This window comes from Coffea arabica, chromosome 1e, assembly GCF_036785885.1.
Source record: "Coffea arabica cultivar ET-39 chromosome 1e, Coffea Arabica ET-39 HiFi, whole genome shotgun sequence".
Classification (NCBI taxonomy): Eukaryota; Viridiplantae; Streptophyta; class Magnoliopsida; order Gentianales; family Rubiaceae; genus Coffea; species Coffea arabica.
The window spans coordinates 36,709,013-36,853,191 of NC_092311.1; the positions used below are offsets into that span (position 1 = coordinate 36,709,013).

At 35.9% G+C, this 144,179-nt stretch overlaps 7 protein-coding genes, 1 non-coding gene and 4 pseudogenes across 11 annotated transcripts; 10 read left to right on the top strand and 2 right to left on the bottom strand.

The window, feature by feature from the left end:
• The first annotated feature begins 24,531 nt into the window (after positions 1-24,531).
• LOC113689200 (serine carboxypeptidase 1-like) lies at positions 24,532-37,535 on the top strand. Of its 3 annotated transcripts, none has more exons than XM_072054970.1 (8): positions 24,532-24,934; positions 25,263-25,370; positions 25,464-25,735; positions 25,822-26,067; positions 26,180-26,298; positions 26,445-26,540; positions 26,649-26,749; positions 37,399-37,535. In XM_072054970.1, exons 1-8 carry the CDS (start codon positions 24,568-24,570, stop codon positions 37,404-37,406), a joined length of 1,317 nt encoding a protein of 438 aa, XP_071911071.1. In that variant the 5' UTR covers positions 24,532-24,567; the 3' UTR covers positions 37,407-37,535. The 3 variants fall into 3 exon arrangements, with proteins under 3 accessions (XP_071911071.1, XP_071911058.1, XP_071911064.1); XM_072054957.1 differs by lacking the exon at positions 37,399-37,535 and adding an exon at positions 26,891-27,119 and having other exon boundaries at positions 26,649-26,754; XM_072054963.1 differs by lacking the exon at positions 37,399-37,535 and adding an exon at positions 26,891-27,119.
• A 179-nt stretch (positions 37,536-37,714) lies between these two features.
• Positions 37,715-40,216, top strand: LOC113693666 (serine carboxypeptidase 1-like). The gene is made up of 8 exons (XM_072054955.1): positions 37,715-38,221; positions 38,311-38,418; positions 38,510-38,781; positions 38,868-39,107; positions 39,220-39,338; positions 39,482-39,577; positions 39,686-39,791; positions 39,927-40,216. Exons 1-8 carry the CDS (start codon positions 37,849-37,851, stop codon positions 40,074-40,076), a joined length of 1,464 nt encoding a protein of 487 aa, XP_071911056.1. The 5' UTR covers positions 37,715-37,848; the 3' UTR covers positions 40,077-40,216.
• A 5,901-nt stretch (positions 40,217-46,117) lies between these two features.
• Positions 46,118-48,262, top strand: LOC140016836 (serine carboxypeptidase 1-like; annotated as a pseudogene).
• Positions 48,263-51,618: 3,356 nt separating this feature from the next.
• On the top strand, positions 51,619-57,148 carry LOC113693674 (MLO-like protein 13; annotated as a pseudogene).
• Positions 57,149-71,894: 14,746 nt separating this feature from the next.
• On the bottom strand, positions 71,895-73,162 carry LOC140016837 (uncharacterized). The gene is made up of 2 exons (XM_072070857.1): positions 73,133-73,162; positions 71,895-72,962 (listed from the first exon to the last, which is right to left on the bottom strand). The coding sequence occupies exons 1-2, from the start codon at positions 73,160-73,162 to the stop codon at positions 71,895-71,897; spliced, it is 1,098 nt and encodes a 365-aa protein (XP_071926958.1).
• A 158-nt stretch (positions 73,163-73,320) lies between these two features.
• LOC140022422 (small nucleolar RNA R71) lies at positions 73,321-73,427 on the top strand. The gene has a single exon (XR_011826408.1). It is a non-coding gene; the product is annotated as a small nucleolar RNA R71 (small nucleolar RNA).
• Positions 73,428-80,779: 7,352 nt separating this feature from the next.
• Positions 80,780-81,301, top strand: LOC140016838 (mitogen-activated protein kinase kinase kinase 20-like). The gene has a single exon (XM_072070860.1). It carries the CDS (start codon positions 80,780-80,782, stop codon positions 81,299-81,301), a length of 522 nt encoding a protein of 173 aa, XP_071926961.1.
• A 7,149-nt stretch (positions 81,302-88,450) lies between these two features.
• LOC113693689 (serine carboxypeptidase 1-like) lies at positions 88,451-90,772 on the top strand (annotated as a pseudogene).
• A 5,358-nt stretch (positions 90,773-96,130) lies between these two features.
• LOC140016842 (uncharacterized) lies at positions 96,131-99,084 on the top strand. Its single transcript, XM_072070869.1, has 5 exons — positions 96,131-96,235; positions 96,382-97,233; positions 97,321-97,770; positions 97,820-97,930; positions 98,020-99,084. Exons 1-5 carry the CDS (start codon positions 96,131-96,133, stop codon positions 99,082-99,084), a joined length of 2,583 nt encoding a protein of 860 aa, XP_071926970.1.
• Positions 99,085-105,370: 6,286 nt separating this feature from the next.
• On the top strand, positions 105,371-108,043 carry LOC140021455 (serine carboxypeptidase 1-like; annotated as a pseudogene).
• A 25,955-nt stretch (positions 108,044-133,998) lies between these two features.
• LOC113693698 (serine carboxypeptidase 1-like) lies at positions 133,999-136,707 on the top strand. The gene is made up of 8 exons (XM_027212309.2): positions 133,999-134,406; positions 134,733-134,840; positions 134,934-135,205; positions 135,293-135,535; positions 135,639-135,757; positions 135,861-135,956; positions 136,072-136,177; positions 136,300-136,707. Exons 1-8 carry the CDS (start codon positions 134,040-134,042, stop codon positions 136,441-136,443), a joined length of 1,455 nt encoding a protein of 484 aa, XP_027068110.2. The 5' UTR covers positions 133,999-134,039; the 3' UTR covers positions 136,444-136,707.
• Positions 136,708-139,039: 2,332 nt separating this feature from the next.
• Positions 139,040-143,944, bottom strand: LOC113702802 (uncharacterized). Of its 2 annotated transcripts, none has more exons than XM_027223951.2 (7): positions 143,596-143,944; positions 143,027-143,155; positions 142,515-142,651; positions 142,302-142,404; positions 140,961-141,183; positions 139,457-139,516; positions 139,040-139,277 (listed from the first exon to the last, which is right to left on the bottom strand). In XM_027223951.2, exons 3-7 carry the CDS (start codon positions 142,614-142,616, stop codon positions 139,271-139,273), a joined length of 495 nt encoding a protein of 164 aa, XP_027079752.1. In that variant the 5' UTR covers positions 142,617-142,651; positions 143,027-143,155; positions 143,596-143,944; the 3' UTR covers positions 139,040-139,270. The 2 variants fall into 2 exon arrangements, with proteins under 2 accessions (XP_027079752.1, XP_027079759.1); XM_027223958.2 differs by having other exon boundaries at positions 143,027-143,160; positions 143,596-143,734.
• Positions 143,945-144,179: the final 235 nt, after the last annotated feature.

The window sequence follows — 144,179 nt, forward strand, 5'->3', positions numbered from 1 at the left end:
CGCCGCCGCTGTCCGCCATGCCACCAGACAACGCCGTGCGCCGCCAGTCTCTCTGTTTTCCCCTTGCCGCGCGTCACCACCTGTCAATTTTGACAGGTGGAGGTATTAACTTTCTACCCTTGTTTTGGCATTTTTCCTGAATCTTCAGGTGCTGGGTTTTGTGCCTCTTTGTGGGTTTCTTGATGGATAACGCAGGAGGTGATTTGAACATTTTCTGGGGTTAATTTTAGGGTGGAATTACGTTTCTTTACTGCTCCATTTGGGCGTATTTTCTGATAATGATTACATTGTTGAATATTGATTTGGTTTTACCTGCTTGAGGCCTCTATTTTTCATCTGTGTGGATTGAATTTGGGTTGGCCATTTGATTTACTTTCTCCTTGAGTATTTACCAGTGGTACTGGTAGCAGTAGTTTGCCTCAAATTTCTTAATCTTAAGTGCTTGACTGCCTAATTGACTACTGGGCTCTCGTGCTTAAAGTGTTGCCCGAATTCTGCACTATGATTGCTGGAATTCCCACTCTCTTGGGTCATTTGCTATTTTTAGTAGGTTGAACTGTGTAATTGACTGTCCAATTGGAGACAGTTGTTGAGATTTTGGGTGGAGTTGTGTCCAATTGCTGAATATGTTATTTTGATTAGCCACTAGCACCGCTCTTAGTTGTTCGAGTTATTGTTTTGTTGCATTGTTGGGAGCTGTGCTCTGGTGTGGTGGGTCCTTTTTCTGCGTCCGTTTGCTGAATTGGGATATGAATGTGACTTTGCATTTGCTTATTGAAGTGGGTTGCCTCTAATTGCCTTGTGTGGGAATATTTTGTCTTGTTCATCTCAATTACTTAGTTCATTGGGGTACCTTTACGGCCTTTGGGTGCCTTAGGTGTGCATTTTATTGTTTGGTTTGGCCGTGTGATTTACTTCTTTTCTACATGTGCACCAGTGGTACTGGTTGTGGTGTTTGGCTTATAATTTATCCGTCTTATGTGCACCAATGGTACTGGTTGTGTTGGTAATCTCGGACTGCTTTGTTTCTACATCTGACTGAATTGGGGCCACCAGTGAGTATTGATTGAAATTGCTGTATTGTTGGGATATTTGTATAGTCTCTAGGTGCCTAGGTTGTGCATTTTGTTGATTGGGTTGTCTACGAGGGAGGCACCAGTGGCTATTAAATTGTTATTGTTTTGAATTTGCTAAGTGGCCTCTCCCACCGATGGCCTCTGATGCTAAGTGGCGCCACTTTCGAGATCAGGTTCACCACGCGGATGAGCAAGTAATGCATATCGCCAACCAGATGGCTCCAATCTCTAAGAACCTGGCCGCGTACTTCCACCATGTCTGCTTCACTCCCCCGTTCCCGCCTATCCCGTAGCCGCTTGAGAGGGAAGTTTCATTTTTCGCTTCGCTTTAATTGCTATATTACCTCCATCGAGGGCAATGTCGGACATAGGTGTGGGGGGGACAGCTGTGGTACAACTAGTATTTCTAATTTTTAGTTTTTACATGTTTTCCTTTATTTTTGTTATTTGTTCTATTTTTCGTTTATTTCCTTTTCTTTCTTTTTAGTGGTCAGTCTTGATATGAATACCAAGTTTGATGCTGGATTGTTGTCTCTAATTCTGCTATTGCCAAGTTTATTAATAAAAAGGTATCAAGTTGATGTGGTTGAGTTCAGGAACATCTCTTTGGTGAATATCAATAATTGCTTAACTTTTTCAATTTTTGGTTAACTTTTCTAGGCATAGGGAATGATTGTTGGCATTTTTCATGTGAATTGGTCCAGTTATTAATTTTAGTTCTCCATGTCTGGAAATTTGAGGCTGGCTGCTGTTATTCTTGTGTTGCTTTTAGATATCATGCTATATGGTTGTAAATAAGAGTTGACTGTACTCCACTAGTGGTTACTACTGAATAACCGGGGATCTTCACCTAAAGTGTTGATTTTCGCGTCAAAAGGTAGTAGTTGCTATGAGTGCGTGGTCCCGTAGCAATTGGAGCTGAGTAACCGGGCTCCTCCATCTGGCAAATGTTGGAGTTCGCGTCAAAAGGCTCTAAGGGCTATAGACTAAGTCTTTTGTTGTTCAAAAAAAAAAAAAAAAAAAAAGGAAAAAGAAGTGAAGTAAAGATTGTGTTAGTATGTGAATAAGTCAGCTTGCCGGTTTATGATTTTAATGTCGAGATTTTGGTTAATAGCTGGACCATTTACTGATAAATGTGAGCAACCATTCCTTTTTCTTAGATTAGTTTGCTTTAAATTGGAGGAGTTGGTGGTTGGGAAGCTAACCGGAGTGGTCTTTCTTGGATCTTAACTGTGATGCGTGATATATGTTTTTCTGGGTAACTTGGCAATACGGTAGTTGGAGCGATAGCCATTGTCAAAATTTTGGTGTTCAATTGCTGTTCTCATGCTTGAGGGCAAGCATGATTTAGGTGTGGGGGGAATTGATAGGGTGTTAATTGTTAGTAATTTTATTATTAATTTTCCCCTTTTTCCTTGCCAAATAATGTTTTAAATTGTTGATATATACTTATTTTTGGTATTTGGACCTATCTACAGGAAGTGGAGTTGACCAGTGCTAAAAGGGAAATTTTACTGAGAAAAATCCTCCACACGTTAAGCCTTCAGCGGATTTACAAGTTGGGCCCACATAGTGTTACAAGGGAACTCCATTTTCGGTTACTGATGGGTAGTTCTTACTATGGGGAGTTGACTTGTAGTAGGAGTCCTCCTACCAAACGGAAAGTAGAGAAGAATTCGGTTTGGGACTCTTGTTTTCGGCGGGGACCACGGACTAGATTGGGTTGTGCCATTTCCTTTTGGCTTTTTAAGAGGACAAACGTACAGGAGGTTAGGGAATCAATAGTTTTAGCTTAGGCTTTTAGCATAGTTTTAGTTTTCTTTTCTTGGCTCTTTTGATGGCCTGGACCTCAGTGAAATTATTTGGAGATTTTCTCATGAGGCGTGGCTAAGTTTGTCTAGTCAAGAACAACGGAGGATTTGGTTCTACTAAATTTGTGAGATCGAATTAGTTTTTATTTATTTCCATTATTCACTGGTATTCGTCTATCTTCTACTTTATGTTCATATGGTTGTTTTATTATTCGATTATCCAGGGCCCGGATTCTAGATTAATTCAATAACCTGAAGCCAATTAGGGTAGTTAAATCCGTAATTGTTTAATTATTCTAAACTAGTGGCAACTGGCATGATTGGGTTTGTGTCAGGGAGATAGACAGGCTAACTTAAAGAAACCCTCGTAGCGTGTTGATTGGTTAGAATTAGGCTCTTCTAATTATTCATGCAATTAGGGAATTGAACTACTATGGTCGTACCTAGGGTTGTTTCCTGATTAGAGAAATAGTCAACGGTCGTACCTTGGCTATCGACAAATTGAGGAAGAGTTGGTTGTTTATCGCGTGTATGACAACTATAACTAATTTATCAGATAGTAACTGGAATAATCCTTGCATCTGTGATCGAATTAAGTGAACCATCTCCGAAGTTGTCTCTTGGCTTGAGTTCGTCCATTATTATTTTTATTGTGATAATTAGTTATTTGAGTTGTAGTTATTTTATTTTATTTTAATTTATTTCAAGTAATTTAGTTACTCTCATTTTCAAAAAACCCCCCATACTTCGGACTCTTAAAGAAATAAATTATCCCCAGTCCTTGTGGATTCGACCTTGCTTATCACTATCTACAGAAATTATATTTTATTTAAGCAGGTATTTATTATTGCACAAGTTCGGCACCTGTCAGGAGCGGTGGCGGGGTGATTAGGGACTCATGCGGTAGGTTTATCCTGGCGTTTGCTGATTTTTTGGTCCTGTGAATGCCTTGCAAGCAGAGGCGCGTGCTCCTTTACTAGGTCTTTAGCTAGGGCGGCAAATGGGGATCTCCCAGTTAGTTGTTGAGTCTGACTGCCTGGTCTTGGTCAGTTGTTTAAGGGGGTCCTGGGGTGTCCCTACTGTCATTCGACCTATCGTTCGGGCTATTCGGGGGATTGCCCTTGAGGGTCATCGGTTGTCTCACTATTATAGGGAGGGGAATTCTGTGGCGGATTCACTGGCATCTTATGCCAAGGCGCGGGGCTTCTTTGAAGTTTTCTCTACGGTAGCTCAACTATCGGGCCGTACTAGAGGGTTATTGGCTCTAGCTATGCAAAATTTTTGTAACTTTCGTTTTTCGTTCTAGAGGTAAGGGGGCGGCCTTCCTCCGATTTTTGTACTTAGTTTCTATCTCAGTCTTAATAAAGTATCCTTTTAATTTAAAAAAAATTAGATGTGTATAAATGGGTAAGTTAAAAAAAGAGTTGGGTAACCCAATTATCCATTTATTCTAACCTTTTACAAACTCATCTAAATTTATTTTGTAAGCCAAATTTTCAATTTATACCACCCTTTGCAGTTTGCACCCGGCATTAATTTTAAATATTTACTTATAATGCTGAATAGGTCTAATTACAATTTTTTTTGTCCGTCGGCTATGTCGCAAAATTACATACTATTTAATAATTGAACAATAAGAACATAAAAATTTGGACTAAATAATATGAAAGTTAACATAAAAATTTAATCAAAAAACTGTGAACCCCTAGCATTTTTTTCTGTGCATAAATTTAAATTTTCATTTTGGAAAGATAGGAAAGAATGCTAAAACTTGTCATAAATTGGTAATATTGAAAAATGAGTAAATTAACAAACTACGAGAAAATAAAATTATAACATAAAATCAACAAATAATAATAATAAATAAAACAAAAGTAGTTAACATCGTGACAAAATGAAGAATCTGAGAAAAAAATTAAGCAGGATATCATGACAAAATGACTATAGTCCATGCTCTTTTCACGGGAAGCTTCACGCTTCAAAATCAGAACTAAGCTGTCATCTGTCTAATGCATGCGCAGATTAAAATGAAAAACTATAGGCCAAAAGACTCTCCTTTTGTCAGATGGTTAATCCAACTGTTTCTTAAGGAGTAAACTTTGATCACCAATTGCTAATATCAATTTTGTCAAGAACTGTTTACGTAATGAACTCATGTCTGCTGGTTTAATTACACATCATTGTATCTGTTTGTTTACCCTTGAAAACGAGAAAAACATCCTATGCCTCTGACCACATGTTTCCTGAGATTTGCCTAAGCCTTTCTCTCTCTCTTTTTTTTTTTTAAAAAAAAGTCTTTTTTGGGTATGTATTTTCTAGATAAAAATAACTTGAGATACTTTCATCCAATCCAGCCAGAAAATAAATAAATAAAAAAAGTGCTTAACTATCACTCTGCACAACAACGGTTTTCACATATTTCTGCTTAGAGAATCTGCATGTGAATCACGACTATTTATGTAAATTTGAGGCTTTAATGATTAATTATTACACTTGATGAAAAATTTATATTCATGTTAAATTGTGTATTGGAAGTTGACAAGGTAGAAAAAATGGTTCAACTTTTAATATAGCCAAAGGTTTGGCTAAATTCAAATTAAACATATCTGAGCCATTAATTGCACTATGTAATTTTATCTTGCCCATGTTCATTGATGCAGAAATCAGATGAAACTTGCTCCGATATCAATTATAATACCCATGACAATGGGCTGTTCCACAATTTTATTATTTTTTTTTATGTATGGGATTTGCTCTGAAACCAACTTTGTACCCAAGATAATTGGCTGATCCACCTTTTTTTTTTTGGTTTTGTAGCATAAATCATAGACCCAAAACATTTCAACTTTGAACCAAGTTTCTTTTTTTTTTCAAGTGTAAATGGGAGATTTCGAGCTTAGGACCTTTCATTTCTTATTTCATATCATCCAATCCATCCATTCCCCTAACCAAATCAATAAACCTTAGTGGCTACACAAATTAGAGGGATCAAACAATTACAGATTTGATTTCTAACTTAGCAGTAGATTATAAAGAATAATAAACTAGTAGACCTGCTAGTGATTAAATATAGGTTGAACAATCATAATGAAACAATCATAAAGATATGTACAAAAGAACATTCGATACTCAAAATATAGGTTGTAGAATGAAAACAAAATTGATCTCACAATTAATTTTATTGAACCAAAACCTTAATTATCCTTCAACTAGATAAGAAAAGCCTAGCCGCCCTCCCTAAAGAAAAATGAAGTCAAAATAGAAAATAGACATCGAGAAGAGAGAGAGAAAATTGAGCTATAGAGAGATCAATTATTCCTGTTGATCTTCTTACTCTGCCCGAATGATAAGATCCTAACAGCTTCTTGATCTGTTGGTAATGGGTTCAACCCTTACCTCCCACCAAACTTGCCCCTTAAATATGGCTGCTACCTTCGGGTGGTTTCTTTCGACAAAAAGATACTTCTTGTGAGAATCCGGATTTTTTCTTATTTTTATTTTACTGGCTTATTTAATTATTTATTCACCCGTTTACCCCAACTAATTTATTTCATCCGTTTCAAGTCCATTTGTATGCAAAAATGTCCATTTTATAATTTTAAAACGTTTCGTTAGCAAATTTAATTTTTCTACTGCTCGTTTAGCGAGAAATAGCAAATACACATTTTTTGAGGTAAATTCGATCCAAGAGTACATTAGTCTTGGAGCAATAAGGATGATTAATAGTAGACTAAGAAAAGTTAATTGAGAAATTAGATATGAGTGAGTTTAAATCAAACTATTACCGCGTGCGCGTCGATAGTTTCCCGAAAGTCGCGTCGGTACAACTAATTGGAGATTTGAAAAATTAATATTAGACTAGTAAGAGTGGGTAATTATCATATTAAAGGAAGTACCTTGGAGAATTAGTGCACAAGTGTATCAAACCCGAGAGAAAGTGGTAGTACAAAACCCCATTTGGGCACTATTAAGAGTTAACTTTTTGCCCAACACTTATGGCTACTATTTCACTCTTTCTCTCCAAGTTTCCATCACACAAAAACCCTCATCTCTCTCTCCTCACTCCCTCATTTTCGGCCAGACCAAAGAGACAAGAAAAGGAAGAAGAAAAACTCCATTGTTTAGCTTCAAATCACTCACCAAATCTCCACCAAATCACTCACAACTTGGAGTACCACTCTAGCTTGAAGGGAAGAGAGGGCCGGCTTGTTAGGGGCTGTTCTAAGGAGTTTCTCACACCAAAAATCTGGGGTTTCATCCTGAGTTTTGAAGGTATAAACATCTCCACCAAAGCTTTTACTTTCTTGTTTCATTTCTTGGTTTTGAAGCTTGTAGCTTCCTTCTTGTTGTTGTTGCTTGGGTTTGGTTGGTTGAAGTGGGCTCTATGAACTCCCACCTTGGTTAAATGAGGGCTGCCATGATGTTTATGTGTGTGTTAGGGTGTTTGTGATGAGTTTTACTAGAAGAAACTAGAAGAGGAAAAAGAAAGAGAGAAAACCGTGAGAGGAAGCAAGCTGGCCGAATCTGTCTTGCTATTATCTTGTTCATATTTCAAATTTTTGATGCTTAAATGAATGTGAAACTGATGTATATATGTGATATATTGTATGTGCAAAATGCCTTCCGAAAATCATGTCATTTGGTTGATCAAAACTAGAATTTTCGAAACTGCAAGAAATCTGGAAATGGTCATTCGAAGGCCTGAACAGTGTATCTTTGATTGAAATAACTCTTTGTACAAAAGTCAAAATCGAGTGCCGTTTGTGGCATTTGAAACTAGACATTCTTAGCTTTAAAATAGTATAAAAATCACTGTCTAGTTTGTCTTGTGTGAACTGCAGTGAACTGATAAATTTGGCTATTCTGTTTAGCCTGTTCATTCGAATGGAAATGAGAAGCTGTAACTTGAGGCCTGATTTGGAACTACTTGTGAACTGATTTTGGAAATTATTTCTTTTGATGAAATTTAGATTTTGGAATCTAGTTTCCAACGCCACCAACCATTCTCAATTTTTGTATTGAGTGAGATATGGCAAGATTTCTAAAATGCGACAAAACTGGAAAACTGGAAACTTTTCCTTTCTTCTTGGCCGAATGGTCAAATCTGACTTGGGAAGTTATATTTCGAAAATCTTGATGTTAATTACCTCTGAACTACTTATTAAGTGTTTTTGGACCCTTGGTTTCAAAATGGAATGACTTGGGACTGATTTCATTGTACTAAGCTTTTTGAAAGAAAGAAAAGGGTGAGATGGCATATTTGCTTTAAGAATTTCCTAAATTTTGGTAGTTCTTTTAACTACCTTGACGTATGAGTTTTTGCGTGAAATTTGATAGAGGAGTATTTCTCATATGGAAGTATAATTTTACCAAATTTGGTGTTATTCTAAGACCATTTCGATACTCAAATGAAGTCCCAAAGTTTGCTCTTCAAATCTGGAAAATTTCTGAATAATGTACAAAAGTCCGCCGATTTTAAGCTACTATATCTTTACGCTCAAAACTCCAAATTTAGTTCTGTTTGTCTTGTTTGAAATTTTGTTAGGAACTTATATTGTGTTACTAATTTCAAAGGCTAGTTCACTTTCTGTGAATTTTACCGAATTTCCAAAGATTACCGAAAAACATGACTGAAATTGTCTTGCTTACTCAGATCAGCCACTTTGAGCTGAAAATTGAATGCCTTCTATTTAGAATTTTGCAAAGGTGTCTTCTAGGAACTTTTAGTATTTTGAAACTAGTTTCCAATGGTGTAAAGTTTTCCAATTTTGGACTTACTGAGTGCAAGATCTGATTTTTCTAAGTTTGACATGCAAAGCTGAAATTTGCCGATTTCTTAGAAAATGCAATTTTGGGAACTTGACTTCTTTTCTTGATATTGATTGAACGTTTTGAACTCGATTTCATGGAAGATGCTAATCTCTCTCTTGGGACTGTAAAACTTCACTTTTAAACCTCGATTTGAGTGAATTAAAGCTCTCTTTTAAGATTTTGATTTAATCTAAACAAGTGTACATTCTTTCTTTGTGGTTATTGCATGGTTATGAGTGGAGTTACTCGTTATTTCTTCAGGCGATCAAGGAGGTCTCGAAGAGAATCCCGAAGCGGATCATTAAAGACTTTCTTACTTGCTCACTTGTTCACTTTTGTCTTGGTGAGTGTTCCTTATAAGTGTACGTGACTTGAACAGTTTTGCTACATGTTTACTTAATAGTTATTGTGTGATTAAGTGTTAAGTGCACCCTATAATTGCTCCTATGTAACTGTCCACCGTTTTAAGGCGAGTGTGTATTTTATCTCACTGGACCTACTAAAATGATAAATTTCTATCATTTAACCGTAAATTTCTACCGTTAACCGTGAACTACTACCGTTTACCGATTTACTTGATTACTTGCGCATGTTGTAAGTTCTAAGCTGAATTGGGCCCTGCCCTTGGTTATTAACCTGCTCGATCCAGGACTGGGTTAGGTCGGGTAGGTTGGAACCCTGGGCCACCGTTTCGGTATATTCAAGTATTACCACTGGAGGGATAAGGTGATGGCCAGACAACCGGGGAAATTACTGGAGTTATAAGGTGAAGCTGACCGAAACTGTTCCACGTGAACACCGTATCTTTTTAATGTGTGTTTATTTCTGTAAAATGATAAATGTCTCATTTTAATGTGCTAATGTGAAATCTTGAACTGTACATGTGTTATGCTCAATTTACTTGATTTATTAGAACTGTTTAGGTTTTGGAACCTCATTAGGCTGTTTAGCTCATTCCACGCTTTTGTTTTCCTTAACAGGGTTCAAGACCGAGAGTGCTCACGAATAGTACTAGATTTTTTTCTTTTGGAGACTTTAAGTTGTATTGTAGCATATGACTGTAGTAATTATTCTTTTGGGTTGTATCTAAGCTTGAAGGTTATCTAATTTTAAGTATGAAATGTTTTGGAGTACTTTACTTGTATATTGAAAATATTTGAAGTATTTCTAGCTTTCGATTTACGGATTGTAGCGAGTCCCGACGAGAGATGGGCAGACGTTCCACCAATACCCTTGGGTTCGCCCTTGGGAGAAGTGGGAGCGTCACACTTCTTCCCAAAAGTTGGATTGCAACGGCCTCTCTTTTGATTGGCCAATGTTTAACCATTTGATAAGATTTTCCAAATTCAACCATATTTCCTTGATAATTGCTTCAAAGATATCTCCAAAGATATCTCTAATAACTTCCACCACAATATTCTTGATTTTCATCCACATCTTTTCAATTCAAACCTCCAACTTGTTTTCCTGAAAACCATAGAAAATACACTCATAATTTGACGAATCCATAATAAAAGTTAAGAAAATCATAACATAAATATATGCAAATAATGGATTTATCAATAATCAAACTTTATCATAATTATTAAACCCGGCCCGGGAGGAATCCGGTGAAAGTGGTGGGTCAACGGGTTACCGGTCCAACCAGTGGGTCACTAAATATATTTAAATATTATGTCTCATAATTTTTTATGGCATAATAAATATTCAATTAGTCTAATTTATTATAAAATCATTAATTCTTATAAGAATTAACAACCTAAATTTAATTAGTAATCTACCAAATTTCAAGTATAAAATTTTATCTAAGTGTAATTAAGAACCCGGCCCGGTTTCATGGCCGGTTCACCGGGTTGATCGGTTGAATTGCTGGGCCGGGCCAGGTTTAATAACTATGAACTTTATAGTAATTATTTTTTATCTTTAGATAATTTTGACAGTTATAAATGCTCTTTTGAATTATTTTTAGTTTCAGTTGCAATCTTATTTTCTATATTTTATCAAATAGGTCTTATCACTTTAATTATAAGCCAAGAACGCTTTGGTTAAGAGGTTAAGGTTGAGGAATGAAAATTCAAAAATTAAAGATCCTAGGTTCAAATCTGCCTACCCTATCCCCAAATATTAAATCCCACCCCTAACACGTTAAAATAAATAAAAAATAATTTATTATAAACAACAATTTTGATTTTAAGTTTAAAAATATCTTAAGATACATTTTTATAGGTATTTAATTAATATATACGTATGACATCGTCTGATTCTTCAATTTCAACTCAACCCGCCAAGCCTATTGAGTCTCAATTCTTGAGTTCCATCGTGTCATTGACTAATCTAAGTTTCAAAACACTGATTATTAGTAATTCATTGCCCAAGATATAATCTATTAATCAATATTTGCATGCTTTTCAATCATGAGAAAGGGAGATTTACAACAAGAAGGAAAGCGTGTAATTCGGAAGAGAACAAAATATTGAAAAAAAAAATGTAGAAACTATTGCTCTGAACAATGGTATTTAGTATTGATTGCAAAATACTTCTTAAAACTTTGGGATAATTTCACAAACCTCCCCTGAGGTTTTTGACACTTGCACTGAGACCCCTCTAGGTTTTAAAAATTTCACCTAGCTCCCCTGACAGAGTATGGGGATACATTGTTGACATGAAGAGTGCTGAAATTACCAATTTGTCCTTAGAGGTTGGTTTAGATGACTAACATTAACTTGGATGACAAATGCATCTTCACATTGGTAATTACATCTTCAAATGTCCAGCCATCTTTAGTCTGGCGTTCAGATCAAAGTTGTTGTGCCGTCCTTTATTTTATGATTTTTATCCAATCCAAATCTCTCACCCAGCAGCACAAAGCAAAATTTGATAAGTTGAGCTCGTGCAAAGCTTTGATGATTGACTTTGATTTTTCTTTTTCGGCTAATTTATTCACATCATTGAAGCAGGGGATTTTTATTAACTCTACCAAGCTAGCACTACATTCTTGACCCAATATATAAGGTCAGAAGCAAAGCCAAATTTGATAGATAAATACTGCTTTGGGAGAATTACAATTTTGGCTCCAAATATTTGGAAGGTGAACGCTTTTAGTTACTAAAATTTGGATGAAAATAAATATAGTTCCAAATATTTTAGTTTTATGCATATTTAGTTCTAATAACTGATTTTTATCGAATGCTACTGTCAAAATCGAGTCATGTGCCAGCAACTAGTTATTTTTAAAAATTAAAAAAAAATACTTCTAGCCAGTAACTATAATAAATTATGACTAATTACTCATATGATGGTCACGTGAATAATTTTTAAGTTTTTACTACAAATTCTGGCTAGCAATTTTTTTCCAAGTTTTTTAATTCCTTTTAAAATAAAAATTATTTATCGATACTTTATAGCACGTCACCGTCACCGAATCCTTGTAGCAATCCGTAAGAGTCATTTCACAAATTCACAATAAATAAATAAAATCATGCTAAGTCACAGGCAAAATACCGGTTCATCTCGAAACAGCTTCAAAATGGTGCCTCCAATGATGTTTTGGGTGCTTGTGTCCTACTCTTTTATGGTACGCTGGACACCAAAATAGGGATGGCAAGCCCCGTTGCATCCCCGGAGAAGAAGGTATTGGTTGCTTAAGGATGCCATGTTACTTCAATGCCTAACCAGTGCCACAACAACTTTTGATTACTAACCAGAAATTTCTGAAAATTCTGTCAGTTAAGACTGCTGCAATGGACTTCCTCAGCTAAAAGTGCTTAAATTCCACGGTTTGCATTGGTTCAAGCAGTCGATGGTGGATCAAGGGGCCATGCATAAGATCTGCTAAATGTTTTCACCATAGCCTTCTGTTAATGCTCCTGCAAAACAATGAGGATTAATCTACCCAAACTCTTCCTCCTCACAATCTTTTGGCTTGAGGATATACTTTGCACTTCTGATGTTTATATACAGTTGGAGGTTGACAAGGGTTTATTTTACGTATTTTTAGTGTGTTTTATTAGTTAATTTTGGTTTGATTATTTAGTTTTATAACTAAAATAACTAAGGTTTTGGTAAAAAACTACATTTTATGTTAAAATGGCTAAATATTGCATTTTATGGATTTTTATGGGAAAAACTTCATATTTTGTAGGTTTAATGATTCAATCATCAAATGAAGTGCATTGAGAAGATATTTGGATGATTGAAGATGGATTAAAGTGGGGAAAATAAAATATGAAGTGTAAAAGGAAGAAATGCAATTTGAGGACAAAAATCAAGAAAAGTCAGCTTTGACAACTCAGACACATTTTCGTATTTTGACTATATCAGGAGCTACAATGATCGGATCAAGGTGATCTTGGTACCATTTTAAAGCTAAGAGATATATCTACATTTGGTATGAAGACATCAAAGTCCAATTCAGCCGTTTTCATAGTCCAAAAGTTGAAATACCGAAATTCAACTCAGCTGTCCAAAGTGGAAAACAGAGCTCTGACCAGTGTTTAGTATTTTGATCATATCTCAGTCTACAAAGCTCCAATTTGGATGATTCTTGAAGCATTGGAAAGCTAACTCAAAGATCTACAACTTTGGTGTTTTGCACAAAAGCCAGTTCGGCCTGCATCATGGAGGAAATCGCAGTTGAAGTAAGGACAAAGTGAAAACGCGAGTGCACAAAACGCGAGTTGTAGACGCGTTTTGTAAAGGCGCGTTTTCTGGCCGCAATTCTGCAATTTGCTCAGTCAATTCTCTTATGTTCAAACTACTTTCCAGCTACAATCTGCAAGAGAATTCGGTGCACATGCTTCAGAAGACAAAAGGGTAGACAAGGTGGCTTATTTTCAAGTCAAAAAACATTTGTTATTGACTATCCTAACAAAGTTGAGATTTGGGAATCAAAAGGTGGAATTTGACTTGGAAAAATGGAGCTCTTGAGCAGCTTATATGCAGAGACATTTGGGAGATCTGAGGACATTCATTATCATACGGGAGAAGCTTGAAGAGTGCAGAAATGTAGTTCTTCCATTTCCTTAGTGTAGGATAGTGTAGTAAGTGTAGTTCATCCATTCTTGTATAATGGCTAGATTAGGATGAAAATGGAGATGAAGAAAGAGAAGTTGAAGCTCAAGTGACATGGGTTATCTCTTCTCCAACTCTTTATCTTTTGTATTGGATTCTTAAATATAGTTAATATGCAAGTTCTGGAATTTATGTCTATTATGTGTTTCTAAAGTTTATGCCTTGGGTTTGGTTGAACTTTCTATGATTGTTAGTGTTTATCATTTGGCTATTTAACTGCTATGATTTGAGCAAGTTATTTAGCACTTTGGCTCTTTAAATCATGATTAATCTGGTACCATTAATTCTGATTATCTAAGGTGTTATTTCTGCAATGAAAATTGAGATTTAACATTAGTTCAAGAAGTGCTAAACATAGGGAGTACACTCACGAAAGTAGAGGTGCACCTATGTGGTTTTTAGTGATTCATTTCATGTAATTTCACTGAAGAAATGAACTTGTAGCTAATTTCATAACCATGAGAATAGGTATGGATTAGTTATAAGTATAATTGATTCACTACGAAAGTAGGATTCAAATGCATAAGGAAATTACACCATAACTAGCCTAGATGTAGTAATTAATGATCCAAATATAGCACTTGCATGAGTAGTTAGGGATACCACAACCTAAGGAGCTTTCATTTGTTATTTTGTATAATTTCAGTAGGTTAAATTTGTTATAATTCATTGATAGTCTAAATAATAGAGAAACTTTAGTAATACCGGTAATTGTTCACTCTTCCCTGTGGGATCGACCCGATATATACCCTAAACTACTAGTTGATCTGTATACTTGCAGTGAACGGGTGTAATTCGGTATTTTTTAGCTTGCACGTATGTAAAATACCCGTCAAGTTTTTGGCGCCGTTGCCGGGGAAGATTTGGCAATATCGGTGTGAAGAGCAACTTTATTAGTTTAGACATATTATTAGTTATATTGTGAATGTTATTTTCTGTTATTTTAGTATTTTATATGTGTATGTGTTTTATCACCTAGTCTTCTTACTAATTTTGCTCTTAAGTTGTTTAAAAGCAATTTTACGTAATGAGGAGGGTAGGTCAATTTGGAGGACAATGCTTGAGAAGTGGAAGATTGGCAATGGATGGTTATCAAGTGCAAAGCTCCTTCAACAGAGGTAACCAAGAATTTACTGATTGTATGTCTTTTGAAGATGGTTTAAGGTGCTTAAAGGCAAAATTTGATGTTATGATGTTACAAGTTCAAATGGACACAATTATGCATGAAATTGAGCAAGGGAGGAATGTTAATGATTTTAATTCTTATCATGTGATTTGTGACTTGTGTGGAGGTTATCATGCAACTAATACATGTATGCAAGCACAAAATGTGGATTACTATGATGAATTAGAGCATTACAATCCTTATTTTGATCAATACAGTGCTAATTGGAGCAATTCTCTTTCTTATGGTTGGGAAAATCAATGTGCATATAGTGATTATCCATATTTTTATGATTACCAATCTGAAAATGTCCAATATAAAGCAAAACCATCTTGGGAGTTAGCATTAGAAAAATTAGCTAATGCAACTTCCAACTGTTTTGATAGGGTTGAAGAAAGAATAGATGAACTGACTTCTCACTTTAGTAGAATACAAGAGAAATTGAATGCATTGTGTGAAGTTATTTCCTCTAAAAATTTGCAAAATGATCCTAGCATGAATGGTAGGAATGTTGTATGTGAAAATAGATTGCATTTGGATGAAAATGATGAATTTCAATTGTGTTTTAATGAGCAAATATCCATTTCACATGATAATATCTTTGGAACTAACTTTGAGCCTCAAAAGGTGAGTTTTAATGACTCATTTTTCACCCCTCTTGAGGAGTGCATTGAAAGTATAGGTTCTAAGGGTATTGCTGCCCAAGATCCTCTCATGGCATTCCCGTTGGTAAGTTCTCAAGTGGTGCATATTCAAGGTAATATTTATGAAACACTTGGGATAGGTAAGTCAATTCCATTTCTCCTATCATTAGATCATGTGACTTTTGCTATAAAGTCACCATTTAATGATCCACCACGACCAAAAATGGTGGATTATTCGTTAACTAAGCCTCCTTGAAAAATGAGGTGAAATAGTCAAGCTATTGACTTTAAAGAAGCGCTTATTGGGAGGCAACCCAATGTTTGTTTAAGTTTATGTTATTTTGGGGTGATTTTATGTTTAAAGTATATGTTTGAGTTATTTTGTTATTTTTCATTTGTAGGTATTGGAAATGGAAGCAAAAGTGACCAAATGAGGTGAAAAAAGTGAAATTTGATCAAGGAACTCAACCCCTCAATTTGAGTAATTGTTGTTTTTGATTTGTTAGAAGGGGTTAAAATGCATATTTTGATCATTTTACATGTGCATGCATTGAGAATTTTAGCAAACAAATGATCTATGATGCATTTTGAGTGATTGGGGTACAAATGGTAATTTTTCAAAATTGGCTTTCTGCAAAAATTTCGCAGAAGAAAACGCACTTGGGCTGAAAACGCGCTTAGAATCGCGTTTTCCATAATCGCGTTTTCAATTCTGCATCTATACTGAAGAAAACGCGCCTTCAAAACGCGACAGGAAGTCGCGTTTTCTACAAAGTCGCGTTTTACAGCCTGTTCAGAAACCAAAAACGCGACTTTAAATACGCGACTCCAAGTCGCGTTTTTAAGCATAGTCGCGTTTTCGATCCTGCAAGATATGTGAAGAAACGCGACTTCACAAAACGCGGCTTAATGGCGCGTTTTTATGAGTCGCGTTTTCGGAGCAAAAAAAAAAAAAAAAAAATGCAGATTCCTTGATTCTCTTTTTTCTTCTTTTTCTCATATATTTTCTTGTACCTTGAGTTGCTTATTGTATATTGTATATAGGTACATCACCAAAACAAAGGTTTGAAATTACGGATCGCCGTTTTGTTTTATTAAGCCTTTGTTATCACTTTTGTTTCTTATTTTCTATGTTTCGATTATTATTATTAATGGTTATTCAATGGAACTTATGAAGCGTTGGAGATAAACGGACAATGGATTTTGAAGCTTCATATTCAATCGCAACAATAGGGGAGTATTACTTTTCTTTATCTTGATTTTCCTTTTTACACATTGAGGACAATGTGTATGTTAAGTGTGGGGGGAGAATTGAGATTATATATATTGTATGTGATTGAATTATTAGTTGCAAATATTGGACTTGTGTTAAAATTCAAAATTTTTCTAAAATCTTGTCCAAAATTGTAAACTTGCCCCAAAAAGTTTCATATTTTTTCAATTTTATCCAAGGGGTAACAAGTTTCATACCATTAGTAGTTCAAATTCCTTCTACATTTGAGATAAATATATGTGATTTGGAAACTTTTTTTCTCATTTAACTTGGAAATGACTATTATGTGATTATAATTTTTGCATTTGTAGGAAAGTATATCTTTTAAAGTGGAGAAAATTATGCCTATATTTTTTTGCATATTTGATGAAATTTCTTCTCTTTATTGGATTTTATAAGTTAAGTGATAAATATGGTCAATAAGTGCAATACTCTTCTCATGATTATTTTTTTAGAAACTTATTATTCTCTTTGCTATAAAAAAAAAAAGAAAAAAAAATGATGAAAAATGAAAAAAATGAAGAAAAAGAGAAAAACAAAAAACAAAAGAAAAAAGAAAATAAATAAAAATTCTTCTACTCCAATGATTCTTGTACTTAGTAACCGGGAGTCTTCATCTACAAATGTCGACTTTCGCGTAAAACGGTACTTGAATTAAGAGTATGCAAAGCAACTTGAGTATGTGAAGTGTTGAGTAACCGGTGATCTTCATCTAAAAATGTCGATTCTCGCGTCAAAAGGCATTCTCACGTCTTAAGTAATATTTAGATATGTAATATTAATAAATATCTTTTTAAACAGAATTAAAAGATGATCATGAGTTTAGGAAGCATTATTATTGACCATATGAGTTACTTACTTGTAAGATTGGGTAAGGATGAAAAATTGATTTGAATTTGTTATAATGACGGTATAATTGGCTCTCCTTTACTTGATATTATGAGTACTTGAACTTAATTGAATAATTGCATAATGGTTATTTACTTTGTTTTGAGGAAATGAAGTTGAAATGCTACATATGTTTATTTTCAAATTTTGGATCATTGTTGGTTTGTATTTTTATTGCTTGAGGACAAGCAATGGTTCAAGTGTGGGGGTATTTGACAAGGGTTTATTTTACGTATTTTTAGTGTGTTTTATTAGTTAATTTTGGTTTGATTATTTAGTTTTATAACTAAAATAACTAAGGTTTTGGTAAAAAACTACATTTTATGTTAAAATGGCTAAATATTGCATTTTATGGATTTTTATGGGAAAAACTTCATATTTTGTAGGTTTAATGATTCAATCATCAAATGAAGTGCATTGAGAAGATATTTGGATGATTGAAGATGGATTAAAGTGGGGAAAATAAAATATGAAGTGTAAAAGGAAGAAATGCAATTTGAGGACAAAAATCAAGAAAAGTCAGCTTTGACAACTCAGACACATTTTCGTATTTTGACTATATCAGGAGCTACAATGATCGGATCAAGGTGATCTTGGTACCATTTTAAAGCTAAGAGATATATCTACATTTGGTATGAAGACATCAAAGTCCAATTCAGCCGTTTTCATAGTCCAAAAGTTGAAATACCGAAATTCAACTCAGCTGTCCAAAGTGGAAAACAGAGCTCTGACCAGTGTTTAGTATTTTGATCATATCTCAGTCTACAAAGCTCCAATTTGGATGATTCTTGAAGCATTGGAAAGCTAACTCAAAGATCTACAACTTTGGTGTTTTGCACAAAAGCCAGTTCGGCCTGCATCATGGAGGAAATCGCAGTTGAAGTAAGGACAAAGTGAAAACGCGAGTGCACAAAACGCGAGTTGTAGACGCGTTTTGTAAAGGCGCGTTTTCTGGCCGCAATTCTGCAATTTGCTCAGTCAATTCTCTTATGTTCAAACTACTTTCCAGCTACAATCTGCAAGAGAATTCGGTGCACATGCTTCAGAAGACAAAAGGGTAGACAAGGTGGCTTATTTTCAAGTCAAAAAACATTTGTTATTGACTATCCTAACAAAGTTGAGATTTGGGAATCAAAAGGTGGAATTTGACTTGGAAAAATGGAGCTCTTGAGCAGCTTATATGCAGAGACATTTGGGAGATCTGAGGACATTCATTATCATACGGGAGAAGCTTGAAGAGTGCAGAAATGTAGTTCTTCCATTTCCTTAGTGTAGGATAGTGTAGTAAGTGTAGTTCATCCATTCTTGTATAATGGCTAGATTAGGATGAAAATGGAGATGAAGAAAGAGAAGTTGAAGCTCAAGTGACATGGGTTATCTCTTCTCCAACTCTTTATCTTTTGTATTGGATTCTTAAATATAGTTAATATGCAAGTTCTGGAATTTATGTCTATTATGTGTTTCTAAAGTTTATGCCTTGGGTTTGGTTGAACTTTCTATGATTGTTAGTGTTTATCATTTGGCTATTTAACTGCTATGATTTGAGCAAGTTATTTAGCACTTTGGCTCTTTAAATCATGATTAATCTGGTACCATTAATTCTGATTATCTAAGGTGTTATTTCTGCAATGAAAATTGAGATTTAACATTAGTTCAAGAAGTGCTAAACATAGGGAGTACACTCACGAAAGTAGAGGTGCACCTATGTGGTTTTTAGTGATTCATTTCATGTAATTTCACTGAAGAAATGAACTTGTAGCTAATTTCATAACCATGAGAATAGGTATGGATTAGTTATAAGTATAATTGATTCACTACGAAAGTAGGATTCAAATGCATAAGGAAATTACACCATAACTAGCCTAGATGTAGTAATTAATGATCCAAATATAGCACTTGCATGAGTAGTTAGGGATACCACAACCTAAGGAGCTTTCATTTGTTATTTTGTATAATTTCAGTAGGTTAAATTTGTTATAATTCATTGATAGTCTAAATAATAGAGAAACTTTAGTAATACCGGTAATTGTTCACTCTTCCCTGTGGGATCGACCCGATATATACCCTAAACTACTAGTTGATCTGTATACTTGCAGTGAACGGGTGTAATTCGGTATTTTTTAGCTTGCACGTATGTAAAATACCCGTCAGAGGTAAACAAAATCTGGCCGTTGGAAGATTGCAAGTTGCCGTTGGCTATTCCTGTTAACATACTGAAGATGTCTCCATGTACTGCATCAAAATTCCTGAATTGCATTTATATCCCCTCAACTTTGATAATCATCTCAACCTTTTTAATAACTTGCAATCTTGTACTAATATAGAGAGGAAGAGGGTATTCATGGAATAAAAATGTCATCTCTATCATGATAATAATATTTTAATCCTAATTGGACTGAATTGTTACCAAAATTTGAAAAGCAAGGGAGCTAGGTGAAATTTTTAAAACCTAGAGGGGCCTCAGTGCAAGTGTCAGAAATCTCAGGGGAGGTTTGTGAAATTATCCCTAAAACTTTTTTGGGGTTGGTAAAGTGCCCTTGATTGATCAATGTCAGCACTATACGCCATAGATTCTACTATTAGCGCTGAAAAACTATAAGTTTTTCATGATGTATGTGTGAACTCGCTAATAGGGGATTTTGACACCCTTGATAGAGTGTGTACGAGAAAAAAGAAAAAAAAATACTCAATATGTATACACATATCAATTGAAAAGAAGGGATTGTTTGGTGAGCAAGGTTTTTGCCAAATTTTTCTTCTACAAATTTTTTAACAATTTTAACTATAGTAAAATCAAAAAATTTCTCAAATTTTTTTAAAATACACACCTTAAAATTCCAAAAAACACACAAAAAATTTTCCTTCTTTTTTCTTCTTCTTCCTCATCCTGCCACAATGCAGCACCTCCGCCACCAGCCAGTGCTGGTCAGCGAGTCCTTTTTTTTCTTTTTTTCTCTCTCTTCCTTCTCCTCTCTCCCTTCTCACCTCCTCTCTATCTCCCTCTCCTCTCCCCTTCTCCTCCTACTCTTCCCCTTTCCCTTCCCCTTCCCCTTCTCCCCTTGCGACTGGATGCGTGATCAGATTAGGGGAGAGGGAAAGGGAGCCAGAGGAAGGGTGAGAGGGAGGAGGAGGAGGAGAGGATGGAGGGAAAGGGAGGGAAGAGAGAGGAAGAAGGAGGAGAGAGAGGTGAGGATTAACTCTAGTTTAAATAACATTCCATCTAAATTGGTAGAATCAATAACTTTATTATTTTTCAAAAGATTCGTAATTGAAAGATGAGAATTGAAATCATATCCAATAATAAATAATCTAGAAAAGAAATAAAATTTCCAGAAAAGTATGGAACATAAAAGGTATTTTCAATATCTAATTGAAAATCAATCTTTAAAATAAGTCTATAGATCCCCACGCCTTCAACAATTGAACGCATCCAATTTTCAGAATAGATGCTTTGTTCACTTTCAAATGGCTTTCTTAGGTTCAGAAAGCCCTGCTTGGTTTTGAACATGTGAATTGTAGCAATCAATCCACCAAGTATTATAAAAAATTTAGCGATGTCAGATTCATAACACACAAAGGTGAGATTAGCTTTATTTTCAAGTCACTTCTTGTATTTGAGGCAATTTTTCTTCCAGTGCCCTTTCTTTTTGCAAAAATAGCATTTGCCTTTATTGCCATCTCATTTTATAGGAACACTCTTCCTTTCTTTGCTTTTCCTTTACCCTAAGTCACAAGATGAACACTTGTCTCATTTTTCAATCTCTTCTCCTCTTGAACACACATGATCAAGAATTCATTAATTGACCATTTTTCTTTATGTGTGTTATAAGAGATCTTAAACGGAGCATATTCCGATGGGAGAGAGTTGAGAATGAAATGCACAAGGAATAACTCAAAAATCTCAACTTTAAGAGACTTCAGTTTAGCAACAACGTCCCTCATTTCCATAATGTGCTCGCAAACACTCTTTCTTTTATCAAGTGTCATGGTTGCAAATTTCTTTGTAAGGGTGCTAGCCAAACCTTGTCAAAACTTACAAATTGTTCATCAATTGCCTTCACGTTAGTTTTGACTCGACCACAATCAGGGATTGAACCCCTAATGCTTTGACTGATATGCTTTGGCTCTCACCGCTCATAAGTAACCTTTTCATTTGACGATCTAGGATTCATGGGAATGGGTGGTTCATTCTCACGAAACACCAAATCAAGATCTATGCACCCCAAAGTCAGAAGAATCTTGTCCTTCCATTCAGTGTAGTTTTTATCAAATAGCATTAGAATATGAGATGAATCATTAAAAAGAGTAGTAGTAGAAAAAATTGCAATATCCAAGAATAAACATATATTGTTTGCTATGAATTTAACCAATAATTAACCAATATTAACTCAAATAATAAATTCAAATCTTCATGTGGTAAAGGCTACCAAACATGCATTGAATTTACTTCTTTATAATAAAACTAGTAAATTAAAACTATAAAAATAAAAATTTTTCATACTTGTGAGTCTAGGAAAATCTCTTAACAAAATGTTAAATTTACCATCTTATTTCAATTAATCTTATTAAAACTATCACTTTCCTGTGGGCTATGTGATAAATTTTAACAAATTAATTATTTACTTAATTAGATGTTATTCATTTAATCACTTAACATTTATGTGATTAAAATTCTAGATATCAAGTATGTAAGATGTTGTGGCCACTTTTAAATACAAGATGCAAAGATCTTTGTGATAATATCTAAATAATTTATAATTGACAAAATTAAAAGTTGAAAGATGTTACAATTTATATTTTTAAACAATTAGACAAAAGTGCAGCAAACAAACAAACTACTGATGACAATTATTAATCACAATGTCAAGAGGCATGGAGTTGCTTAAATAGAACTCATATGAACATAAAGTGCCCCAAAAACAAAGTTCAACCTTTATGATATTTTAGTATATATGATGCAAAGTTAAAGAGCATAAGTATGTTAATCATAATTCATACAAGACATAAATAGTTATGTTGTCATATACAAGTATGACTAGGCGAATGTTACATAATGATTTTGTTGATCAGATGTCATAGTAACTATACATGTATACACTCAATCATATAAATCATACCACGGTGTCTTGATGAATACTCAATTCAACCAAAAAGTGAGATGTAAATAACTACATATTGGATGGTCAAAGTCCAATTATATGTTTCTGAGATTGTTATAGTACATTGATAACAATAATCATGACATATATCGATACATATAACGTCCACAACTAAGAATATGTGAGTCCAAGAAATATTCAAATCATTAGCAAGTCACACTAGATTAAACAAACCCGAATAAATTGCATGGCCAAATAAATCATCACCAGAATGATACATATAATGGGATTAGCCATTAATTCTCAATCATTGAAATAATAGAAACATAGATCTCATGCCAAATTAGACTTGATTTATCTAATATTCTATGAATCTATGCAACTTTTATCAGATTGCCAATAAATCATGAAATTATATGTTAAACAACAGATAGTTAAAGGGTGACTCTGATACCACATCCACATGTTAAACAAATAAGTACAAACAACTTGTACTAAATAGTGAAAATTTAAATAATTTATCTCCAGCCATTGTTGTCAAGTAGAACTTAAATCCATACCGCTCTTAACCTACTTACTTTCTTCTTCTCTATACTAACAAAGAAAATGTGTAGAAGAAGAGATAAGTAAAAGAGAAATATAGAATAAGGATCTTCTAACTTATACCTAACCAGAGAGTGTAGTGTTAATAGAGTACCAGAGACTATTTATAGGCTAAACTAAGGACCCTTACTACCAAAATCTCTACGGTTTCCTTCCATCAAGAAAATCTTGTCATAATTCATAATTCAAAATAATATTTTCTAACTAATTAATTTATTTGGTTGCTTAACTGATTGAATAAGATATCAATTAGTAGAAAATATCAATCAATCATTATTGAATAAGAGATACCAATTAATTATTGATAAAATGTTAATTAATTAATCAGAATATCAACTACTTTAAAATCAATCATATGGATCATAATTACTTCTACAAGAGGCTAGTCTTACAAAAAAATTTCTCTTTTTTCCTTAAACAAAAGTTATGCTAGGGACTAATGAGAAGCCAAGTTTTGTATGTAAGCTTACTTTTTAAAAAAAAAAAAATTGTTCTTCTATTTTCAAGAAGAGAAAATAGCAAAATTAGTCGCAAAACTGTTTGAAATTTTCTGTTTTGGTTATTAAATATTTTTATATGGCCAGAGTGATCATTTTAGTAGTAAAACAATGTATTTTTTTTTTTGCTCAAATAAAAAGTTTAAGAACTGAAATAGAGAATAAATAGTTAGTAACAATTTCTGTCGTTCAATAAATGAAAAACCATCTTTTGTTCTACTATTCCAAAAAATTAAAAAAATAATAATAAAGCCAAAATTCGTCTGGCTTCAAATTCGTCTGGGATTTATTGAGCTCCAAATTCGTGTGGGATGTATCGATTCATCGTAATTGTCTGCCTATTTGACACGTTCAATGTTATGATCTTCTTTTTTAGTAATCTCTTTTGTAGATGTCAATAACCTTTCTTGGGTCGACATATTTAAAATCAAATAAAGTTACACAAATGGAATGAGACAGTTTTTATGCGATGAAAACAAACCTTGGAAATGCCACAAGATTGTGAATGTGACAAGAACAAGAAGAAAGAAGGACGATATTTTCGGCATTTCTTCTTCAGAGCTACCTATAAAACACAAACGTTAATTGCATTGGTGAAAAATATCAGGATTCTAATTTTACACCTAAAGGATGAAAGGTGCATTAGTGTTATCTCTTCTCATTCTTGTATGCTTAGTGGCATCTGTGCAATGTTTTGCAGGAAAAAAGCATGACCCTCTTTTGAAGCACCTCAAGGCTCGAAGAAGCTCGAAAAGATCAGTGAATTATGTGACTGAGGAATTGGAAAATGAGTATTCGCCAGTTTATGTTGGCCCTCAAGAAGGGTTGAAGGAAGCTGACAGGATCACAACATTGCCAGGACAGCCAAATGCAGTAAATTTTGATCAGTATTCAGGGTATGTCACAGTTGATCCTAAAGCTGGTCGAGCTCTCTTTTACTATTTTGCCGAATCCCAAAACTCTTCGGCCAAGCCCCTGGTTTTGTGGCTAAATGGAGGTAAGTATTTCTATTCGAAATTTTGTGACTAGCATTCTGTAGAGAGGCTATTGTTTGAAAAATAGTAGTTAAGGTGACAAAAGCCTGTAACCTTTCAAAGTTGCACACGAATATAACACTCTCTTCAATGTTACTCATATCATTTTGGATTTTAAATAATTGAGAAAGTATCTACAAATCTGGGATTACAAATACCTAAAAGATAGGAATAAAGAGATGGGATAATGACAGAGATTTAAGAAAATAAATAGTGATTGAGAGTAGTTTGTCATCTTCGTGTTTTCCTTGTTTGAAAGAATGTTTTTTTGCATACTTGAACCGAAAACAGGACCTGGATGCTCCTCAATTGGAGCTGGAGCAATGACTGAATTGGGACCTTTCCGAGTTAATAGAGATGGAAGCACCCTCTGGCTTAATCCATATGCCTGGAACACTGGTAAAAATCTCATCAATTAATTGTAGAGTAATCGTCATCAAAATTTTGAGAAATTCACAATTAACTCCACCAGTTTTGTGTCCTCCAATGTAGTGGCAAATGTACTTTTCCTGGAATCTCCGGCCGGTGTTGGATTTTCTTACTCAAACACATCGTCTGATTACATTACCGGAGACACAAAAACTGCTGCAGATTCTTATACATTTCTGGTCAATTGGTTAGAAAGATTCCCAGAGTACAAAACCAGAGATTTCTTGATAACTGGAGAAAGTTATGCTGGCCATTACGTGCCTCAACTTGCTCAATTGATCCTCCATAATAACAAGATAACTAACCAAACTGTTATTAACTTGAAAGGAGTTGCTGTAAGTCTTAAATTTCTTGAATCATCAATTGTTTTTATTTAATTTAACCAGTTACATGATGATTATACTTTGTCCATGGTTTTCAGATTGGTAACGGATACTACGATATTGAAGCACAAAACAGTGGAACTTATGATTATTACTGGACACATGCCCTAATATCCGATGAAATCCATCAGGGTATAGTTTCCAATTGCAATTTTTCCTCAGCAGATCCACCTTCAAATGCTTGTCAAACATACAAAATCCAAGCATCTTCAGCAAAAGGCAATATCGATGATTACAATATTTATGCTCCCTTGTGTTCTTCTTCTTCAAATACTCCTTCTTCGGTACTAAAACTTGATTCGATACACTGCCATTTTTAGTCCTTTCTGATTTTCTCCTCTAAATGAAAACCAAATTGAACTAACGTACTTTTAAATATCTCTCTGAATGAAACAGATTAATGAGTATGATCCATGCTCAGATAATTATGTTTACACTTACCTAAATACTCCTGCCGTTCAAAAAGCACTTCAAGCTAATACAACCGGAATCCCTGGACCTTGGGAGATCTGCAAGTACGTACCATTCAACGTTTTGTTATTCTATTCCAGTAGAATATAGGATATCCACAATTGGATACTTAATTTTATACTTCCTTTTCATTTTATTTAGCTAAGTTTTTTTTTCTTCTTCTTTTTTTAAAACTTAATTGTATACACAGTGGCTACATAGGCTCTCATTGGGATGATGAGCCAGACACAGTGTTACCTGTCATCAAGGAGCTCACTTCAAGTGGCATTAGCGTTTGGCTGTACAGGTAAGGAAGTGAAAAAGATATGCTAAGCTGTAAAATCATGAATACCTGAGGATCGACCTGCCTATCTAGTTAGTGTCTGTTTAAAAATTTGAACATTTTCAATTGCAGTGGAGACACAGATAGTGTATGTTCTGTGACAACAACTAGGTACGGCTTGAACAAACTCGGGTTATCGGTGAAAACTCCTTGGTATGCTTGGTACACTCAAGGTGAGGTAAAAAACAATCAACTGCATATCATACATTTTCTTGTTTGCTTTTCCCTTTCTTTGGTAACAAGAATGAAGAATCCTATGTTCAGTTCTTGTCCAAGTAAAACCAAATTTGACCCTCTTTTTTAAACTTGTTTAGGTTGGTGGTTATGCAGTGGAATATGAAAACTTGACCTTTGTGACAGTAAGGGGAGCTGGACATTTTGTTCCGAGTTATCAGCCTGCCCGGGCGCTAACTTTGTTCTCATCCTTCTTGGATGGAAAGCTTCCACCTTCCAACTAGAGCTAATTAAACCAGTGTATGATCAATAGTGAAATGGAATTTGACTTGAGATATACCTATGAAATTATTCACCTTTTACTGATCAGTTGTGTATATATATGACCTTGTCTATTTTCTTAAATCAAAGTTATCAATCCTTAAACTTGCTAGCTATATTTCTGTAATTACTATAATTAATTACCATGAATTTGGTTCCTACCAAAAAGTCTTCTTATCTTTTTTTTTTTTGAAGGGAAAAAACCTTTTTAATTGATCAACATTTAAGATTGTACAAGGGTCCAAAAAATACCAAACTACATCAATATCTTAACATGTTTACTGTCATGTTTGTCCTTGAAAAGTAATCTCAACTGTTCTTGACCGAAGCATGTGACATGATTAAGAGCTTAACAGCAAAATCTTGGTCACTTGGAAGTAAATCCCAAAGAGGATTTATATTTTATACTTCATTTGTCAGCCCCAAGCAACTATCTTTCCACTTCTTGAAAAAGATGCTAAATTTTGTGTATAATCATTTATAAAATCACATCATGACAATTTGTTCCAAATCAACCGGGTCGAGCGTCAATTTTTCATGCTGTTTTGGTGAGAAACTTCCCCCTTCAAATCGCATCTAAATAGTTGTATAATGAATGCACAGAATACATAGGGTCATTCGCGATGACTAATTAGTTTACCGAATCATTCTCTTTAAACTCATTCTCTTCGTCATGAATGATTTGTTTACTCCAAAATAGTCTGGACCAAAGAGAAAAATTCCATTTATTGGCCTTTTCAATACAATCAAATAGAAAGGTCAACGGCGCCATATTCCAGGGCCCAAATCATATAATTGAATAAATCTTCCTATATCTCTGATCAAGGATAAAACAAGATCAGCTCTGCATTATATCTAAGGCATTCTTCGGTTCGGGCCAAAGAAAGAATATGTGTCCCATGAAGATCCATCAGAGCACCTTCTACTTCTAATAGCCATGAATTACATCCAAATCATTCTCAACGAGTCTATAAGAAGTGATTCCATATTTTTTATCAGGTTCGGGTCTAGACCCAAATAAAGACCAAAAATCTTGAATACTTGATCCGACAGAATAACTCAAAAGATAAAGAAGTATCATTAATTTTTTATCATGCTCATTCCAAGTTTGAAGTGCCATTACAAATAAGAATCTCCTCTGTTACATGATTTCAATAGTGCGAAGAGTATTAGCAGAAGCTGTAAAGTTCTAACCAATTTTTGGCTATAGTATAATTGTGATTGACATTATGTGTCTGCCACATGATTCGCTTGATACTTCCAAAGCATGAGGTGACCATACTCTTTTACTTAATTATCCTACTATCTTCATGGTATTCCAATTTTATCTAATTGATTTTATTTTTCTCAAGAATACAAGATTATACAGATAATTGGAACAACTAATGCAACACAACACTAACCTACACATGGTAGGAAAATCACTAGTATAAATTAACTTGATTTCAGGGTCATAGTCAAACTTCTGACCTTGGCAACGGGAGCACTTTAAAATTTACCCTGGTCAGCTGGCTTAATCTGATCATTTCTTAAGGAATAAATGTTGATCATCTATTGCTAATATCAATATTGTCAAGAACTGCTTACGATGATGTATCTATATTTGCCAATGCTTGAGAATGAGAAAAACATCCTTTATCTTTAACCAATGTTTCCTGAGATTTGACTACCTACTCTCTCTCTCTAAACAGAAGGGTATGTATTTTTATTGGAATAGAAACAATTTAAGTTGTTTTGATGCAATCCGGCCAGAAAATATGAAGAAAAGGTGCTTAAGTATTTCTTAAATTTACTCTTCACAACAAGGTTTTCCAAGCATCTTCAATTCATTTTGTGTAGTGAATTTGTACGTGATCCACAACTTTTTTTATGTAAAATTTGATAGTTTAAAGATGAATTGTAAATACTCTATGCATAGTTTTACATCCATGTTAAATTATATGTTGAAAGTTTAAAATCATGTTATAGGAAAATTGTTCAATTTTTAATATAACATACGGTGTTTTGTTAAATTCAAATTAAACATATCCGAACCATCAATTACACCCTGCAATTTCATCCATGCAAAGACCATAGGGTATGGGCTAATCCAATAATTTTTTTTAGCGCAAATCATGATGAGCCCCAGCATACTTTAACCAAGTCATTAGTAATTCCAGGAAAGAAATCACAAAATGAAGCCTTGCATTAGAGAAAGAAATCACAGATATCTAGCTAGCTATACATCCAAAAATGAAAGGTGCAATACTGTTATATCTCACTCGTCTGCCTGGTGGTGTCTGCTACACAATGTTGTGGTGGACTTGGACATGAACATAGATATGATGATCCTCTTGCGCAATTCGTTAAGGCTCGTGGCTTAAGAAAATCAATCAATCATGGGAGTGACGATTTGTTGAATGAGTATTCGCCAGTTTATGTTGGCCCCCAAGATGGTTTGAAGGCAGCGGATAAGATCACAACTTTGCCCGGTGAATCAAATGATCTAAATTTTGATCAATATTCAGGGTATACCATTGTTGATCATGAGACTGGTAGAGCTCTTTTCTACTATTTTGCTGAGTCTCAAAACTTTTCTACCAAGCCCCTTGTGCTATGGCTAAATGGAGGTAAATTTTCGTCCCTATTCTTTGTAACTATTGGTTCATAGGTATACATTTCATGAAAAGAACTTATTAGACGGCGAGATTAATTCGACTATAAGACCTGGTTGCTCCTCACTCGGGGACGGAGCAATGACCGAACTTGGACCATTTCGAGTTAGTAAAGGTGGAAAAACACTATGGAAAAACCCGTATGCCTGGAGCACTGCTAAGAACTCATAATTTGTTAAGCGTGCTGTTAATTTTTTTTTCCAGAAACAGTTGATAATTCCATTGATATGTTGTAAACTATACAATTGTTGAGCAAAAGCCCAAATTAACTGTACAAGTGCATCTTGGCACTAAGAGTGGAACCACTCTTCATCAAAAGAAATGCTTAATGCATGCATACTAACTAAATCAACCCTTTCCTCCGTTAGATTAGTGGACAAAATGAATGAGCATTCCGTAAACATGAGCACAAATTTCTGATGTCCTCCAATTGAGAGTGCATTGCCATGTCTTTGGATTTACTGGTTTGGATCATTTTCAGTAGCTGCTTCTGTTTAATCTTGACCTCAACCTTCTTCCATTCCTTCTCTCTTGCCTTACATAATGCTAACTTAATGGCCACTGCTTGATTCCTGAGTTTGTTGCCATCAGTAGCTTCTTTGAGGGCCCATTGAGCTAGAATTTGTTTGTTATCATCCTCTGCTACTATTCCAATTCCCATGTCCCAGCCTCCCGTCCTCTGCTGTGCTGCAATAGTTAGATGAATGGTGTCGGCACCCTCTTTCCTCTTTAGCTGTAGTTCATCTGCTCTTGGTGTTCCAACATGCTCATCCTTTTCTCTTGATCCTTAGCTTCTTTGTATTCCATCCATTCATTCTGTGCCTTCTGTACAATCTTCAATGGATGTTGCAGTACATTGTTGAAGATTCTTTCATTTCTTGCTTTCCAAATCTGCCACAGGATATTAGCTGTCAAGGCTATGTGTTCCATACCCTCACTTCTGCACCTAGCTTCTGTTACAGAGCTCCACCACTTCTTAAAGTCTCCTCTCTGGTCTTCAATTCCATCCCAATGTAATGGAGCTAGATGCCCTATTTCTTAAGCTATCCTGCATTGGAAGAATAGGTGTTCAACATTCTCAACACCTTCTCCACAGCAATTGCACACAGGTGATCCTGTTTTGATTCTACTGTGCATGACTTCATTCATAGGTATTGTACTGTTCAAGCATTTCCACAAAATTGAGTTTCCACAAGTTTTTCCAGAATTTGTTGTCTCTCAGACTTGTTCCTTCCTCCTGGCCTTCTTCTTGCTGTGCATGATCATTCCTCATCAGTTCCTTGTAGGCTGAGGCCACTGTGTACTCCCCATTTCCACTGTGTGTCCAGAAAAGGCTATCTTCTTTATCAACCAAACTGATAGGTATCCTCATAATTCTTTTAGCTTCTTTATCCTTAAATAGCTTGAATAAGAGAGGTCTTTTCCATCTGTAACTTTGGACCAGTTCTTCCACCTTATTGACTGTGCAGTGTTGTGGCCTTGCTGAGGTTGGTATCCCTTGAGAATTCCCTGGTATCCATTTGTCCTCCCATATCTGAGTGCTCTTGCCATTTCCAATTTTCCTATAGGTTCCTTTTTCCACCGAGTCCCTTGCTCCCATCAACTTTTGCCAAATCCAAGAGGAGTTCTGCTTGATTTTGCATCTGAATATTGACTCATGTGGGTAATATTTGGCTTTTAGTACTTTAGATACCAGAGAATTAGGAGTTATGGCCATCCTCCATGCTTGTTTCCCCAGCAAAGCTCTGTTGAAGCTTTGCAAGTCCTTAAATCCTAGTCCCCCTCTATCCTTTTGCTTTGTCATTTTCTTCCAAGAGCACCAATGTATTTTCTTTTTCCCACTCTCTTCTCCCCACCAAAAGTTGGCCATCATAGTACTCAATTCCTCGCGTCGTCTGACTGGCAACTTGAAGCAGGACATGGTATAGGTAGGTAGTGCCATGGCCACTGCTTTGTGTAGAACTTCCTTACCTGCAGTGCTGAGGAGTTTATTCTTCCATAGCTTCATCCTCATCTCACATTTGTCCTTTATAAAGCCAAAAATTTGCTATTTTGTCCTTGTAATGACCATTGGTAACCCCAAGTATTTCCCTTGAGTCACATCTGGACACCACCGAGCTGTGAGCTTATTCTCTCCTGTGCTTGTTGTGGCACGTTCCTGAGCTTTTCTCATACATTTTCAAAATCTGTCTGAGTTCTTCCGCCTCCTTTGTGTCTGCCTTGCTGAAAATTAAGGTATCATCTGCAAAAAAAAAAAGGTGAGTTATTGATGGCCCTTGTCTGCAAATCTTCATCCCTGTTATTCTTTTATCCCTTTTTGCTTTCCTTAGTAGATAAGTGAAGCCTTCAGAGCACAATAGAAATAGATAAGGAGATAAAGGGTCTCCTTGTCTGATTCCTCTTGCAGGTGTTACATAGCCTTTGAGGTCTCCATTGATGTTGAAAGAGTAGTTGACAGATGACACGCAGCTCATTATCCATTTGATCCACGTTTCACAGAATCCCATCCTTCTCGTGATTTCTTCTAAGAACTTCCACTCCACTCTATCATATACTTTTGACATGTCTAACTTCAAAGCAAAAAATCCATGGTACGCTTGTTGTTTATTTTTTAAATAGTGCAAAAATTCATGTGAAATGATGACATTATCTATAATCGGCCTACCAGGTACAAAAGCAGCTTGGTTTCTACTAATACAGACATTGAGGACTTTCTTAAGCCTATTAGACAAGATTTTAGAGATGATTTTGTACAGGACTCTGCACAGGCTTATAGGTCTGTACTGTTTCAAGTTGGTGGGGTTGTCCACTTTAGAAATTCAAGATATGACAGTGCAGTTCAAGGACTTGAGCATCAGACCCGTATGGAAGAAAGTTTGGATTGCTGGAATTATATCCTTTTTAATGATGAACCAGAATTTTTGAAAAAAAAAAAAGAGGACTCATCCCATCAATGCCTGGAGCTTTGTTGGGATTCATAGAGAAGACAGCAGTTCTGATTTCCTCCTCCTCTACTCTCCTAGTTAGACAGCCATTCATTTGGTGGGAAATGGTTGGACAAATTCAGAATAATCTCCAACTAGTGAGTTTTGCACTTTATAGTGGCAAACGCACTGTTCTTGGAATTCCCTGCGGGTGTTGGATTTTCTTACTCAAATACATCATTTGATTACATAACCGGAGACACAAAAACTGATAAAGATTCTTATACATTTTTAGTCAATAATTGGTTAGAAAGATCCCCAGAATACAAAACCAGGGACTTCTTGATACGGGGGAAAGCTATGCCGGTCATTACATGCCTCAACTTTCTCAACTAATCCTCCATAACAAGAAGATAACGAACCAAACTGTCATTAACTTGAAAGGAATTGCTATGCAAAAATCATTTCATGCACATACTAGCTTTTGTTATTCTACAGCAGTAGTATATAGGAAATCTACAGCGGATACTTTATTTTACACTATCCTTTCCATTATATTAAACCAATTTTTTTGATTAAATTAATTCTACCCACAATGGCTAGATAAACTCTAACTGGAGTTGACGAGCCAGACGTAGTGTTACCTGTAATCAAGCAGCTCACATCAAGTGGCATAAGGGTTTGGATTTACAGGCAATGGAGTAAAAAGTTTGTGCTAATCAAGCTGTAAAATAATGAATATATGAGAACCTGCCCATCCAGTTTTAGTGTCTAATCAAGAACCGGAACATTTTAAATTGCAGTGGAGACACAGACATTGTAGTATCTGCGACAACAACTAGGTATGTCTTGAACAAACTTGGGTTGTCCGTGAAAACTCCTTGGTATGCTTAGTACACTCAAGGCGAGGAAATTAAAAAAAAATCTACAGCATATCGTACATTTTTTTTTTTGGTGGAAAGAATCCTGTATTCAATGCTTGTCCAAGTAAAACCAATTTTTATCCATTACCAACTTTGATCCTATGTCAAATACTTGTTCAGGTTGGTGGTTATGCAGTGGAATATGATAACTTAACCTTTGTGATAGTAAGGGGAGCTGGACACTTTGTTCCTAGTCATCAGCACGCCCGGGCACTCTGTTTGTTTTCATCCTTCTTGGATGGAAACCTTCCGCCTTCCTATGTTAAATACTTCTTCAGGTTGATATTAAGCTAATTCATTAATCACAGGCCCAATAAACCTTCTATTAATATTTTAAATTTATTTTTATTCTTTTGTTTAGTACTCTTAATTTTTTTAAAAGGGTTAATCACATTTTATCCCCTTAAAGAATACCCAATTTCTCAGTTTACCCCCTAACCTTTAATTTTGCTCACTTAACCCCCTTTAGGACAAAATTGCCCTTGCATTATTTTGACTTTTCATTTACCTTGTTTTCCTTTCTTTTATTTCTTTTTTTCTTTCTTCTTTATTTAATTCTTTCTCTTTCCTACAAAAATCTTCACCTTAATGATTGAAATTAAAAAAGAGGAATTGCAGATATCTATCTTCTCCTTAAATGATTAAAAAAATATTCAAATCACTTTCCTAAAATACAATTTTTTTAGTCTTTCAATTCTTTTAATTTTGGGTTTTCCTCTTTCCTTTCTAGTTTCTCATTTTATTCTCAAGAAAATATCATAAGATGAAATTGTTTTCCATTCTTTTATTTTTATTTATTTTTCTCTTTCTTCTCTCTTTCATCCTTCCCAATAGAAATTCCATTTCAACGAAAATTTTTGTTTTGAGTTTGTAATTGCATATTTCTGGGTGAAGGTTTAAAAAGTATCAAAAACTAATTTTGATTTTTTGTGTGATGTCACGTGTCACAAATTTCAATTGATGATTATTAATCAAGTCACAATTTCATCTTAAGATATTTTCTTGGGAATAAAATAAGAAACTAGAAAGGAAAGAAGAAACCCCAAAATTAAAAGAATTGAAAGGCAAAAAAAATTATATTTTTGGAAAGTAATTTGAATATTTTTTTAATCATTTAAGGAGAAGATAGATCTCTACAATTCCTCTTTTTTAATTTCAATCATTAAGGTGAAGATTTTTGTGGGAAAGAGGAAGAATTAAATAAAGAAGAAAGAGAAAAAAAAAAAAGAAAGGAAAACAAAGTAAATGAAAAGTCAAAATAATGCAAGGGCAATTTTGTCCTAAAGGGGGTTAAGTGAGAAAAATTAAAGGTTAGGGGGTAAACTGAGAAATTGAGTATTCTTTAGGAGGATAAAATGTGCTTAACCCTTTTTAAAATTACTCTTAGTTTGCTAAACCTTATTTGACAAGAGATTTTTGCTAACCTATTTTCTAATTTTATCTCAAAATTTCATATTTTCCTCGTTCTCTTTTTATTTTCCTTTCATTTTTCATTTTTTAAATTTTTTTTTTTTTACGTTTTCCTCCTTTGTGCAAAGCAGCCATCTAAGGCTTCATCCAATAATTTGGCATTTGATTGAAGATTTAAATTATAAATGAAAAATGGAGAAGAAATATATTTGTAATCGAGAAAAGGTTCTAAATGGAGTTATGGCAAGTGCTAAAAGACAGCAGCTAGGATAGAATTGGACTGGTGAGGTTTTCAAGAGCAGAATTGGAGAAAAGAACAGTGGAAAAGACATAAGAAAAGAGAACGGAAGAAATAAAAATAGGAAAATTTAGAAAATATAGGACCCATGGGATACCCAAATGAACATAGACAAACCTATTAAATAAATGGGTATTACAGTCCCAATCCAATTATGGACGGGCATGGGTATTTAAATGGGATTTGGGCCTTGTTGCTAGTTCTAGATATGTACATGAAGTTCTATTTTGCTAAATCAAAATTGTCATTCCTTAAGCTTGCTTCATTTCTGTAATTATTAAAATTCATGACCATAAATTTTCATCTTGCCAAAAAGCTATCTTAGTTATCATGTTAAGTGTCATGTTTGCTCTTAAATAAGTAACCTTACAGTGATGGAGCTAGAGAGGGGTATGGAGGGACTATCACTCTCCCTAGTTCTACAAATTAATTTTTCTTTATAAAATATTTGATTTTCAAAGGTTGCTCTATAAATTTAACTTTTGCCCCTACAAAACTTGAAACTAATTTATTTTATACATGTAAGTTTTAGATATGTTAAATGTTATATATGTAAGTTTTAGATATGTTAAATTTCGGTTCCTTAAAAGTAAATTTTCTGGTTCGTCTATGCCTCAAATGTTCTGAAACCAACCATGCGAGTTGGTTAAAAATTTAACAACAAAATCCTGGTCACTTGGAAGTAAATCCCAAAGAGGATTTATATTTTATACATCATATGCCATCTCTACTTATTGAAAAGATGGTAAATTTTGCACATAACCTTTTGTTTTTTTTTTTTTGGGGGTAAGACTACAACTAGGACTGTCAGTTGAACCAGACTGGCCAGAACTCTGTCTGATCGCCCTAAATTTATTAAGCTGAACCTTATGCAATATGAATTGAGCTGATTTTGGGTCAAAACATTTTGCCTGATTTGAAAGTGAACTAAGTTTGGATTGCACTGAGTTCAGCTCACTTAATATTCAGTCCGAATAATATATGTATATAGCTAGCGGGGCATATATATATATGTATATATGAGTAAACTTAATAGTCAGCAACACTTCTAACCAACCATGCTGTACTATAACCAACTTACAATTGGTACAGATCAAATTGAGCCCCAATGCTAATTAATATACACTCATTCAACAACTAATCAAAAAATCTTTAATGTCAATGGATTTACTTTTTGGTCTTCTGGTCAATCTATAATTCCCAACTTTAATCACAACTCTAGTATGCAACCCACGGTTTTTTGCTCAAACAATAACTTTTTAACCAAAGAAAAAACCAGGATTCTAATTGCAAACTTAAAAGGATGAAAGGTGCATTATCATTGATTATATTTTCTTAGGCTTGTATGCCTAGTGGCATCTGGGCAATCTTTTGGAGGAAAAGAGCATGTTTTTAAGCTCCAAAGGCATCTGAGTTCAGCTTCTCATCCTAAATATTGTCTGACTATTTGACCCATCTAATGTCTTGATCTTCTTTTCTTTCTTTTGGTTATATATTTTGGGTAGGATGGCAGCATCTCAATTTTGGATAGAAACAAGCATGAGTTAAACATAATTTTGGGAATTGTTTTGGTACTGGAAATGAATTTAGACAGAATACTGTAATCTTACAATTTTCAGAATGGCATCGCCCCATTATCTTTTCGGTAGCATTCTTGTAATTTACGTTTAGTCTCTAAATAGAGATGCATTTTCAGCATTGTCTCTTCTCTGCTTATTTATTTGAATTTTCCAGCCAGAAGCAAACAACTTCAACCAACCTACCCAGCTGTCAAAATATGAACAATTAAATTTGTGTGATTTCACCATCAAGCAAATAAATCTTGCATACTATTCTACTTTATCTGGATAAAGTAGAATATTTTGTCAAACTCTACAAATATAGAGACATCATTTGTACTACTTTTATAACATTACTACACACAATTTAATGTTTCCATGAATTGTTAGACTAATGTGATTAATGTATCCATGTTTGTCGGGAACGTTGTTTTTCAGCCAAGAATCCAAAATCTGCAACTCATAGCTTACGTTGGCATTTTGTTTTTCCTTTGGTCAATGATCAAGAATCAATCTTCAACCACTAAAAATGGGCATGGTTTTTTGTGTTTATGACCAGGACAGTGAACCCACGACGGACAAAGCTCCATGAAAGGCAGCTCGTGATGTTGAATGGAATAGACCTGGAGAAAAGGAACAACTGAAAGAAGGTGTTTGGAATAGGGCTAATGTTGACCTCCGGAGACTTGCTTGTGGGTTCTACACATTATTTTAAAAGGCATTTTTTTCTTTTTTTCTTTTTTATTTTAAAGTTTGATTTTACTATTTCAAAAGGTTCTCGCATTTTGAAACATTGGTTCTACATAATTTGAGTTGTTTACCATGGAGTATGTATACCAAAATTGTATCATACAAATATTATGATAGGTTCACACGTTTTCAGTTGGTAAATAGGACAAGTACACTAGTGAGAAAATATTCAATCATTGTTCTTAGAGCTACCTATAAAATGGAAGCATCGTATCCGAGAAAGAAACTACAGATATCTAGCTAGCCAAACATCCCAAAAATGAAAGGTGCATTAGTATTATATCTCACCCTTACCTGCCTAGTCGCATCTGCTACACAATGTTATGGTGAACACGGATATTATGGACATGATCCTCTTGCAAAATTCTTTAAGGCTCCTAGCTTAAGAAAATCAGTCAATCATGTGAACAAGGAACTGGACAGCGAGTATTCGCCGGTTTACATTGGCCCCCAAGATGGTTTGAAGGCAGCTGACAAGATCACAGCGTTGCCAGGCGAACCAAAGGGCGTGAATTTTGATCAATATTCAGGGTATGTAACTGTTGATCCTAAGGCTGGTCGAGCTCTCTTCTACTATTTTGCTGAGTCTCAAAATCCATCTACGAAGCCTCTGGTGCTCTGGCCAAATGGAGGTACAAATTCACCGCCATTATTATTTGTAGGTTCTGTTTTTAAAGGTAGAAATTTCATGAACTTCTTAAATGGTGAGATTTGACTACAGGTCCTGGTTGCTCTTCACTCGGGGCAGGAGCTATGAACGAACTCGGACCGTTTCGAGTTACTAAAGGCGGAAAAATGCTGTGGAAAAACCCATATGCCTGGAACAATGGTAAGAATTGATAATTTGTCAAACAGCTGTGAATTTATCTGATAAGACTTAGGATAAGCACCAACCAATGAATTTTGTGTTCTACAAACAGTGGCAAATATAATTTTCCTGGAATCTCCTGCTGGTGTTGGATTTTCTTACTCAAACACATCGTCAGATTACATCACCGGAGACACAAAATCTGCTGCAGACGCTTACACATTTCTGGTCAATTGGTTAGAAAGATTCCCAGAGTACAAAACCAGAGATTTCTTGATAACTGGAGAAAGTTATGCTGGCCATTACGTGCCTCAACTTGCTCAATTGATCCTCCATAATAACAAGATAACTAACCAAACTGTTATTAACTTGAAAGGAGTTGCTGTAAGTCTTAAATTTCTTGAATCATCAATTGTTTTTATTTAATTTAACCAGTTACATGATGATTATACTTTGTCCATGGTTTTCAGATTGGTAACGGATACTACGATATTGAAGCACAAAACAGTGGAACTTATGATTATTACTGGACACATGCCCTAATATCCGATGAAATCCATCAGGGTATAGTTTCCAATTGCAATTTTTCCTCAGCAGATCCACCTACAGAGGCTTGTCAAGCATACCAAAGCCAAGCAAATTCAGCTATAGGCAATATCGATAATGACAATATTTATGCTCCCTTGTGTTCTTCAAATACTCCTCCATGGGTACTAAAACTTGATTCGATACACTACCATTTTTATTCCTTTCTGATTTTCTCCTCTAAATGAAAACCAAATTGAACTTTCATACTCATAAATCTCTCACTGATTGAAACAGATAAATGCGTATGATCCATGCTCATTTAATTATTCTTACACTTACCTGAATACTCCTGCCGTGCAAAAGTCACTTCATGCTAATACAACTGGAATCCCTGGACCTTGGGAGACCTGCAAGTACGTACCATACGACGTTTTGTTAGTCTATTCCCGTATTACATAGGAAATCCACAATTGGATACTTAATTTTACACTTTCCTTTTCATTTTATTTAGCTAAGTTTTTTTTTCCTTATTTTTTAAACTTAATGGCACGCACAGTGGCTACATAGGCTCTAATTGGGATGATGAGCCAGACACAGTGTTACCTTTAATCAAGGAGCTCACTTCAAGTGGCATTAGCGTTTGGCTGTACAGGTAAGGAAGTGAAAAAGATATGCTAATCTGTAACATCATGAATGCCTGAGGATCGACCTGCCTATCTAGTTAGTGTCTGTTTAAAAATTTGAACATTTTCAATTGCAGCGGAGACACAGATAGTGTATGTTCTGTGACAACAACTAGGTACGCCTTGAACAAACTCGGGTTATCCGTTAAAACTCCTTGGTATGCTTGGTATACTCAAGACGAGGTAAAAAGAATCGATTGCATAACAGACATTTTCTTTTTAGCTTTTCCCTTTCTTTGGTAACCAGAATGAAGAATCCTACTTTCGGTTCTTGTCCAATTAAAACCAAAATTGACCCTATTTTCTATACTTGTTCAGGTTGGTGGTTATGCAGTGGAATATGAAAACTTGACCTTTGTTACAGTAAGGGGTGCTGGACATCTTGTTCCGAGTTATCAGCCTGCCCGGGCACTAACTTTGTTCGCATCCTTCTTGGATAGAAAGCTTCCACCTTCCAACCACAGCTAATTATAACAGTGTATGATCAATCCTGAAATGGCATTTGACTTGAGACATACCTATGAATCGTTCGCCTTGTATTGATCAGTTGTGTTTGTAATCTCGTCTATTTTCTTAAATCAAGATTATCAATCCCTAAACTTTCTCTACTTCTGTAATTACTATAGTTAATTATCATGAATTTGCTTCTTGCCAAAAATTTATCTTATCTTTTTTTTTTGAAGGAAAAAAAATCCTTTTTAATTGATCAGCATTTAAGATTGTACAAGGGTCCAAAAAGAACCAAACAACATCAATATCTTGACATGTTAACTGTCATGATTGTCCATGAAAAGTAATCTCAACTGTTCTTGACCGAAGCATGTGACATGATTAAGAGCTTAACAGCAAAATCTTGGTCACTTGGAAGTAAATCCCAAAGCGGATTTATATTTTATGCCTCATTTGTCATCCCCATGCAACTATCTTTCCACTTCTTGAAATGATGCTAAATTTGGTGTGTAACCCTTTACTATTACACAATTAAATCAGATCACGACAACTTGTTCCAAGTCATCAACAGGGCTGAGCAGTCAAATTTTCATGCTTCCCCCTTCAAATCACAACTAAATAGTCGTCTAATGAATGCACAGAATAAAATAGAAATAATTGGCAAAAAGACTATTCTTTTGTTGTGAAGAGTATTAACAGAAGCTGTAAAGTTGTAACCACTTTTCGGCTACAGTATTGTGATTGGCATTGTGTATCTGCCACATGATTGGCTTGATCCTTTATCTATTTATCCTGATATCTTCATGTTATTCCAATTTTATCTAATTTATTTATTTTTTCTCAAGAATACAAGATTATAATCGATCAACTCAACTTACCTTTGTGATACAGATAATTGGAACAAATAATGCAACACAACAATAACCTACACATGATAGGAAAATTATTAATATAAATTAACTTGTTTTCAAGGTCACAGTCAAAGTTAGGAATAAACGTTGATCACCTATTGCTAATATCAAGATTGTTAAGAACTGTTTGCGTAATGAACTCTTGTCTACTGATTTAACTGCACGTTGTACCTATTTGCCAACCCTTGAGAATGAGAAAAACTTCCTCTGCCTTTAACCATGTTTCCTGAGATTTGCCTACCTGCTTTCTTTCTTTCTTTTTTTTTTTTTAACACAAGGTATATATTTTTTGGAATAAAAACAATTTGAGTTGTTTTGATGCGATCCGGCCAGAAAATAAGAAGGAAAGTGCTTAAGTATTTCTGATTTTTACTCTTCACAGCAAAGTTCTCTGATTATCTTCAATTCATTTTGTGTAGTGAATTTGTCCGTGAATTGCAACTTTTTTATGTAAATTTGGGACTTTAAAAATCAATTGTAAATATTCTAAGCAAAATTTTACATTCAGATTAAATTATATGTTGAAAGTTTAAAATCATGTTATAGAAGAATAGTTCACCTTTTAATAGCACATACGGGGATATGTTAAATTCAAATTAAACATATCTAAACCATCAATTGCACCATGCAACTTACTTTGCACACGTTCATCCTTGCAAAGAGCATAGCAGATTCACATACCAATTATGATACCCAAGGCAACGGGCTAATGAAACAACTTTTGAGCGCAAATCATGATCCTCAACATACTTTAACCAAGTTATTACTAATTCTAAGATATTATCATTCAGTCAATATTTTTTCATATTTTTACAATACTAGTAATAACTCACGTGCTTTGCACGTGAATATATTTTCCTAAGATATAAAACCTTTAGTATATTAAATTTTTGTACAAAATCTTAATTATTGGCATAATATAAATTAAGAAACTATATAATGAATAAAATTAAGCAATTGGTAATTATACAAAATGTTTATTGTATACAAAGTAATTAAAAGTTTATTGTGGATTCTATAGTTATACAAAGTTTGAAAATGGAAGATTATCATATTTAAGCTAAGATGTTGGTATGATATTGACTAAGAAGCCATATAATAAATAAAATTATGCAATTGCTAGTTGTAGAAAATGTCTATTATGTACAAAGCAATTTAAAGTTTATTGAACTCTGAAGATGGAAGATTATCATATCTATTATCATATCTAAACTAAGTTATTACATATTTTATTTCGATTGTGACAGTAAAAAGAGAAAATTTTTTATGTTGTGTCAAATCAGTGTATACAAAAACCTAAGCAAAATACATACTAAACATTATGATTTGGATACAACAAATTTTTATCAAATTCAGTAGTTGTAAACTTTTTCTATTATATTTTTTATAATTATCAATAACTTTTTTGAAATTTTCTTAGTCAATATGACATACATAATATATTGAATTTAATCATCAATTTAACCTTTTGCTTTCTCATTAACTATTTATAATCTTTTGTCTTCTTATTAATTGTGATTTTCTTCTAAACCAATATCTATATAAAATATAGTTAGCTTTAATTATCATGCACAAGAATATAATAATTGTAGATAATTTGAATACATATAATAATTAGAGATGAAGAAAATGATTAGTGAATATAGTTGTAAATGGCCAGTTTTTAATTTTAATGACCAAAGTGCTTCAGATGTGATTTATTGAAACTTTTCATTTTTCTTATTATTGTCATGATTGACATGCAATAATTCTAATTAAATGATGCGAGGGTAATTTAGACATAACAAAAACTAAAATCAAAATATGCTTACACTTACACTCGCTATCGCCAAAACTCATCATACTTTTTATACAGTAATGATAATGATGAGACACAAGACATGAAAAGAAAAAGAATTCGGGAACTATTACTTATGGAATGCAGATTGCAAAGCGATAGCTAGCAGAATTTATGAATCTTTGAAGTCGTTTTTGGTTTATCTGCTCATTCTAAATGTTATCTGACTATTTGACCCCTCTCACTTCATGGTCTTCTATTCTCTTTATTTAGGTTGATTTTATTGGTAAGATGGCAAGATCTCATTCTTGGCATGAAACCTATAAAATATCTCACCTTTTGGTTCACACGTTTTTAGCTGGTGAATACAACAATTACAAGAATGGGAAAGAAATCACAAAAGTGAAGCCTTCCATTAGAGAAAGAAATCACAGATATCTAGCTAGCTATACATCCCAAAAATGAAAGGTGCAACACTGTTATATCTCACTCTTATCTCCCTAGTGGAATCTGCTACACAATGTTATGGTGGACTTGGACATGAATATAGATGTGATGATCCTCTTGTGCAATTCGTTAAGGCTTGTGGCTTAAGAAAATCAATCAATCATGTGAGTGAGGATTCGGCAAATGAGTATTCGCCAGTTTATGTTGGCCACCAACATGGTGTGAAGGTAGAGGATAAGATCACAACGCTGACAGGTAAACCAAATGATGTAAATTTTGATCAAATATTCAGGGTATGTCATTGTTGATCATGAGGCTGGTAGAGCTCTTTAATTCTATTTTCCTGAGTCTCAAAACTGTTCTACCAAACCCCTTGTGCTATGGCTAAATGGAGGTACAATTTTCGTCCCTATTCTTCGTAGCTGTTGGTTGATAGGTGTACATTTCATGAAAAGAACTTCTTAAACGATAGGATTTGACTGTACCTGGTTGCTCTTCACTCGAGGATGGAGCAACGACTGAACTTGGACCATTTCGAGTTGGTAACATGGTTCAAAGACTCGGCCGAGTTGTCACCGGATCGGGGCTTCCCGATCCGATATCAGGACGGGATGACTCCAAGATAATGAATCGCCGAGACGTCTACGAGACAGATAGAAACAACCAAGTCGTCCCGAGTCATCCCGAGTTAGCTCAAATTTTAATTTTTTTTTGCTAATTTTTTTATTATTTTTTTATCATATTTTTTTACAATTTTTGGAATATTAAATATTTCAAAAATTTGTGTCTCGCCGAGACCGCGACCGATATACCGAGACCGATGTAGAATGGTCAGGGCTGCAACTGCAACCGCGACCATGATTGTGAACCATGGTTGGTAAAGGTGGAAAAACCCTATGCCTGGAACACTGGTAAGAACTCATGATTTGTTTGCAATTGCTAATTGATTTGGACAAATTCAGAATAAGCTTCAACTAATGAGTTTTGCATTTTACAAAAAGAGGCAAATGTGCTATTTGATAAGTGGATATTTTACGTATTTTTAGTATGCTTTATTAGTTAGCTTTGGTGTGTTTTATCTAGTTTTATAGTTAATTAACTAGGGTTTTGGTCAAGATATCTATGTTGCGGTTTAATTGGCAAAAATTGCATTTATATAGATTTTAACGGAAAGAACTTCATGTTTTTGTAGGTTTAAGGACTCAATCATCAGTTGGAGTGAATTGAGAAGAAAATTGGATGATAATTGATGAATTGAAGTGGTTTAAAGAAGGCATGAAATACAAAACATTCAATTGAGGGAATTCAAGTAAAGACAGTTTCGACATATCTTGGTATTTTGGCTATATCTTGAGCTACAATGATCGGATCGAGGTGATCTTGGTACCATTTTGAATCTAAGAGATATATCTACATTTTATATGAAGATATCAAAGTCCAATTCAGCCGTTTTCTTGGTCAAAAAGTCGAAACACAGAAACTTATCTGGATGGTCAAAAGCTGAAGCCTAGAATTGACCAGTCTATCGTATTTCGACCATATCTCCGTCCACCGATCTCCAAATTAGATGATTCTTGAAATATTGGAATGCTAATTCAAAGGGCTACAACCTTTGTGTTTTAAATAACAGCTAGTTCAGTGGCTATCATAGAGAAACTTGCAGTTGAAATGAGGTCAAAAGTGAAAACGCGTATGGTAGCCGAATTTCTGCAATTTGCTCAGCCATTTTTCTCATCTTCACACTACTTTCCAGCTAGAGTTGGAGAGAAAACGTAGGCTGCACATGTTTCTGATGCACAAAGGAAGAAAAATAGCTTATTGTCAAGTCAAAAATATATAGTAGAATCAAGAGGCTGGAACTTTGTTTTGTTGACTTCGTTAACACCAGATTTAGAGAAACAAAGGGGAGAAGAAAAATACGGTAGGTGAATGGAGGATATCAGAATTTTAGGATAAAAATTGAGGCCGGCCATATTCTCTGGGGCTAGCAATTTTTGCAAGAGCTTGGAGAGTGCAAGAATTACCACAAAAATGTAGTTCTTCCATTTCCTTAGTGTAGGATAGTTTAGCTAGTTAATTCATCCTTTTTGTATATTAGCTAGATTAGAATGAAGATGGAGATGAAGAAGGAGGAGTTGAAACTCAAGTGATATGGGTTATCTCTTCTCCAACTCTTTATCTTTTGTTATTGGATTCTTAAGTATGGTTAATATACAAGTTTTGGATTTTATGTTTATTATGTATTTCTAAAGTTAATGCCTAGAGTATGGATGAACTTTTTATATTTTGTTAATGATGTTTATTTGGTTATTTGGTGATATTATTTTGAGCAGGTTATTTATCACTTTTGATATTCTAATCATAATTAACTGGCCATTAATTGTGATTATCTAATGTGTTAAATTTGCAATGAGAATTGGAATTTAACAGTAGTTCAAGAAAGTGATAAACATAGGGAGTTTACTCACGAAAGTAGAGGTGCACGTATGTGGTTTAAGTGACATGTTTCATGTAATTTCATAGAAGAAATGAAACTTGTAGTTAATTTCATAACCACGAGAATAGGTATGACTTAATTACAAGTATAGTTGATTCACTACGAGAGTAGATTTCACATACATTAGGAAATTATGCCATAACTAGTCAAGATAATAACATTCACTTAACCGGTAATCTCATTTGCAAGAGTAGTGAGGAATTCCATATCTCTAGGAGCTTTCTAGTGTTAATTTTCATTACTTTTATATTTATGGTAGTCTAGATAATAAAGAAATTCGAAAATCACCGGTAATTGCAATCTTCCCTGTGGGATCGACTCTTAATACCCTATACTCGCTCACGATTCGTATACTTGCGATAAATCGCGTGTGGATTATTTAGAAGTTTATAAATGTAAAACTTGATTGTGAATGAGCTAATTGTATATGTATACCCCGCGCACGTCACTATTCTTGGAATCCCCTGTGGGTGTTGGATTTGCTTACTCAAATACATCATCGGATTACACAACCGGAGCCACAAAAACTGCAGCAGATTTTTATACATTTTTAGTCAATTGGCTAGAAATATTCCCAGATACAAAACCAGGTGACTTCATAATGGGAGAAAGCTATGCCGGTCATTATTTGCATCAACTTGGTCAACTAATCCTCCATAACAACAAGATGACTAACCATACTGTCATTAACTTGAAAGGAATTCTTGCAAGTTTTTTCTTTCTTGAATCATCAATTTTCTTCATTTTTTTTTGTTTATTTAGCTTAATGACACATTAAGTGCCTGTTTGATAACATAAAAAAGTGTTGAAACTGAATTCATTCAGACATTCAGATGTTGTGGGTGTTTGATAAATAAAAATTCACCTGCTAAACTTATTAAGTGGTGCTGAATTTGTATGTATTTTTTTCAGCACAAGAATCGTAGCTGAATGCTTAATTTGATAAGAATCAAGAGATTTACTTCAACTAATTTATCTTATCTACCAAATATATCCATGTTTGTTAATTACATTCAAAATCCTTATCTAATTAAACAACCTAATATTCCCTATTCAAAATCCTTATCTAATTAAACAAAACAACCTGATATTCTCTATTCAAAATTTTTTTTAACAATAGTATTTTTTTGCAGTAATTTTCATCCACAAACATTTATATTTTGATATATATATTTTTTGTGCAGATAAATATTATTTATGTGATGCAACTTATCCACACACACGTGGTTTTATGACACCATATCGAAATATTAGATATTGGTTGTCTAATTTTCGAAATGCTTCTCGTCCAAGATCAAAAGGAGAACGCTTTAACCAAGCACATGCAAGATTGAGAAATATAATTGAACGTGCTTTTGGAGTATTAAAAACTCGTTTTCCCATTCTCAAAATGATGAAACCATATCCTTTTCCCACACAAAGAAACATTGTCATTGTATGCATTGCTCTTCACAATCATTGTCATTTTCATACCTAATAATTTTAAGTTAATTAAATCATAGGTTCTATTTCCTTTTTGGATTAAAAGAAAGAAGGGCAAAATTGTACAATTTAGCTTATTAAGCATTAAGTTATGAATATTTATCAAACAGTATAAATAGATTCAGACATTCATATATCTCTTTTCAATGCTTAAAATTCAGCAAATTAATTATTTCAGTATTCAGAATTCAGAATTCAAATTCAGTGTTATCAAACGGAGCCTAAATGATGATCATATGTTGTCAATTGCTTGCAGATTGGGAATGAAGTCATCGATATTGAAACTCAAACTAGAGGTAGTTATGATTATTACTGGGCATATGCCCTTATATCCAATGAATTCATCAGGGTATTGCTTCCAGTTGCAATTTTTCTTCAGAAGATCCAGTATCAGATGCTTGCGTAACATACCTAGGCTAAGTAGATTCAGCTAAAGGCCATATCGACGATTACAATATATATGCTCCTTTGTGTTCTTCGTCTTCAAATGCTCCTTCTTCAGTAAAACTTGATTCTATACACTAATACTCATTCTTTCTGCTCTAAATAAAAACAAGATTAAATTAACAAAATTTTGAAAATCGCTTTGATTAAAACAGATATCTAAGTATAATCCATGCTCGGATAATTATCTTCTCACTTACCTAAATACTCCTGCTGTGCAAAAATCACTTCATGCAACTACCACTGGTATCCCTGGACCCTGGGAAGCCTGCAAGTAAGTAGCGGAAATCTAGAGTGGATACTTTATTTTATACTATCCTTTCCATTTTATTAAACTAAGTTTTTTTATTAATTTAATTCTACACACAGTGGCTACATAAACTCTAATTGGGATAACGAGCCAGACAGTGTTGCCTGTAATCACATCAAGTGGTATTGGAGTCTGGATTTACAGGTAATGGAGTGAAAAGTTTGTGCTGATCATTAAGCCAAAGTTTTAGTGTCTAATCAAGAACTGGAACATTTTAAATTGCAGCGGAGACACAGACAGTGTAGTATCTGTGACACTGTAGACCAGCTAATGTCTTTAAAGCAAGTCTTTGTGTCTATTTTTCACTGTTTTTAGACGAGCAAATCAGGTGATTGATCTAGTGGCAAATATCGGATGCAACGGTAGTGGATACAAAACTTTTCAATTAGAGGCTGAGTTACCAAGACTAGTTCATGAAGTAGCAAGACTTGATAGATTAGGTTTCCTAGTTTTTAGGAAATGTAAGGTTCATATATAGATAATAGTTTCCTCATGTTTTTATTTAAGTTTCCACCTATAATTTTGGGGTTAGATTTATGTCGCCCTCCGTGTTTGTCATATTTTGAAGAACGTGTCATGTTTGTCCTTGAGCCTCTTAGAAACAGAACTAGGGAGGGGTATGGAGGGACCATTGCTCCGCCAAGTTCTAAAAAATTATTTTTTTCTTCAGAAAATTAAAGATTTTCAAAAAGGTGTCTGTAAATTAAAACTTTTATCCCTACAAAACTTGAAACTAATTTATGTATATATGGAAGTTTTAAGATACGTTAAATTTTGCTCCCTTAAAGAAAAATTTTCTGGTTTGTCTATTCCCCAAATGTTCTGAAATCAACCATGTGAGTCGGTTAAAAATTTAGCACCAAAATCCTAGTCACTTGGAAGTAAATCCCAAAGAGGATTTATATCTTATACCTTATATGTCATCTCTACCTATTGAAAAGATGGTAACTTTTGTACGTATCCCACCCCTCTAGCCCTCCTTTCATTGTAAGAGTACAACTAGGCCTATCAATTTGGCCGAAATATTTTGCCCATTCAGCCCTGAATTTATCGGGCTGTGTGCAGTGTGAGTTAAGCTGAGATTGGGCCGAAGTATTTTGTCCGAATGAAAATGAGTTGATTTTGGATTGCACTAAACTCGACCCACTTAATAAGTCAAAATAATATATATACTAGTGCTAATATTTGTGTGCATGCGTGCATGCGTGTGTATATACGTTGCGCATGTATGTGTGGAGTAGGCCTTATTCTAGTGGCTAATATTGAGTCCCTAGAATCCCTTTCCATTTCATATATTCTGCCCCTCCTTTATATTTATATATATATATATATTATATATATGTATGTATGTATAAATTCTGCCCCTTCTTTACCAATATGTGTGTGTATGTTATTTTTTTGTTTTAGAGTATCTACTACTAAAATGTTAGATTTTTTTAACATACAGTTTGTTATCTCTCCATCTGTTACACTACTACCCCTGTAGGATCAAAAAATCCCTTCTTCTATCCTTCTCAATATTTTATTAGCATTGCAACTTTACTCGAGTGTTATACGACTTCTTTGGATTGGTTGGTTGTTTCTTTTAGTCAGATTTGTGCTTGACCGAAGTAGACCCAACTTTTTTTGTGAGTTGATTATGAGTTACAAAAATATGATCATAGATGAGTTGAGTTTGAGCTCAAAAAATTTGAGCATATCAAAACTCAATTCTTATAACTTAATTTACAATTCTAACTACAACTAACCCATAATAGCATGATCAATATAGATTGACTTATAAATGAGCAACACTATAAACTAACCTTCAAATGGTGGAAGCATTACTAAGGCATAATTAGACTAAACAATTCACATGTAGTAAAACTTAAACCTGAAACTTGTTCCAAGTTATCAACAGTGTTTTGAAAATCGGACCGGACCGGCCAGTTCGACCGGTTGAGCCGCGAACCGGCCATGACACCGGTCCGGTTCTGTGTTGGTGTTGACTTTGTCAAAAAACCGGTCAAAACCGTGAAAACCGCTGAACCAGATCGAACCGGTTTTCAAGTTCCCCCTCCCCCTTTTTTTTTAAGTTTTACAAAATGCTTCTATCAAGATTCAAACTCAAGACCTTTATAATACAAGACCAATGTAGTAACTATTGCACCATTACATCTTATTTGTTTTTTTTTATAACTTATTTATATATATATAACAAACATTCATATTTATTTTTTCCATTTTTCTTACAAAATCTCATTCTTTCATGACTCTTTCTTTTTAATCTTCAACACACACACACACACACACACACTCTCTCTCTCTCTCTCCCCTCTTTTTTTTGTTACTCCCTTTTAAATCAAACCTCTTTAGTTTTAATTTATTGATATTTTCTTCCATCTTTTTAATTTTGTTTTTGTCCATTAAATTGAAAAAAAGTTAAAAAAGAATTATTTTTCTTTAACCCAAATTATTTAATACTACAACCACTCACTTTTATCTTATTTTTTGTTTCTTATCAAGTTTGCATTTCTGTTTTCGATTCTCTTGGCTTCCTTCAAACTCCGAACTTTCTTTTTAAAATTGCAATCTCTAAATCCTAAAGACGTAAATTAAAATTTAAGTTCACAATGTCAAATTCTCATAGACTTGAATTTTGTATAATTTCAAAATATTGTGATATTTTTGGATTGGATTTAAGATTATTTTGGTAGATATAATTGAAATTGAAATGAAATTTATTTGTTTTAGCTTATTATTTAAAAAATTTATTTTTGAAAATTCAAGTTATTCAAAAATAGTAAACTTTTCATCATATATAGTTTTAAATTAGTCTATTACATGTCTTATTTTGTGCATATATATATTTATATAAATTATTTTTAAAAAAATTCATTGAACCGGGGTTGAACCGGTCCGACCAGTTGAACCTCGACCCTTTCACTTTACTGGTTAAATTGACGGCCCGGGTTTTAAAACATTGGTTATCAACCTGGTCGGGCACTCAATTCTTCTCATGTTCATTTTGTGGAAAGCTTTCCCTTCAAATCACAACTAAATTGTCGCCTAATAAATGCACAGGATAAAATGGGAGACAAATAGGTAAAAAGCCTATCATTTGTTGTGAAGAATAATTCAGGGTGAGAGATGCAATCTAATTTATGAATAGCTGAAGCTGTGGAGTTCTAATCAATTTTAGGCAATTTCGTCTTGATTGACACTATGTAAGTGTCAAAATATTGGCTTGATTCTTCTAAATTAAACATAAGTTCACCCTACCCTTTCTCTAACTAGTTTAGGAGTACGTGCAGTGCACGGAATACAACTAGTTTTTTAGACTCTTAATATTGATGTTTTCTCAGAAATTAATATGGTGAGTGAAAAATTAATTACATCTTCTAATTTTATGTGTTTTATTAGTTTTAACTTTTAAAAGACATGTAAGGTCTTTTTGTATTTTTTTCAATTAAATTTGTAATTACATTTTAATACTTCATTTGTTATATATATGTTTTCCTTGATTTGGAGGCATTATGAATATGCTTAATAGTCAGCAAAACCTTTAATCAACCATGTTGAACTATAACCTCCTTGAAATTTAGTACGGGTCAAACTTTAAGTTAATTAAGCACTCGTTCAATGGTCAACTTAAGCTCCAATGCTATTAATGGGCAATCATTCAACAACCAATCAACATATCTTTGCCGTCAATGGATTTACCTTGTGGTCTTGTGGTCAATCTATAGTTCCTAACTTTAACTGCAACTCTAGTATCCAACCCACGGCTTTTTGCTCAAACAATAACTTTTTAACCTAAGGAAAAAAAGATGTTGTTTTGGAATTCAGTTGTTCAAGCACCGGAAGCTACACTCGTTGTATGAGGCATTAGAAAAGGTCAAGGGGGGTTTGTGATTGTTTAAGTATCCCAGAATTTCTGATCAACAACAGTATTCACTACTTTTGCCTTACAATGCATGTGCTGTTTTCCTTCCCATTGTTGCAGAATTGATGCTTGTGGGGTTTATTTCCTTACTCTTGATGGTGTTTCAAGGTCTAATAAGCCATGTATGCATTCCTCATGATTCTGCAAACATCATGCTCCCATGCAAGCTTAAAACTGAGGCATCCTCTGGTGGTTCTGAGCATCTTGACATCGCAAAACATGGGAGGAGGCTTTTGGCTGAAGATGTGAGCTTGGAAACTTGTGCACGCCAGGTATCATGTTTCCCAAAAAAAAAAAAGTAATCTTTACTTTTACCTTCTGGTCTAAATGCACAAAATTCATGTATACATAGGTTCCATTCTACTACTTAAAAGATGATAATTTCCAAGTTATGTTTGTGGTTTCAATTGTTTTTTTTTTCTTTTCTTGTTTATATGTTGGATTACATTTACAGGGAAAACTCCCACTGTTGTCACTGGAAGCATTGCATCAGCTGCACATTTTCATATTTGTGTTGGCTGTGGTTCATGTGATCTTCTGTGTTACACCATGCTTCTAGAAGGAGAAAAGGTACTGCATTCGAAGCTCGTCGTACAATAATATGAAAATCATAGTCTCGCTGGAATTTTTGTTGCCTTTGTTCAAAAGACATGTTGCAAAGTGAATTTTACGGGGTCAAATGGTATTTAGTTTGGTCGAAAAGCTGGAATACCCCTAACTAAAAAAATGGTATTCAGTATGGGTTTTAATTTATCTTTTGGTTATCCATTCCGAGAAATCTGAATTACACACTAAAAATTTCTAGTTTGGTAAAAGTTGTTTTCCGACAACTGCATCAAATATGATCTCAAATCTATATCTATCTTCCGGAGAAGTTACAGAAAATTTTCAAAGTGCAAAACCCATAGTCGATCTATATATTTAGCAAACAAAATGAATTGTTGGTTTAGCAAAACCCATAGTCGATCTTTTTTTTTTTTTTTTTTTTCAATTCATAAACTTGATCTCATCGTAGATAAGACAATGAAAGCACTGTGATAATTCAATTAGAAGCGAGATATCACAACCACATAGCGGTAATTTTTCTGGCAAATTATTACTTTTTTTTTATAAACAAAATTATACTAGCAACTATTTAAGAATTATTCTACCACGACTCTATCTATTCTACCAAGAATTATTTGGTTTCGTTGGTCTAAAAAAAATTTTTTTTGTGGGGTTTGTTGCACTTTTCATTGTTGCAGCTCATGCAATTCATATCCACCACCACCGAATATTCAAGGAGAAAGCGGGGAGATATTGGAGAAAGTTTGCTGTTGTGAGTTGGATGGTGAGTTTCTTTACATTCTTCATTAATGAATTGTACTAAAAATAATTTGATTTATCCATGTTAAATATTTAGCTGTAGTACCGATTGTCATATGATAGTACATTTTACTTGCTTATTGTAAATATCATTTACTAGAAGTAGTAGTTAGTTTAGGGGTTTATTACATTTGCCTCCCTTATAATTTGACCATCCCAGACAAAATATACCAGCAATTAAAATACCCAATTCTTTTATTCTAACATTTAATAACCCTGAAAAACTAGGGAAATTCTGTTTTCATATGAATTTTCTTCTTGGTTTGTAACAGATTTCTTGATCCTATCAAGTTCCACTAAAAATTGGCAAATGAATGGAAAACATCAAATTGGTCCTTAAGTGTTCTTGGATTTGATAGGAATTTAAGGGTTTTGTGTTTATGGAAACTACCATGGTTTCAATCCTATATCAAGATTCTTGTACCAGTTTTTTTTTTCCTTGATACTGTAGAAATTTTTTCTCCCTGCACCTAAATAATGGACGAAGAGATAGCTTGGTTTCTATCATTCTAAACGTGGGAATAGAGGAGTAAAATTGGACTATTTACCTTTTTTAAAAAAAAAAAAAAATCCTGTACCATGAGCTTCAAGTTGCTTAATATCTAAGGAATACTCGCAGAAGATGACTTTCATATTTGAGAAGGCATTTAATTACTTAAATTGAGTAAAATGAACCACATATATATATTGGTGGGAAACATCTTTTTGAGATGCATTTTCTCTTGATTTAATTTGGCTATGGCTTGGTGAAGTAACTTCCAATCTTTCATCTCATACAAAATTTTTTTGTTGGTCCAAAATCTTTTGCAGGTGTCGTTCTTCAAGCAGTTTTATGGCTCAGTCACCAAGCCAGACTACATTGCTTTGCGAAGAGGATTTATACGTGTACAATTATCAATTAACATTGCTCTGATTCAAACATGTAATTTCTGGTGTAAACAAATATTTTTCTTCTATCATTCCTCATTGTGTGTGCTGTCCACCTATCTTGCTTTCAGGCTCATTGTCCCTCCATGCCTAACTTCGATTTTCACACTTATATGATGAGAACCCTCGAACAGGACTTCAAGAAAATAGTTGGTATAAGGTATAACTAGCTACCTATACACATTCAACTTCTCATATTCTAGACTACAATGAAAAGTCATTCCAACAATATTGATGCCTGATCCTTAACAACAGCTGGTACTTGTGGGTCTTTGTATTGGTCTTTTTGTCTATGGATTTGGCAAATCCTTCTTTGCTTCTGAATTTCATTCTTGTCATGACCACATTTGGAAAATTTATATTGATCCTGCCCTTCTATGCATGGTTAGTTGCTGCAGGATGGTACTAATATTTCTGGCTATCATTTATGCCTTTAGTAGTGAGTAAATCGACTTAATTACCGGCTTAAATAGTTGTTACCTGCTCAGTTCATGCAACTACTAAGGTTTTCATGAGGTTCAAATTGCAGCTATTACTTCTTGTGGGTGCTAAATTAGAGCACAAAATTACTGAATTAGCTCAAGAGGTTGTAGAGAAAAGGAATGAAGAAGCTGATGCTGCACCGGTGAAGCCTTCTGATGAACTTTTTTGGTTTCATAGCCCAAATCTTTTTCTATACTTGGTTCACTTCATATTGTTTCAAAATTCATTCGAGATTGCTTTTCTTTTTTGGGTTTGGGTAAGTGAATTGATAATTTTTGCTGATGCGTTGTTCTTGTTCATTTGGAATAACTTCCAAGTGTACCAACCCAAAGCCGTTTTATCACCCTCCAGACCACATATGGGTTCAAATCATGCATTATGGAAGAATTGGAATTTATTATCCCAAGGCTTACTATAGGGTAATTACTAGGAAATGAGAAAAATAAATATTGTAGCTTTCTTGCTCTTATTTTGTCGATTGATAAATATTTCACCTATGCAGGATACTTGTCCAAGTTCTTTGCAGTTACAGTACTTTACCTTTATATGCTTTAGTCACACAGGTACTATAATTAAGAATGATACTGACTGATATTGAACTAGAAATATTGTGTTTTTTCCTAACTTTTTATTTTTATTTATTTATTATTATAGATGGGTAGCATGTTTAAGCAAGGCATGTTCGATGAATACATACACGAGCTTATTTTGAAATGGGCAAAGAGGAGACCTAGTTCTGCAACCGGTGAAAGTCATATGTTGGCTAGCCAATCTATGGATAGCATTTATGCTTCTGAGCATCCAACTCTTGATGATGCTATTGCAACATCAGTAATTGAACTTAATCATCACAACGAATCTCAAACACCATTTTCTTGGTGATCTTTTAATTCGAGGAAGATGTACTATCGTGTATCCAATTCATAAATGTGCAGATAACAAAAGTTTCTTCTTTTCTTTTTTTTTTTTGTGTTTTTCTTTTCTTGTCTTCTGTAAATAACAGCATCATAATTGATGGGATTAGATTCTAATTTAAGTGATAGCTCATGTTTAAAGGGTTAAAATAATAATAAAAAAGTACTCTTGAAATAATAATAATATTTTTAGCCACTTTATTCAAATTGCGAAGTTATCAATTCAAACATAGAGCAATTAGCTCCATTTGGACTAAGCTGCTCTGGATTTCCATTTCCGATACTTGCCGTTAACTGACCGAGTAGTTCGTGGAAGTGTCAAATTAAGTAGTCGTATAGTATGGAAAAATTATATGAGATGAGAAACGAATGAAAATGGCCCACCAAAAAATTTAAAAAAAAGGGAATTGTAAATATTTTAGTGTTCTATGTCCAAAGACCCAAAGATTCCAGTATGCTTGGATTTGATGAAAATTTAAGGGGTTTTTTTGTTTATGCAAATTAACGTCAGTTCCCATCCTATATCTTTTCCATTGCATACAAGTAAAGGACGAAGAGCTTAGCTTGCATGGTTTCTATATCAGTTTACACTTTACACTACAGGTAGGATTCATAGAGGTGCTATTTCGGACCATCTCCTTTCATTCATTCTTTCTTTCTTTCTTCTTCTTTTTAAACCCTATAATATGTGCAGGAACTTGCTTAATATATTATATTAAAAGTCTCGAAGAAGAATAGAATAGAAGATGACTGTCAATTGTCATATTTGAGACGGGTACTTAATTAATCAATTTTTGTAATAATGAAACCATTTATTATCTGTCATGTGTGGAAATAGAGATGCGTTGTGTTTGAATCTAACTTACCATTTCTGTAATCTCATAGAGAATTTGTTTGGTCCAAGTGTTCTGCAGGTATCGTTCTCCAAAAAGCTCCATGGCTCAGTTATCAAGTCAGACTACGGCCTTGTTTGGAATCCACATTTTTTGCCAAGTTTGTCTACTATAAGTTTTTTAAAAACTTTAACTACAATAACTTCAAAAAATTTCTCAAAATTTTTAAACTATACACTTCAAAATATTCAAAAATCTATACATTTCAAAAATTTTTTTAAAAACTTTTACAGTAAGCTACAGTAAAGTTTTAGACAAACTCCCAAAAAACTCACATTCCATTGCGAAAAATGTTTATGCATGTACAATGATCATAATATGTTGCTAATAACTAAAACTTGTAATTTCTGATGTAACCAATATTTTTCTTCTTAATTAGCATTCTTGATTTCTTGTCCCTATCTTGCTTTCAGGGCCATTGTCCCTCCAATCCATGCCTAATTTTGATTTTCACATGTATATGTGGCGGGTGTGTAATGATGTACATGACATCAAGAAAATAGTTTCTTCCATTGTAGAAAACTGAATGAGAAGTCACTGGAATTCTTCATGCCAATAATACTGATGGCTGATCCTTAACTCAGCTGGTACATGTGGATCTTTGTTATGCTCTTTTTGTTAATGAATTTATCAGGTAGGTGGATCCTTTCTGGTCTGTTTACATATTGATATGGTGATGGAATTTGAATTGATATTCTATCCTTGGTATGGTTAATTATTGCAAGGTGGCACACACATTTTTGGCTATCATTTTTGCCTTCACTAGTATGTCAATCAACTTAATTACCCACTTATAGAGCTGCAGTTAACTACCTATTTTGTGCAGCATTGAGATTTTAATCTTTGTCTAATTGAAGCTATTATTTCTAGTAGGCGCAAAATTAGAACACATACTTAACGAATTAGCTATAGATGTTGTTGCATACAAAAGAAATGGAGAAGTTGAGAGATAATGCTACATGAGTGGAGCATTCGGATGAACTGTTTTGATTTCACCTCCCAGCTCTGGTTCTACACTTGATTCACTTCATACTGTTTCGGAATTCATTTGAGATTTGCTTTTCTTTTCTGGGTTTGAGTAAGTAAATTGACATTTTGGCTGATTCATTGTTCTTGATATCATGTTGAATATCTTCAAGTGTACTAATCCAAAGCCCTTTTATCACTCTGAAGGGCACATATGGGTTCAAACTGTTCAAATCATAAATTATGGGAGAATTGGGTTTTATTATTCTGAGACTTACTTAGGGTAATCACTTGGAAGGACTAATATCTTTGGTTTCTTCTTGTGACTAAATGTATACACATTGATAGCTATATATATATATATATATATATATATATATATATATATATATATATATTCCTCATGCAGAATAATTGTTCAAGTCCTTACCAGTTGCAACACTTTACCTTTGTGTGCTCTAGTCTGATAGATATTAAATATAAAAGACGTTAATTATTTTCTATCTGAAAAAAAGTATTTTCTATCTCTTTTTTTTTTTTTGGAAAAATTTTTGAGTGCATTTGATATAGCCCATATTTTAGCATAGATATTCTACCAATTGAAAGAAGCAATTTTTTTTTACCACATTTATGACCACCCTAATTCTCACAAACTTTGGCAAAAGTTTAGGAATCTTCTCCAAAGATGAGTTTTTATAGAACATAACACTGATTTTTTACTAAAATTTTGATTTCTGACTGTTTAATCTATTTTCTACGGACATGTAGCTTGTTTTAAGCAAAACACGCTTAATTTTTTTTTTTTGGATGGAAAAAAGTTTGAATGGATTCGACTCCGATCTCCATCATGAATTAGAATATGCCTTCAAAATCAAATTCTTACAAATCTATCGTCAGACACACTTGATGCCTGTACATAAGGGCAAATTTTGGGCTGGGCAAGATGCTTTGGAAGACTTGGAAGTCACAGGCAGCAGGTTAACGAATCTATTAATAGCATTTATTTAACTGAGTACCCATCTCTTGGTGATGACATTACAACCTCAGTAATTGTGCTTACACATCAAAACATATCTGAAATACCATTTTCTTGATCTTTTAACTCGAGGAAGATGTACTATTTAATTCATAAAGGAGTAGATAATGAATTATTTTCTTTTCTTGTTTTTAAATGACAGCATTAAATTAATCATAAGGTTAATTTCTAATTTGGCTCATGTTTGAAGGGTTAAAGAATAATCTTGAGCATGATTTCGTTGGCAACCAATCACTATATAAAAGCGAGCTATCAAAAACATTTGATTTTATAATGCATTTGGTCTAGAAGCATATAAACAAAAACATTTGATTATTATGTAATCCATTTGGTCTATAAGCAAATAAACACGGCTACTTTCCGATATAAATTGATAAATCAATTTAGGCTACAAATCCAATATAAGTAGATAAGTTGATTTGGGTAACAAATACAATATTGATGTAAATTCTCAATGTCCCGGAAAAAAAGAAAATGATGCAATCTAGTTTCCCAATAGTGATATTGATTTAGGTAACAAATACAATATTGATGTAAATTCCCAATGTCCCCGAAAAAAAAAATAAAATGATGCAATCTAGTTTCCAAAAGTGATATTGATTTAGGTAACAAATACAATATTGATGTTAATTCCCAATGTCTCGAAAAAAAAAAGAAAATGATGCAATCCAGTTTCCAAAAGTGAACTATAGAACAGATTCTCGAAGTCTATCTTGACTAGGATTAACAACATGTTAACTAATAAGAATACCGAATCCTATCTAGACAAGGATTAATGTGACAGCCCCACCTTCCCCTAGGGCGTACCACAGGGGTTAGCGAACTGCCTGCCCAGATCTCATCAGGACTACTAAGACGGTCATATATAATCTAAAATGTTTCGGAAAATATTAGCGCGCTCAAGCTATTTAAAAACCATAAAATGGGAAACGAAAATTAAAATCGCAAATGAATAGTGACTGCCACGTCACTATCCAACCAGAATCCAATCGAATGTAGATATCACCATACACCTCGGAGAAACATTTCCAAACTAAATAGGATACATGAATAGGGTTTAACAGTGTTATACATATACGTTTGTAATTTACAAATCAAAAGGAAGATGTTTAGATCAAAGTACATTTAGGGTTTTTCCAACCATCGAGGAGCTTTACAAAAGAATATATTCAAACTATATGAAAACTAATTCAACTCGTGCTTCAAAACGATATAGTCTCCCAAAAGTTATTCATATTCCTGTAAGGAAAACAAAGTAACAAGGGTGAGCTTACGCTCATGAGGTACCAACAAGACACACCAGTAAACACCTTTTATCACATAGTGATCCCAAAGCTCATAAACAAAACAAGTCAATAAAAGGATACAATTGGCTCTCAAGAGCCACTTTCCACTTGCCGCACTTGATCTCCAACCCGTTGACACTCTGTCAACCTTTAAAGAGAAGAACATCCCGTAGATCCCAACTTTACTCCGTATCCCTTCCACCGATCACCCCCTTACCGGGCCCGAACACCTCACAGTAACAGAGAGAGTAATACTCGAGTATACCATAAGGTTGAGGAGTTAACACTCCACTCGACTGCAGTGAACCCAAGGTCCGTTATCGATTCACCCAAACCCTTGCCGGCTCGACTCGATTAAAGACCAATGGGTATGAGCTCAAGTAGCACAGTTAAGTTGTCGGGCAAAGCCCCAAGCCATGTCAAATCACACATGTGTACAATTTAACATTTGATAATAACAGTAATACAGATAAGAGATCGGGAGCGATAAAGTACACTCTCGTCTCATTCAAGCCATTCAAGTACACATACAAGTATAAATAACCATCCGAGCATTAGACCATATAATGGTACACTCACTAAGGTAAGTAAGCAAATTCACAAGTTAGCTTCAGGCGTAGGCGTCAGATTACCGGCACGACCTATACAACAAGAATATCACAATTAAGACTCGAACACGAGTCAAATCAAATCCACGCACTACCAAAAATAAGGCCCAATAGAACGTATAAGTGCATAGTCAAGCTAGGGACATGTGCGGAAATGAAATTTAAGTTGAAAAGCAAAAGACAGTTTTGACATTACTTAGCGGAACGGTCACAACTGGAGCTACACTTATCAGATTGGGGTGCAATTTACGCCATTTCGAAGCTAAGATAAAGGGCTACAACTTTGATGAAGACCACTCAGTCTAGTTCGTAGGGTAGCTAGGTCAAAATTTCAATGTACCAAACCAGTATTGCACAAACAGGTTAGCTAACTGCAGTATTGTTAAATGACCATAATTCAGGCTACCAAAGTCCAATTGAGCTGTTTCTAGGGCCGTTGAAAAGCTAAAACCTAGCACTACAACTTTTGTGTTTTAGCCAAAATCTAATTCGGTAAGGATCAGGGTGAAAAGTCACGGTCAGATTGGGTGAAATGCCCACCCTATCCAGCGAACTCTTCCTATGGCAGTCTATGGTATTTCTGTCTTTTCTCAGGTTACACAGCTCAGATCGTGCTGAAATTTTACAGCCAACTATTTAACACCATTTCCTACAACTTTCATGTTTTAACCTAAGCTTGATTCGGTCTCTAACATACTCAAATAAATCCGTACAGAACAGGCCTATTTGGAACCCTAAAGCTGAAATTTCCGTACAAAACCGAAATTTTCCGCAAACAATCGTAACTAACCTGTATAAACTCCATTTCACACCATAACAAACTATCAATCCATGACTAAACAATAATTTATATATTAAAACAGAAAAATCCTCAATAAATAGGAAAATTAGACAACTCAACCATAACTTTTGAAATAATCCACAAAATGACATGCTCCACCACTAGAAACCCTTAATTGATCATTATTATCATGAGAAGGAAGATATCTAGACAACTCACCTTTGCAACTCTAAGAAGCAAGATAACTAGAGCTTGTTCTTCACAAATGGCTCCACTAAAAGCCTTAAACTAGCTTATCAACTCACTTTTGTGGAGAAATTTGGAATTTAAACGGTAGGTTTGCAAGATTCAAGCAAGAAAGGAAGAAAAATTGAAGAAACTTTCTCTCTTCTTTTCTCTCTAGTTGCTCGGCCAAGAAGCTTAGAAATGAAGATGGTTTTTAGTCAAAATTATTTTAGTAAAGGTGAAGAAAGACTAGTCAAAAGTCCACCATCCAATGAAAATGCAACATATGGCCTTTTTAACCTTATCTCAACTCTTTGTCTTGCAATACTTAATTAACTAGTTAACCTTTAATTAGCTCACAATACCATGTAATATAATCCCCGTATACAACTTCTCCCAATTAACCATGGTTACCACACTTATCGCACTAGCGGGTCCCACATCTACTGTACACCACCATTAACACAGAAAATAACATATATGGGAAAAATATTTTAAAAATCATATGTTCTCATAAAATTCCCAAAATATTCATATAAGAAAGAAAATATGGAATTTAGGCACACAAGACTAAAATAAATGCCTAGAAAATAAGAAAATTTTCGAGTTCTCACACTCTCTCCCCCTTAAAAGAATTCGTTCTCGAAATTTCTCACCTTGATCCACAAACAATTCAGGGTATTTCTTTTTCATATCCTCCTCCATCTCCCAGGTCGCTTCTTCGACTCCGTGGTTTTTCCACAGGATTTTCACTAATGAAATTTGTTTACTCCTCAGTTCCTTCACCTTTCGATCTAGTAAACGTACAGGTTTCTCCTCTCATCTATCTCAATCTCCTCTGGTTGCACAATATGAGTCGGGTCAGGATAATATTTCTTGAACATTGACACGTGGAAGACATCGTGTATCCGGGACAAGCTCGGCGGTAACTCAAGCTGGTATGCAACTTTCCCAACTCGTTGGAGTATCGAGTAAGGCCCTACGAATCTTGGTTGAAGTTTCTTTTCTCTACCCATCGTAACACTTCGTAGTGGTGTAATTTTAAGGAAAACACGATCTCCAACTTCAAACTCCAAATCTTTTCTTCGATTGTCCGCATAACTCTTTTGACGACTTTGAGCGGTTTGGAGTCTCTAACGAATTAACTTAACCTTTTCTTGAGTATCCTCCATCCATGGGATAACTGTTGGGTCCAAGACCTTCTTTTCTCCTACCTTATCCCAGTATAACGGAGATCGACACTTTCGTCCATAAAGAGGCTCATACAGTGCCATTTGAATCGATGAATGGTAACTGTTGTTATAGGCGAATTCCATTAATATCATATGTTGGCCCCAACTACCCCCGAAGTCTAAAACACAAGTTCTTAACATATTTTCAAGAGTTTGAATCGTTCGTTCCGACTGCCCATCCGTTTGAGGGTGATAAGTGGTACTTAGGTTCAGTTTAGATCCCAAGGTCTCCTGAAACTTTTGCCAAAACCTTGACACAAAACGAGGGTCTCGATCGGACACTATACTGACAGGAACCCCATGTAGTCTCACAATCTCCTCCATATACACCCGAGCCAATTTATCCATGGAATACTTCATATTCACAGGTACAAAGTAAGCTGATTTGGTTAACCGATCAACGATCACCCAAACGGCATCATGTCCTTTTTGTGTTCTAGGCAAACAGGAAACGAAATCCGTGGTAATGTTCTCCCATTTCCATTCAGGGATCTCAAGAGGTTGTAGTAATCCAAAAGGTTTTTGGTGTTCGGCCTTAACCTGCTGATAGACTAAACAGGAATGTACATATGAAGCAATCTCCCTCTTCATCTTATCCTACCAGTATAACCGTCGTAAGTCCTGATACATCTTAGTACTACCAGGATGGATGGTATATTTCGATCGATGGGTTTCATCCAAAATCTCCCTCCTCAAATTCTCATCCTCAGGCACTACTATTCGATTTCTAAATCTCAAAATTCCCTTAAGACTTGAATTAAAATAAAAAAATTTCCTTTTTTCTACCTTTTTCACCCACTTCTGTACCATCGGATCCTCAGTTTGGGCTTCTTTGATTCGTCCCAATAGAGTGGAGGTCACACGGATATTTCCAAAGGTTATCTTCTTATGTTCCAACCTAGGGTATCATTCTCCAACGGCTCCTATCATTTTTCACTCCTTGACCATTAACCCAGATATTTGAACCTTCCGACTAAGGGCATCAGCTACCACATTAGCCTTACCCGGATGATAGTTGATTGTACAGTCATAATCTTCTAAGAATTCCATCTACCGACGTTGTCTCATATTCAACTCCTTTTGGAAAAAAAAGGTACTTAAGGCTCTTGTGATCAGAATAAACCTCAAAGGTTACTCCATATAAGTAGTGTCTCCACTTTTTCAGAGCAAAGACAACTGCGGCTAGCTCCAAGTCATGAGTGGGATAGTTTTGCTCGTGGGTCTTCAATTTCCTAGAGGCAAAGACTATCACATTCTTATTTTGCATCAATACACACCCTAAGCCTTCTCTCGAAGTATCAGTATAAACAACGAAACTATCTTTACCATTAGACAAGGCCAGTACAGGAGCCATAGTTAACCTCTCCTTCAATTCCTGAAAACTCTACTCACATCAGGCATCCCACAGAAATCGATTATTTTTCTTTGTCAAATTGGTTAAAGGACTGGCAAGTTTCGAGAAATCCTTAATAAATCGACGATAGTAACCTGCCAACCCTAAGAAGTTTCGAATCTTAGTTTGACTCTCAGGTCTCTTCCACTCGATCACTGCCTCTATCTTCGCCGGATCTACTGCAATCCCTTCCTTCGAAATCACATGCCCCAAGAAGGAAACCTTCTCCAGCTAAAACTCACATTTACTAAATTTTGCGTATAATTGGTGATCCTTTAGGGTTTGTAAAACTAATTTCAGGTGCTGCACATGCTCCTCCCGGATTTTCGAATAGACCAAAATGTCATCGATAAACATAACGACAAATTGGTCAAGATAGGGTTTGAAAACTCGATGCATCAAATCCATAAAAGCGGCAGGGGCGTTGGTTGGACCAAAGAGCATAACAGCAAATTCGAAATGCCCATACCGAGAATTGAAGGCAGTTTTAGGCACATCTTCCTTTCGGATCAATAATTGGTAGTACCCTTGTCGAATGTCTAATTTTGAAAAGACCACTGCACTTTGCAACTGGTCAAACAGTTCGTCAATGTGGGGTAGTGGGTACTTATTCTTAACGGTTACGTTGTTCAACCCTCGGTAATCAATACACAATCTCAAGGTCCCGTCCTTCTTTTTAACAAAGAGAACAGGTGCCCCCCAAGGAGATCCACTCTCACGGATAAAATTCCGCTCTAAAAGGTCTTGTAACTGCAACTTCAACTCCTTAAGTTCAGCAGGTGCCATGCGGTATGGGGTCTTAGAGATAGGTGAAATCCCCGATAACAAGTTAATCTCAAATTCTATCTCCCTTTGCGGTGGTAGATTCACTAACTCATCAGGAAATACATCCGAATATTCGCCCACTACCGGAACATCTTCCACTTTCAACTTATCGGTGGAAGGGTTAATGAGAAAGGTTAAGAACCCTTGTGCCCCTCTACTCAATAATTTCCTAACCCGAATGCCCAAAATCATTGCAGATGAGGCTAAACTGCCCCTCACATCTAACTTTAAGGTCGCTTCCCCCGGTATACGAAATTTCACTACTTTCCTTTTACAGTCAAGTTGAGCATCATACCTAACTAACCAGTCCATGCCCAATATCACATCGTACCCCTTAATAGCTAAACTTGTCAAATTTCACAGTTTGCAAATATTTTAATAGTAACCAAACATTGGTCCCCCGTAGGCGTACTCACTTCCAATTCATAGGGCAGGTTTACAGGGGTTACATCAATCCCACACATGAATTCGGGGTTAACAAAGAAATGGGTGGCACCGGAGTCTATCAAAATCCTAGCTAGACGGTGGAAGATAGGAATCGTACCTTTCACCACCTCCGCCGAATCAAGTACAGGACGTTGCTCAAGAGAGTACACTCGCGCTGGCACCTTCGTTTTCGTCCATTCTACTTTGGCTGCCCTGAGGTCGCCTTAGAAGATTGGGTAGACCCTCTTGCCTCTTGGGGTTAAACTGGACAACTGGCTATCTGGTGCTCCGCGTTCCCACAACGTAGGCATTTCTTCTTGACGGGTTTTTACTTTAAGTGCAAGTTTAATTCCGAATTTACACCCGTTGGACTGCAAGTATACAGGTCGCAATTGTAGTACAAGATGTGTATCGGGTCGATCCCACGATGAGCAATTAAAACAATTATTAGATACTAATTTAATCTATTATTTAGACTTACAATTAATTTGAGCAGAAACTTCAGATTTTAATTCAACTACAAAAATTCTTAAATAGATAAATGCAATTTCACAATAGGAGTAGAATTCACTAAATATTAAGATCTAGGGATGTAGATTCCACATATAACACAAAAGATCTAAAACGAATGAATTTAACACTTGTTACTACTCTTGTTTAACCAAGGATTCATTTCCAACAATACCAAAATCACATTTTCATGATAATAATGGGTTAAAACATATTAGTTTTTCCTAATCTCTTGGAAAATACTAAATCTGTTTTGTGCATACCTGAAATATAGATTTTATCCACTTGAATGTATTTCTATTCTCATGAATATACTACTCAAGCTCTACTTATGTCATTCCATTATTTTTACCATTTCTCAATGAGTAAAAACAACTATAAACCTGCTATTGGTGATCAAGCAACAACAAGTAATCCAACATACACAAGTAGATAAGTTAATACAATACATAACAAGCATAAATCACAATCACTTCATATCATTTGGCCATAAGCTTCATCTACTCCCTAGATAAAGGAAATTAGCTACTCATGAATGATGAAACACTCATAACTTCATTAATGTAAATCATCAGGAATTACAAATACAAAAAGAGTAAAGAAAGTCTTAGCCAAGATATGGTAAAGCCTTCCAAAAATCTCCTTTGTCTTGAACTTAGATGATTACAAGATGGAACCTCAATTGCCCCTTGCAAGTACCTAGCTAGAGAGACTATGTTTTTTAGTAAGAATACTAGCTACGTTTTTTATGTCCAGACCTCCCTCAATGTCTCTGCATAAAAACTACTCAAAAGCTCCATTTTTCCAAGTCAAATTCTATCCTTTGATTCCCAAATCTCCACTTTGTTAGCATAGTCAAAAACCAATATTTTTGACTTGAAAATAAGCCACTTTTCTTGCCCTTTTGTCTTCTGAAGCATGTGCACCGAATTCCCTTGCATCTTATAGCTGGAAAGTGGTATGAACACAAGAGAATTGGCTGAGTCAAATTGCAGAATTTCGGCTATAAAACGCGCCTACACAAAACACGGCTACAACTCGCGTTTTTTGCACTCGCGTTTTCACTTTGACCTTATTTCAACTGCGATTTTCTCCATGATGCAGGCCGAACTGGTTTTTGTGCAAAACACCAAAGTTGTAGCCCTTTGAGTTAGCTTTCCAATTCTCTAAAAATCATCCAAATCGGAGTTTTGTAGCCTGAGATATGATCGAAATACTGAAGAGTGTCAAAACTGTCTTGAAGTGCAATTCTTCATTTGAACGTTTTTCACTTCATTTTTCTTTTCACCACTTAATTTCATCACCAAATCTCTATTTTTCACCTTATTTGCCATTCTTTGGTGATTGAGTCATCATTCCTGCATAAAAATGAAGGTTTTACCATTAAAATCACTAAAAATGCAATATTATCCACTTTTACCAAAAGTATATAATTTTACCAAAAACCTCTTTATTTTAATTATAAAACTAAATAATCAACTCAAAATTAACTAATAAAATGTACTTAAAAATACGTAAAATAAACTCTTATCAAATACCCCCACACTTGAATCATTGCTTGTCCTCAAGCAATATAAAATTCTAACCATCAATGATCCAAAAAAAATTGAAAATAAACATATGTAGTATTTCAACTCCATTTCCTTGAATCAAGGTAAATAACCCTTATGTGATCTTTCCATTAAATTTAAGTACTCATAATATCAAGCAAAGAAGAGCCAAATATACCATAATTTTTACCAATTCAACTCAACTTCTTATTTTTATCCAATTTCGCAAGCAAGCAACTCCTATAGTCAATAAAGATGCTAACTAATCTCAGGATCAACTTCTTATTTTTCTTTTAAAAAGGGATTTATCTTACTCTTTTTTTTTCATGTATATATTTTAAGGGTTAAATATTACTTAAGTTATGAAAAATGCCTTTTGACGCGAAGATCGACATTTTTAGATGAAAATCCCCGGTTACTCAACATTTCACATACTCAAGTTGCTTTTCGTACTCTTAATTTAAGTACCGTTTTACGCGAAAGTCGACATTTGTAGATGAAGACTCCCGGTTACTAAATACAAAAACTATTGGAGTAGAATAACCCCTTTTTTTTATTTATATATATATATATAATAAAATTCCCTCTAAGAATAATCATGAGAAAAGTATGACACTTATTGACCATATTAATTTCTTATCTTATAAAATCAGATAAAAAGAAGAATTTTTATCAAATATGCAAAAATATAGGCATAAGTTTCTCCACTTTACTAGATATACTTTCCTATAGATAAAAATTATAATCACATAAAAATCATTTCCAAATTTCATGAGAAAAGAAGTATCAAAACCGCATATATTTATTTTAAAAGGATAAGTGACAACATTTTATTTATTTATTATAGTTAATAACATATATGTGTATAAGATTTTGGAAAAATTTTGACAGAGTCTCCCCTTAAAAGTGGACTAAAACTCCCTGCCAGCAACCACAAGAAACACCATTTAAGCACAAGAATTATATCAAACACAACTAAAACCACAAGTATCATACATATTTCTCCCCCCACACTTAAATTACACATTGTCCTCAATGTGTAGGGAAGAAATGAAACAAAAGAAGAAAAGAAAAGAAAGAAGTACTCCCCAAGTCAATGGCTGAGATCCTTATCAGCCACTAATCACAAACCACTGTCAAAATACAAGTACCTACCACATAGAAAACAGAAAAATAAAATGAAGTTAAACATCTTAAGTTCCACAAGTTAAGATAATTAGGCAAGCAAGTTCATCAACTAAAGATAGCTTCTGCAGTGTGCCAAGTCAGTCATCCCCCTCGGCATCATCGTCATCCTCTGCATCACGATTGGGCGGTGGATGAATGCCCAAATGATCTTCAATTCGGCTTAGACGATTCCTAATGTCAGCGAACTGGAATGCAAAGTCCTCCATATGGTCAAAAAGTCGCTGCCAATTAGTTTGTGGTGGAGGAGGAGGTGGTGCTGCAGTAGAAGGTCCAGCTTCATCCCGACCATGTCTAGCCTTTTGTCTCCGCTCCTGAACAGGGCGTGGAATGTCTCCCGTGCCAATACCAAGGCGGCGAAGAGTAGTGATAGTCATCTCAGCACGTGGTGGAACATACTCCCGCCTCATTCCTTCCAACTGAACCTCAAAACGGGGAAAGATTAAAGTCAGTAGACGAGGAAATGATAGTTTGAAGGAAGTTGTCTTACGCCTCGCCGTAGGCCTAATGTGGCTGATGATGATGTTAGGCAATGAAATCCGAGCATATGGAGATGTCCGGTTATGGAACATGTAATCCAAGAAGTAGATATCGCTCTTGCGGACCTCCGTGTGCCCCGTCTTCTTTGGGGTGACATTGTGAGCCATCATGTAAATGATAAGACGATGACGAGGTTCGAATACATTTGCCAATATAGTCTCCTTTCTGGTAGAGCGAAAAGGTTGGTACTCGAGACCAAACCTAGCCATGGCCAATGAGGGATCCCACCTCCTATTCGGGGGAACAAACTCCTTCTTCAAGTCTACTGGACGTCCGTCATCCATACACCCCAAAATAGCAGCCAAATCTTGTCGTGATAAGGTGATTCGTCTTCCACGCACCCAGGACTCAACTATTTCTCCACTATGGCGCGCCTTACTTTCAATGTTGGCATAAAACTCGCGCACCAAGTCTGGGTAGTAATGGTTTGGAAGGGTGAGAATCGGAGCCCATCCTAGCTGAGCAAAAGCTTCTGAGATGTTGTACATCATCTCAACTGGTGGACTGATGTGCATCTCAAACAAAAACTCCAAATTAGCACGCGCCTCATGCCACTCCTGATTCCTGCGAGTGTTGAACCTAGCACTGTCAAATACCGATTTTCCCGCTCCACGGGAGGTGCCCTTACCAGGTCGACGGTTAACTGGTGGAGGAGAAGGTGAATTCTCCTCTTCAATCACCTCCATCTCTTCATTAACCTCCCTCTCCTCACTACTAGAGGATGAAAGTACCGCTCTTCTTCCCCTTGGCATTGTACCTAAAAAATATTTCAATTATCCACATGTACTACAACTCATTATTTGGCAACAAAAGTTCAGCATTAATCCAAATAACCTCAAATACAATTGCTCAAGTTCTAATCATTCAATGATCGTACAAGACATATTTTATGCCTAAAGTTGCCCAAAATCACCAAATTACACAAGATATGTATCAATTATAATTTAATTAGTGAAAATAGGAACAATTATGATTATAACTATTTAAAATTAACAATAATAATATGCTTTTAGCTATAATCATGTTTAGGCAAAAATTAAACTAATTAACTCACCAAATCAACCAAATTACTCACTATACACAATGCACATGCTAAAATATCATCAACTAACCATTCTTAACAATAATTAGTCATTACCAATAACTCAAAAACATCCTAAATCCATTTTCCAATTTCCTCCAAATATAGCAATTGTGAATTTTGAAAGCAATAATGACCAACAACTTGCTACATTTAAACATGTAAACATACTTAAACAATCTTAATAAGTATGAATAAAGTCAAAAATGGTCAAATACATCATCAAATTTTCGACATTAAAAGATTTCAGATAGCTTAGGATAAAAAAATATGACTTTCTAAAATCAAAAGATTTGATGAAGAAACTTACCTCAATCACGTAGAAGGATGTTTGGTGATGCTAAAAATGTCAAAAGCCCTATGAAACAACCTCCAATTGACCTCAAATTGAAGAAATTAGAGTTTAAGAACCCTAACCTTCAATCCCTCAAAAACCTGATTTTAGGTGTTTTTCTTGGATTTTAATCGGTTAAAAAGGGTATATGAAGCTCAAAAGGTGTTGGGGTGATGATTTCTAGCAAGATTATGGAGTAAAAATGAAGATTTGTGAGTTGCTTAGAAGAGAAGAAGAAAAACGCGCCTGAAAAATTAAGAAGAGAGGAAAAAATGAAGCTGAAATCGCGTTTCTGAAGGCTATATTCAGACACAGAAAACGCGACTAAAAACGCGCCTTTAACTCGCGTTTTTGAAGTCGCGTTTCCTGCACAAATCTTGCAGGACTGAAAACGCGGTTACGTATGAAAACGTGACTTAAAGTCGCGTTTATCTGTGTCGCGTTTTCCAGTTTTGCTCAGGCGAGAAAACGCGACTTCCTCCAAAACGCGACTTTAAGTTGCGTTTTAAAGGTGCGTTTTCTGTTCTGCAGGCGCAGAATTGAAAACGCGATTCTGAGAAACGCGACTTGTAGTCGCGTTTTCTTGGAAAAACGCGTTTTCTGCTTCGATTTTTAGCAGAATTTCAACTTTTGAAAAATTACAAAAGGTACCCCAATGACTCAAAATGCATCATAAATCATTTGTTTGCCAATTTTAATGACTGGAACAAATGTAAAATATTAAAAACATGCATTTTACCCCTTTATAATGAATCAAAAACACCTTTAACGCAAATCGAGGGGTTGAGTTGTTTGATCAAAGTTCGCCTTTTTTGTACTCAATTGGTCATCCTTGCCTTCAATTGCCAACCCTACATTACAAAAACAACAATTTAGCTAAAACATTGATTCAAACCACAAAATCACACCAAGTTAACAAATATAACCTAAATATTGGGTTGCCTCCCAATTAGTTCTTTTGTTTATAGTCGTTGACTCGACTCAAAAAAGTTGAATCACTTTAGAGCATTAGAGAGAGATTTTCTCCCCATGGGTCGAAACTCCCGAGCCAATCCACCATGTGGTGAACCATGCATTGATCTTCATAGTCCAATTTCCTCAAATGCCAAGGAGGAATATTAGACTTGTCATAGAGAGGCTCAACTTCACCTTGGAGTGGATTTTGCTTGTCTTTTCTGAATTGGCTCAACTTTTCACCATTTTCTTCATGGAATGGCGAATTTATTAAGCCAACTTCCATCCTTATCTTCTCCTCCTTTGTTCCTACACCATGAAAGTTAGTACCAAGGACATTTATAAATTTAACTTCTTCGGTCCTTTCTTGGTTAACCTTTTCATCATATGGCATATTAGAAACAAGAGCAGTAGGCTCTATATTCCCTTCTTTATTATCCAAATTGAATTCCAATTCCTCATCATTAACCCGTAATATAAGCTTACCTTTTTCTACATCAATTATAGTTCGTGCAGTGGCTAAAAACGGTCATCCTAGAATAATTGGCATTCTCACATCTTCTTCAATATCTAAGACAACAAAATCCACAGGTATTATAGATTGTCTTACCTTTATGAGCACATTTTCCAAAATACCCATGGGACGTGTGATTGACCGATCCGCCAATTGCAATGTAATATTGGTAGCTTTTAGCTCTTGAAGTCCCAATCTCCGGGCAACCGATAACGGCATAAGTGACACACTTGCACCTAAATCACATAAAGCATTAGAAAAATGCAATTGACCAATAGTGCAAGGAATAGAAAAACTTCCCGGATCTTTCAATTTAGGAGGGAGTTTATTCTTAATCAATGCACTACACTCTTCCGTTAATACTATCATCTCATTATCTACAATTTTCCTCTTCTTTGACATGATGTCTTTCAAGAAACGTGCATAAGAGGGAATCTGTGTTATAGCATCAATGAAAGGAATGTTAATGTGCAATTGTTTAAACATTTTGAAGAACTTTTCAAACTCCCGATCCTGTCCATCTTTCTTCAACCTGTGAGGAAAAGGTATCACATTAGAATTTAATTTGGGATGAAGTGCATCAATATCAATGATAACATGATCATTTTGACTTTCTTGCTCCCCTTCAATTGCTTGCTTCTTGTCTTTTTCACCACCTGAATTTTCAAAATCGAACCCCTCAACCGTTTTACCGCTTCTAAGAATGATTGCATTGACATGCTCTCTCGGATTCACTTCGGTTTTACTTGGTAATTCACCAGGGTTTCTATTGTTGATCACATTGGCAATTTGACCAATTTGAACCTCCAAGTTTCTGTACATCCCAGCTAATTGGTCCAACCGCCCCTCAACTCGCTCGAATCTATCCGAAGTCACCTTAGCAAGTTTTTCCACCGCAATCTCCCAACTTGGTTTAGTTTCAGCCTGTGGTTGCCTTGGTTGAAATCCCGGCGGATTGGTTGGCCTTTGTTGATTGCCTTGATCTTTCCATCCAAAGTTTGGATGATTTCTCCACCCCGGATTGTAAGTATTCGAGTAGGGATTATTTGGAGTATTTCGGTTGTAATTATTGACAAATTGTACCTGCTCAGAATCAACACACTCATTAATATCATGTTCACCTCCACAGAAAGAGCAACAAGCTACGTGTACATTAGATGAACTTGGACCAACTCCACCTTGTCTACTTAGCAATTTCATCACATTATTCATTTGAGCACTCAGCATATTGAGAGTGTCCATTTCGATCATACCTGCGTGACGTCTCGTATTACCTCTTTCATTGGCCCATTGGTAGTTATTTGCGGCCATTTCTTCTATCAAATTCTGAGCTTCTTGGGGTGATTTACCCATTAAAGCTCCACCTGCGGCTGCATCAATAATAGTTTTAGTGGAGAAAGATAAACCATTATAAAAGGTTTGTATAATCAGCCATTCGGGTAGTCCATGGTGTGGACATTTCTGTAACAAATCTCTAAACCTTTCTCATGCTTCATATAATGATTCTCCTTCCATTTGACTAAAACCAGTGATATCCATTCTTAGCTTAGCAGTCTTACCAGGTGGAAAATACTTATTCAAAAATGCCCTTGATAAATCATCCCATCCGGTGAAAGTATTAGGAGCATGAGAGTGTAGCCAAAGTTTGGCCTTATCTCTCAATGAAAATGGGAACAATCTTAACCTTATAGCATCATCACTAACTCCATTCATTTTAATTGTATCACAAATTTCCAAGAATGTAGCTAAGTGTGTATTAGGATCTTCTACAGCATTACCTCCAAATTGAGATTGTTGAACCATTTGGATAAGTGATGGCTTAATCTCAAAGTTGTTAGCATTTACCGTAGGCCTTACTATGCTTGTTTGAGATCCTTGTGTTCTCGGTAGAGCAAAATCTCGTAGAACTCGCCTATTTGCTTCATTTTCAGCCATTTCTTCTTCAAATGGTAGTTCTATCAAAATTTCCTCTATCGGTTGCCAAATCTCTTGTTCCTCTTGCTGTTGTGTGTGCCTCCTTTGTCTACGTAGTGTCCTCTCAATTTCTGGATTGAAAGGTGCGACTTCTCGAGACTCCCGGTGCATACACTACAAACAGAAATAAGGGATATTATGCAACTTCAATGGTAAAAAATTGATTATAATATAAGATTAAATATAATCTAAAAAATAAAGCTGTCTAAATTAATAAAGATGATTAGGCTCTAATATTGCCGCTCCCCGGCAACGGCGCCAAAAACTTGACGGGTTTTTACTTTAAGTGCAAGTTTAATTCCGAATTTACACCCGTTGGACTGCAAGTATACAAGTCGCAATTGTAGTACAAGATGTGTATCGGGTCGATCCCACGATGAGCAATTAAAACAATTATTAGATACTAATTTAATCTATTATTTAGACTTACAATTAATTTGAGCAGAAACTTCAGATTTTAATTCAACTACAAAAATTCTTAAATAGATAAATGCAATTTCACAATAGGAGTAGAATTCACTAAATATTAAGATCTAGGGATGTAGATTCCACATATAACACAAAAGATCTAAAACGAATGAATTTAACACTTGTTACTACTCTTGTTTAACCAAGGATTCATTTCCAACAATACCAAAATCACATTTTCATGATAATAATGGGTTAAAACAGATTAGTTTTTCCTAATCTCTTGGAAAATACTAAATCTGTTTTGTGCATACCTGAAATATAGATTTTATCCACTTGAATGTATTTCTATTCTCATGAATATACTACTCAAGCTCTACTTATGTCATTCCATTATTTTTACCATTTCTCAATGAGTAAAAACAACTATAAACCTGCTATTGGTGATCAAGCAACAACAAGTAATCCAACATACACAAGTAGATAAGTTAATACAAGACATAACAAGCATAAATCACAATCACTTCATATCATTTGGCCATAAGCTTCATCTACTCCCTAGATAAAGGAAATTAGCTACTCATGAATGATGAAACACTCATAACTTCATTAATGTAAATCATCAGGAATTACAAATACAAAAAGAGTAAAGAAAGTCTTAGCCAAGATATGGTAAAGCCTTCCAAAAATCTCCTTTGTCTTGAACTTAGATGATTACAAGATGGAACCTCAATTGCCCCTTGCAAGTACCTAGCTAGAGAGACTATGTTTTTTAGTAAGAATACTAGCTACGTTTTTTATGTCCAGACCTCCCTCAATGTCTCTGCATAAAAACTACTCAAAAGCTCCATTTTTCCAAGTCAAATTCTATCCTTTGATTCCCAAATCTCCACTTTGTTAGCATAGTCAAAAACCAATATTTTTGACTTGAAAATAAGCCACTTTTCTTGCCCTTTTGTCTTCTGAAGCATGTGCACCGAATTCCCTTGCATCTTATAGCTGGAAAGTGGTATGAACACAAGAGAATTGGCTGAGTCAAATTGCAGAATTTCGGCTATAAAACGCGCCTACACAAAACGCGGCTACAACTCGCGTTTTTTGCACTCGCATTTTCACTTTGACCTTATTTCAACTGCGATTTTCTCCATGATTCAGGCCGAACTGGTTTTTGTGCAAAACATCAAAGTTGTAGCCCTTCGAGTTAGCTTTCCAATGCTCTAAAAATAATCCAAATCGGAGTTTTGTAGCCTGAGATATGATCAAAATACTGAAGAGTGTCAAAACTGTCTTGAAGTGCAATTCTTCATTTGAACGTTTTTCACTTCATTTTTCTTTTCACCACTTAATTTCATCACCAAATCTCTATTTTTCACCTCATTTTCCATCCTTTGGTGATTGAGTCATCATTCCTGCATAAAAATGAAGGTTTTACCATTAAAATCACTAAAAATGCAATATTATCCACTTTTACCAAAAATATATAATTTTACCAAAAACCTCTTTATTTTAATTATAAAACTAAATAATCAACTCAAAATTAACTAATAAAATGCACTTAAAAATACGTAAAATAAACTCTTATCACTTCTCCTTTCTCCAACAGTTATCTTCCGTGTGGTTTGGCTTCCCACAAAACCCACACGGGTCACGAGAAACAGTGGCTGAGCTTCCTTGTGAGGCACTTCTCTGTTGGCCTCGCCCCGTCTGGCCATCCCTTGGCGGAGTCCCTCTCGCCGTTCCCGAAAATCGTCCTCCAACTCCCCTTCCAAATTTAGGAGGGATACTCTTATCTTTCTGAGTAGAACTATTCCCCAAAAATTCACGTTTTCTAACTTGGAAATTTCGAACTTGAAGCCTTGCGTTCTCAGCCCGCAAAACCTTATCCACAACGTCATTGAAAGTGTTAATTTGGGTCACGGCTAAATCTTTTTGGATTTTCACATTTAACCCCTAAATAAAACATTGTACCTTTTTTTTCAGTCATAATGAGATCAGGGGCAAATTTAGCTAATCGGGTAAACTGGCTCTCGTATTCGGCCACGGATTGGGTGCTTTGACGAAGTCGAATGAACTCGTCTTCCTTTTTTTCTTGGATCAAGGACGGAAAGTACTTAGCGTTAAATTCCCTAACGAAATTCACCCACGTTCTTGGTGTCTGCTCTCTTTCCCACTTGGTGCGTATAACATTCCATCAGGAACGAGCGGCCCCTTCTAGCTGAAAGACCGCAAAAGTAACCTGTCTCTCTTCTGAATAATGTAAGGCCGGAAAGATGTCTACCATTTTCTACAACCACCTTTCAGCCACATCGGGATCGAGCCCTCCAAGAAATTTCGGTGGGGAGAACTTTTGGAACCTTTCAAGAGCTCGATCCTCACTTTCCACATGATTCCCAGGATTTTCGGGATTCCCGACAAGTGGGGTAGGGTTGTGGCCCTGTTGTTGCACTACGTGGGCCAGCAAATCGGTCATTTGCTGCATAGCGGCAGCTATTTGGATATTGGGATCAACCCTAGGTTTAGGGTTTGGTACAGACAAGGTTTCCTCAGTGCCCCTTTCAGACGTGGGTTGCCTAACTCCACACCCACGGCCTCGTCTCCTATGAGTGCCCTCAATTGGTTTAAATCAAACTAAAATCGAGGCACAAATATAATGTTAAAGGGGCACATAAGCATAGATATGATCCAATAAGCAAATAATACACACAAGACATATACATACAACACATTACAGGATCAAGTAGTTACACAAAAACAGTCAGTCAAGTATATACAAAAGTCATCCCATGAAACAAAAGGAATCCTCCAAAACAATATACAAAGTTAGGCCAAAACAACTAACTAGCGCTTTTCCTCATGGGATCAAAAGTGGTTCAAAAGAGCTCTAGCCTAGCTTCCTACGGAGACCACAGACTCTTCCCCCTGGCTAGAACTAGGAGTACTCCCTTCGCTAGGTGTACCACCACTAGAAGCCACTACTTGCGCATTGGCGCCAATCACACCTTGGATTTGCGCCTCGCACTCGTTAATAATGCCTCCGGAACGGTCTCTAACCTCTCGGATGATATTAGTAAGGCGGGTGTTCACCACCTGCAACTGCTCCCTCAGAGCATTCATTCACTCCTGCTCCATAACTATGTCTCCTTAGAGCTCTCCAATCCGGTCAGCCTGCATTATTAGAACGCCTCTCAATCTAAGCGCCTCAGTTTGATCCCTGGCGGCGGCACTCCTAAGTCTCCTCCTCTCATCTAGTACCGCCAGGACCACATGGTTAGCATAAGAGTAATACTGGCAACGCCTACAACGGCGGGTCTAGCTGGCAGTATACCAAAGCCGGATCGGACCTCCCGACCTCTCCTGGTAATCGATAACTCGTGGGCGCCTCTAAGGTGGCTTACCTCCGCCCGCTCCACTGGTTCCGGCCATAACCTACAAAGATAAAAAAAAAAAAAGGGTTCTTATCTTAGACAACGTAAGTATAATTGCACCTAACAGTATCTTAACACTTCCCTCATAGGTCCTGAGGAACAAAATTTCAAACTTGCCTAGGTCATTTCTAACCTGGCTCTGATACCACCTGTGACAGCCCCACCTTCCTCGAGAGCGTACCACAGGGGTTAGCGGACTGCCTACCCAACTCTCGCCAGGACTACTAAGACGGTCATATATAATCCAAAATGTTCCGAAAAATATTAGCGCGCTCAAGCGATTTAAAAATCTCAAAATGGGAAACGAAAATTGAAATCGTAAATGAATAGTGACTGTCATGTCACTATCCAACCAGAATCCAATCAAATATAGATATCACCATACACCTCGAAGAAACATTTCCAAACCAAATAGGATACATGAACAGGGTTTAACAGTGTTATACACATTCGTTTGTAATTTACAAATCAAAAGGAAGATATTTAGATCAAAGTACATTTATGGTTTTTCCAACCATCGAGGAGCTTTACAAAAGAATATATTCAAACTATATGAAAACTAGCTCAACTCGTGCTTCAAAACAATATAGTCTCCCAAAAGTTATTCATATCCCTGTAAGGAAAACAAAGTAGTGAGGGTGAGCTTACGCTCATGAGGTACCAACAAGACACACCAGTAAACACCTTTTATCACATAGTGATCCCAAAGCTCATAAACAAAACAAGTCAATAAAAGGATACAATTGGCTCTCAAGAGCCATTTTTCACTTGCCGCACTTGATCTCCAACCCGTTGACACTCCATCAACCTTTAAAGAGAAGAACATCCCGTAGATCCCCACTTTACTCCGTATCCCTTCCACCGATCACCCCCTTACCAGGCCCGAACACCTCACAGTAACAGAGAGGTTAATACTCGAGTATACCATAAGGTTGAGGAGTTAACACTCCACTCGACTGCAGTGAACCCAAGGTCCGTTATCGATTCACCCAAGCCCTTGCCAGCTCGACTCGATTAAAGACCAATGGGGTATGAGCTCAAGTAGCACAATTAAGTTGTCGGGCAAAGCCCCAAGCCATGTCAAATCACACATGTGTACAATTTCACATTTGATAATAACAGTAATACAGATAAGAGATCGGGAGCGATAAAGTACACTCTCGTCTCATTCAAGCCATTCAAGTACATATACAAGTATAAATAACCATCTAAGCATTAGATTATATAATGGTACACTCACCAAGGTAAGTACGCAAATTCATAAGTTAGCTTCAGGCGTAGGTGTCAGATTACCGGCACGACCTATACACCAAGAATATCACAATTAAGACTCGAACATGAGTCAAATCAAATCCACGCACTACCAAAAATAAGGCCCAATAGAACGTATAAGTGCATAGTCAAGCTAGGGACATGTGCGGAAATGAAGTTTAAGTTGAAAAGCAAAAGATAGTTTTGACATTACTTAGCAGAATGGTCACAACTAGAGCAACACTTATCGGATTGGAGTGCAATTTACACCGTTTCAAAGCTGAGATAAAGGGCTACAACTTTGATGAAGACCACTCAGTCCCGTTCGTAGGGTAGCTAGGTCAAAATTTCAATGTACTAAACCAGTATCGCACAAACAGGTTAGCTAACTGCAGTATGGTTAAACGACCATAATTCAGGCTACTGAAGTCCAATTGAGGTGTTTCCAGGGCCGTTGGAAAGCTAAGACTAGCACTACAACTTTCGTGTTTTGGCCAAAATCTAATTCGGTAAGGATCAGGGTGAAAAGTCACGGTTAGATTGGGTGAAATGCCCACCCTGTCCAGCGAACTCTTCCTATGGCAGTCTACAGTATTTATATCTTTTCTCAGGCTACACAACTTAGATCGAGTTGAAATGTTACAGCCAACTAGTTAACACCATTTGCTACAACTTTTATGTTTTAACCTAAGCTTGATTCGGCCTCTAACATGCTCAAATAAATCCAGACAGAACAGGCCTGTTTGGAACCCTAAAGCTGAAATTTCTATACAAAACCGAAATTTTTCGCAAACAATCGTAACTAACCTATATAAACTCCATTTCACACCATAACAAACCATCAATCCATGACTAAACAATAATTTATATATTAAAACAGAAAAATCCTCAATAAATAGGAAAATTAGACAATTCAACCATAATTTATGAAATAATCTACAAAATGACATGCTCCACCACTAGAAATCCTTAATTGATCATTATTATCATGAGAAGGAAGATATCTAGACAACTCACCTTTGCAACTCCAAGAAGCAAGATAACTAGAGCTTGTTCTTCACAAATGGCTCCACTAAAAGTCTTAAATTAGCTTATCAACTCACTTTTGTGGAGGAATTTGGAATTTAAACGGTAGGTTTGCAAGATTCAAGCAAGAAAGGAAGAAAAATTGAAAAAGCTTTCTCTCTTCTTTTCTCTCTAGTTGCTTGGCCAAGAAGCTTAGAAATGAAGATGGTTTTTGGTCAAAATTATTTTAGTAAAGGTGAAGAAAGACTAGTCAAAAGTCCACCATCCAATGAAAATGCAACATGTGGCCTTTTTAAGCTTATCTCAACTCTTTGTCTTGCAATACTTAATTAACTAGCTAACCTCTAATTAGCTCACAATACCATGTAATATAATCCCTGTATACAACTTCTCCCAATTAACCATAGTTACCACATTTATCGCACTAGCGGATCCCACATCCACTGTACACCACCATTAACATAGAAAATAACTTATATAGGAAAAATATTTTAAAAATCATATGTACTCATAAAATTCCCAAAATATTCATATAAGAAAGAAAATATGGAATTTAGGTACAAAAGACTAAAATAAATGCCTAGAAAATAAAAAATTTTCGGGTTTTCACAATTAATATTGTGCTAATGCTACAGTAAGAGAGATCGTTTCACTACAAAAGTTGAGCCTGCAAAAGAGTTTCCTGTAGATGATACAGACGCCAATACTATCAAGAAAATATCGCATTCTATGCAACCATCCCCTCTTCAAGATCAATAATTGTGCAGCAGTTTCATCAACTAGTGATTCAACTGCGGCATTTTCAAGATGGTCAAGATGACAAGTATATTCACTGCTACAACTTTGAAGTGGAAGAAGTACAAAAAACTTGGAGCCGGATCGTACGGGACTGTATACTTGGTTGGCGAAGCTAATTCTCTATTCCTGGGAGGTTCGTTTGCAGCAGTTAAGAGTGCTGAGTTTGAGCACTCAAAAGAAACTATAAAGGAGGCCGAGTTCTTGAAAGAAGTAGTAGATAATCCCTATATTGTTCGGTGCTTTGCCGAGGATATTAGCATCGAGAAGGGAAAAGAAGTTTACAACATGTTAATGGAATATGCACCCGGAGGCACCCTTCATGATCTGATCGTTGCTTACAACGTTAAGGGAAGTACCATGCCAAAATCCCATGCAGCCGTTTACTCCTACATGTTGCTTAGTGGTCTTTCCCATGTTCATCGGAGAGGGTTAGTTCACTGTGACTTGAAGCCCTGCCACATCCTCGTTTTTCCAAAAATAAATGGGACTGATTTGCACCATCTGAAAATCGCTGATTTTGGACTAGCCAAGCACGTTTAGGAGGATCATCGAGTCGAATTTTTGCGTCGCTATCGTGGCACGCGGGTTTATGCATTACCAGAGTCCATAATGTTTAGGATGCACGGGACAGCAACCAATGTATGGTCACTTGGATGCACTATCTTGGAGATGATGACGGGAAGACAAACTTGGACGGACGAGGAGATGTGGGATTTGTATGTTGAGATGGTGCAAGGTCCATCTTCAGTAATTTCCGAACTTGGAAAAGATTTCTTGAGGAGATTCTTCCTAACAGATCCAAATTGTAGATGGACAGCTCCCATGCTTCTTGATCATCCATTTATTACACGAAATATGAAGGGATTACCTCCAGTTGAAGAAACTCAATTTCAGAACAACCCTTTCGTCATCTACGATGGATGGATTGTTATCGAACACCTGTTTTCGACTCCCATTCAAACTCAGTCATATCCTTCCTTCTTGTCTCAACCCTCCCCTCCTAAAGAGAATAGTTCATATCAGCTTTTCCCAATTCATATACACGAGCCGTTGGAGGTCCGTTTTCTATTCCTTGTGGAATAGAATCAATCAACTGTGTCCTGGCATGAGAAATACAAGGTCGTGGGGAAGATTCAGAGGCAAGTAACATGCATGAATTACGAGTATCAGTTCGTCCACGTTAAAGAAGGAGAGTTAACAATGACACTCGAGTGTTGCTGTATAGAGAAGAGCAGAGTGTTCGGCCAAAAACTCTAGATTTGAAGCTGGTAGACTTGAAGGACAACCCACAAAGACTTCGATGCAAAGAAGATCTTCAGCTAACAATATGTACTACAGAACTACGTGGGGCTTGATCCCATAAAACCATTTTTATGGATACGCAGGCAGGAATCAGTAAGGCGCATGCAATCAAAGTACACAACCTGAAAGTAAGTCAATTGAGGTGGCCTTATATTAGTAGTTGCACGGTATGGAGAAGTTTTTGAGGAAAAAAAAGTAAAAATGGAAAGAATAGAAGAGTTGTAACTATTAGGGTGTTATATGGCCACAAAAAATGGAAGGGATGAGGCTTAATCAGTACAAAAAACTTTTCCGAGTTGATAATATTTTTCTATATATAGTTTTTGTTTGTAATATTTCTAAATAATGTTTAAAGAAAATCTTTTTTAAATTCAAAATAATGTTGAATTAGAGGGCAAATCATATCTCTTAAATTCTTTTTTGTTTGCAATTTATTCCTTTGACACTAGAATAGAACAAGAAAACCAGGCTGAAGTATCAAGAATTAGAAGTCATTATTGATTCTAATCCTCCGTCCCCTCCCCATTCTTTATAATCTGGCACACACATACAAGTACGACTATTGCCTAATTGGCATAAGTCTCACGTAGGCATTGAAGCAGTTCATATGGACTTGGGACAAACGTTCATGAGCTGACAGCTGATATATCATGTGCCAGATTATAAAGAAACTGGAGACACCAAGAAAACCTCTAGAACTAGAAGATGTTAGGCTGTGATATATATTCTCAATGGATTTCAATTTATCTTGTTACAAGTTGTCAAATTCCCAAGGGATCTAAAAGAACTCCCCTGGAAGCTTAGATTATATACACTCCCAAACATGCCTAAGCTATGTATATACATATATATATATATATATATATATATATATATATATATATATATATATATATATATATATGTAAATCACCGCATGATTGGAAACTCATTTGTTTGGGCTTTTCAAGAGGAATGATCGGTTACAATTTCATTATTTATGTTATTATTAATTTTTCTTATTACCTGACCTGATGTGGATTAATTATTAGATTCTACTCACTTTTCATAATTTACATTTATTTCAGGGAGTAGAACAAAAATATCACAATCAAAGCCAATTTGACAGTTATCGGGAAAGAATTTAAATGGAAGGTCTTCAAGGGTATTTTTGGAACAAGAAGACACAAGTCTTTTTGATAATTTGCGGAAGACAACAATAAAAAAGAAGCACAAAAGGCTGGAGTCGTTTCTCTCCTGGTGGGCCGCCGCACATGAGAGCCAAGCATTAGAATAGATTAGTAATTCAATAGGTACGGGGAGTAGCAGAAGACTTCTCTTGGGGCTTTGGACAATTTCGTCCTTTAGTAGTTTTGAGTCCACGTATGCTACACTTAGGGTAGAAATAAGGGGTCATCATCTTTTTTTGAGGAAGCAGTCTTTTTTTCCATTATTTGGTTTTCCACCATTTCTTCCTCCCTAATTGGGAAAATGTACGTCGCAACTATTTATGCAGTCTTGTATGGGATTCGTTCGTCAAACATGAACTAATTCCCTTTGTCTAGTCAAGGAACAACAGATGCTTTGGGTCACCTAAAATTGTGAGATCGATTTAATTTTATCTTTTCCTCTTATTTATTGGTAGTTGCATATTTCCTTATTGCAGTGCTTATGGTTATTTAATTAATTGATTGTCTTGGATCCGGATAATTAGTTCATTTGGTAATCTATTATCAATTAGGGCATTAAATCCGTAATTGTTTAATCGCCTTGAATTAGTGACAACTGGCATGATTAAATTTGTGTCAGGGGAATACGCGGGCTAATCTGAAATAACCCTAGTAGTGTGTTATTTGATTAGAATAGGGCTCCTCTAATACGTAAGGCAATTGGAAAATTAAATCTTACGGGTGTACCTAGGATTATTTCTCAATTGGAGCAGTGATTAACGGGCGTACCTTAATCACCGACACAATAAGGAGGAGTTGACTGTCATCGCTTGTTTGGTAGTTATAACCTATTTATTGATAAATAATTGGAATTGCCTTTGCTTCGATGAACAATTAGGTGCACCATTGCTAAAGTTATTTCTTGGTTAGAGTCTTAGTTATCATTCATTTGATTTTAGTAACTTGTTATTTAATTTTTAATAGTTTTTTAGATTTTATTTGAATTTCTTTGATTGTCATCTTCTGCACAAAAACACCCCCTTTATTACTGTGGATTTGAAAAGAAACAGTTACTCCCAGTCCCTGTGGATTCGAATCTGTCAAGGAAGCTTCTCCATCTCACCATTTTCATTGCCATGGGCAGATTCTGTGTCATTGGTCTCTGCCCTTTTAAGTTCATCCATTTTCCTCTTTGTGTAGACTGTGAAGAGAACTACAACAAAAGAAATGACATTGTAGATTATCTCCAATGGAGTCAAATGATAGTTCCCGTACTTGACATCTGCAAATGTTCTTATTAGCCGACCACTGCAAGAGGAACATAAAATGCACAAAACCAGACATTAGCACAAGCGTATAACGAGGATTTCAAGAAAGCACATGTTTCATATTTAATTGGTCTACATCAAAAACAGGTTTGCTAACTATAGCTCTAAAACTGGTTTACTCGGTGATGCACTTATCATCAAATAGACAGTAAAAGAGATGCAGAAGTATTTGAATGAAATTAAGAGTTGATTGAGTGATAATCCAACAAAATTGCAAACTTAAGGGATGAAATGTGCATCAACATCAGCATTATCATTATCTCTTCTTAGTCTTGTATGCCTAATGGCATCTGGGCTATCTTTTGGAAAAAAAATAAAAAATAAAAGAGCATGTTTTGAAGCTCCAAAGGCATCTGGGCTCATTTGCTCATCCTAAATATTGTCTGACTATTCCACCCATCTGATGTCTTGAACTTCTTTTCATTCTTTTGGTTGTGTATTTTCGGTAGGATGGCAACATCTCATTTTCACATTGCCTATGTGGAGTGATGATGCATAATAAGGTTTCTTTTCCCATCTTTAAGGAGTAATGACATGGCAATAATTACGTGAAATATATATCAAATTAATAAAATTTATCATGCTTAATTATTCTCTTCAAGCTTACCTTATATAATACTTATACAAAATCAATTAAGGTTTGGTATTTGTAAGCTCCCAAACTAATAACTAGTTGTCAATTTGGAAGGTTTCTTGGCTATCATTGTTGTTAATTAACTAAATTTAGTATAATCTAGAGCCAAGGACCAAATAGAACTAAGTAGGAGAACATGTACAAAATTAACTTAGGACCAAATGAACTAATGACCAAAGATGTACTATATGGTGTAGAATTAACTCCTTTTATGCCTTTTTTTTTTATACAATTCAGAAATGAATTACACAACTTGTGGAGTTTACTTGAATTAAATATGCTTATGGAGTCGTCTTGAATTAAAAATGCTTATGGAGTCGTCTTGAATTCACGGAAGAAAAAGGTCGGGTGTTAGAGAGGATTGACTGAATAAATGCAATAAAGCTAATTGGTGTAGAAATCATCCTTTGAAAAGGCTTCCTACATGTGAATTAGAAAACTTGATTAAAATTGAAAATTACACAAATACAAATTTTTTCAAATTAAAAAATACATAAATTTAATTTTATAAATAAATCTTAACATGTGGCATGTTCTATGTGGACATTCATATTGGAGGTGATACACCCGTGACGAAAAATCGGTGACATATATCATTACTCCTTTGGATTGAAATACGCCTTGCCCAATAAAATTTTGGAAATGGTTTTCGTACTGGAAATGAATTTGGACAGAATAATGTTAGGCTGAAAACGAAACAAAATTTTTAGAATGGCATCGCCCCATTAACCTTTCTGTACGTATTCTTGTAAATTTACACGTAGTCTCTAAGTGGAGATGCGTTTTCAGCATTGTCTTTTTCTCTGCTTATTTATTTGAATTTTCCAGCCAGAAGCAAACAAGTTCAACCACCTTACCCACCTGTCAAAATATGAGCAATTAAATTTGTGTAATTTCACCATCAAGCTAATAAATCTTACATACCATTCTACTCTATCCGGATAAGGTAGAATATTGGGATAATTTCAGAAACCTCCCCTGAGGTTTCTAATAATTTCACTTGGCTCTTCTAGAGTTTCAAAAATTACACTTGCCTCCCTTGTCCATTTAAAATGACAATACTAACCTTAATATTTTTAATAAAACTCTCTTGTTGCCATGTTTATGCAAATTATGGATTTTATAATTTTTTTACCATTTTCCTTCTTCTTCATTTCTCTTATATTTCATTAGAAGTATAGAAGAACTATCAATATTGTCCTTAATATCTATCCAAATTAAACGTTAAACTAGTAATATTTTTTGATAACTTTTAATATCCTCCAATTTTTTTGTAGCTCTTTTTTGGGGTATCAAAATCAAGGATAAGTCAACAATGATTAAAAACAAATGGCCCAAAATCATTACCAAATTATGATAGTTCCACCACTAAACTAGTCTACAAATTTTATTAAAAAAATAGTCCAAAAAATTTAAAAGAAACAATATAGCACTTTCTTTTCTATCTTAAAGAGAATTTATATTCCCAATAAAGCACTATGAAAAATACCCTATTATAGCAAAAAATTTATTGTTATAGTTGATTATTAAATAACAAATATTAGCATGAAAAACTTGATACTCTTTTTGTTTAGAAGAATAAATTGAACTTTGTAAGATAAGGGCATTTTATGGCATTCATTAAATTTTTTACTATATTTTAAAGTTTGATTACCAAAGTGTCAAATCAAGGGAGCTAAGTCTAATTTTTAAAACAACAAGGGAACTAAGTGAAATACTAAGAAACCTCAAGGGAGGTTTCTGAAATTACCCCTAGAATATTTTGTTAATCTCTACTCATTAGAGGCATCATTTGTACTACTATTATAACATTGCGCAGAAATTTAATGTTTCCATGAATTGTTAGACTAGTGATTAATGTATCCATGTTTGCCGGGAACATTGCTTATCAGCCAAGAATCCAAAATCTACGACTCATAGCTTACGTCAATGTTTTTAAACTCGGACCGGTCAGTGAACCGGAGAGGTGGCCGGTTCGCGGTTCGACCGGTCCGACCGGTCCAACCGGCCGGTTCAAAGGTTCACTGTTTTTTTTTTTTTTTTTTTTTTTTTTTTTTTTTTTTTTAGTGTTAAGTACTAAGCAGGTTTCATTCTACACTTGAACTTTACCAACATAACTTAATTTAAGTTATGATAATAATAAATTTTCTAAAAGTTATACACAAAACATGGAATGATAAATATAATTAAAATATCATAATTCACCACAAGTTTTCATAAATTCATTATAAACATAAATAGATACAATCCAAATGTGCACCAATTATCACAAATAAAAACACAAAAAATAAATAAATTAAATATTGAAATTCTTTTACAACCCTTAAAAAAATCCATAAAAGAGTTCAAGTTAAGACAAACTATTTGAATAGCAAACTTTTATCAGTGGCATGATAAGCAACCACACCACCTTCACAATTTCATCAACTTAAGCTGAAAAAGTTAAAATTTTATTATAAAAATATAAATCTAATTGCTCAAACTAAAAAAAACTAAAAATTTTTGAAAAACAAATATACAGTTAAACACATAAAAAATTAATTGCTACTAAACATTACTAATTAACATGTTATATTAAATTCAATGATCCTATACCATTAATTATTTTAAATTCAATTATCAATAGCTTCGATTATGTGCCAACTACCATATTTTTGACCAACCCAATGTTATTATTTGTAATTCTTACCCAATTCCTACATGGATGTGCACTACTTTTGCAAAAATTTCATCCTTAATTAATCGAATAAAAATAAAACAAAAATGAGGGAAACATATGAAAATTGAGGGGAAAAAGAAGAAAATGCAAAAAATCAACTAAAGATAATAATATAGAAAAAAACCTTGAAAAGAAAAAAATTAAACTTACTAAAATGTTGGAAAACAAGAAAAGTTGAAATTTTCAACTTGTTTACAATCTGCTAAAGATAATAACCTGATAATAATGGTGAAGACTTGAGAAAATCTTGTTGTGGATATTTGGGTTAAAAATGGTTAAGAAGAAAAAATTGAAAAAAAAAATAAGAGAAGAACTTGATGTTTTAATATATTTTTTAGTTAAGTAGAATTCTCAACAAACTTAAGTACAGTCTAGCGGTAAGATTGTCATATTTAAACTTGGAGACCCAGGTTCGAATCTTAGCTACACCATTCTTAATATTTTGTTGAAGAATTTAAAAAACCGCCGGTTTACGGTTCTTAACGGTTCGCACGGTTCGTCCGGGTTTCAACGGTTCTCCATGAACTTCCGGCTTTAACATTAGACCGGACCGGTGACATGGCCGGTTCGCGGTCCAACCGGTCGAACCGGCCGGTCCGGTCCGGTTCTGAAAACATTGGCTTACGTTGGCATTTTGTTTTTTCTTTGGTCAATGATCAAAAGTCAATCTTCAACTATTACTGTTATATCTTGCTCTTATCTGCCTAGTGGCATCTGCTACACAATGTTATGGTGAACATGGATATGATGGATATGATCGTCTTGCGAAATTCCTTCAGGCTAGTAGCTTAAGAAAATCAGTCAATCATGTGAATGAGGAACTGAACAACGAGTATTCGCCAGTTTTCATTGGCCCCCAAGATGGTCTGAAGGCAACTGACAAGATCACAGCGTTGCCAGGCGAACCAAATGGCGTGAATTTTTATCAATACTCAGGGTATGTCACTGTGGATCCAAAGGCCGGTCGAGCTCTCTTCTACTATTTTGCCAAGTCTCAAAATTCATCTACCAAACCCCTTGTGCTCTGGCTAAATGGAGGTAGCAATTGTCTCCATTATTCTTTTTTTTTTTTCCCCGAAGGTAGATATTTCATGTAAAGAAGTTGTTACGTGGTGAGATTTGACTACAGGACCTGGTGCATCTTCATTTGAGATTGGAGCGATGACTGAACTCGGACCATTTCGAGTTAGCAAAGGTGGAAAAACGTTGTGGGAACAATGGTAAGAACTCATACGTTGTAAAGCAGGTGTTAATTGATTTGAAACGATTTAGAATAAGCTCTAACGAAAGAATTCTGTATTTTTCAAACAGTGGCAAATGTACTTTTCTTGGAGTCTCCTGCCGGTGTTGGATTTTCTTACTCAAACACATCGTCTGATTACATTATCGGAGACACAAAAACTGCTGCAGATTCTTACACATTTCTAGTCAATTGGTTAGAAAGATTCCCAGAATACAAAACCAAAGAATTTTTTATAGCCGAACAAGGTTATGCCGGTCGGTACGTGCCTCAACTTGCTCAACTAATCCTCCATAACAACAAGATAACTAACCAAACTGTTATTAACTTGAAAGGAGTTGTTGTAAGTGATACATTTCTTGAATCATCAATTGTTTTTATTTAATTTAACTAGCTTACCCTACACATTAAATGATGAATATAAATTGTCCATGGAATTCGGATTGGGAATGGACACTATGATATTGAAACACAAAACAGGGGGACTTATGATTATTACTGGACACATGCCCTAATATCCGATGAAATCCATCAAGGTATAGTTTCCAATTGCAATTTTTCCTCAGCAGATCCACCTCCAGATGCTTGTCAAACATACAAGAGCCAAGCACATTCAGCTAAAGGCCATATTGACAGTAACAATATTTCTGCTCCCTTGTGTTCTTCTTCTTCTTCAAGTACTCCTCCTTCGGTACAAAAACTTGATTCGATACACTACCACTTCTCTTCCTTTCTGATTTTCTCCTCTAAATGAAAATCAAATTAAAGTAACATACTTTTTAATATATCTCTGATTGAAACAGATAAATGAGCATGATCCATGCTCGGATAATTATGTTTACACTTACCTAAATACTCCTGCCGTGCAAAAATCACTTCATGCTAATACCACCGGAATCCCTGGACCTTGGAAAAACTACAAGTACGTATGATATAATGTTTTGTTATTCTATTTCCAGTAGTATACGAGAAATCCACAATGGATACTTAATTGTATACTTTCCTTTTCATTTTATTAAACTAAGTTTTAAAAAGAAAAAAAAAACATAATTCTACACACAGTGGCTACATAGGCCATAATTGGGATCACGAGACAGACACAGTGTTACCTGTAATCAAGGAGCTCACTTCAAGTGGCGTTAGCGTTTGGCTGTATAGGTAAGGAAGCCAAAAATTTGAGTTGTAAAATCATGATTGCCTGAGAAACTTCCTATCCAGATAGTGTTTGATTAAAGTTTGATCATTTTGAATTGCAGTGGGGACATAGGTAGTGTTTGTTCTGTGACAACAACTAGATATGCCTTGAACAATCTCAGGCTCTCCGCGAAAACTCCTTGGTATGCTTGGTACACTCAAGGCGAGGTAAACAAGATTCAACTGCAAATTATACGTTTTCTTTTTTTGCATTTCATTTCTTTGGTTAAAAGAATCCTGATGTTCAATTGTTGTACAAGGAAAATTAAGTTTTTTTAATCCTATGTTGTATACTTGTTCAGGTTGGTGGTTATGCAGTGGAATATGAAAACTTAACCTTTGTTGCAGTAAGGGGAGCTGGACATCTTGTTCCTAGTTATCAGCCTGCCCGAGCATTAACATTGTTCTCATCGTTCTTGGTTGGAAAGCTTCCACCTTCCAACTAGAGCTGATTAAACCAAAGTGTATGATCAATCGTGAAATGGAATATGACTTGAGATATACCTATGAATCATTCACCTCGTATTGATCAGTTGTGTATATGATCTCGTCTATTTTCTCAAATCAAAATTATTGATCCTTAAAACTTACTCTATTCTGTAAGTACTACAGTTAATCATCATAAATTTGCTTCTTGCCAAAAAGTTCCCTTATCATGTTAACTGTCATGCTTGTCCTTGAAAAGTAATCTCAACTGTTCTTAACCCAAGAATGTGACTTGATCAAGAGTTTAATAGCAAAATCTTGGCCACTCAGATGTAAATCCCAAAGGGGATTTATATTTTATACTTCATTTGTCATCTCCATGAGATGTGTCAAAATGGATGACTTGAATGGGTTTGGATGGGTTAAAATAGATAATGGATATAAGTAAGTTAACTCATTTATACCTATTTAATTAGATGTGTATAAATGGATAAGTCAAAAAAAGAGTTGGGTAACCTAATTACCCATGTATTCTAACCTTTTCCAAACTCATCTAAATTTATTTTGTAAGCCAAATTTTCAATTTATACCACCCTTTGCAGTTTGCACCCATCATTAATTTTAAATATTTACTTATAATGCCCAATAATTCTAATTACAAATTTTTTCCCATCCATGTGCTATGTTGCAAAATTACATATTATTTAATAATGGAACAATAAAAATATAAAAAATTGGACTAAACAATATGAAAGTTATCATAAAACTTAATCCAAAGACTTTGAACCCCTAGCATTTTTTCCATGAATAAATTTAAATTTTCATTTTGAAAAAGTAGGAAAGAAGGCTAAAACTTATCATAAATTGGTAATGCTGAAAAATGAGCAAATTAACAAATTACGAGAAAATAAAATGATAAGATAAAACCAACAAATAATAATAATAAATAAAACAAAAGTAGTTGACATCATGACAAAATGAAGAATCTGAGAAAAAAATTAAGTAGGATATCATGACAAAATGACTATAGTTTCTTTTATTAAGAGAATAACTGAGCCGAGAAAAAGAAAAGCACAAATTAATTCTTGAAGTCTTGGGAACAAAAGAGAGTCTATGGCTATGATTCGTGAGTAGCGATGGATGTGATTGTGAAGACAATTCTAAATGGGTTAATTGGATTTAGAGAGTTATCCAATTATACCAATTTATTAAATAGGTATTGAAGAGGTAGTATTTGGACGGTCAAACCGAGCTGACCTAATACGCCCTCTTCTTGAGCGAAGTGACTTTGTGATGTCTTTTCCTGCACTAGAGGGGCTTTTTTACCCCGGATCATCTCCGATGATTAAGTTAATTAGTTTACTGGGAGATGAATAATGGGAATGGAAATAGTAGAGTTCTTACTATATTTCTCTCTCCTTTTCTCTTCCCCCAATAAACTAACTTAATCATCGGAGGTGATCCGAGGGAAAAAGCCCCGTCTAGTGTAGGAAAAGACATCACAAAGTCACTTCGCTCAAGAAGAGGACGTATTAGGTCAGCTCGGCTTAACCATCCAAAAACTACCTCTTTAATTGGTATCCACCATGAGGCTCCGAAGATATTCTAAATATGAAATCTACGCGCTCTAGGAGTAAGAGAATCCCCCCTACAGGGGCTGAGCCGAGCACAGCTGCACAGCCCGAAAACACTTCAGAAGACCAAGGGTCCCAATGGACTCAACCTGCAAACGAAGAAGCCCTCGCCCGGATAGCAGAGTTTGTAGTTGAAAATCTGGGTATCTTTGAGGAATTAGAAAGATTCTTCAAAAGACAAGGGAAGAGAAAAGGAGAGAGAAATATAGTAAGAGCTCTACTATTTTCATTCCCGTTATTCATCTCCCAATAAACTAACTTAATCATCGGAGGTGATCAGGGGGAAAAAGCCCTGTCTAGTGCAGGAAAAGACATCACAAAGTCACTTCACTCAGGAAGAGGACGTATTAGGTCAGCTCGGCTTGACCGTCCAAAAACTACCTCTTCAGGTATTATTGGGTTCATTTTTACCCATACCCACCTATTCATGGACGAATATGAGTAAATTTAACTAAATGGGTTTGTATAATCTCCATGCAACTATCTTTCCACTTATTGAAAAGATGCCAAATTTTGCATAGAACCATTTATTATTACACAACAAAGTTATAAACCGGGCGGAGCAATCAATTTTTCACGCTTCAAAATCACAACTAAGTTGTCGTCTGTCTGATGCATGCGCAGATTAAAATGGAAAACTATAGGCCAAAAGACTCTCCTTTTGTCAGATGGTTAATCTAACTGTTTCTTAAGGAGTAAACTTTGATCACCAATTGCTAATATCAAGTTTGTCAAGAACTGTTTACGTAATGAACTCATGTCTACTGGTTTAACAACACATCATTGTATATGTTTGTTTACCCTTGAAAAAGAGAAAAACATCCCATGCCCTCTAACCACATGTTTCCTGAGATTTGTCTATGTCTCTCTCTCTCTCTCTCTCTCTCTCTCTCTCTCTCTCTCTCTCTCTCTCTCTTTAAAAAAAATCTTTTTCGGGTATGTATTTTCTAGATAAAAATAATTTGAGATACTTTCATCCAATCCAGCCAGAAAATAAAGAAATAGAAAAAGTGCTTAACTATCACTCTACACAACAACGGTTTTCACATATTTCTGCTTAGAGAATCTGTATGTGAATCGCGACTATTTATGTAAATTTGAGGCTTTAAGGATTAATTGTTACACTTGATGAAAAATTTATATTCATGTTAAATTGTGTATTGGAAGTTGACAAGGTAGAAAAATGGTTCAACTTTTAATATAGCCAAAAGTTTGGCTAAATTCAAATTAAACATATCTAAGCCATTAATTGCACTATGTAATTTTATCTTGCCCATGTTCATTGATGCAGAATTCAGATAAAACTTGCTCCGATATCAATTATAATACCCAAGACAATGGGCAGCTCCACAATTCTTTTTTTTTTTTTAATGTATGGGATTTGCTCTGAAACCAACTTTGTACCCAAGATAATAGGCTAATCTATCTCTTTTTTTTTTTTTTGGCTTTATAGTGTAAACCATAGACCCAAAACATTTCTACTTTGAACCAAGTTTTTTTTTAAGTGTTAGTGGGAGGTTTCGAACTCAGGACCTTTTACCCCCTGTTCCATATCGCCTAATACATCCTTTCCCCCAACCAAGTCAATAAACATGGGCATCTCCCCTGCAGAAATCAAATAATTTTTTGTCGCTAGGGTTGAAGGGGGAATGCACGGTGGCTTTGTTAGATGCAAACCATGTTCTCATTCGGCCAAGAGTGGAGGAGAACTACACAAGACTTTTTGTACGCCGCATGTGGTTCATCAAGAGCTCGCCGATGACAATCTCAAAGTGGTCTTTGGATTTCAAAGCTAATAAAGAGGTATCAATTGCTCCGGTGTGGGTAAGTTTTCCGGGTTTGCCTATCCCGTTTTTTGCAAGGAACCTATTGAACAAGTTGGCATCTGTTTTGGGACATCTATTGAAGATTGATACAGCGACGGGAGATCTGCGAAGACCGTCCGTAGCAAGGTTGCTGGTGGAGCTAGATGTAACCCAGCCACCTGTGAAAAAGATTTGGACAGGGGATTTGGATAGGGGATAAGGAATATAGTTTCTGGCAGGCGGTGGAATACGAAAACTGGTCGGATTTCTGCTCCTTCTGTGAGAGATTTCGTCACGTGCAACAGGGGTGCTTTAGGAAACACCTGGAACTAAAACCAGTAAAACCATCGCCGACACAGCAGCAACCGCGCATTGAGTCTCGCCCCAAAGGAGATAAAGGTAAGACAACGGTAGAGGAGGAGGAGGTTGGAGGGCGGAGGACCCAGCAAACTTCGCCTGTGATAGAGGGTGGACAGTGCTCGGCTTTACCTTTGGTGCAGGGACAGCTTGAGGAACGGGAAGCCAGCGGGGAGGGCCAGGTCGCGGGGATGGTACAGTTTAGGGAAGTAACATGGCGGCACCATTCAGGTGGCCGAAGCGCGCATGGAAGTGCAGAGGTAGACGGGGCAGTGCAAGTGCATGGAAGTGCGGCGGCAGAAGGGGCATTGCCCGTGCATGGCGTGACATCAGTGGCTGAGGCAGGAGCGGAGGGAGCAGATGCAAGAGGTTTATACGCTTTGCTGCTTGACAATGCTGGGAAGCAGGGGTCTGGCTAGGCCAGCGTGGCATCACAGGTGCTTCTCAGCAACCCATTTGGGGTCCTTGATGGGGTTGGTGACGAGGCAGTGGGACTCAGAGCCCACAAGCTGAGGGGTGCAACGTCACTTAGCCCAGTACGTGGGAAGGCGTCGAACAGGTTGCAGTACCAGGAACTCCAGGCCATGCAGGTACAGTTGACACGTCGCTTGGAGCAGTCTGGCAAGCTGGAGCAGCAGTGGCGGCCCTCTCCTGGGATTGATCCAATTGACGCGCAGCTCCTGAGCCAATTGGATAACACAGCAGGGATGAAGAGCACGGGCAGACATCCTGAATCAAATGCAAGAGGTAGGGACACTCGAAAGCGGTATGCACTTCGTTCTAATGTTAGGTCCAGTTAATTTCCTTGTTTGGAATATACGGGGTACATCAAAGATGGACTCGCTCCGGTATTTAAAAAAGATGAAAGTTGATTTTAACGTGAATGTTCTGATTTTGTTGGAACCTATGTCGGATGAAGGGCGGTTAGACTTTGTGAAAAGGGTTGTTGGCTGTTAGTCGGCAGCCTCCTTTGTGAAGGGTAAGATCTGGGTCCTATGGGACCTCGCTATCAATATCTCTTTTAACACTTTAGCGGACCACTTGGTTGACATGGAGTTCAGCTCCTCAGCTAGTACATTTTTTCTCTTGGCAATATATGCTCGTTGCACGGGGATAGCTCGCCGACCTCTCTGGAGTGCCATGGAGAGCTTTGTAGCCTCACGGCAAGGATCCTGGATATTGGCAGGGGATTTTAACATCATCTCGGAGGCCTCAAAGCGGCTGAGTGGGCACCGCCGAATGCTCAAAACATGGACTTTAATCAAACCATTTTTAATTGTGGCCTAGTCACAGTGGAGTTTGAAGGGCCTAAGTTTACCTGGACGAATGGGACTGTGTGGCAGTATCTGGATCGGGTGTTGGTTAATCGTGAATGGGCTGAGATGTATGTTGTTTCAAGGGTGCTGCACCTTGCACGGGAGCGATCAGATCATGCGTCCCTTTTGATCAAGTGTGGCGCAGGGAGACAAGGGACCGCCTCATTTAAATACCTCAACGTAAATACCTCAACGTTTGGCCCCATCATGCCTCATTCCTTGGAGTTGTTCAGGGGGCTTGAGGAGAGGGCAGTCCAGCACGTACGATGTCGGAGTTCTATCGAAAAATGTTATGCGTGCGAGCCAAGCTGAGAACATGGAACAAGGAAGTGTTTGGGCATATTGGCAACAAGGTGGCAGAACTTGAGCAGGTTATGCGTGCTAAGGGTTACAGTATGACATGGAGGGGACTATGACGGCAAAAATTGCTTATCATGAGGCCAGGTTGGCATATATGCACCAACTGGCAATTGATTGTGAATTTTGGCTCCAGAAATCGAGAATATGATGGATTCAGGCGGGGGATGCGAACACTACTTTTTTCCATGCTGTGGTTTGGCAACGGAGGGCCTTTAATTTTATATCTAGGATACGCAGCTCGATGGGGCAGTGGCTGACAACGGTTGAGGACATTAAGTACTCAGCCGCAGCGTTCTTTGAGACACTGTTCAGTTCGGATAGGGGTATCAATCGGCGTTCAGTGCTACCTTTCACTCTTCCACAACTGTCTCTAGTGGATAATGAGAGGTTGATGTCCATGCCTACAACGGATGAGGTTCGCGAGGTCGTTTTCTCAATCAGTCCAGATAGTGCCCCTGGCCCGGATGGATTTGGGTTTGGTTTCTACCAGGCGTGTTGGGACATTATCAAGGAGGATTTGGTGGTAGTGGTCCAAGACTATTTTAAGGGAGGGTGGTTGCCAAAAGGGGTCACCAGCACCCTAATTATGTTAGGGCCCAAAATAGAAGGGGCATCTCATTGGCAGGACTTCCGGGCAATTAGTCTGTGTAACGTTAGCTCCAAGATTATATCAAAACTTGTGACCAATAGGTTGAACAAGCTTCTACCCCAGCTGGTTTCACCTTGGCAGTCTGGCTTTGTCCCAGGACGACAAATAATTGATAATATCCTACTGGCGCATGAGCATGCACAGGAACTCGACCGTCGCTTGGAGGCTCCAAAACTCATGTTGAAACTGGATATGGAAAAGGCGTATGATAGAGTGGAGTGGTCGTTTCTTATTTTCATGCTTCGTGCTTTTGGTTTCCAACAAAATGCAGTCGATTTGATCTTCCACCTGGTTGCAAATAATTGGTTTTCGGTGCTAGTAAATGGGGAGCCGGTGGGGTTTTTCAAGTCGACGCCAGGAGTCAGACAAGGGGATCCGATCTCGCCAGGTCTTTTCGTGCTAGTCTCTGAATTCTTTGGAAGAGGGTAGGCTGCCTTATTCCACTAGGGCAGACATAGGTTTTTCCAAGCTGGAGGAGGCAGAGTTCCATATTTGGCATTCGCCGATGATGTCATTATTTTCACGAGACTATCTCGGGAGACCTTAGAAGCAGTGGGAGGCTTTTTTAGGCAATATCAGCAGTATTCAGGACAGAGGATAAATGCAGCAAAAAGCTGCTTTGTGTGCCCATCTGGGGCGACTGAGGTGCAGGTGAAACTTGTATCTTCCATTCTAGGGTTTCAACGGCAGTTTTTTCCCCTGATCTATCTTGATGTTCCCATTTTGCGAGGTCGGTGCTCGTCAATTGCCTTTGATGGGATTATTGCGAAAGGTCAGGGCACGGGTTTTCCACTGGAGTACGATGCTGCTGTCCATGGGGGTAAATTAATTCACTTAAAGCACGTTTTGAACTCGATGCCGCTGTATCTTTTGCAGGTTCTTAAACCCCCTAAAGCGGTATTGGTTGCCTTGGGATGAATATTCAACTCTTTTTTATGGGATACAGCTCTGGACACTAAAAGAATTCATTGGGCGTCTTGGGAGAAGCTGTGTTTCCCTGCAAAGGTGGGGGGATTGGGAGTTCACTCGTTGGATGACATGGTCAAAGCCTTCTCATGTAAGTTATGGTGGCGGTTTCGTCAACGGGGATCCATATGGTCGGATTTTATGTTCTCTAAGTATATCGGTGACCAATACTTGCTCCAGGCGGTGGTAGCAAGACCGAAGGGCACATGGAAGCGACTCCTTGGTATACTGGAGTTGGCTGAATCACAGATTACATGGAGCCTGGGACCGGGCATGGTGGATTTCTGGCTTGACACTTGGTGTGAGCTTGGTTCCTTAGGCACTTTGGTTCCACCGGATATGGACAGACCTCATTTTTTGGTGGCGGAACTCTTTGGTCGAGAAGGGTGGAATGGGCACAGACTAAAGCAGTGGCTTCCTTGCCATCTGGTGGATTTGATCTTGGAGACTCCTTTCGACCTTGATGGGCAGGATCAGATCATATGGGCGGGGTCGGCGACGAAATGCTTTTCATTGAGTTCGGCATGGGAGCTGTGTCGACAAAGTAGAGGTGGCTTCCCGATGCATGGTCTGGTTTGGAATAGGGGTGTTCCGCTGAAAATATCTATCTTTGCTTGGAGACTGCTGAACAACTTTGTGCCCTTGGATTCGATGCTGCGTCGAAGAGGTCTGCCCTTGGTATCCAGATGCTCCTGCTGTTTCGCGGAGGAGGAATCGGTGCTTCACCTTTTTGTCCGTGGACAGGTGGCGAGGGAGGTCTGGGGGCATTTTGCTACTATGTTTGGAATGCTTCACCTGCCGTTTGATGATCTTCAGCTGTTATGGAGGAAGTGGGCCACATCGCTGCCTCGCATCCCTGCACATCATATAAGATGTGTCCTCCCGCTATTGGTGGCATGGTTCATCTGGCAGGGACGAAATAAGGCAAGATTTGAAGGTCAGGTTTTTTCTACTTGGAGGGTCACACGTGAGGTCATTGCTTTCTTATATGACGTGGGAAGAGCAAACAAACTTGAAAAGGCTCAGTTTTATGGGGATCTGGATTGTGAATGGGCAAGACTAACATCTGGGGTGGCCCGTAACCGACGGGTAATAGTGGTTACATGGACAAAACCTCCAGCCTTGCATTACAAACTAAACACGGATGCTAGTGTGGCCAATGGGAGAGCTAGTGGGGGAGGGGTGCTGCGCGATTCCAATGGTAGACTTGTGTTTGCTTTCTACAAAGAGTTTGGGGAGAAGTAGGTACTGCAGGCTGAGGCACTTGTAGTGCGGGAAGGGCTGCTAGTGTGTGAGGCAAAGGGGATACGGGGTATATTGGTGGAGGTGGACTCTGCGGTCCTTGTGTCGCTAGTCAAATCGTCGGCTCTGGGGGTTGGTCGTATTGCAGTTTGCTGAGAAGGATTCGTTAGCTTCTGGATTAGGTATCAATTTCGTTTATACATGTCTTCCAGGAGGCAAATCTGGTTGCAGATCGGTTAGCGGCTTTACAGGGATACCCCAGTATGGTCTTTGACTCTCTTCAGCAATTACCAGGGGAGATCCGCCGTTGTCTGGCTATGGATGCTACAAAATTCCCATCTCTTAGGCTAGTGCCTAATTAGGTGCTAGGACTCAAGATTTTTATTCTCTATAACTTGTATAACGGTCTCTTTTTAGTTTTGAAATAAATAAATAAATTGTTCTTGTAAAAAAAAAAGTCAATAAATCTTAGAGACTACACAAGTTAGAGGGATCAAACAATTACAGATTTGATTTCTAACTTAGTAGTAGATTATAACGAATAATAAACTAGTAGACCTCCTAGTGATCAAACGAAACAATCATAAAGATATCTACAAAAGAACATTCGATACTCAAAATATAGGTTGAACAATGAAAACAAATTTGATCTCACAATTAATTTTATTAAACCAAAACCTTGATTATCCTTCAACTAGATAAGAAAAGCCTAGCCGCCCTCCCTAAGGAAAAATGCAGTCAAAGTAGAAAATAGACATCGAGAAAAAAGAGAGAAAAGTGAGCTAGAGAGAGATCAATTATTCCTGTTGATCTTCCTACTCTGCCCGAATGATAAGATACTAAAGGAAAAAAGATAAGAGATATATTAGAGAGAAAATCTCTCAAATCCTGCCAAACTTCTTCCCAAAAGTTGGATTGCAACTGGCCTCTCTTTTGATTGGCCAATGTTTAACCATTTGATAAGATTTTCCAAATTCAACCATATTTCCCTGATAATTGCTTCAAAGATATCTCAAAATATATCTCTAATAACTTCCACCACAATATTCTTGATTTTCCTTCACATCTTTTCAATTCAAACCTCCAACTAATTTTCTTGAAAACCATAGAAAATACACTAATAATTTGGTGAATCCATAATAAAAGTTAAGAAAATCATAACATAAATATATGCAAATAATGGAGTTATCAATAATCATAACTTTATAGTAATTATTTTTTATCTTTAGATAATTTTGACATTTACAAATGCTCTTTTGAATTATTTTTAGTCTCAGTTGCAATCTTATTTTGTATATTTTATCAAATAGGTCTTATCACTTTAATTATAAATCAAGAACGCTTTGGTTAAGAGGTTAAGGTTGAGGAATGAAAATTCAAAAATTAAAGATCTTAGGTTCAAATTTGCCTACCCTCTCCCCAAATATTAAATCCTACCCATAACAAGTTAAAATAAATAAAAAATAATTTAGTTATAAACAATAATTTTGATTTTAAGTTTAAAAATATCATAAGATACATTTTTATAGGTATTCAATCAATATATATGTATGACATCATCCGATTCTTCAATTCCAAACCCGCTAAGCCTATTGAGTCTCAATTCTTGAGTTCCGTCGTGTCATTGACTAATCTAAGTTTCAAAACACTGATTATTAGTAATTCATTGCCCAAGATATTATCTATTAATCAATATTTGCATGCTTTTCAATTATGAGAAAGGGAGCTTTACAACAAGAAGGAAAGCGTGTAATTCGGAAGAGAACAAAATATTGAAAAAAAAAATGTAGAAACAAACAATATTCCGTGAACAATGGTATTTAGTATTGATTGCAAAATACTTCTTAAAACTTTTTTAGAGTTGGCAAAGTGCCCTTGATTTATCAATTTCAGCACTATACGCCATAGATTCTACTATTAGCGCTGAAAAACAATTAATTTTTCATGATGTATGTGTGAACTCGTTGATAGGGGATTTTGACACCCTTGATGAAGTGTGTACGAGAAAAAAGAAAAAAAAAATCCTCAATATGTATACACATATCAATTGAAAAGAAGGGCTTGTTTGGCAAGCAAATTTTTTGCCAAAATTTTCTTCTACAAAATTTTTTAACAACTTTAATTTTAGTAAGATAAAAAATTTTCTCAAAATTTTTTAAAATACACACCTTAAAATACCCAAAAACACACTAAAAATTTTCCTTCTTTTTTCTTCTTCTTCCTCACCCCACCACAATACAGCACCTCCATTGCCGGCCAGTGCTGGTCAACGAGTCATTTTTTCTTTTTTTTTCTCTCTCCTCCTTCTCTTCCCTCCCTCTCCTCTCTCCCTTCACCTCCTCCCTCTCTCTCTCTCCTCTTCCCTTCTACTCCTACTCTCCCCCCCTCCCTTCCCCTTCCCCTTCTACCCTCGCGACTAGATGTGTGACCAGATTAGGGGAGAGGAAGGGTGAGGGAAGAAGGAGAAGGGGAGAGAGGGAGGAGGAGAAGGGAGGGAAGAGAGAGGTGAGGATTAACTCAAGTATAAATAACATTCCATCTAAATTGGCAGAATCAATAACTTTATTATTTTTCAAAAGATTCATAGTTGAAAGATGAGAATTGAAATCATATCCAATAATAAATAATCTAGAAAAGAAATAAAATTTCTAGAAAAGTATGGAACATAAAAAGTATTTTCAATATCTAATTGAAAATCAATTTTTAAAATAAGTCTATAGATCCCCATGCCTTCAACAGTTGAGCACATCCAGTTTACAGAATAGATGCTTTGTTCACTTTCTAACAACTTCCTTAGGTTCAGAAAGCCCTGCTTGGTTTTGAACATGTGAATTTTAGCAATCAATCCACCAAGTATTATACTCCCACCGTCCCACTTTGATAGTCCTGATTTTTTTTTCACACAGTTTAAGAAAAAGTAGTTAACTTTGTTGGAACAATCAATTTAGGTAGCTATTTTCCTAAAATACCCTCACATTAATTAGAGTACAACTTTATGGGAACTTGAATTGATAGTATAAAAAGAATCAACTCTCATTAAATGGGGTAGGTTTATAGTAACAACAACTTACATTGAATAAGGGTATTTTAGAAAAATTAAAATACAACTACATTCTTCAATTGGAAAGTGGACTACAATTTGGAACAAACGAAAAAGGAAAATAGGACTATCAAAGTGAGACGGAGGGAGTAAAAAATTTAGCGAAGTTAGATTCATAACACACAAAGGTGAGATTAGCTTTATTTTCAAGTCACTTCTTGTATTTGAGGCAATTTTTCTTCCAGTGCCCTTTCTTCTTGCAAAAATAGCATTTGTCTTTCTCATTTTATAGGAACACTCTTCCTTTCTTTGCTTTTCCTTTACCGTGAGTCACAAGATGAACACTTGTCTCATGTTTCAATCTCTCCTCCACTTGAACACACATGGTCAAGAATTCATTAATTGACCGTTTTTCTTTATGTTGTGTTCTAAGAGATCTTAAACGGAGCATATTCCAATGGGAAAGAGTTGAGAATGAAATGCACAAGGAATAACTCAAAAATCTCAACTTTAAGGGACTTCAGTTTAGCACCAATGTCTCGCATTTCCATAATGTGCTTGCAAACACTCTTGCTTTTATCAAGTGTCATGGTTGCAAATTTCTTTATAAGGGTGCTAGCCAAAACCTTGTCAAAACTTACAAATTGTTCATCAATTGCCTTCATATAAGTTTTGACTCGACCACAATCAGTGATTGAACCCTTAATGCTTTGGCTCTCACCGCTCATAAGTAACTTTTTCATTTGACGAACTAGGATTCATGGGAATGGGTGGTTCATTCTCATGAAACGCCAAATCAAGATCTATGCATCCCAAAGTTAGAAGAATCTTGTCCTTCAATTCGGTGTAGTTTTTATCGAATAGCATTGGAATATGAGATGAATCATTAAAAACAGTAGTAGTAAAAAAATTGCAATATCCAAGAATAAACATATATTGTTGCTATGAATTTAAGACATAAATGTTGAATTAACCAATGTTAACTCAAATAATAAATTCAAATCTTCGCGTGGTAGAGGCTACCAGACATGTATTGAATTTACTTTCTTTATAATAAAACTAGTAAATTAAAACTACAAAAATAAAAAATTTTCATACCCGTGAGTCCAGGAAAATATCTTAACAAAATGTTAAATTTACCATCTTATTTCAATTAATCTTATTAAAACTACCACTTTCTTGTGGGCTAAGTGATAAATTTTAACAAATTAATTATTTACTTAATTAGATGTTATTCATTTAATCGCTTAACATTTATGTGATTAAAATTCTAAATATCAAGTATGTAAGATGTTGTCGCCACTTTTAAGTACAAGATGCAAAGATCTTTGTGATAATATCTAAATAATTTATAATTGACAAAAATTAAAAGTTGAAAGATGAAAGATGTTGCAATTTATATTTTTAAATAATTAGACAAAAGTGCAGCAAATAAACAAACTACTGATGACAATTATTAATCACAATTTCAAGAGGCATGGAGTTGCTTAAATAGAACTCATATAAACATAAAGTGCCCCAAAAACAAAGTTCAACCTTTATGATATTTTAGTATATATGATGCAAAGTCAAAAAGCATAAGTATATTAATCATAATTCATACAAGACATAAATAGTTATGTTGTCATATACAAGTATGAGCATGCGAATGTTACATAATGATTTTGTTGATCAAATGTCATACTAACTATACATGTATGCACTCAATCATATAAATTAATCATACCAAGTTGTCTTGATGAATACTCATTTCAACCAAAAAGTGAGATGTAAATAACTACATATTGGATGGCCAAAGTCCAATTATATGTTTCTGAGATTGTTAAAGTACGTTGATAACAATAATCATGATGTGTATCGATACATATAACATCCACAACTAAGAATATGTGAGTCCAAGAAATATTCAAATCATTAGCAAGTCATACTGGATTAAACAAACCCGAATAAATTGCATGGCCAAATAAATCATCACAAGAATGATACATATACATGGGATTAGTCATTAATTCTCAATCATTGAAATAATAGAAACATAGATCTCATGCCAAATTAGATTTGATTTATCTAATATTCTATGAATCTATGCAACTTTTATCAGATTGCCAATAAACCATAAAATTATAAGTTAAACAACATATAGCTGGAGGGTGACCCTGATACCACATCCACATGTTAAACAAATAAGTACAAACAACTTGTACTAAATAGTGAAAATTTAAATAATTTATCTCCAGCCATTGTTGTCAAGTAGAACTTAAATCCATATCGCTCCTGACCTTCTTAATTTCTTCTTCTCTATACTAACAAAGAAAATTTGTAGAAGAAAAGATAAGCAAAAGAGAAATTTAGAATAAGAATCTTCTAATCTATGCCTAACCAGAGAGTGTAGTGCTAATAGAGTACCAAAGACTATTTATAGGCTAAACTAAGGACCCTTACTACCAAAATCTCTATGGTTTCCTTCCGTCGAGAAAATCTTGTCATAATTCATAACTCAAAATAACAGTTTCTAACTAATTGATCGATTTGATTGCTTAAATGATTGAATAAGATATCAATTAGTAGAAAATATCAATCAACCATTATTAAATAGGAGATACTAATTTATTATTGACACAAGTTTTGTATGTAACTTATTTTTAAAAAAAAAAATTCTTCAATTTTCAAGAAGAGAAAATAACAAAAATAGTCACAACACTGTTTGAAATTTTCTGTTTTGGTTATTAAATATTTTTATATGGCCAGAGTGATCATTTTAGTAGTAAAACAATGTATTTTTTTTGGTCAAATAAAAAGTTTAGGGACTGAAATAGAGAATAAATAGTTAGTAACAATTTCTGGTGTTCAATAAATGAAAAACCATCTTTTGTTCTACTATTCGAAAAAATTTAAAAAATAATAATAAAGCCAAAATTCGTCTGGCTTCAAATTCGTTTGGGATTTATTGAGCTCCAAATTCGTGTGGGATAGATCGATTCATCGTAATTGTCTGCCTATTTGACACCTCCAATGTCATGATCTTCTTTTTTAGTAATCTCTTTTGTAGATGTCAATAACCTTTCTTGGGTCGACATATTTAAAATCAAATAAAGTTACACTAATGGAATGAGACAGTTTTCATACGATGAAAACAAACCAAGGAAATGCCATATGATTGTGAATGTGACGAGAACAAGAAGAAAGAAGGACGATAAATTCGACATTTCTTCTTCAGAGCTACCTATAAAACACAAACGTTAATTGCATTGGTGAAAACAAAATCAGGATTCTAATTTTACGCCTAAAGGATGAAAGGTGCATTAGTGTTACCTCTTCTCATTCTTGTATGCTTAGTGGCATCTGTGCAATGTTTTGCAGGAAAAAAGCATGACCCTCTTTTGAAGCACCTCAAGGCTCGAAGAAGCACGAAAAGATCAGTGAATTATGTGACTGAGGAATTGGGAGATGAGTATTCGCCAGTTTATGTTGGCCCTCAAGAAGGGTTGAAGGAAGCTGACAGGATCACAACATTGCCAGGACAGCCAAATGCAGTAAATTTTGATCAGTATTCAGGGTATGTCACAGTTGATCCTAAAGCTGGTCGAGCTCTCTTTTACTATTTTGCCGAATCCCAAAACTCTTCGGCCAAGCCTCTGGTTTTGTGGCTAAATGGAGGTAGGTATTTCTTTTTGAAATTTTGTGATCAGCATTCTGTAGAGAGGCTATTGTTTGAAGAATAGTAGTTAAGGTGACAAACGTCTGTAACCTTTCAAAGTTGCACACGAATATAACACTCTCTTCAATGTTACATCATTTTGGATTTTAAATAATTGAGAAAGTATCTACAAATCTAGGATTAGAAATACCTAAAAGATAGGAATAAAGAGATAGGATAATGACAGAGATTTAAGAAAAAAAAAATAGTGATTGAGAGTAGTCTGTCATCTTCGTGTTTTCCTTGTTTGAAAGAACGTTTTTATGCATGCTTGAACCGAAAACAGGACCTGGATGCTCCTCAATTGGAGCTGGAGCAATGACTGAATTGGGACCTTTCCGAGTTAATAAGGATGGGAGCACCCTCTGGCTTAATCCATATGCCTGGAACACTGGTAAAAATCTGATCAATTAATTGCAGAGTAATCGTCATCAAAATTTTGAGAAATTCACAATTAACTCCACCAGTTTTGTGTCCTTCAATGTAGTGGCAAACGTACTCTTCTTGGAATCTCCAGCTGGTGTTGGATTTTCTTACTCCAATACATCCTCAGATTACATTACCGGAGATACAAAAACTGCAGCAGATTCCTATACATTTCTAGTCAACTGGCTAGAAAGGTTCCCTGAGTACAAAACCAGAGACTTCTTGATAACCGGAGAAAGCTACGCTGGTCATTACGTGCCTCAGCTTGCTCAACTCATTCTCCATAACAATAAGATAACGAACCAAACTGTCATTAACTTGAAAGGAATTGCTGTAAGTTTTTTCTTTTTTGAACTTTCAACAGTTTGACGGGCTTCTTTTCACACCGAATGGTGGTTAAATATCGTCCATGATTTTCAGATTGGGAATCCATACGTTGATATTAAAACACAAGGCAGTGGGACTTATGATTATTACTGGATCCATGCTCGGATAGGGTATATTTTCCAATTGCAATTTTTCTTCAGGAAATACATCAGATGCTTGTCAGACATACGAGGACCAAGCAGATTCAGCTAAAGGCAATATTGATGATTACAATATCTATGCTTCCTTGTGTTCTTCTTCTTCAAATACTCCTACTACGGTAAGATTTCGTTATCGATTGTAAAATCCACTGACTTGGTGTTCCATATCCCTGATGGACAAATCAACTCTGACATGGTTTTCTTACCCCTTAGATTAAGTAGATATCAGAGTTCGATCCTTTCTCGGATCATTATGTATACACTTATCTAAATACTCCTCAAGTGCAAAAGTCACTTCATGCTAACACCACTGTCATCCCAGGACCATGGGATTCCTGCAAGTAAGCATTGCATTATTCAAAATCTGATAGACGCATAATTTTTACATTACACTTCCTATGTGACTTAACTAATTGTCTTCTTGTAATCTGCATGTTCAAACAGTGACTACATACACCTTAATTGGGATGACGAACCGGATACAGTTTTACCTACCATCAAGGAATTGACTGAGAGTGGCATTAGCGTTTGGATCTATAGGTACTAATGTCACAAGTTTGAGCAAAAGCAAAATTATGAAGTGTATGAATTTTTTATGCATCTGCTTTGTGTTAGTGATTTGTGAATTGAGGCTTAGAACTTTTTGAATTGCAGTGGAGACACAGATAGTGTATGTTCTGTAACAACAACTAAGTATGCCTTAAACAAACTCGGATTATTGGTGAAAAATCCTTGGTATGCTTGGTACACCCAAGGCGAGGCAAGAAAAAATCAAGATTTATGACCATACTTAAGATTTGTTTAATTAGATCAATTCCTGCTGAAAACCGGATTGCATTTAGATAATCATGAATGGTTTTAACTTCATTTCTGTCCTCTCAGGTTGGTGGTTATGCAGTGGAATATGAAAACCTGACCTTTGTGACAGTGAGGGGAGCTGGACATTTTGTTCCTAGCTATCAGCCTTCTCGTGCACTCACTTTATTCTCATCCTTCGTGGCCGGAAAGCTTCCACCTTCCAACTCGAACTATACCAGAATCCGGTTTATGAATTGGCAAAGCTTCTGCTTCCACCTCAAAATTTTCCATGTTACACTGATCAGTTGTGTCTTTTTTGTTCCATCCAGATTTGTTAATCCTCGATTATCATTTCCATCTGTAACTGTTGAAGTCAATAATCATTATGATGGAAAAGTTTGCTTCTTGACCTAATAAGCATGTTGAGAAAGGTTTTATGCTATGTTTTAACCATGGAATCTTTGTTTGATACAATTTTTTTTTTTTTTTTACATTTCTTCTGCAATTATTGAAGCTAATGATCAATGTCACAAAGAAAGTTTCTTTCAAATTTTATTCTCACCCTACATGACTATGTTAAGAAAAGTCGTTTGATGAATCTAATTGCCTTTTGGTATGTACTTCAAGTGGCATGTTCATCCAAGAAGGCATACTATTTCTGTAAACAACGTAAGTTAACTACTTCCAAAGAAAAACTCAAGAAATTACTCGTAATTTCTAAAAAGCAAACAAGTTTATCGATTTTTACTCAAAATTAGGAATCAAAGAAACAAGGGAAATCATCAACCTATCGCGCTTTCCACAGTTAAGCTCAGCAATGAGAATGCCAAGAGAAAAGATTAGTGCCTCAAAGATGCAAAGTTCTTCATTAACATATTCTCCACTAGCTGCATATATCTGGAGTTTCATGCACTCTAACAACATCAAGTTTCCAAGTTTTTCAAAGAACTGCATTTCAAATTAAGCCAAGCTCTATTAAGTTGTCTTGTGGCTGTTAATTGGTTAAGGCATCGCCCTTTTTCTCTTGGCGATAGAACGGATGAAAACAGACACAAGATCCAAAATACAGTTAACTGCTTAGTACATTTTCTAAACTAATGAATTAGTGGAACTTGGAAACCAAAATTCATCCAAAACGGGCAATTAATTGGATTTCTGCAAGAACTATTGATGAATATGCTTATGGTGTTAATGATTGGACTCCGATGGAATACAAGGTGTGACAGCAACATGGAATTTAAAGCATTTAACTCGTAATTATTATATTCATAGAGATACGACAAATTTAACAAATAATATTTAGGGTTAAATGAGATATACCCCTAAAGCTTCTTTTGGTTAAAATGCTTGGCTTATGTAGTGTGTAGGAGTATAGAGGACTTTCTAATCATCAATTGTTTAAGGTTATCGATCAAACATGAGGATGAATATGGGCAATGCAACCAAGAAGACAACATATATTCGAGAAAATAATATGACATCTTTTCTGTAATATCAATAATTACAATTAGACATTTTTTATTTGTTCATTGCACAGGAACCCCGACTGTTGCTTGGAGGCTCCAAACCTCATGTTAAAACTGGATATGGAAAAGACGTATGATAGAGTGGAGTGGTTTTTTCTTATTTTCATGCTTCGTGCTTTTGGTTTCCAAGAAAATGCAGTCGAATATTTGATCTTCCACTTGGTTGCAAATAATTGGTTTTCGATGCTAGTAAATGGGGAGCCGGCGGGGTTTTTCAAGTCAGACAAGGGGGTCCGATCTCGCCAGGACTTTTCGTGCTAGTCTCTGAATTCTTTGGAAGAGGGTTGGCTGCCCTATTCCACCAGGGCAGACATAGGTTTTTCCAAGCTGGAGGAGGCAGAGTTCCATATTTGGCATTCGCCGATGATGTCATTATTTTCACGAGACTATCGCGGGAGACCTTAGAAGCAGTGGGAGGCTTTTTTAGGCAATATCAGCAGTATTCAGGACAGAGGATAAATGCAGCAAAAAGCTGCTTTGTGTGCCCATCTGGGGCGACTGAGGCGCAGGTGAAACTTGTATCTTCCATTCTAGGGTTTCAACGGCAGTTTTTTCCCCTAGTCTATCTTGATGTTCCCATTTCGCGAGGTCGGTGCTTGTCAATTGCCTTTGATGGGATTATTGCGAGGGTCAGGGCACGGGTTTTCCACTGGAGTACAAAGCTGCTGTCTATGGGGTTAAATTAATTCACTTAAAGCATGTTTTGAACTCGATGCCGTTGTATCTTTCGTAGGTTCTTAAACTCTCTAAGGCGGTCTTGGTTGCCTTGGGACGAATATTCAACTCTTTTTTATGGGATAAAGCTCTGGACACTAAATGAATTCATTGGGCGTCTTGGGAGAAGCTGTGCTTCCCCGCAAAGGTGGGGGGATTGGGAGTTCGCTCGTTGGATGACATGGTCAAAGCCTTCTCCTGTAAGTTATGGTGGCGGCTTCGTCAACGGGGATCCATATGGTCAGATTTTATGTTCTCTAAGTATATCGGTGACCAACACCCGCTCCAGGCGATGGTAGCAAGACCGAAGGGTACATGGAAGCGGCTCCTTGGTATACTGGAGTTGGCTGAACCTCAGATTACATGGAGCCTGGGACCGGGCATGGTGGATTTCTGGCTTGACACTTGGTGTGAGTTTGGTCCCTTAGGCACTTTGGTTCCAACGGATATGGACAGACCTCATTTTTTGGTGGCGGAATTCTTTAGTCGAGAAGGGTGGAATGGGGACAGACTAAAGCAGTGGCTTCCTTGCCATCTAGTGGATTTGATCTTGGAGACTCCTTTCGACCTTGATAGGCAGGATCAGATCATATGGGCGGGGTCGGCGACGAAATGTTTTTCATTGAGTTCGGCATGGGAGCTGTGTCGACAAAGTAGAGGTGGCTTCCTGATGCATGGTTTGGTTTGGAATAGGGGTGTTCCGCTGAAAATATCTATCTTTGCTTGGAGACTGCTGAACAACTTTGTGCCCTTGGATTCGGTGCTGCGTCGAAGAGGTCTGCCCTTGGTATCCAGATGCTCCTGCTGTCTCGCGGAGGAGGAATCGGTGCTTCACCTTTTTGTCCGTGGACCGGTGGCGAGGGAGGTCTGGGGGCATTTTGCTACTATGTTTGGAATGCTTCACCTGCCGTTTGATGATCTTCAGCTGTTAAGGAGGAAGTGGGCCACATCGCTGCCTCGCATCCCTGCACATCATATAAGATGTGTCCTCCCGCTATTGGTGGCATGGTTCATCTGGCAGGGATGAAATAAGGCAAGATTTGACGGTCAGGTTTTTTCTACTTGGAGGGTCACACGTGAGGTCATTGCTTTCTTATATGACGTGGGAAGAGCAAACAAACTTGAAAAGGCTCCGTTCTATAGGGATTTGGATTGTGAATGGGCAAGACTAACATCTAGGGTGGCCCGTAATCGGTGGGCAGTGGTGGTTACATGGACAAAACCTCCAGCCTTGCGGTACAAACTAAACACAAATGCTAGTGTGACAAATGGGAGAGCTAGTGGGGGAGGGGTGCTACGCGATTCCAATGGTAGACTTGTGTTTGCTTTCTACAAAGAGTTTAGGGAGAAGGGGGTACTGCAGGTTGAGGCACTTGCAGTGCGGGAAGGGCTGCTAGTGTGTGAGGCAAAGGGGATACGGGGTATATTGGTGGAGGTGGACTCTGCGGTCCTTGTGTTGCTAGTCAAATCGTCGGCTCTGGGAGGTTGGTCGTATTGCAGTTTGCTGAGAAGGATTCGTTAGCTTCTGGATTAGGTATCGATTTCGTTTATACATGTCTTCTAGGAGGCAAATCTGGTTGCAGATCGGTTAGCGGCTTTACAGGGATACCCCAGTATGGTCTTTGACTCTCTTCAGCAATTACCAGGGGAGATCCGCCGTTGTCTGGCTATGGATGCTACAAAATTCCCATCTCTTAGGCTAGTGCCTAATTAGGTGCTAGGACTCAGGATTTTTATTCTCTATAACTTGTATAACGGTCTCTTTTTAGTTTTGAAATAAATAAATAAATTGTTCTTGTAAAAAAAAGTCAATAAATCTTAGAGACTACACAAGTTAGAGGGATCAAACAATTGCAGATTTGATTTCTAACTTAATAGTAGATTATAACGAATAATAAACTAGTGGACCTCCTAGTGATTAAACGAAACAATCATAAAGATATCTACAAAAGAACATTCGATACTCAAAATATAGGTTGAACAATGAAAACAAATTTGATCTCACAATTAATTTTATTAAACCAAAACCTTGATTACCCTTCAACTAGATAAGAAAAGCCTAGCCGCCCTCCCAAAGGAAAAATGCAGTCAAAGTAGAAAATAGACATCGAGAAAAGTGAGCTAGAGAGAGATCAATTATTCCTGTTGATCTTCCTACTCTGCCCGAATGATAAGATACTAAAGGAAAAAAGATAGGAGATATATTAGAGAGAAAATCTCTCAAATCCTGCCAAACTTCTTCCCAAAAGTTGGATTGCAACTAGCCTCTCTTTTGATTGGCCAATGTTTAACCATTTGATAATGTGAGAACCCTCACTTTAAAATACAATTTCACTAAACTACATGCCTTGCCTTAAGATTTAAACCACTTATTACATGTCCTTGCATTATATTCTACATGTGTTACAATAATTCCCTTGTATTGCATTTCATTTCCTCTACTTGAATTAAAACATTTCTTTGAGTTGATTTTAGTTTAATTCACCACTTGCATTTTCACCAAATATTCTTTTATTGTGGTTGGGACTTTATATGATAGTTTAGAGGTGTTAAATAGGTATTGGAACATTTGGAAGGGTTGAAACATCATTAGTCAAAAATTAAGAAAGAAATGGACAAGAATTGGGCCAAGTGGCCAAACCCTAGCCATGCATTTTGTTTGACCAAAGGTTAGAGGAAATTTAAACCATTCTTGGCTCTATTATTTCTTAGGTTGGCTGAATTCTTGAAGCTTCTCAAGAAAGAGAGAAAACACCATTTTTCTTGCTTTCTAACCCTAGTTTGATCAAGAGCTAAAATCAAAAGAAAAAGAGTTTGAGTTAGTAGAGTGAATCTCCTCCAACCCTAGAGTTTGTTTCAAGCTTAAAGCTTTCATTTTGGTGGATTGTTTTGGTGGTTCAATCTTCTTACAAGAGAGGTAAATGATCTTTAAATTATAGTTCTATGGTGTTATATCATGTACTTTAAGTTTTAAAGGCAAACTACAAGTTGTTTTGGATGAGATTTGGGGTTAATCTCTTGAATTAAACAAGTAGTAGTTTGGTTAGTTAGTATACCTACCATGTGTTTGATGAAATGTTTAAACTTTGTTCATGGTTGTTTATAAAGTATTAACATGTTTTAGACCCCTTTTGAGGTAGATTTAACACTTGATATGTTGTTTGAGTGAAAATCATGAGAGGATGAAGGATTGATAAATATGTGAACTTGTGGACTGTTTTCTTTTTCCTTGGCTGACCGGTATTGGAAGGAGGGGTTTCCCCTTGATTTTTGTGGTTCATTTGCACCTTAATCATGCTTAAGAAACTTGGCTAGCCATTGGTTAAGTTCATGCGTGAGTTGGAATGAAATTTAAGCAAGTAAAGTGGTTAATTGGACCACTAGTGCACTGTTTTGGTTTCTCTTGATGACTAGAGTGCTATGGTCATTCTTAATCATGTTGATGTATTACATTTTGAACTCCAATGGTACTGGTGACTTGAATCCCTGTATATGAACATTAGAGGACTGATTTGGGTGAATTTGAACTAAAAGAAATGAAGATAGCACCAAGAACTAATGTAGTTTTGCTTGAGGTTAGGGATGATCCAGAGTTGGAAAATCAGCCGAATTATCTGAGCAACTGGTACTGATAGGAGACAAACTACAGTGTGAATTTGGTACCGTTGGAAAGCCCTTTGAGTCTAGTTTCCAATGCCACTAACGGCATCTAATTCCGACCTTCCTACAGTGAGATATAGCCGTTTTTCCAAAATTACGCGGGCGCAACTGTTTTACCCGTGAAGAACCTTTTGAGCTTGAATGAAACTTTTCTTTTGCCAAACTTTCATGCACCTACCAAACTTGTTTTCTCCTGCACTTTTACTGTAATTTGGACCTCATTTGCATGATTAATTGAGTAGCTTTAACTACTCACTTGATCACTTAATGAGCCTACAATTGAGTAAGAAATGAACCTAATTTGTTAATGATTTCATTCGTTGCCCTAGGATTGGAAAACGAAGGTGGTCGTAACTGAGATACTTGACGTTTGACTACTGCATTGCGTGATAGGTGAGTGTTCCACTCCCATGATTTGTGCTTAACCTGGTTTATCTGTATTTGCAATCCGTGACGTGTTTACCTGTGACTCTTGTTTATTCTATACGAGACGAGGGTATACTTTATGTACTTCAATTAGTTGATCATGTATGCGGACTTGCTTGCATGTGAATTGAGGTCATCTGGTGAGGTATAGCCATTGTGCTAGCCTGTTATGTTGTCCAGCACCACCAGGGACGAAATCCTAAATTGAGGTCCTCTGGTGGGGTATAGCCGTTGTGCTAGCCTGTTGTGTTGTCCAACACCGCCAGGGACGAAATCCTGAATCGAGGTTCTTTGGTGGGGTATAGCCATTGTGCTAGCCTGTTGTGTTGTCCAGCACCGCCAGGGACGAAATATCTAGAACTATAAGTCCAACCTAGGGCAAGTTGATTGAATCGGCCCAGTAGGTGGTTGACTGGTGGACGGAGATCGGTAAAAGTGGTGTTCTACGGATTTCATATTCTGTGAATAGAAATGTTGAGAGAGAGTCAACGGATGCATTTGTGATCAAGCTCAAGTGATTTTGGCTTTTGAAAGCCACCCGTATCCTTGAATTAAACTGTGATTAAATTGTTATCATACTGTATGGTCTCTACTTGATTATATTATGATCTCTACTTGATTATAATATGCCCTTATTTGGCTATGTGCTTACTTGTTTGCTTGGAATCTCACTGGGCTTTAGCACACTCCATTTCCTTTATTTTCCTTAACAGATCGGGAATGGACTTAATCAAGTTAGCTTTATTTTGCCTTAAACTTGTATTTTGAGATTTGTATCTTTTGTTTGAGAACACTAGTAATCTTGAATTCATAAGTTCGACTTATACTATGTAAATTAAGTGTGGAGTGGTAAGTTGACATTTTGCTACATATACTAAGCTTTGGATAGTTGGCGTTGTGATTATGTTTCAATTAGGGTTACACCCCCTTGCTTGGAAGGTAATTCATCAATTTTATTTGAGTTGGTAGTTCTTTGATCGACCGAGCTCCGGCGAGAGCCGGGTGGGCAGCTCGCTGATACCGCAGAGTTCGTCCTAGGGAGAGGTGGAGCTGTCACATGTGGTATCAAAGCCTAAGTTTGAATTGGCCTGTGCGAGTTAAAAATTTTCGACTTGAGGATTATATTTGATTATTTCCCTTAAGAGTACTTAAGTTTATCTACACTTTGTGTAGGATGGACGGATCTAGTAGCCCTAGCGATAGACCGGTTGGCGAGAGGTCCCGTGAGGACTTACCGATGATTACATACCAGATCAGGCCCGGAGGAGCTAGAGCCTATTGGAGCCCATCTGACCGCTATAGGCGTTGCGAGCGTCGGCATATTTACACTTATCCAAATGAAGTAGTTCTGGCTGTTGTGAAAGAGCGGAAGGTCCTAACGAGGGATAATACTAGGCTTGGAATTGAAGTGAATTACCGAAAGGAAACTATAAAAATGCAAGCCGAGCGGATTAAGGAACTTGAGTATGATGTGGGCAAGGGCTGAGAAAGGGTTGATGACCTGTGCACGTAGCTTGGAAAAACTCCAGAGCGCATGGTCAAGAGGGCCAGGAAAGTGAGGAATAGAGCAGACTCTATTCTAAATATTTGTGATGATCTACTGGGAGAAATGAGCGATGAGGCTTCTCACATTGGAGATGACACATGAGTTAAACCCGCCCAGAGCGAGGGGTCGGCCAATCCCGCCGCGGATTAGGCCTTCACTATTAGGTTACTATTGTGGATGATATTGACTACTGTACATAGAAAGGATAAGGGGTGTGGTGACTCGGTGGTTGTACAGCTTTTTTTTTACTACTTACACTAGGGTTTCACTTGATATGACTGTATGACTGTATCTGCACTTTTGAGACTAGTACTTGATACTTTTGGTCTTGTTATCTTGTAAACAACTGCTATGAGCCTTTGAATGTATAATACTGTGACTTTGACTTTGACTGTGACTTTGACTTTGACTTTGACCTTGATTTTGACATGGACTTTGACTTTGTTTCGGCATTGGCGTTTAACTGCTTTGCATTTTCACTTGCTTATTGTGACTCCGATTTCATTTTTATTTGACTTTTAAATATGAATCAGTATCTGATATATACCCATACTTGCTTACCCCGTTAGTTATAATACTTGGGCCTAAACCAGTGAGTAATAATGGAGACTAGATGACAACGTGGTTGGGGCCATGGGCCTAGATCTAGGCAGGCCCAGAACCAAGAGGAGAAACAAGGTTCAGTGGCAAACCAAGACTAGGGAGCCAGAGGTGAAGAAGGGGGCTATATAGCTACAGTTATCAATCGTATGACTGATTTACTGGTCCGTTTGGTTGACCAACAAGGTCAAGTACTTGGTAACCAACAAAGGGACCCTGGAGTAGGTGAAGATAGGGCCCTAGAACGGTTCCAAAAGTCCGCTCCTCCTAAATTTCTTGGAGGACCAGACCCAAAAACTGCCGAGAACTGGTTTGAAATAATAGAAGATATTTTTGCTGTTTCGCGTGGTCCCTGCGCAGAGTGAGTTTGGGGTCAAGTGGTGTTATTGTCCCGATTATGTGAGTAAGTGGAAAGGACTAGGAGCTCTTTTTGGACGTAAGTTATGAATCATGACTGTTATAAGCGTAAACTCTTTATCATGGTACTTGGGGAAAATAGATATGTATATCAGGTAGGAATCTCTAATGTGGGTGATTTACTCTTGGGACCGGCCGGCTCGAATTGTGAATTATCTTATTGTGGATTCTTGTACTTGAGTACCCAAAAGTAGAGAGCACTAGATAAGGGTCTGTATCTTGATTGCACTTGAGATAAGTTTTGATGACAAAAGTCAAGGCGCGAAAGATTCTAACAGTTGACCTAGTAATTGGACTGATTGAGGGAATGGATCTTGGAAGGATATTATGGACTAATCTAGTAATAATCTGGTTAGGGTTTCAATAGACCATAGATAGATTGTAGTTTACGTCGAGAAATTTGCACTGAAGGCCTGTTTCCTTCTCCTATGACTGTAGGGACTTGATAAATGTTTACTGGATTGGGAGGCGGTATTAACTGCAACTATATAGGTATTTTCACCTCTTTTGTGATATCTAATACCTGTAGCTTGGAATAAGAATACTTCGAGAAAATTGAACTAATGCACCAGAACATAGAATTGAAAAAGAAATACGAAAAGATTCCAGAAGAGGTACGGAATAAGTTTGAATTAGTGCATTTGCCTAATCAAATAGCATCGCAAGACATTCATAGTCAAGTTAGTCCTTAGTGAGGTCTTGCCTGAAATAATTGTGATCATTGGATTCTGCGTAGTGAAATTTTATATAGTAAGCTCTATTCCCGCTAGGAACAGTGGATTTGGTATCTACTATTTTAATAATTGCTATTAAATATTGGTGGTTGGACAGTATTGGATCCTTGTCCATGAGTCTATTGCTATAATTTAGTCTTTAAGTTAAGTGAAGATTTTTCGTTTGTCGTTCAAAAGAAATAAATTATTCAATGTACAGTGTATTGGTTTAAGAGCTAGTAAGAATAGTAACCAAGTTTTAACTCTTCTTTTAATGAGATTAAAGTCTGTGTCACATTCTTCACTTTGACTAAATAAAAAATTTGACCGAATTGTCTTCATTTTTCCTCTTGCTCAGCCGAACAAAGGGAGAAGAAAAACCAAAGAGAGACCTTCAACTCTAACCTCAATTTTGTGTTTGAATCTTGAGTTTCAACCAACCAATTTGCAAACTACTCCATAGAAATGCTAACTAAGGTAGATTTCAAGGTGTTGGTGGAGTGATTTTGGAGGAAGAAGCCCTAAGTTGCCATCTTTTTTGAGGTTACAAGGTAACTTTGGCTAGCAACTTTCCTCTACTCTCAATATATGTAAACTAGTGGATTAAGGTAGTAATTTTGGTAGCTTTATGGGAAAATTTCAAGGGTTGAAGAACTGTTGTGGTAACATTCAGTTTTATGGTGAATTTTCTACCCACACATCATGCTTAAGTGTTGGCCATGGTCTGATAGCTTTGCTATGTGAAATATCTAACTTTTACATGCTAGTTTGACTTGCCTAAAGAAAATTGCAGCTTGTGAGTAGGAATTTCAGCTCAGGGTTTCATTTTCTAACTTGAGTAGGTAACAGTTATATGCTTGGTTTAGTGAATTGTTGGCTTGGTATGTATATACTTGAGTTGAAGCTATTTTGTGGGAAGAATGAGGCCTTGAATTGGCTGAAAAAAATTAGTAAACACAAATGAAGTGCCGTTGAAAATTTGTCCGCAGGGAACCTTGAGCAGTTTTAGGACACCTGTTATATCTTGATAAAAAAAAAAATTGAGTTCTGTTTGTTGTATTTGAAACTAGATTCAGAGTACTATCAACTGTGAAAATTTTAGCATTGTTCTCAATTTCCATGAATATCTCTGATTTTGCAAAAATTGACTGAAATTGCATACCTATTCTGTTTTTTACTAGGTGAAACAGAAAATTTAGGTTGGAATTTGACTTACTTGTGAATAGGATCTTACAATGGTGCCTTCTAGAAAGTTGTATCCCTTTGAATCTTTCTCACGATACAAAGTTTATAAATTTTGGACTTAAGAAGTTCGAGATATGATTTTTAAAATGGTATCGCACAAAGCTAGAAAATTTCTATTTTCCTAGGACTGTTCGTACTTTCATTTCCAACTTTAGGATTGGAGTTGATAAACTATTTTGAGATTAGTTTATGAGTGGAATTGAGCTTAAATGAAAGGAAATGAGTTTCTTCAAATCATTTTAGGTCGGACAACTTCCAACTTTGTATTTTGAACGTCTTTTCTAATTTCTCCAAACGTTTGACTATAAGTGACACTCTTGTAATCTAAGTGACTCTGGCAACATTGATTAGTAAGTACATGAGGATTACTCCTTGATTGGAACAAGCAAGTATTATATTTTGATAGGTTATACGGGTATAAAACTTTAAATTGATGTATATTCTAAATAAAGTTTTGGAACCTCAATTTCTTCATAATATGGCTTTGTATTGCTAGTCTTTTACTATAGTATATGACCACAGGACTCGAGAGAGTTCAAGAGGACATTCACGTAAAATATGCTGAGCTATACAGTAATCAAGTTGAGAATTTCGAGGACGAAATTCTTTACGGGGGAGAGAGTGTGAGAACCCTCACTTTAAAATACAATTTCACTAAACTACATGCCTTGTCTTAAGATTTAAACCACTTATTACATGCCCTTGCATTATATTCTACATTTGTTACAATAATTCCCTTGTATTGCATTTCATTTCCTCTACTTGAATTAAAACATTTCTTTGAGTTTGTTTTAGTTTAATTCACCACTTGCATTTTCACCAAATATTCTTTTATTGTGGTTGGGAATTTACATGATAGTTTAGATGTGTTAAATAGGTGTTGGAACATTTGGAAGAGTTGAAACATCATTAGTCAAAAATTTAGAAAGAAATGGACAAGAATTGGGCCAAGTGGCCAAACCCTAGCCATGCATTTTGTTTGACCAAAGGTTAGAGGAAATTTAAACCATTCTTGGCTCTATTATTTCTTAGGTTGGCTGAATTCTTGAAGCTTTTCAAGGAAGAGAGAAAACATCATTTTTCTTGCTTTCTAACCCTAGTTTGATCAAGAGCTAAAACCAAAAGAAAATGAGTTTGAGTTAGTAGAGTGAATCTCCTCCAACCCTAGAGTTTGTTTCAAGCTTGAAGCTTTCATTTTGGTGAATTGTTTTGGTGGTTCAAGCTTCTTACAAGAAAGGTAAATGATCTTTAAATTATAGTTTTATGGTGTTATATCATGTACTTCAAGTTTTAAAGGCAAACTACAAGTTGTTTTGGATGAGATTTGGGGTTAATCTCTTGAATTAAACAAGTAGTAGTTGGATTAGTTAGTATGCCTACCATGTGTTTGATGAAATGTTTAAACTTTGTTCATGGTTTTTTATGAAGTATTAACATGATTAGACCCCCTTTTGAGGTAGATTTAACACTTGATATGTTGTTTGAGTGAAAATCATGAGAGGATGAAGGATTGATAAATATGTGAACTTGTGGACTGTTTTCTTTTTCCTTGGCTGACCGGTATTGGAAGGAGGGGTTTCCCCTTGATTTTTGTGGTTCATTTGCACCTTAATCATGCTTAAGAAACTTGGCTAGCCATTGGTTAAGTTCATGCGTGAGTTGGAATGAAATTTAAGCAAGTAAAGTGGTTAATTGGACCACTAGTGCACTGTTTTGGTTTCTCTTGATGACTAGAGTGCTATGGTCATTCTTAATCATGTTGATGTATTACATTTTGAACTCCAATGGTACTGGTGACTTGAATCCCTGTATATGAACATTAGAGGACTGATTTGGGTGAATTTGAATCTCTGGCCTGTGTAATTGGTTTACTGTATGAACTTGAATTAGTTGATCCTGTATGCGGACTTGCATGTTTATGTGCATGTGAATTGAGGTTCTCTGGTGAGGTATGGCCATTGTGCTAGACTGTTGTGTTGTCCAGCACCGCCAGGGACGAAATCCTGAATTGAGGCCCTCTAGTGAGGTATAGCCATTGTGCTAGCCTGTTGTGTAGTCCAGCACCGCCAGGGACGAAATCCTGAATCGAGGCTCTCTGGTGGGGTATAGCCATTGTGCCAGCCTGTTGTCTTGTCCAGCACCGCCAGGGATGAAATATCTAGAACTATAAGTCCAACCTAAGGCAAGTTGATTGAATCGGCCCAGTAGGTGGTTGACTGGTGGACGGAGATCGGTGAAAGTGGTGTTCTACGGACTTTATATTCTGTGAATACAAATGTTAACAGAGAGTCAACGGATGCATTTGTGATCAAGCTCAAGTGATTTTGGCTTTTGAAAGCCACCCGTATTCTTGAATTAAACTGTGATTAAATTGTTATCATACTGTATGGTCTCTACTTGATTATATTATGATCTCTACTTGATTATATTCTGCCCTTATTTAGCTATGTGCTTACTTGTTTACTTGGAACCTCATTGGATTTTAACTTACCCCATTCCCTTTGTTTTTCTTAACAGATCGGGAATGGACTTGATCAAGAGTTTTCTTAGCTTTATTTTGCTTTAAACTTGTATTTTGAGATTTGAATCTTTTGTTTGAGATCACTTGTAAGTTTGAATTCATAAGTTCGACTTATACTATGTAAATTAAGTGTGGAGTGGTAAGTTGACATTTAGCTACATATACTAAGCTTTGGATAGTTAGCGTTGTGATTATGTTTCAATTAGGGTTACACCCCCTTGTTTGGGAGGTAATTCATCAATTTTATTTGAGTTGGTAGTTCTTTGATCGACCGAGCTCCGGCGAGAATTGGGCAAGCAGCTCGCTGATACCCCAGGATTCGCTCTTGGGAGAGGTGAGGTTGTCACAGGTGGTATCAAAGCCTAAGTTTGAATTGGCCTGGGCGAGTTAGAAATTTTCGACTTGTGGATTATATTTGATTATTTCCCTTAAGAGTACTTAAGTTTATCTACACTTATGTGTAGGATGGACGGATCTAGTAGCCCCAGTGATAGACCGGTTGGCGAGACGTCTCGTGAGAACTTACCGATGATTAGATACCAGATCAGGCCCGGAGGAGCTAGAGCCTATTGGAGCCTATCTGACCGCTATAGGCGTTGCGATCGTCGACAGATTTACACTTATCCTAATGAAATTGTTCTGGCTATAGTGAAAGAGCGGAAGGTCCTAGCGAGGACAATACTAGGCTTGGAGTTGAAGTGAATTACCGAAAGGAAACTATTAAAACGCAAGCTGAGCGGATTAAGGAGCTTGAGTATGATGTGGGCAAGGGCCGAGAAAGGGTTGATGACCTGTGCGCGTAGCTTTGAGAAACTCAAGAGCGCATGGTCAAGAGGGTCAGGAAAGTGAGGAATAGAGTAGAGTCCATTCTGAATATTTGTGATGATCTACTGGGAGAAGTGAGCGATGAGGCTTCTCACATTGGAGATGACACAGGAGTTGAACCCGCCCAGAGCGAGGGGTCAGCCAATCCCGCTGCGGATTAGGCCTTCACTATTAGGTTACTATTGTGGAAGATATTGACTACTGTACATAGAAAAGATAGGGGATGTGGTGACTTGGTGGTTGTACAGCTTTTTTTTGATTACTTACACTAGGGTTTCGATTGATATGACTGTATGACTGTATCTGTACTTTTGAGGCTAGTACTTGATACTTTTAGTCTTGTTATCTTGTATACAACTGCTATGAGCCTTTGAATGTATAATACTGTGACTTTGACTTTGACTTTGATCTTGATTTTGACTTTGACTTTGACTTTGTTTCGGCATTGGCGTTTAACTACTTTGCATTTTCACTTGCTTATTGTGACTCCGATTTCATTTTTATTTGACTTTTAAATATGAATTAGTATCTGATATATACCCATACTTGCTTACCCCGTTAGTTATAATACTTGGGCCTAAACCAGTGAGTAATAATGGAGACTAGACGACAACGTGGTCGGGGCCATTGGCCTGGATCTTGGCAGGCCCAGAACCAAGAGGAGGAGCAAAGTTCTATGGCAAACCAAGACCAGGGAGCCAGAGGTGAAGAAGGGGACCAGGTAGTTACAGTTATCAATCGTATGACTGATTTACTGGCCCGTTTGGCTGACCAGCAAGGTCAAGTACTTGGTAACCAACAAAGAGACCCTGAAGTAGGTGAAGATAGGGCCCTAGAACGGTTCCAAAAATTCGCTTTTTCTAAATTTCTTGGAAGACCAGACCCCGAACCTGCCAAGAACTTGTTTGAAAGAATGGAAGATATTTTTGCTGCTTCGAGTGGTCCTTGCGCGAAGTGAGCTTGGGGTCAAGTGGTGTTATTGTTCCGATTATGTGAGTATGTAGAAAGAACTAGGTGCTCTTCTTGGGCGTAAGCTATGAATCATGACTGTTATAAGCGTAAACCCTTTATCATGGTACTTGGAAAAAATAGATATGTATATCAGGTAGGAATCTCTAATATGGGTGATTTACTCTTGGGACCGGCCGGCTCGAATTATGAATTATCTTATTGTGGATTTTTGTACTTGAGTACCCAAAAAGTAGAGAGTACTAGAATAAGGGTCTGTATCTTGATTGCACTTGAGATAAGTTTTGATGGCAAAAGTCAAGGCGCAGAAGACTCTAACAGTTGACCTAGTAATTGGACTGATTGAGGGAATGGATCTTGAAAGGTTATTATGGACTAATCTAGTCATAGTCTGGTTAGGGTTTCAATAGACCGTAGATAGATTGTAGTTTACGTCGAGAAATTTGAACTGAAAACCTGTTTCCTTCTCCTATGACTGTGAGGATTTGATAAATGTTTACTGGATTGGGAGGTGGTATTAACTGCAACTATATAGGTATTTCCACCTCTCTTGTGATATCTGATACCTGTAGTTTGGCTCTCGATAAACTACCCTTACCTATATTTCCTTGACACCTATCCACTAATGTCAAAGTATGGACTTGACTTGATTATTACCATGTTGAGTTTGAAAGTTTTGGAATTATGTATGGGGGTTTAAGGAAAAGAATTGGGTTCTATACCTGTATCCAAAAGCTTGAGATGGGGTGTGCAACTTTTGAGATACGAAGTATACTTTAGAATTTCATTATGTACATAAGTGATAAGGATACTCCTTGTGTTAAAACCCCCGAATAAGAATAAGTGTCATAGTATTTTGAGATATTGCTCTACATGTATTCTACTTTCTTGTCAATCTCATTTGAGAATAACTAAGTTTAATTCCTCGTGGTTGGATTGGAAGTGAATGGACTTAAAAGTTATATGACTAGAGTTTCCAATCGTAATTAGTTACTTATTCTACCCCTTTGATTTGCCTGGCAAGCTATCATCGAGTTAAGTGAGATGACAAATTTGACTGATCTGCATAACAAAATAGAGATTATTCGAAAAGAAATAGGGTTCTAAAAGAGATTAACTGAGCACTGAGAAGGACAATTGGAACAAAAATACTTTGAGAAAATTGAACTACTGCACCAGAACATAGAATTGAAAAAGAAATGCGAAGAGATTCCAGAAGAGGTACGGAATAAGTTTGAATTAGTGCATTTGCCTAGTCGAATAGCATCGCAAGACATTCATAGTCAAGTTAGTCCTTAGTGAGGTCTTGCCTAAAATAGTCGTGATCATTGGACTCTGCGTAGTGAAATTTCATATAGTAAGCTCTATTCCCGTTAGGAACAGTGGACTTGGTACCTGCTATTTTAATAAGTGCTATTAAATATTGGTGGTTGGGTAGTATTGGATCCTTGTCCATGAGTCTATTGCTATAATTTAGTCTTTAAATTAAGTGAAGATTTTTCGTTTGTCGTTCAAAAGAAATAAATTATTCAATGTACAGCGTATAGGTTTAAGAACTAGCAAGAATAGTAACCAAGTTTTAACTCTTCTTTTATCGAGATTAAAATCTGTGTCACATTCTTCACCTTGACTAAATCAAAAATTTGACCGAATTGTCTTCATTTTTCCTCTTGATCGGCCGAACAAAGGGAGAAGAAAAACCAAAGAGAGACCTTCAACTCTAACCTCAATTTTGTGTTTGAATCTTGAGTTTCAACCATCCAATTTGCAAACTACTCCATAGAAATGCTAATTAAGGTAGATTTCAAGGTGTTGGTGGAGTGATTTTGGAGGAAGAAACCCTAAGTTGCCATCTTTTTTGAAGTTACAAGGTAACTTTCGCTAGCAACTTTCCTCTACTCCCAATATATGTAAACTAGTGGATTAAGGTTGTAATTTTGGTAGTTTTATGGGAAAATTTCAGGGGTTGAAGTAGTGTTGTGGTAACTTTCAGTTTTATGGTGAATTTTCTACCCACACATCATGCTTAAGTGTTGGCCACGGTCTGATAGCTTTGCTATGTGAAATATCTAGCTTTTATTTGCTAGTTCGACTTGCCTAAAGAAAATTCCAGCTTGTGAGTAGGAATTTCAGCTCAGGGTTTCATTTTCTAACTTGAGTAGGTAACAGTTATATGCTTGGTTTAGTGAATTGTTGGCTTGGTATGTATATGCTTGAGTTGAAGCTGTTTTGTGGGAAGAATGAGGCCTTGAATTGGCTGAAAAAAATTAGTAAACACAAATGAAGTTCCACTGAAAATTTGTCCGCAGGGAACCTTGAGCAGTTTTAGGACACCTGTTATATCTTGATAAAAAAAAAATGAGTTCTGTTTGTTGTATTTGAAACTAGATTCAGAGTACTATCAACTGTGAAAATTTCAGCATTGTTCTCAATTTCCATGAATATCTCTGATTTTGCAAAAATTGACTGAAATTGCATACATGTTCTGTTTTTTACTGAGTGAAACAGAAAATTTAGGTTGGAATTTGACTGACTTATGGATAGGATCTTACAATGGTGCTTTCTAGAAAGTTGTAACCCTTTGAATCTATTTTCTGACGGTGTAAAGTTTATAAATTTTGGACTTAAGAAACTTGAGATCTGATTTTTAAAATGGTATCGCGCAAAGCTAGAAAATTTCTGTTTTCCTAGGACTGTTCGTACTTTCATTTCCAACTATAGGATTGGAGTTGATAAACTATTTTGAGGTTAATTTATGAGTGGAATTGAGCTTAAATGAAAGGAAACGAGTTTCTTCAAATCATTTTAGGTCGGACAACTTCCAACTTTGTATTTTGAACGTCTTTCCTAATTTCTCCAAACGTTTGACTATAAGTGACACTCTTGTAATCTTAATGACTCTGGCAACATTAATTAGTAAGTACATGAGGATTACTCCTTGATTGGAACAAGCAAGTATTATATTTTGATAGGTTATACGGGTATAAAACTTTAAATTGATGTATATTCTAAATAAAGTTTTGGAACCTCAATTTCTTCATAATATGGCTTTGTATTGCTAGTCTTTTACTATAGTATGTGACCACAGGACTCGAGAGAGTTCAAGAAGACATTCACGTAAAATATGCTAAGCTATACAATAATCAAGTTGAGAATTTCGAGGACAAAATTCTTTAAGGCGGAGAGAGTGTGAGAACCCTCACTTTAAAATACAATTTCACTAAACTACATGCCTTGTTTTAAGATTTAAACCACTTATTACATGCCCTTGCATTATATTCTACATTTGTTACAATAATTCCCTTGTATTGCATTTCATTTCCTCTACTTGAATTAAAACATTTCTTTGAGTTTGTTTTAGTTTAATTCACCACTTGCATTTTCACCAAATATTCTTTTATTGTGGTTGGGAATTTACATGATAGTTTAGATGTGTTAAATAGGTGTTGGAACATTTGGAAGAGTTGAAACATCATTAGTCAAAAATTTAGAAAGAAATGGACAAGAATTGGGCCAAGTGGCCAAACCCTAGCCATGCATTTTGTTTGACCAAAGGTTAGAGGAAATTTAAACCATTCTTGGCTCTATTATTTCTTAGGTTGGCTGAATTCTTGAAGCTTTTCAAGGAAGAGAGAAAACATCATTTTTCTTGCTTTCTAACCCTAGTTTGATCAAGAGCTAAAACCAAAAGAAAATGAGTTTGAGTTAGTAGAGTGAATCTCCTCCAACCCTAGAGTTTGTTTCAAGCTTGAAGCTTTCATTTTGGTGAATTGTTTTGGTGGTTCAAGCTTCTTACAAGAAAGGTAAATGATCTTTAAATTATAGTTTTATGGTGTTATATCATGTACTTCAAGTTTTAAAGGCAAACTACAAGTTGTTTTGGATGAGATTTGGGGTTAATCTCTTGAATTAAACAAGTAGTAGTTGGATTAGTTAGTATGCCTACCATGTGTTTGATGAAATGTTTAAACTTTGTTCATGGTTTTTTATGAAGTATTAACATGATTAGACCCCCTTTTGAGGTAGATTTAACACTTGATATGTTGTTTGAGTGAAAATCATGAGAGGATGAAGGATTGATAAATATGTGAACTTGTGGACTATTTTCTTTTTCCTTGGCTGACCGGTATTGAAAGGAGGGGTTTCCCTTGATTTTTGTGGTTCATTTGCACCTTAATCATGCTTAAGAAACTTGGCTAGCCATTGGTTAAGCTAATGTGTGAGTTGGAATGAAATTTAAGCAAGTAAAGTGGTTAGTTGGACCACTAGTGGACTGCTTTGGTTTCTCTTGATGACTAGAGTGCTATGGTCATTCTTAATCATGTTGATGTATTACATTTTGAACTCCAATGGTACTGGGTGACTTGAATCCCTGTATATGAACATTAGAGGACTGATTTGGGTGAATTTGAATCAAAACAAATGAAGACAACACCAAGAACTAATGTAGTTTTGCTTGAGGTTAGGGTTGATCCAGAGTTGAAAAATCAGCCAAATTGTCTGAGCTACTGGTACTGATAGGAGATGAACTAAAGTGTGAATTTGGTACCGTTGAAAAGCCCTTCGAGTCTAGTTTCCAATGCCACCGATGACATCTAATTCCGACCTTCCTACAGTGAGATATAGCCATTTTTCCAACGGGCGCGACTGTTTTACCCGTGAAGAACCTTTTGTACTTGAATGAAACTTTTCTTTTGCCAAACTTTCCTGCAGCTACCAAACTTGTTTGATCATGGAATTTTACTGTAATTTGGACCTCATTTGTACTATTAATTGAGTAGTTTTAACTACTCACTTGATCACTTAATGAGCCTACAATTGAGTGAGAAATGAACTTAATTTGTTAACGATTTCACTCGTTGCCCTAGAATTGGGAAACGAAGGCGGTCGTAATCGAGATACTTGACATTTGACTACTGCATTGCTTGATAGGTGAGTGTTCCACTCCCATGATTTGTGCTTAACCTGATTTATCTGTATTTGCAATCCGTGACTTGTTTACCTGTGACTCTTGTTTATTCTATACGAGACGAGGGTGTACTTTATCACACTCGTTCTCTGGCCTGTGTAACTGGTTTACTATATGAACTTGAATTAGTTGATCCTGTATGCGGACTTGCATGTTTATGTGCATGTGAATTGAGATCCTCTGGTGAGGTATAGCCGTTGTTGTGCTAGCCTGGCCCTCTGGTGAGGTATAGCCGTTGTGCTAGTCTGTTGTGTTGTCCAGTACCACTAGGGACGAAATCCTGAATTGAGGTCCTCTTGTGGGGTATAGCCATTGTACTAACCTGTTGTATTGTCTAGCACCGCCAGGGACGAAATCTTGAATCGAGGTTCTCTGGTGGGGTATAGCCATTGTGCTAGTCTGTTGTGTTGTCCAGTAGCGCCAGGGATGAAATATCTAGAACTATAAGTCCAATCTAAGGCTAGTTGATTGAATCGGCCCGGTAGGTGGTTGACTGGTGGACGGAGATCGGTGAAAGTGGTGTTCTACGGACCTTATATTCTGTGAATACAAATGTTGACGGAGAGTCAACGGATGCATTTGTAATCAAGCTCAAGAGGTTTTGGCTTTTGAAAGCCACCCGTATCCTTGAATTGAACTATGATTAAATTGTTATCATACTGCATGGTCTCTACTTGATTATATTATGATCTCTACTTGATTATATTATGCCCTTATTTGACTATGTGCTTACTTGTTTATTGGAACCTCACTGGGTTTTAGCTCACCTCATTCCCTTTGTTTTCCTTAACAGATTGGGAATGGACTTGATCAAGAGCTTTCTTAGCTTTATTTTGCTTTAAACTTGTATTTTGAGATTTGTATCTTTTGTTTGAGAAGACTTGTAAGCTTGAATTCATAAGTTTGGCTTATGCTATATAAATTAAGTGTGGAGTGGTAAGTTGACATTTAACTACATATACTAAGCTTTGGATAGTTGGCGTTGTGATTATGTTTCAATTAGGGTTACACCCCCTTGCTTGGGAGGTAATTCATCAATTTTATTTGAGTTGGAAGTTCTTTGATTGACCGAGCCCCAGTGAGAGTTGGGCAGGCAACCCGCTGATACCCTAGGGTTCGCCCTAGGGAGAGGTGGGGCTGTCACAGATAAGATTTTCCAAATTCAACCATATTTCCCTGATAATTGCTTCAAAGATATCTCAAAATATATCTCTAATAACTTCCACCACAATATTCTTGATTTTCCTCCACATCTTTTCAATTCAAACCTCCAACTAATTTTCCTGAAAACCATAGAAAATACACTCATAATTTGATGAATCCATAATAAAACTTAAGAAAATCATAACATAAATATCTGCAAATAATGGAGTTATCAATAATCATAACTTTATAGTCATTATTTTTTATCTTCAGATAATTTTGACATTTACAAATGCTCTTTTGAATTGTTTTTAGTCTCAGTTGCAATCTTATTTTGTATATTTTATCAAATAGGTCTTATCACTTTAATTATAAATCAAGAACGCTTTGGTTAAGAGGTTAAGGTTGAGGAATGAAAATTCAAAAATTAAAGATCTTAGGTTCAAATCTGCCTACCCTCTCCCCAAATATTAAATCCTACCTATAACAAGTTAAAATAAATAAAAAATAATTTAGTTATAAACAATAATTTTGATTTTAAGTTTAAAAATATCATAAGATACATTTTTATAGGTATTCAAGCAATATATATGTATGACATCATCCGATTCTTCAATTCCAAACCCGTTAAGCCCATTGAGTCTCAATTCTTGAGTTCCGTCGTGTCATTGACTAATCTAAGTTTCAAAACACAGATTATTAGTAATTCATTGCCCAAGATATTATCTATTAATCAATATTTGCATGCTTTTCAATTATGAGAAAGGGAGCTTTACAACAAGAAAGAAAGCGTGTAATTCGGAAGAGAACAAAATATTGAAAAAAAATGTAGAAACAAACAATATTCCCTGAACAATGGTATTTAGTATTGATTGCAAAATACTTCTTAAAACTTTTTTGGGGTTGGCAAAATGCCCTTGGTTTATCAATTTCAGCACTATACGCCATAGATTCTACTATTAGCGCTGAAAAACTAATAATTTTTCATGATGTATGTGTGAACTCACTAATAGGGGATTTTGACACCCTTGATGGAGTGTGTACGAGAAAAAAGAAAAAAAAATCCTCAATATGTATACACATATCAATTGAAAAGAAGGGCTTGTTTGGCAAGCAAGTTTTTTGCCAAAATTTTCTTCTACAAAATTTTTTAACAACTTTAACTATAATAAGATCAAAAATTTTCTCAAATTTTTTTAAAATACACACCTTAAAATACCCAAAAACACACAAAAAATTTTCCTTCTTTTTTCTTCTTCTTCCTCACCCCACCACAATATAGCACCTCCATCGCCGGCTAGTGCTGGTCAACGAGTCATTTTTTCTTTTTTTCTCTCTCCTCCTTCTCCTCCCTCCCACTCCTCTCTCCCTTCACCTCCTCCCTCTCTCCCTCTCCTCTTCCCTTCTCCTCCTACTCTCCCCCCTCCCTTCCCCTTCCCCTTCTCCCCTCGCGACTAGATGTGTGACCAGATTAGGGGAGAGGAAGGGTGAGGGGGAGAAGAAGGAGAGGGAGAGAGGGAGGAGGGGAAGGGAGGGAGAGAGAGGTGAGGATTAACTCAAGTATAAACATTCCATCTAAATTGGCAGAATCAATAACTTTATTATTTTTCAAAAGATTCATGGTTGAAAGATGAGAATTGAAATCATATCCAATAATAAATAATCTAGAAAAGAAATAAAATTTCTAGAAAAGTATGGAACATAAAAGGTATTTTCAATATCTAATTGAAAATCAATTTTTAAAATAAGTCTATAGATCCCCACGCCTTCAACAGTTGAGCACATCCAGTTTTCAGAATAGATGCTTTGTTCACTTTCTAACAACTTCCTTAGGTTCAGAAAGCCCTACTTGGTATTGAACATGTGAATTTTGGCAATCAATCCACCAAGTATTATAAAAAATTTAGCGAAGTTAGATTCATAACACACAAAGGTGAGATTAGCTTTATTTTCAAGTCACTTCTTGTATTTGAGGCAATTTTTCTTCCAGTGCCCTTTCTTCTTGCAAAAATAGCATTTGTCTTTATTGCCATCTCATTTTATAGGAACACTCTTCCTTTCTTTGCTTTTCCTTTACCGTGAGTCACAAGATGAACACTTGTCTCATGTTTCAATCTCTCCTCCACTTGAACACACATGGTCAAGAATTCATTAATTGACCGTTTTTCTTTATGTTGTGTTATAAGAGATCTTAAACGAAGCATATTCCAATGTGAAAGAGTTGAGAATGAAATGCACAAGGAATAACTCAAAAATCTCAACTTTAAGGGACTTCAGTTTAGCAATAATGTCTCGCATTTCCATAATGTGCTTGCAAACACTCTTGCTTTTATCAAGTGTCATGGTTGCAAATTTCTTTATAAGGGTGCTAGCCAAGACCTTGTCAAAACTTACAAATTGTTCATCAATTGCCTTCATATAAGTTTTGACTCGACCACAATCAGTGATTGAACCCTTAATGCTTTGATTGATATGCTTTGGCTCTCACCACTCATAAGTAACTTTTTCATTTGACGAACTAGGATTCATGGGAATGGGTGGTTCATTCTCATGAAACGCCAAATCAAGATCTATGCACCCCAAAGTTAGAAGAATCTTGTCCTTCCATTCGGTGTAGTTTTTATCGAATAGCATTGGAATATGAGATGAATCATTAAAAACAGTAGTAGTAAAAAAATTGCAATATCCAAGAATAAACATATATTGTTGCTATGAATTTAAGACATAAAGGTTGAATTAACCAATGTTAACTCAAATAATAAATTCAAATCTTCGCGTGGTAGAGGCTACCAGACATGTATTGAATTTACTTTCTTTATAATAAAACTAGTAAATTAAAACTACAAAAATAAAAATTTTTCATACCCGTGAGTCCAGGAAAATATCTTAACAAAATGTTAAATTTACTATCTTATTTCAATTAATCTTATTAAAACTACCACTTTCTTGTGGACAAAGTGATAAATTTTAACAAATTAATTATTTACTTAATTAGATGTTATTCATTTAATCGCTTAACATTTATGTGATTAAAATTCTAAATATCAAGTATGTAAGATGTTGTCGCCACTTTTAAGTACAAGATGCAAAGATCTTTGTGATAATATCTAAATAATTTATAATTGACAAAAATTAAAAGTTGAAAGATGTTGCAATTTATATTTTTAAATAATTAGCCAAAAGTGCAGCAAATAAACAAACTACTGATGACAATTATTAATCACAATTTCAAGAGGCATGGAGTTGCTTAAATAGAACTCATATAAACATAAAGTGCCCCAAAAGCAAAGTTCCGCCTTTATGATATTTTAGTATATATGATGCAAAGCCAAAAAGCATAAGTATATTAATCATAATTCATACAAGACATAAATATTTATGTTGTCATATACAAGTATGAGCATGCGAATGTTACATAATGATTTTGTTGATCAAATGTCATACTAACTATACGTGTATGCACTCAATCATATAAATTAATCATACCAAGTTGTCTTGATGAATACTCATTTCAACCAAAAAGTGAGATGTAAATAACTACATATTGGATGGCCAAAGTCCAATTATATGTTTCTGAGATTGTTAAAGTACATTGATAACAATAATCATGATGTGTATCGATACATATAACAGCCACAACTAAGAATATGTGAGTCCAAGAAATATTCAAATCATTAGCAAGTCATACTGGATTAAACAAACCCGAATAAATTGCATGGCCAAATAAATCATCACAAGAATGATACATATACATGGGATTAGTCATTAATTCTCAATCATTGAAATAATAGAAACATAGATCTCATGCCAAATTAGATTTGATTTATCTAATATTCTATGAATCTATGCAACTTTTATCAGATTGCCAATAAACCATAAAATTATATGTTAAACAACATATAGCTGGAGGGTGACCCTGATACCACATCCACATGTTAAACAAATAAGTATAAACAACTTGTACTAAATAGTGAAAATTTAAATAATTTATCTCCAGCCATTGTTGTCAAGTAGAACTTAAATCCATATCGCTCCTGACCTTCTTACTTTCTTCTTCTCTATACTAACAAAGAAAATTTGTAGAAGAAGAGATAAGCAAAAGAGAAATTTAGAATAAGAATCTTCTAATCTATGCCTAACCAGAGAGTGTAGTGCTAATAGAGTACCAAAGAGACTATTTATAGGCTAAACTAAGGACCCTTACTACCAAAATCTCTATGGTTTCCTTCCGTCGAGAAAATCTTGTCATAATTCATAACTCAAAATAACAGTTTCTAACTAATTGATCGATTTGATTGCTTAAATGATTGAATAAGATATCAATTAGTAGAAAATATCAATCAACCATTATTAAATAGGAGATACTAATTTATTATTGACACAATGTTAATTAATTAATCAGAATATCAACCACTTTAAAATCAATCATGTGGATCATAATTACTTCTACAAGAGGCTAATCTTACAAAAAGAATTTCTTTTTTTACTTAAACAAAAGTTATGCTAGGGACTAATGAGAAACCAAGTTTTGTATGTAACTTATTTTAAAAAAAAAAAAAATTCTTCAATTTTCAAGAAGAGAAAATAGCAAAAATAGTCACAACACTGTTTGAAATTTTCTGTTTTGGTTATTAAATATTTTTATATGGCCAGAGTGATCATTTTAGTAGTAAAACAATGTATTTTTTTTTGGTCAAATAAAAAGTTTAGGGACTGAAATAGAGAATAAATAGTTAGTAACAATTTCTGGTGTTCAATAAATGAAAAACCATCTTTTGTTCTACTATTCGAAAAAATTTTAAAAAAAATAATAAAGCCAAAATTCGTCTGGCTTCAAATTCGTTTGGGATTTATTGAGCTCCAAATTCGTGTGGGATAGATCGATTCATCGTAATTGTCTGCCTATTTGACACCTCCAATGTCATGATCTTCTTTTTTAGTAATCTCTTTTGTAGATGTCAATAACCTTTCTTGGGTCGACATATTTAAAATCAAATAAAGTTACACTAATGGAATGAGACAGTTTTCATACGATGAAAACAAACCAAGGAAATGCCATATGATTGTGAATGTGACGAGAACAAGAAGAAAGAAGGACGATAAATTCGACATTTCTTCTTCAGAGCTACCTATAAAACACAAACGTTAATTGCATTGGTGAAAACAAAATCAGGATTCTAATTTTACGCCTAAAGGATGAAAGGTGCATTAGTGTTACCTCTTCTCATTCTTGTATGCTTAGTGGCATCTGTGCAATGTTTTGCAGGAAAAAAGCATGACCCTCTTTTGAAGCACCTCAAGGCTCGAAGAAGCTCGAAAAGATCAGTGAATTATGTGACTGAGGAATTGGGAGATGAGTATTCGCCAGTTTATGTTGGCCCTCAAGAAGGGTTGAAGGAAGCTGACAGGATCACAACATTGCCAGGACAGCCAAATGCAGTAAATTTTGATCAGTATTCAGGGTATGTCACAGTTGATCCTAAAGCTGGTCGAGCTCTCTTTTACTATTTTGCCGAATCCCAAAACTCTTCGGCCAAGCCTCTGGTTTTGTGGCTAAATGGAGGTAGGTATTTCTATTTGAAATTTTGTGATCAGCATTCTGTAGAGAGGCTATTGTTCGAAGAATAGTAGTTAAGGTGACAAACGTCTGTAACCTTTCAAAGTTGCACACGAATATAACACTCTCTTCAATGTTATATCATTTTGGATTTTAAATAATTGAGAAAGTATCTACAAATCTAGGATTAGAAATACCTAAAAGATAGGAATAAAGAGATAGGATAATGACAGAGATTTAAGAAAAAAAAAATAGTGATTGAGAGTAGTCTGTCATCTTCGTGTTTTCCTTGTTTGAAAGAACGTTTTTATGCATGCTTGAACCGAAAACAGGACCTGGATGCTCCTCAATTGGAGCTGGAGCAATGACTGAATTGGGACCTTTCCGAGTTAATAAGGATGGGAGCACCCTCTGGCTTAATCCATATGCCTGGAACACTGGTAAAAATCTGATCAATTAATTGCAGAGTAATCGTCATCAAAATTTTGAGAAATTCACAATTAACTCCACCAGTTTTGTGTCCTTCAATGTAGTGGCAAACGTACTCTTCTTGGAATCTCCAGCTGGTGTTGGATTTTCTTACTCCAATACATCCTCAGATTACATTACCGGAGATACAAAAACTGCAGCAGATTCCTATACATTTCTAGTCAACTGGCTAGAAAGGTTCCCTGAGTACAAAACCAGAGACTTCTTGATAACCGGAGAAAGCTACGCTGGTCATTACGTGCCTCAGCTTGCTCAACTCATTCTCCATAACAATAAGATAACGAACCAAACTGTCATTAACTTGAAAGGAATTGCTGTAAGTTTTTTCTTTTTTGAACTTTCAACAGTTTGACGGGCTTCTTTTCACACCGAATGGTGGTTAAATATCGTCCATGATTTTCAGATTGGGAATCCATACGTTGATATTGAAACACAAGGCAGTGGGACTTATGATTATTACTGGACCCATGCTCTGATATCTGATGAAATTCATCAGGGTATATTTTCCAATTGCAATTTTTCTTCAGGAAATACATCAGATGCTTGTCAGACATACGAAGACCAAGCAGATTCAGCTATAGGCAATATTGATGATTACAATATCTATGCTCCCTTGTGTTCTTCTTCTTCAAATACTCCTACTACGGTAAGATTTCGTTATCGATTGTAAAATCCATTGACTTGGTTTTCCATATCCCTGATGGACAAATCAACTCTGACATGGTTTTCTTACCCCTTTGATTAAGTAGATATCAGAGTTTGATCCTTGCTCGGATCATTATGTATACACTTATCTAAATACTCCTCAAGTGCAAAAGTCACTTCATGCTAACACCACTGTCATCCCAGGACCATGGGATTCCTGCAAGTAAGCATTGCATTATTCAAAATCTGATAGACGCATAATTTTTACATTACACTTCCTATGTGATTTAACTAATTGTCTTCTTGTAATCTGCATGTTCAAACAGTGACTACATACACCTTAATTGGGATGATGAACCAGATACAGTTTTACCTACCATCAAGGAATTGACTGAGAGTGGCATTAGCGTTTGGATCTATAGGTACTAATGTCACAAGTTTGTGCAAAAGCAAAATTATGAAAGAGTATGAATTTTTTATGCATCTGCCTTGTGTTAGTGATTTGTGAATTGAGGCTTAGAACTTTTTGAATTGCAGTGGAGACACAGATAGTGTATGTTCTGTAACAACAACTAAGTATGCCTTAAACAAACTCGGATTATCGGTGAAAAATCCTTGGTATGCTTGGTACACCCAAGGCGAGGTAAGAAAAAATCAAGATTTAAGACCATACTTAAGATTTGTTTAATTAGATCAATTCCAGCTGAAAACCAGATTGCATTTAGATAATCATGAATGGTTTTAACTTCATTTCTGTCCTCTCAGGTTGGTGGTTATGCAGTGGAATATGAAAACCTGACCTTTGTGACAGTGAGGGGAGCTGGACATTTTGTTCCTAGCTATCAGCCTTCTCGTGCACTCACTTTATTCTCATCCTTCTTGGCCGGAAAGCTTCCACCTTCCAACTAGAACTATACCAGAATCTGGTGTATGAATTGGCAAAGCTTCTGCTTCCACCCCAAAATTTTTCATGTTACACCGATCAGTTGTGTCTTTTTTGTTCAATCCGGATTTGTTAATCCTCGATTATCATTTCCATCTGTAACTGTTGAAGTCAATAATCATTATGATGGAAAAGTTTGCTTCTTGACCTAATAAGTATGTTGAGAAAGGTTTTATGCTATGTTTTAACCATCGAATCTTTGTTTGATACAATTTATTTTTTATTTTTTACGTTTCTTCTACAATTATTGAAGCTAATGATCAATGTCACCAAGAAATTTTCTTTCAAATTTTATTCTCACCCTGCATGACTATGTTAAGAAAATTTATTTGATGAATCTAATTGCCTTTTAGCATTTACTTCAAATGGTATGTTCATCCAAGAAGGCATACTATTCCTGTAAACAACGTAAGTTAACTACTTCCAAAGAAAAACTCAAGAAATTACTCGTAATTTCTAAAAAGCAAACAAGTTTATCGATTTTTACTCAAAATTAGGAATCAAAGAAACAAGGGAAATCATCAAGCTATCGCGCTTTCCACAGTTTAGCTCGGCAATGAGAATGCCAAAGAGAAAAGACTAGTGCCTCAAAGATGCAAGGTTCTTCATTAACATATCCTCCACTAGCTGCATATACCTGGAGTTTCATGCACTCTAGCAACATCAAGTTTCCAAGTTTTTCAAAGCACTGCCTTTCAAATTAAGCCAAGCTCTATTAAGTTGTCTTGTGGCTGTTAATTGGTTAAGGCATCGCCCTTTTTCTCTTGGCTTTTCTCTTGGTGATAGAACTGATGAAAACAGACACAAGATCCAAAACACAGTTAGATGCTTAGTACAATTTCTAAACTTATGAATTGGTGGAACTTGGAAACCAAAATTGATCCAAAACGGACTATTAATTGGATTTCTACAAGAACTATTGATGAATATGCTCATGGTGTTAATGATTGGACTCCGATGGAATACAAGGTGTGACAGCAACATGGAATTTAAAGCATTTAACTCGTAATTATTATATTCATAGAGATACGACAAATTTAACAAATAATATTTAGGGTTAAATGCGGTATACCCCTATAGCTTCTTTTGGTTAAAATACTTGGCTTATGCAGTGTGTAGGAGCATAGAGGACTTTCCAATCATCAATTGTTTAATGTTATCCATCAAACATGAGGATGAATATGGGCAATGCAACCAAGAAGACAACATATATTCGAGAAAATAATATGACACCTTTTATGTAATATCAATAATTACAATTAGACATTTTTTATTTGTTCATTGCATTTTAGTATGTAATACAATTTAAAAATTCAAAATCCATGAATGCCTCTTTTATTTGTTCATTTGCATTTTAGTAAAGACTTTCGTTTTTCAGTAATGAATTTTCATTGTGGCATGGGGTTTATCTATGATTCTTTTTACATCTTTTTGTGGCAACAGAATGTGGCCACCTTGATGCATTATCCTATTCGAACAGCTTCAAGTCAAACGATAAAGATCCTTCTTTTGTATAACATGGACATAAACCTCCAGGACAATGTATGGCTAATGTTCCCTACTTATGGCTCTTGCTATGTTTTATTCAGTTTTTATAAATTTGGATTGATATTGCTATCTTTCCTTTCAGGATTCAGTCTCGCAGAACAGATGTGGTGACTGGTGAGGCTGTTATTGATCAGGGGAGCTGACAAGACCTTAAGCAACAAGGCATGACCAAGTTGTTAGAATCTTGAAGGTACACTTTTATCTGTTTTGTTATGTTTTCTGGTCCAACTTGATTGGTTTTTTTTTTTATGTGGATTTTCATAGACGTATCATCCACCTGAATGGTGATCTTTATTTAGGTCTAATTGATGAGACAATGCTTATTTCTTTCTTAATGATTGTGCTGGTTTTGTCCCCCACTGACCAATTGACGTACATAAACAATTTGCAGTTGTATGAATAAATAAAGTGACACATGCTCTCACTGACCTGACCAGAATGTTGCCACTAGATTGATAACCATCCCATTCGCTCCAGCCCCTTTTAGGTGTTCTTGGAACAATTTTACCTTATCATCTGTAAGAGGTCTACTTTAATGACATGGAAATCATGAATGTCATTGACCTGAAGGGTTGTTTTTCCTTTACAGGACTTGGTTATTGTTTGTGTGTGAATTATGTAAGTTGCTTATGTCTTTTGTATGAGGCAAAATTTTACTAATTTACCATTGCAGGATGGTTTAACTCTTCTTGACCTTTGCCTGTATTATGGACTAGAAATGAGTTCTCAATCTATCAGCTTCCCCACGATTTCGAGCTTCAAAGTTAAGGTTCCATTTTGGATTGCATTTTTCTTCAAAACTTGTTAGTGTAGAGCACATTGATGGAAGGGGTATGAGTGCTAAAATGATTATTGGAATGTACGTTACAAGAATTTTTTGCGAAAATTTTTCCACAAGTTCTTGCACGTAGGATTTCTTTTGTGCATTTATCCCACAGCTGCTCCAATTGGGATGAAGACATCAGTTGGATTCATTCGGTAATTATTATGTTGTAAATCTATAAAAACCAACACTTTTGCCTTGAAATTTCATCCATTCTTTCATTTTTCAAATCTCATGCCTTTCTTTAGTAATAGACAGGGGGTGGGGAGGCGGATTCGGCGAGCACTTTTGGACAATTCACACTTTACTGTGGGTATGCCGTACTATAAACATCATTTTACTTGAAAGAGGCCACATGAGCAAGCTCAAATATACTTCGATGATCCTTTCTCTGCAGCTCTATGCCTTTTTGTGGGAGTCCTCTAAGACCTGTACAAGTGAAACACCTTTTAGTTTAAGATGGTCTTCGCGAATTTAGAGATAGAGAGAGAGAGAGAGAGAGAGAGAGAGAGAGAGAGAGAGAGAGAGAGAGAGAGAGAGTGTGTGTGTGTGTGTGTGTGTGTGTGTGTGTGCATATGTATGTGTGTGTAAAACAAGTTTAGTCCTACTCTGGCAGCCATTTCTTTGCAAGTCTACGCTTTTTTGTGGGCAACTCATCCTCGCAAGACCTGTACAAGTGAACAACCAGTTGGCTTAATGTAGGCTTCGTGAATTTGAAGAGAGAGAGAGAGAGAATGTGTGTGTGTGTATTTTTGTATTTATAACAAATAAGAATTTGAGAAGGAAACAACAAAGTTATGCTTGAAAACAGGTAACAAAACTATATATTAACATACTTTGGACTTAGCATATGAAATGTAAGACCTATTACAGGAATATATACAGATATGTATAACAAAGAAGAATTTGAAAGGGAAACATCAAAGTTTGAGAACAGGTAACAAAAATGTATCCCAGCATACTTGGACTTAGCACATGAAATGTAAGACCTGCTACGGAAATATATAGATAAGTAAATGATTTGTGCTAGCATCAACTGATGTCATTGGTAGTCCAACTCAAATCACAAAATTTCAGCTAGAATTGATCAGAGATTGGAAAGGAGGACTAGGCAAACATGTACATCGAAGAGAGAGGACAGATATGCTTGCAACTAGTTGCAGTGATTTGGCGGTAAAAATAGGTTACTAAGTATATCAGCAGCAGTTAGAATTTCTGGTTCCAGTGCAGCTCAATCTTCCAAGTCTTTCTTTCATGAAGGAAATTTCCGATTTTTGAAGAGTTCATCAGCCCAAAATGAAACTTTTCCTAGTCCAATGTTATTGACTAACCAGGAAATGTTCACTCTACAAATAAATGAGGGAGGATCCTCAATTACCTTAACTCAGAACTCATGGAACAAACAAAAGAAATAAAATACATAATAAGTAAGGGTTCTTCAGCAAGTAATCACATCATCCACGAACTGCAATTCAGGAAGCAAATAAGAGCCAAAGCAAGGAAAACATTCTAAGATGGTTCCAAGCATCGTGCTGAGAAGTGTTAACAGGGACTGATCTTATCCAACTAGGTAATGCATTATATTTTATTCCTTAATTGAAAGCCAGTGTCAATTCAAAACCAGTAAAAGGTAACGGAAAAATTAATCCATTCAAGCATGGGAAGTATTGAGTCTACCTAAACTAAAGAAAACTATATTTGTCAATAATGATAACACAAAGAAGTCATAAAGGTTTAACCAGCTTAGAGTAATATGATGTTTAACAGAAGCCTGCTTCAATAGCAAACATGATCATCATTTACTTAGCAAGTGAGACCAAAAATTTTAGCATGATGATTTCTTTTTGCCAATTTGCTAATGTTTGTATGAATACATCATAAAACCCACAGGTCTCATTTGACGATAGAATAAAAGTCACCACTGGATTTTCTCACATCCAATAGCTGTTTTGCAGATAAACTTTTACTGAAACAAGTTGTTCATAATTTTTTGTTAGCTGCACCCAAAGAAACATGTCCAATTGCATAATTGTTCAGAAGTGGGGTAAACTCACAGAAGCTACAGGCATATGATTAAAAAACAAGCAGAAACACTATTCAGCTTGCCCTTACTTTTCTGCTGCTCTGCTACTCCTATCTTTTTCCTGAGTTGGTACTTCACTTTTTTTAGGGCAAATGTATTCCTCCAATTCTTCTATGCTCATTGAGGAGAAACTGTCACTGACATGAAGCCTGGATAAATTGCATTCATCTAAAAGCTTTGAACCTTCTGCAGGGTCAGAGCTGGCTGATAAATCCTCAAGTTGTTCTTTAAGATGCTCCATCATTGTAAAACCTACACAATTGCTCTTGTCCAATCATCATTTAACTTAATAAAAATAAAAGTCATCAAATCTGTATTCAGGTTAAACAAAGAAATGAACCCAGGTGTCATTGACTTAACATTTGGGGACGTGGACCCTTATACTCAAATGTGAGGCTTTAAAAACATGCAGGAAAGCAAGCTTTCAGGTCATGCACATTGAAGTAACAAACAAACACGTATCTAACAACATAATTAAGGATTATGTAGTATAATGTTACAGTATGAAGCAAATAGAGTCAATACATACCATGGCATAAAATTACAAGAAAACAGCTCTATACTTTTACAAACTAAGTATTTCTTAAATTTGGGGGAAAAATGCCATCTAGGAGTTTGATACTGACTTGTGATATACTGATTCGAAGAAGATAAAGTATGTACTCCCTATATTGACTGATTTCATGCTTTTATTAACAAAAGTAATTACTCAATTTAAAGTTCTCAAGTAACCTAATTTCTTGTGCTACCAAAAAGTGTTGCATTTAAGCAGTACTAAGGGCATAGAAGACTTTCCAAACTTCAATTTCTTAAGATTATCCAACAGTCTAAAAGGATGGTTATGGCCAATGCAACCAAATAGACAACTTACATTCAAGTCAATACTACAGATATCCTTTAGAACAACTACTAACGTACATGGTACAAGTTCAACCTTGCATTTACAGGTAAATTATGTTAGTTATGACCAAGAACTGAAGGAAAACTGTATCGATGATGATGAAAGAAAGTCAATCCTCAATTCTCTAAGGTTATCCAACAGTCTATGAGGATAATTATGGGAAATGCAACCATACACAACATAAATTCAAGACAACAACATCCATATGCTTTAGAAAGACTATAATGCACTGGTTACAACTTCAACCTTGCATTTACAAGTAAATTATATTAGTTACGATTAAAAGAATGAAGATAAACTTTAGGAATGATGTTTGAAAGCAGGTGCATGGACCTACTTAATACATATAGGCTCTTTTACAAGGTTTAAATATAATACAAAAGAAATCATGCTCATGTCATAAATCTAAAGAAGTGTAAAGGTAACAAAAGCAGATGAATATTTCAAGGAAATGACAAGCAAGACATACTAAGGTGTCGGAGCTTTTTCAAGTCAAACTCCTTGGCCAAAGATGGATGGCCAATTACTTTTGCTCGCCGCATAGCCAGCATTTTTAAGGCAATCAACATATCCTACCAAACGAAAATCTGTCGTTACAAATAATGAACATTGAACCATAAAGAAAAGGATTGCAATGGTGCTGATTCAATTAGTTAGTGTACAGGGGGAAAGAAGAACTTACAAGTTCTGATTCAGATAAAGAACAAAGCCAACGGACATCTTCAATGTCATTATTCCCCAGCATATCACTAGTGCAAGTATCAACCTCTTTTCTTTTCCCCATAGAAAAAAGACAGTGATGTAGCAAAACTCAAGTATCTGCCAAGGTTTTGTACAAGGATCTTAAATTTTAGGATTAAAAATCACATGAAAAAAAAAAACTCCTTTCTGATATCTTAAGTGAAATCATGCACGCCTACACAGGCACTATTATTTGTTTCAAATTCTTCACTAATTTCAGAAAATGTTCAATTCTGAAGTGACCCTTCAAGAGGAAACAGGAGGAAACAAGCATATTCTTCTTCTTTTTTTTCCTTCTTTAGCATTTTTTGCAAGTTGGAAATTCCAGATTAACAGAAAAAAAAAGTCCCTACTTTAGCCAATTGATACTCAAAAAATCACAAATTTCATAAGAATCCCCAGTGCCCCCACAGGTCATAACAAGAGAGGAAGTTTTTGGCTCGGGAGACTTACTGGTAGCGGCGGAGGCGATGTTTCAAGACTCAACTGCTGTCCAAAAGCAGCTTCAGAAGCAATAGGGCTAAGGTTTTTTTATGTCAGAGTAGGTTTGCCGGGTTTTTCCACTGCCTTTGCACCGAGAATCTGTACTACATGTGCATCAAACAATTAGAAAAACAACCCAAAAAACACAAGAAAATTTATATTCAACTTCAAAAAAAAACCCCAAAAAAAATTTTAAAAACAACCCACAAAAATTTCAAAAAACAAGTCAAAAAATTCAAAAAAACAACCCAAAAAACACATTATACCCAACTTCAGTTTCCAATCTTCGGTAACTGCTACTAAATGATACCCAAATTTATTTGAGCACCGGTAGCATCAAACTAAATGATAAAAGTAATACCGGAAGAGAGAAGCCAAAGCTATTCAACTCCAAAAAAAAAAAAAACCTATAATAGAAAGTTAGAAATAAACTGGAAGGCAGTGGAAATTTTCCTTCTGATCAATTCGCCAGACCCAAAAAAACCCAACAACCTTAGACAAAACTAAATTCCCCGAATTGCTGGAAATTCACGACAAACCTGTTTAATTAGAAGTTGTTGCTATTTCATCTGCTGTCATGTGAGCTTTGTTCTTGATTTGAGCCCTTTTTTTTCGCCTCTTTTGCTCTTATATGAATTTGATGTGAAGCGTAAAGTGATTTTTGGAGGGAGGTGGAGGAATTGGGCGACAGGGGGTTTTCATGGGGGTTTGCGATGGTAGAGGGGGCAAATACTTGTGTACGTCTGGTCTACTCTTCATCTGCAGACCGAACGGTGAACACACGCCACGTCATCAATGAGAATCAAAAGTCTTCAGACGCTAGAATTTTGTTCCTGCACCTCAGTTAAGCATGATTCTCTATTCCCCACTCCCCTTAACCTTTGGCTTTGCCAGATTTCGATCTCTTAGTAGGCAATTCTTCTCCTCCTTTATTTTTTTATACGCACATTTAGTTTAATTGATTGATTTTGGCAAATTGTTATCAGAATTCAACCATGCCAGTAGCACATGCTGGATGCTGATGGCCAACTAAATTTCAAAAGAGTAAAGATTAATTATTGTACTTTCGATCAATTAGTGCCTTTTAATTACATATAATGCCTACCAATGTACTGATATCTCA

Bases quoted from the DNA above. Each gene is read 5' to 3' on its own strand.
- LOC113693698 (XM_027212309.2), top strand. From the start codon at position 134,040: ATGAAAGGTGCATTAGTGTTACCTCTTCTCATTCTTGTATGCTTAGTG. The intron at 135,206-135,292 runs GTAAGTTTTTTC...CATGATTTTCAG, and splicing joins TTAACTTGAAAGGAATTGCT to ATTGGGAATCCATACGTTGA. The intron at 135,758-135,860 runs GTAAGCATTGCA...ATGTTCAAACAG, and splicing joins GGACCATGGGATTCCTGCAA to TGACTACATACACCTTAATT.
- LOC113693666 (XM_072054955.1), top strand. From the start codon at position 37,849: ATGAAAGGTGCATTAGTATTATATCTCACCCTTACCTGCCTAGTCGCA. The intron at 39,339-39,481 runs GTACGTACCATA...TGGCACGCACAG, and splicing joins GGACCTTGGGAGACCTGCAA to TGGCTACATAGGCTCTAATT. The intron at 39,792-39,926 runs GTAAAAAGAATC...ATACTTGTTCAG, and splicing joins CTTGGTATACTCAAGACGAG to GTTGGTGGTTATGCAGTGGA.
- LOC113702802 (XM_027223951.2), bottom strand. From the start codon at position 142,616: ATGGGGAAAAGAAAAGAGGTTGATACTTGCACTAGTGATATGCTGGGG. The intron at 142,405-142,514 runs GTAAGTTCTTCT...TTCGTTTGGTAG, and splicing joins CTTTATCTGAATCAGAACTT to GATATGTTGATTGCCTTAAA. The intron at 141,184-142,301 runs GTATGTCTTGCT...GCAATTGTGTAG, and splicing joins GAAAAAGCTCCGACACCTTA to GTTTTACAATGATGGAGCAT.
- LOC140016838 (XM_072070860.1), top strand. From the start codon at position 80,780: ATGACAAGTATATTCACTGCTACAACTTTGAAGTGGAAGAAGTACAAA.
- LOC113689200 (XM_072054957.1), top strand. From the start codon at position 24,568: ATGAAAGGTGCATTAGTGTTATCTCTTCTCATTCTTGTATGCTTAGTG. The intron at 26,299-26,444 runs GTACGTACCATT...TTGTATACACAG, and splicing joins GGACCTTGGGAGATCTGCAA to TGGCTACATAGGCTCTCATT. The intron at 26,755-26,890 runs GTAAAAAACAAT...AAACTTGTTTAG, and splicing joins CTTGGTACACTCAAGGTGAG to GTTGGTGGTTATGCAGTGGA.
- LOC140016842 (XM_072070869.1), top strand. From the start codon at position 96,131: ATGTCGGAGTTCTATCGAAAAATGTTATGCGTGCGAGCCAAGCTGAGA. The intron at 96,236-96,381 runs GTTATGCGTGCT...TGATGGATTCAG, and splicing joins AGGTGGCAGAACTTGAGCAG to GCGGGGGATGCGAACACTAC. The intron at 97,234-97,320 runs GTCAGACAAGGG...TTATTCCACTAG, and splicing joins TTTTCAAGTCGACGCCAGGA to GGCAGACATAGGTTTTTCCA.
- LOC140016837 (XM_072070857.1), bottom strand. From the start codon at position 73,162: ATGAAAGAGGTAATACGAGACGTCACGCAG. The intron at 72,963-73,132 runs GTATGATCGAAA...GATTCTGAGCAG, and splicing joins TAATACGAGACGTCACGCAG to GTACAATTTGTCAATAATTA.